The sequence below is a fragment of the Saccoglossus kowalevskii genome, chromosome 17 (genome assembly GCF_978046115.1).
Source record: "Saccoglossus kowalevskii chromosome 17, keSacKowa6.1, whole genome shotgun sequence".
In the NCBI taxonomy this organism is placed as follows: Eukaryota; Metazoa; Hemichordata; class Enteropneusta; family Harrimaniidae; genus Saccoglossus; species Saccoglossus kowalevskii.
Window position 1 is genome coordinate 13,869,246 of NC_140657.1, and position 142,330 is coordinate 14,011,575.

General features: G+C 34.9%; 3 protein-coding genes across 4 annotated transcripts; all 3 read right to left on the reverse strand.

The window, feature by feature from the left end:
* Positions 1–7,603: 7,603 nt before the first annotated feature.
* Positions 7,604–51,226, reverse strand: LOC102803875 (uncharacterized). The gene is made up of 31 exons (XM_085492569.1): positions 51,145–51,226; positions 50,563–50,616; positions 50,217–50,369; positions 49,754–49,807; positions 46,142–46,195; positions 45,069–45,212; positions 44,396–44,449; positions 44,220–44,273; positions 43,540–43,647; positions 43,275–43,379; positions 42,369–42,476; positions 41,137–41,298; positions 38,280–38,333; positions 36,143–36,196; positions 33,380–33,487; positions 32,692–32,799; positions 31,635–31,742; positions 30,279–30,386; positions 28,434–28,487; positions 24,279–24,332; positions 24,050–24,157; positions 22,673–22,747; positions 22,456–22,509; positions 22,105–22,161; positions 21,561–21,638; positions 21,115–21,141; positions 14,208–14,370; positions 13,783–13,895; positions 11,919–12,052; positions 11,286–11,430; positions 7,604–9,067 (listed from the first exon to the last, which is right to left on the reverse strand). The coding sequence occupies exons 1-31, from the start codon at positions 51,154–51,156 to the stop codon at positions 8,921–8,923; spliced, it is 2,811 nt and encodes a 936-aa protein (XP_085348695.1). The 5' UTR covers positions 51,157–51,226; the 3' UTR covers positions 7,604–8,920.
* On the reverse strand, positions 51,141–115,814 carry LOC144362499 (uncharacterized). Of its 2 annotated transcripts, XM_085492570.1 has the most exons (21): positions 115,563–115,805; positions 88,838–88,982; positions 88,546–88,710; positions 87,584–87,779; positions 82,454–82,558; positions 79,980–80,045; positions 73,998–74,114; positions 72,132–72,212; positions 69,974–70,084; positions 67,250–67,357; positions 66,169–66,222; positions 64,225–64,278; positions 62,559–62,657; positions 62,309–62,353; positions 58,615–58,713; positions 57,028–57,081; positions 55,710–55,808; positions 55,098–55,196; positions 54,642–54,749; positions 52,505–52,558; positions 51,141–51,348 (listed from the first exon to the last, which is right to left on the reverse strand). In XM_085492570.1, exons 1-21 carry the CDS (start codon positions 115,681–115,683, stop codon positions 51,232–51,234), a joined length of 2,097 nt encoding a protein of 698 aa, XP_085348696.1. In that variant the 5' UTR covers positions 115,684–115,805; the 3' UTR covers positions 51,141–51,231. The 2 variants fall into 2 exon arrangements, with proteins under 2 accessions (XP_085348696.1, XP_085348697.1); XM_085492571.1 differs by lacking the exons at positions 51,141–51,348; positions 52,505–52,558 and having other exon boundaries at positions 54,687–54,749; positions 55,702–55,808; positions 115,563–115,814.
* A 4,812-nt stretch (positions 115,815–120,626) lies between these two features.
* LOC144344945 (deoxyhypusine synthase-like) lies at positions 120,627–136,003 on the reverse strand. The gene is made up of 10 exons (XM_085492470.1): positions 135,849–136,003; positions 130,965–131,020; positions 130,302–130,618; positions 129,571–129,726; positions 127,754–127,972; positions 126,228–126,314; positions 125,715–125,820; positions 122,013–122,116; positions 121,796–121,921; positions 120,627–121,600 (listed from the first exon to the last, which is right to left on the reverse strand). The coding sequence occupies exons 2-10, from the start codon at positions 130,975–130,977 to the stop codon at positions 121,526–121,528; spliced, it is 1,203 nt and encodes a 400-aa protein (XP_085348596.1). The 5' UTR covers positions 130,978–131,020; positions 135,849–136,003; the 3' UTR covers positions 120,627–121,525.
* Positions 136,004–142,330: the final 6,327 nt, after the last annotated feature.

The window sequence follows — 142,330 nt, forward strand, 5'->3', positions numbered from 1 at the left end:
TAAATGGGACAGCTCTGTTGATGCAGACATGTTTAACCAGGGAACTGACAGTATTATCAGGTAGAGGGAAGGGTGACAAGAGGAGGTGTGTCCACCCTCGACCCAGACAAAGTGGTGCTATCAGTGTAATTTGTGTGTGTCAAGAAGTGATATTTACATTATGCTAGTGATGGTGAATCTCATGCAAAGATTAATGAGATGTAATATTCTATTTACAACTGTAAACACGTTATTTATTTACATATATAATAACATTATAATGGAACAAACTCAAGAAGACCTGGACGACCAGTTAAAGGTCCGCTGTAATTATAGACAACTTGTTATGTGAACAGGATAAAAGAACAAGCGGTAAATGATGGCGTCATTTTAAACTCAATCAATATTAGGCATGTTGTAATAACCCAAGGAATGATATGTCGCCATATCATGAACAGACGATATTATGATCGTGTAACATTGTAAGACTGTCGCAAACGCACCTGGAAAAATGCGATGCCCTAATATGTAAATTAATTGTCCACTGGCTATATATTTACCATCTGTTGTGTCCGAAATTGGTGGCCGGAGACAACGAGAAATGACACGAAGATTGCAATTGTTATAGCCTTCGTCTTATGACATTGCTACAATATGGTGTAAGTTGGGAACCAAGTTGGACGACTGGATTATAAGTATGAATTCCCGGGATACAATATACGGCGACAAAAACAAAAACAAAACAAAAAACAAAACAAAAAACGGGCGGTGTGTACAATGGGCAGGGACGTAATCGACACGAGCTTATGACTCGCCCCAACTGGGAATTCCACGGCTGTTTTTGTCGAGCCGGTTTAAAAAGAAATTCCTAAGGATATGCCACGTGTAGCTAGGCAACCTTTCAGCAATCTGTGCTCCACACGCTTCGTTCACTTCCTTGGAGACGTCGATCGGCCGCTAAACTTATCGGACTTTGGTCAATTAAATTCATTATGTTATTTCGTTAATATTTTTATCATGATTTTTACACGTTCGTATCAAGAGAGTGTATTGTAATATTTGTTTTACCTGTTCACTATTGTGCAGAGTCTATATATTAATCTACTCGGTATTAAGGTAGAGATGCAGGTTTGTGGGCACTTGGGAGTGAATTTTGTTTTGCTTTTTATTATCCAAAAAGTCTTGGCTATAGACTGTTGAAATTTTGTAGAATTGTGAATAGTGGAACATACTCAAAAGACGATTTTAAAATATAGATAACAGGTACAAACATTCTCTCTTTTGAATGCTTAGCAAGATTTAGCAAGGCTGTACATAGATAATAATAAAAGAAACATGGTGAAAAGAGAAATGACGGGATATCCATATTATGCACTATATTTAACTTTTAACAAAACAATAATACATTTATATTTGGAACTGTTACAGCCATTTTAATTATGGGCATTAGCAAACCTCTTACTGAGTGCATTGTTATGCAAATTAGCAATTATCTCAGCTTCTTTTTAGTGCACATCCCAGAACTTTAAAAAAAATAGCTCCTAGACGCTTCGACCTTTTGTTTTGAAATTTTCACAAATAATTGACAATGTGTTTATCTTCAAAACGCTGTCGGGGCATTGTTTTTGGTTGAACAGTGTTACAACAATCGTACAGACAACTAGCCTGGGTATTAATTTATGCATAAACTTGAAGTAGTGAGATTTGAGCTGCTGCCCTGCAAAATTCACAACTGGTAGACAGTTTCCAAGACGGCACTTTCTTCATAGTAAACCGATGTACCCATAAACCAATTTTGACTGGAAACAGAATCATGGTTTAGAAGCTAATTTTTTTAAATCACTTTTGAGCAAAAAAGCACATTTTTTGTGCATATTTCAAACTACAGTGTCCATAACAAAACATACTTCAAAATTCATACAATAAGCTTTCCGAAAATATATAGTTTTGTGGACAAGGAAGGTCATCTTGGTTTCTTAATTAACTAATTAAAGTACCTGTCATCTCTACCTTAAAGTTACCGCCTTGGGTTGGTTTGTATATTTTTCGGTTTAGTATGTTTTATTTAACCTGACAATTTGGTGACTGATCGCTCCCACTTGATCTCGACATTCCACTCGTGTCTTTGTCTTCATGCACCTTATTACTTGCCAGTTTGTGTTTTGTCAGAGACGTAGGTAGGGTCGAGATTGTACGAGCGAGATTTCACCATCTCGCGTCTGTAATTTGTAAAGGTTAAATTTTAGTAAACAAAGCAAGTGCTTTATTAAATATTGTTTTGAAACTTACTACTTGATGTTTGCCCCAATCCTGTACAAGATTTAATTTAATCGGCAATATTATTGAAAAAACAAACAAACAAGAGGACGTATAACCTCTTGTCAGTGTCGTTTGAGAGAACCAACCTCTTGAGTGTCACTAATATCAGTTAAAACATGTCAGTACTCTCTGCTGTTCAGTGGTGAGCAATCCTGTGGCAATATAATGAAAAGTCTGCTAACATCAATGTGCGAGTCAATGATAGTGTGTTGTCTATGGTGTCCTAGACCCTGATGTGCTTGAACTCTAATGTGATGTTGTAAATTGTATACAGGTCGGGAATTTCTACTGTCAAGCGGCTCAAGAGTCGTGACACCTCAGTATTATTCATCTGCTTCTGATGTGGTACAGAAAGAGCCAGAGGGTCTTCTTCAACTCTCACCAGTTGTTGTGTTTGGCTAACTGTGTAGTGTTTCAGAGACACTGGCTCTGTAGATCCACCATGTGTGCTCCCCAGGTAAACCACTGAGGCATCCTTCAAATAGACGATGTTGGTAGGGGTTGTATGAAGGGCATTCCAACCACCAGCTGATCAGGGATGTCTTCCTGCACCTCAATGAAAGGTGCTGTATTGATCTGGTGCGCAATGTGGCCAAAGTGCCCACGAATTTCATCATGCCAACCTCCTGCAAATGAAGTTTCTGAAGTGTGGCCATTGGCTGAGAAAAAGCTATGCCCGTGCTGATTAAGGATGAATACGCGCATACACTGCCCACATTGACTATAAACTCCAATGATCTCAAGAATGCCACAGCGTACTGTAAGTGTTTCTTTTAGGACTCGCTCCGTTGATGGTGGAGAAATGTATGGGTATACCAAGATGCCCTGACTTACCATTGCATTGCATATTCTTGTAAACACCAGCAGTGTCAAGCAGAAGCTGAACAGAAGTACTCAAAATAGGTTGGCTTGGACCCTGTCAGGTCGGCATTGATTCCGTGTTGGATTTCCATGCAATTGCGAAGTCCATGCACTCAAGCTCTGAAAACATCAGGACCTTGAAATGGAATCTATACCAAACTGTAAGAAACAGGAGATGAAATACCCAGGTCTGGATTTCATACAGACTGCTGTGGGAAACGTGCAAGACCTGCATGGAATCTTCACCAAACTTCACTGAACCCAAGTCAGGGTTAATTACCAATGCAGCCTTGTGCCAGAACCTGCCAAGATGTTGAGAATACTTGGGAGTCTGTACATGCAGTTGGTTTGGCAACTTAATATTTGCTTCAAATTTGCTGCTTTAGTTGATTACTTTTTCTGTAAAACATGTCTTTTTGCTATAAAGTGATTTTTGCCTAATTTAGTGAATCTGCAATTTTGGTAAATGATGTCCCCACAGTGAGAAATGTACACACTAGCGACCACAAGAATGGTACACATGCTGTAGAGTGTGATTATAATGATATCATTGGCAGTCTGAACATCGACTTGCCATCTTCCATGATTTTGAACTTCACAGGTAAGAAACTTATAAACCTTGTCACCGAATGAGTTGATGGAATGGCGAATTCAGACACATCTAAATTAATGGTACATTAACAAACTAACTAGTTGCTCTGAAATTTCCAGCCTGTATTTTTTCTAGAAAAGTGGGAACTGACGATTTTACTTGTACAATCCTCAGGGAGGGCCGTGAACCTGTTACTAGTAACTGATATGATTATTTTGTTTTTCATTCTGCAAGTCAACTGGCTGGCAGAGGTAAGATGCACATTGGCTAACTTGGGCAAATACAATACTAGTAATTGGTGTGATCCCCAAAACAAGAACCCCACACTTAACTGTAGTGTTTTAGCACATCTAGTTTGCAGCCATGTAAATCAGCGAGGGAACAATACTTATCGCCAACCATTTCAGGCTAATTTGTTAAAGCGGGAGGGTCGTCACCTGCGCACACGCGGGAATTGAGTCCAGAGTGACGATAACACACGCTAAAAACGCAAAGGTTCATTGGTAGACACTTGTTTGTAAACAATGACACGCTATGGCCACCTGATGCATGCGCAGGTGACGACACTCCCGCTTTAATTGCTAGTTTATTGTAAATGTATTAAATTTTCTATTATCTCATTATAAATTGATGTCAATATTCTCAGCATGCCACATTCTATAATTATTTGTACTGTACACTTCAAATCATGTTGACTGGGCACCACCACCACTAACACACGTGTACACAAGCTAATAATACATATTCATGTCATCAGGTCATAGTTCAAATACAACATCTTGTTACATACTATTCTCTTTAAACATAATTATGCAGTTGCTTTTTGTAAGTAATTGTTTTAACTACGCTATACTTTATTCTCTACATAGTATTTAATAGCGGGAGGGTCGTCACCTGCGCACGCGCGGAAATGAGTCCCAAGCGACGATACAACGCACGCTAAAAACGCAAAGGCTTATGGGTAGACGCTTGTTTGTAAACAATGACACGCTATGGCTATCTGACGCATGCGCAGGTGACGACTCCCCCGCTTTAAGTGTTGAGGCTTCTTATATAATGTGGTCGCAGCTATTACTGATTCGCCACATGGTGCTTTCACATTGTCAATTGAATTTCTCATATGCATTTCCTTAAGTATCTGTAGTGAGTATCTGACTCGTTTTTTCATCTGGTGTGAATTGAAGCACAGTATTGCTAGCTTCTGAATTTAGTAAATAAATAACTTTTCAATTCTGTATGGCCACCTTTTAATGTAAGTTTACATGAGATGATTGTTGCAGTCAGCACTATTCTTACATTATATCCCTTCTGTATTGTTTGGCCTAGTAGTAGGTATGTATGCCTTGGTGCTTCTTTATCTTCTTTGCTACATTCTCAACTTTTGTCTGTTTGGGGAGTTCTGCAGTAGCAACTTGTTATCTCACTAAATTAAAGTCCATACCTTGTTTTGGACTGTTTCTGAAATGCTTCATATGTTTCAATTTCTACTTTTCTTGCAAGAAGAGCTATTGGGCTTGGAGCTTTCTAATGATGAGTTTGTTGACATGTCTTCTGAGCAGAATACCAGCCAGTAGTTATGTGAGTAAATAATCATTTCCACTGAATAAGGACTCATCAGTGGTTGTGGTAGTATTTTTTTCTGTCGTTGCACCTAGGGGATGCATTCTGTATCATTGTGTTTAACTGCTGTAGACTATTATTTTTTGCAGTACAAACATATCATCTGCTTCTAGGATGAAATAAGTAGACCTTAAATCATATTGGCCATTTTGATATTTTCTGCAGACTTTCTAGTGGTTCACTGGGCAAGATTGATGTATAAGATAGATTAACGTAATACTGCTTTAATCTCCACATTATTCTTTGCAGTCTTTGGAGTATTACGTAATGGCTTTTTAGAGACATTTTTGAAGGTCATATATGTACTCATAAAATCATTCCATTCTAAAGATTACTTCCGACATTACTTTGCAATTGCCTAGTATGCTTATCTGTTCTCTGCATATGTTAACGCTCTATTGGTAGCAGCAAGTGTCTGCTAATTCTGGCTCAGAGGTGCATCACCTAGACCTGTGTATAATGTAAATGTTTTCAAGGTTCATTCTTTCTATATATGTTATAGTATTTGAACACTGGATGTGTGGTGACTGAGGGTAGTGACTAGTCGTTTCACTTCTGTTATAGCTTGATCAAGGACTTCTACCAAACTCTTTATCATTCTTGGTAAAATAATTTACGAATAGCTCTAATACGTATTCATGTCATAGTTCATTACAATACATCTTCTTGTTACAATATGATTGAATAATCACATGTCAAACAGAAAACATTGATAATTTTCGCAGTTAAGTCCCCGGGAAGTTTTCATCACTAGGCACTGCACCACATAGACTGCAGTTTTGGTATTGATGAAGACATAGAGCAGCATTCCAAGAACATAACTAGGGGCTACATAATCCTTGGAAAAACGTGCACTGTTGTTCTCGTCTTGCTTCTCAATTTTAGTCTGTAATTTGCATGCTTATACATTGAACCCGGAACCTACCAAAATAACAGGTGACATTGAGTGGTATTGACGAAATGCCATTGGGTGCATTGTATAGAAAAAAATACTGCTAGATGTAAAAAAAAAAACGTCAAACAATGTCGCAACTATCAATTATGCATATACTCTGTAAAACCTGATTTGATAATGGATATTAAAGCCACACTGCCCCCAATCAATATCGATATACAGACAAAACATATCATAATCATGGAAAATATCATAATTATATTGCGAGTGAAAGTGGCACGTGAGACTGTGTCACAACGTGTTATTGCCAACGCGCATGGTCGGCGCTTTTGATTGAGTTTATTTTGTTTTGTTTTATTCTCGAAATCTATCACTAGCAGCGTTTTTGTCATGTCTCACACCTGAAAGTCCAAGCTGACTTTGTTTTGGCTCTAAACGCTTGGGTAGACTAGACGACAAACACACTCCTTGTATGTGAATAATCTGTACAGAGCTCAAAACCATTAATGATACCAATCCTAAATCACACTAATCTACATAAAAAGTACAAGTGTATGTGACTTAAGGCACAAACAAGAACTTCGAGTTTTTGTTGCGTCAGTCAAGACCTGTCAGTATATTAGCGCAACTAGTTACATCACATCAACACATTGTGCAGCAGTAGCTCGTCATATCGATGGAAATAATTGTAACTAATCCTTAGTTGCCTGTTTGAGGCGCAATTGAACACCTCAGTCTACCAGCTTCTAGCAATGTAAAGGTGTTTTATTTCTGATTTAGGGACATGAACCAATAATGCCTAAGAGTTGATATCTCTATTGATTGGGTGCAAGACAAGTATGGCTTTACTACGCTTCACACCTAGATGAATTTGTTAATTTTACTTGCTAGCTGCTGGAATGCACTCAATCTGTTTTCAGCCACTGAGCTGATAAAACATAATATTTTCGCACGAATGATTACAGCTATATTCAAGCAACAATGCCCACCTTTTATTTGATAAATAACTTATGGATAAGCAAGTGAATCACAAGCAGTTATGTTATTTGCATCAACTGAATTAAAAGGTCGTCACTATATTCAAGCAGAGCACCTTCAGGTAACAATAAACGGGCAATACTAGGTTTTTTCCAACCTCCAACATTCTCCATTGGCTTATTCCGCAGACCAAGTATTGATCTCAGCCCAAAGACAATCAAGCACATCCCTGCTTCCATGGAAATTAAGTTTACACCTTCTTTTCCCCATAATTAACTTTCCTATATAATACATTCATAATATATTATAATATTATAAATCACACATTCCATTTACACGCAGAAATAACAAGCCGAGTATCAAAGATTAAATAGATCTTTTAAAAAGATGCAAATAATTACAAAGATATAAAAACAAACAGCAGTTTCATTGTACTAGTATTTTAATCTATTTTATAAAATTAAAAGATAAAATTCATAAAAAATTATAGTAGGCCATATTTAAAAAAATGTATTCTGTGAGTAATTCTGTCAAAGTAAAATCAGTGAAGGATTTTGTGAGGCCATATGTTAGTGTTTATAATGTTGGATGTCAAACAATACCACAAGAATGTTGAAATACCTGATTTTAGTGTATTTTAAAATACTAAAATTTTAACTAAAATAATAAGCAGTTGGCCATCTTTGCTCAGATGAGAGAATTATTATATGTACATATGTACTCTCTATGCATAACCTTTACGTTAATTGCTCAAAGCATGTACAAGATATATGTTTGAAATAGAATTTGTCAAAAAATGGCCACCAATCAGCCATTTTGAGTAAAATTAATGAATTGGACCAATGTGCATCAACTACCCATAATGGTTAGTCCTTACATCAAGTTTGGAAACAAATCGAACACATGCCTGAAATCTGTCTCTATACATGTCAAAATACCTGTTTTGAGTGTGTTTTTTTTATTGCCGTCTGTTGGTCATTTCGACTCAATGGCAAAATCATTGCATATGTATCAAACTAACTGTTAAGTATGTGCAAGGTTTGAATCAGTCAAAATGTGCCTGGGATGTACATATGTGTGTTATAAAATATGTTGAATTATAAAGTTTGAACATGACTGTCCAAAACATGTCATGGCTCTGGATCTCATTCATTAAAAACAAAATGGCTGCCAGTATGTTCAAATCCGTCCATACACAGAAATATTTTTTTGGAATGGCAGAAATGCTTGAGTTTGAAAATTTACCACTAGTCATGTGTGAATACATGACAAGATGTATGATATATAGAAGTTTGAATGTGATCAGTCCAGGCGCTTCCAAGATGCATGTGGGGATAGACACACAGATGCGCAAGTTCCCGTTTTCAGATGGCATCCAAATAGGAACAAGCAAAAATGCATCCAAATATGTAAAATGTAGCACCAACATTTTGGCAGGAAATTTATGACATTCACTGGGTTTAATGCAACAAACAAACAACAAACAAACATTGTTTTGATCAAATACACGTTTGATGATGATGGCAGTGGGTGGAGCAGGTCATATGGGAAAACAGTATTTTTTATCTTGTCAGAACATTGATACACAGGGAAATAAAACATAATCTGGGAAACACAGTGACTCAGCGTTACAATCAGTACATTGGTTGACTTCACTATCTACGCAATATCAAACTCTAGCTGAAACAGAGTGGTCCAAGATGAAACCCAAACATTTGATTTGTTTTGCCAGTGTCCATCGGCGCAAAATCTTTAATCGGCAGAAGATCAAAGTCTGAGGTCTGTAACTCAAATATGGTGTACTCTGGATTCATCGCTCGATTCTGCAAAAAAAGCAAATTATTCAAAAATCATAACCAGATAATTGAAATACTGTTTGCTTCTAGCAGCAGTGGTGTGACCAGGCATTGCTGGCAATGTACTGTAATGTTGAAACACTAAAAAAGTACAACCAAAATCCAGTATGTAGAAATAATGCAAACCATCGCAGAGAAACTGTAATAACAAATATATTAGAAAGAAATCTTGTGTGATGAGAGTATTGGAGACATGTTTAAAATGAACTCCAAATTTAACCTTTCAAACAAGTATCTTGGCAACTAATATTTCATATTTGAGATGCACACATGAAAACAATAGGATCCACATAATAGAATCTTTTGATACCTTGTTTTCCCTCTAATTTATGCCAGAGCATCTCTACCATAAGTTCAATTTAAATCTATGAGCCAAATTTCAATGCTAAACTAATCAGTTTTAGCATTGTTCCAAGGCACTTCATACAAGTTTAATTGAAATGCAATAATTGATTTTCGAGATAAGGTAGACAATTTTGTAATTATGCAAATTAAGTAATTATTATGCATATATTTCAACCCAAAACTAAATAGGTCTGTATTATTATAATGTAATTTAATGATTAATTCTTGAAAATTGGTGTAAAGCTGTTAAGTAAATTATTATTCAACATTAGGTATATAAAACAAAAACTAATTAGAGGGTCACATTGTCAGGCACCAAGATTTATTGAAATAAGATATTAAGTCTTTGAGATATTGATGGAAACCTAAAAACTGAATAATTATTATGCAAATCAGGTAATTAATATGTACATATTGCAATGTAAAACTAACAAGGTCTGCAGAATGTCCGACCATCTATGTACCAAGTTTCATTGAAATGTGATTAGTACTTGAAGTATCAACGGAAACCCCAAAATGAACTAATAATTATGCAAATTAGGTAATTGTTATGCATGTATTTCTACCCCAAAATAATCAGGTCTGTGCATTGTCCCAGAGCATATATGTACCAAGTTTCATCAAAATCTAATAAGCAGTTCTTTAGATATCAGTGGAACAGTCATGGACCAGCTAAAAATTAGCTAATTATCATGCAAATTAGGATGAAATCTAATGAATGATCATGATACAAAGTTTGAATGAAAGCTCACTGTTCATCTCAGACAACAGTTCTGGATATGTTTATAAACTTCAATTTAGTTTTCAGACAAAAAGGCAGACAATTAGACAAATTTGATTGAATCCCAAAGTAACAAAACCTATGTTATTACCTTATTATTATTAGTTTCCATACAATTAATATACTATCAACTGAATCAGGTAATAAATCAGTAAGGAAATTACATGAATAATAACAAAATGACTGTTACTTGGCTATTTTTGTTTGAATCTCAAAAAAAAAAAAAAAAAAAAATTGTAAACCTGTAATCCAATATGCATGAATATGATACAAAGTTCATATGAACTTGCCCTGTTCCACAATTCAGAAATTTTAGGACCAAAACTACTGCCAGTCAGCCAGCCATACTTGATCAAATGATAATTGATGTGCATAATTATCTAAGTCATCATACATGCTATGTGTGTTAAGTTTGAATGTGATAGGTCAAAGCATGTATGAGAAACGATTCTACTTTGTTGCCTTTTATTCAATTAAATTAATTAACACCTATATAGAGTTGTGATATAATTGAGTTTAATTAACTCCAATTAAAATGAATTTCCTTTATAGGGTTTTCTTTTAAATCCAATTGAATATAATGCAAATAATGTTAATTCAGTATAACTACTTTAAATAGTTATTTCAATAGACATATTAGGACATAGCAATAGTGGAATAATTCACAGACCTGATCAGTTTCTGGCTGAAATCTGCATATTATTTACCTAATTTGCATAATGTTTCGTGAATTTTTTAGCAGTCTCAACAAATTTCAACTTTTAATCAAAGGTGGGATAATCCACATACATGTATGTGAGGAGCTAAGGGTTGAGTTGAAATCCCCCGCATATTAATGATCAAATTAACATAATTAACAAACTGTTAGCTGTTCCTTTGGTATCTCAAAAACCACTCATCAGAGTCAATGCAACTTGGTACTTCAGATAGTCCATAGACATGGTCAGTTTTTGGTTGGATTCATGCATAATATTCAATAACCACTCATCAGATTTCAATGAAACTTGGTAGGTGCTCTGAGGTAATCCACAGATGTGAGTATTTTACAATGCACCTTACCTCACAGCCATCATATAAAACATTGTACTCTTCAGATCCATGGTAAAGAACACTCTCATTGCTTCCACGAAACTTTAAGGCTTTCTTGTAGTTTAATTTTTTGGAATCATGATAAGCTATGGACTTTACACAGTGGTAGGTGAATCTTCAAATGAAAAAAAAAACACATTTATAATAGATTTAAACAATTTAAAATATATTTTGCAAGATTTATGCAAACTTTACTATCCTCAAAATAAGCTTGCTCTTGATAATACAACCCGTGATACCATGAGCATGGACAGAATATCAAAATTATGACCCTATTAATATTAAATTTATTAAACTTGCTTTAATAAATATTGTAGGACCACTGTCCTAATGTGTATTCTCTATTCTTTTCACACTACGTGCTGCAGTGGTAGTTTATCTTTTTGCACAAATTACATGTTGAATCTAGGAAGATGGAAAAAATGAGTTTAACCCTTATCCAAACAAGGTAAAATGATGACATCAGAAATAACTAATGAAAAGTAAATTTCATCATTGTTTGTTAAACCAAACTGATACGAAAACAATCACACAATGAAGACATCAGGAACCCCAGACACTACTCACACATAGACAATAAACTACAAAAAGAATAAAGCATACCTTTGCGTTACTGTCGAGGTTGATAATTTTATAAATTTCATTTGAACACTGCTTGGGTTCATGTATTCAAATAAAAAACCTTCTGGTCTTTTACTGAACCATAGCTCACCAGGCTCCCAATTATCAATTGGTAACTAGAACAAAAAAGGATAATATAATAGGTAACAAGTCACTTTTCACATATTAAGCAAAAGTGGTACTTATTTCGTACTGGTTACTTTTACAGACAGTTCTTTTCTCATCTGGGTGGTCTCACTCTATTTGTATTCTCAGATTGTGAGAAGACAGTCTGTAACAGCACATTGCAATTATAAAACATTTTTCATCAATTTATTTTAAATAGTTTTCACAGGTGATTGATAAAATAATTGAAACATAAAAAAGTGTCAAGTTCACTGACTTGTATTTATTGTTATATTTAACTGCCTACAAATTCTAACCAAAGCCACTTCAAAATCATCTTCCATCCCCTTCAACAAAAAACAATTTATAACACACATAATACAAGGTATATACTTTCATTAACAATTTGGATTGTAGTTTGCATGTATTTAAAGACTGAATTTTAGTTTATGTGTATACTTAATAACCAGAGACAGACAGAGAATTTTCAGAGTAAATCGCTGTATAACAGTATGCCCTCTAAGCTACTATGGCAAGAAGCCAAAGATTTGCTGTGATGCAACATGTCACTGGCCGGTCATTGTCACCTCAAAACATCATACACTGAATTATATTGAAAAACATCTATAATATTGTTTTGAAATTTGTAATTTTGTTAAGTGAAGTTGACATTTTATATACAAATTTAAAGTAAATATGGAGAGGATCATGAGCCACATTTTTTTGGCCTTATGTCACATACAATGTCATTTTATTTTTGATGACCAACCTTCCCAGCAGTCAATAAGCTCATGCAACAGGTAGACTCGCCAACCTGATTTTGTGGAATTTAACTTTGACTCAAGATTTCTATAAAATTAAAAAACTGCTGTTTTATGTGACTTGTTGTGCTGCTGTGTTCTTTGATGGAGAGTCAGTTGATGAGCATTTGGGGGTGGGGTGGGGTGGGGGTGGGGTGGGGGGTGGTTATGCGATGTTCAGAGGTTCTGTAGTGAATTACTTGTTTGTTTGTTTATGGTATTATAATGCTGGACATTGCCTTATTAAAGATATCATCATGAAATGAACAAATCTAAAAGAGGTCTACCCAAGGTTCAAAGCATTCAGGCTTGTTCTTTTCAAGAAGAAGTTGAAAAAGTAAAAAGTTGAAAAAGTAAAAAGTTGACAATCACTCATATAAGCTCCACTCGACAAAGTCAACAGAAGAGCTAAAAATTTGAACATCAGTCAAAGCATGTCAGAGATATGGCTCTAGAATCACATTCTTTAAAACAGCCGCCAGTCGGCCATTTTTAATCTTATCTGAACAACAAAATGATGTGAGATCAAGGTCCCATAATGTCCAATGTATGTAACAAGTTTAAACAAAATCCATCTGTAAACATCTGAGAAATGCTTGATTTTGATGATTTTTCGGTACAAAAATTCAGCCATCTTGAATCAGATCGTGAAACAAATTGATGTGCATATGTATAATATTATGTATGATGTATGTGTGAAGTTTGACTGTAATCGGTCCAGGCATGTCTAAGATTCAGCCTTGGATGCACGCACAGACACACACACAAAAGGTCAATCAATCAAGTCCCCGTTTTCCGACTGCATTCGAACGGAGACTAAAAAAGGTAAAAAACAATTCAAAAGAAATATATAGTACAATAGAATACAATGAAGTATTAAATTTGTTAGTTTGTCTTCACCATCTTGTTAAAAGCATACCATAACATATAATTGCACTTACTGACTGAGATGAATTAGTAGGAAGTATACATGTATGTCCACCAGCAGTGAAATTACAAAACACCTCAAATGCATCTATATTGCAACCTTGATTAGGATCAATCCAGTAATATCCTAGAAGAAACAAGATCAGTGTTTCGTTCATGCCCAATAGTTTGATATTTTAAGAATAACATGTTCGTAGATTAAGGATATGCAATCTAAAATTAAAATGCAGTTATTCAAAACTAAATTCAAATAATTTATCGTGCAAACATATTTTAAATACAATTTCAATGAGTTTCTAAGTTTTGAAAACTTATTAATACTTGTATTAATGTTTTGTTATAACTTGCTATTTTTGATTCAGTAAGAGAGATCCTAGTTTAAGTCAAAATTACAGGCTGATAAAAGTGTCATTAACAATCGAAAAGCCATCATGCTTACCATCTGAGAACTCTGGATGGCAAAGCTTCAGTTCTTTACAGTTGGCAGCAGGCGAGAGTTTTGTTCCAGCTGGTAAAACAAACTTATCAACTTCATGTTTTAACACTCGCACCACATCTTCTACTTCAATGTTCTCAATAACATCCCCCTCATTCTCCATTGTCTGCGGGTACGAACAATAAACAGATGTAGGTGTCAGTGGAAAGGAGGAAAACTACTGGGAGATGTACGAGTAGGTGCAAAGTAGAAATGGTTTTGAAGACGAACATCAATTCAACTATAGATAAGAAGTGCAAATTTCAATCTAATTAAAATCCGATGTAAGTAGATTGTTTCTGGTTTATGACTGCTGGTGAACACACACCTCTAACAACATTGGGTTCAATACATATAAGATCAGATCAGATCAGCAACCAATCAGAACCTGTGTTACAAGATGGTTTCTAGCATGTCTGTTTTCATGAGGCATGAACTAATTGGTTGATAAATCCTCACAGAGAGATGCTTGAATGTTACTTGCAGTGGTCAGATTTTGTTGGAGGTGTGTATAATGCCATACTAAAAAGCAACCAGTATCCCACTATTGTACCTACATCAGATTTTTATCAGATATATAAACATCTATAAGTATAACAACAAACAATAAATTGCCCAGGCAAGATACAAAAAAGCACTGACATAATATTACACCATAGCGAAATCAAAAGACAAAATGCTTTGTGTGAACACCCAAATCTATGTAATTTTTGTTTTCCGATGAAGGGTGTTATTTGAGTTTGTTTTGGTGTAATATTTTTTGAGGGTTTTAATCCCGCCTGTCGGTATTTTATTGTTGCCTTTGTGGATTGGATACTTATACCGATGGGCTAACCCCAAAACGGTTTTATCTTTAATAGGATAGATGAAGTGGTGAGGAAACACAGTTCTCTTGTTGATATGTTGCTGAGTGTGTGCATATGTCGATTTCGCAAAGCAATTAATTGAGGGGTATATAAAAAGTTGTTCATTGTTGTATGTTGCCCATTGCAGTGTCTTTCAATGTTTGTCATATTTTAAGAACAGTTCTTTCAAACTTTCAAAGGCAACCTGAATGTCTACAATAAAAAAAATCAACATGTTCACTATAAAGCTGAAGCTTGAGCACCCAAACTATGCATATACATTGAATTTTCGTAATATGATAAACCCAACCTTTTGCTTGTTAGATCGACAGTTGTGCACATACATGTAGTTGCCTAGCAACTGGAGAATCTGATATTAAACACTGGAATCTAGTCATCACTCTAAGGGTTCAATGCAAGTATTAATACACTGTAGACTGACTATTATTGGTTACAGAAAAGATGCAGGTTTGTGAACATGGAATAAAAACAAAAGGAAATGATTTGATAGATCTACCACAAGAGGAAATTAATGAAATATGCACTTTTTGTTCAAATGCATTGTACAATTTGTACAAAGATGTACAATATATTCTCAGAGATATTCAAGTTTCAACCTTCCTGAACAATGAACTAAAACTTAAATAATGTTCATTTTAAAATAATTGTTTATGTTATACATGGAATGAATTTCATCACCTCTTGATTTATTTGCACGAGGTTGACGCATTTCTCCTCTGAATTTACTCTGTTGTACTGTGTTGTGTATGTCCCCTTTGCTTTTTTATGGAATTGTTTGCCTTTTGACATTGAGTATGGCATTCTATTTTTTTCCACTTGTGGTACAACAGATATCCTAAAGGAACAAATGTTGAGGATCGAACCTCATACTGATGAGTAGTGTCATATTGGGCAAGTTGGTGCTATAGAATGTATTAGCTGCTAAATTGTCCTCTGGCATGTAATGACTGACTGTTTAATGTTAGTAGTAACCAACTAAATTTGACTAATCGCAGCTACCCAACATTAATAATGACTAGTAAGAAGTAACTAATACTATATAATACTCTGACAAATGCAATGGGTGACTTTCCAAATAACTAATGATTGACAGTAACTAAAAGTAACAAAACCATGACTTAGTAAAACAAACAGATGTAAACTGAATTATTTACAGGTGACAAAAGTAGATTAGTCGACTCTTAGCTGGATGACTTGCCCAATGATTTTATTTAGCAGAACTTGTCAAAATGCAACCGGATGAATTGGCACATGGTGGATGGAAAATTTAATGGCTGTTGACAGTGACTAAATTGGCCAATGACTGGTGAAAAGTAACTAAATTGGCCAATGACTGATGAAAAGTAACTAAATTGGCCATTAGTGGTGGAAAGTGACTAAATTGGCCTATTACTGGTGAAAAGTAGCCAAATTGGCCAATTACTGGTAAAAAGCAACTAAATTGGACAATTAATGGTGGTCAATAGCTACATTGGTCATGACTGGGGAAAGTAAGTAAATTGGCCATTGACTGATGAAAGGCAACTATATTGGCCAATGACTGGTGAAAAGTAACAAAATTGCCCAATTACTGATGAAAGGCAACTTAATTGGCCAATTACTGGCAGTCAAGAGCTACATTGGTCATGACTGGTACATTGGCCAATCAGTGATGAAAAGCAACTATATTGGCCAATGACTGTTAAAAAAGTAACTAAATTGGCCAATTACTGGCGGTTAAGAGCTACATTGGTCAATGACAGGAGAAAAGTAAGTAAATTGGCCAATCAGTGATGAAAAGCAACTAAATTGGCCAATGACTGGAGAAAAGTAAGTGAATTGGCCAATTAGTGATGAAAAGCAACTAAATTGGCCAATGACGGGTAAAAAAGCAACTAAATTGGCCAATGACTGGTAAAAAAGTAACTAAATTGGCCAATTACTAGTGAAAGGCAACTAAATTGGTCAAATACTGGAGGTCAAGAGCTACATTGGTCAATGACTGGAGAAAAGTAACTAATTTGGCCAATTAGTGATGACACGCAACTTAATTGGCCAATTACTGGCAGTCAAGAGCTACATTGGTCATGACTGGAGAAAAGTAAGTAAATTGGCCAATCAGTGATAAAAATCAACTATATTGGCCAATGACTGTTAAAAAAGTAACCAAATTGGCCAATTACTGGCGGTTAAGAGCTACATTGGTCAATGACTGGGGAAAAGTAAGTAAATTTGCCAATCAGTGATGAAAAACAACTAAATTGGCCAATGACTGGTAAAAAGTAACTAAATTGGCCAATTACTGGCGGTCAAGAGCTAAATTTGTCAATAACTGGAGAAAAGTAAGTGAATTGGACAATTAGTGATGTAAAGCAACTAAATTGGCCAATGTCTGGTGAAAAGTAACTAAATTGGCCAATTACTGGGGTCAAGAGCTACATTGGTCAATGACTGGAGAAAAGTAAGTAAATTGGCCAATTAGTGATGAAAAGCAACTAATTGGCCAATTACTAGCGATCAAGAGCTACATTGGTCAATGACTGGAGAAAAGTAAGTAAATTGGCCAATTACTGATGAAAAGCAACTAAATTGGCCAATTACTGATAAAAGGCAACTTAATTGGCCAATTACTGGCAGTCAAGAGCTACATTGGTCATGACTGAAGAAAAGTAAGTAAATTGGCCAATTAGTGATGAAAGCAACTATATTGGCCAATGACTGTTAAAAAGTACTTAAATTGGCCAATGACTGGTAAAAAAGTAAGTAAATTGGCCAATTACTGGCGGTCAAGAGGTACATTGGTCAATGACTGGAGAAAAGTAAGTAAATTGGCTAATCAGTGATGAAAAACAACTAAATTGGCCAATGACTGGTAAAAAAGTAACTAAATTGGCCAATTACTGGCGGTCAAGAGCTACATTGGTCAATGACTGGAGATAAGTAAGTGAATTGGCCAATTAGTGATGAAAAGCAACTAAATTGGCCAATGACTGGTAAAAAAGTAACTAAATTGGCCAATTACTAGTGAAAGGCAACTAAATTGGCCAAATACTAAAGGTCAAGAGCTACATTGGTCAATGACTGATGAAAAGTAACTAAATTGGCCAATTACTGGCAGTCAATAGCTACATTGGTCAATGACTGGAGAAAAGTAAGTAAATTGGCCAATGACTGATGAAAAGTAACTAAATTGGCCAATGACTGGTGAAAAGTAACCAAGTTGCCCAATTAATGGTGGTCAAGAGCTACATTGGCCAATGACTGGGAAAGTAACTAAATTTGCCATTAGTGGTGGAAAGTTACTAAATTGGCCTATTACTGGTGGAAAGTAACCAAATTGGCCAATTACTGGTGAAAAGCAACTAAATTGGACAATTACTGGCGAAAAGAAACTAAATTGGCCATTAGTAGTGAAAAGTAACTAAATTGGCCAATGACTGGAGAAAAGTAACTAAATTGGCCATTAGTGGTGGAAAGTGACTAAATTGGCCTATTACTGGTGAAAAGCAACCAAATTGACCAATTACTGATGAAAAGCAACTAAATTGGCCAATGACTGGAGAAAAGTAACTAAATTGGCCATTAGTGGTGGAAAGTAACTAAATTGGCCAATGACTGGTGAAAAGTAACCAAGTTGCCCAATTAATGGTGGTCAAGAGCTACATTGGCCAATGACTGGGAAAGTAACTAAATTTGCCATTAGTGGTGGAAAGTTACTAAATTGGCCTATTACTGGTGAAAAGTAACCAAATTGGCCAATTACTGGTGAAAAGCAACTAAATTGGACAATTACTGGCGAAAAGAAACTAAATTGGCCATTAGTAGTGAAAAGTAACTAAATTGGCCAATGACTGGAGAAAAGTAACTAAATTGGCCATTAGTGGTGGAAAGTAACTAAATTGGCCTATTACTGGTGAAAAGCAACCAAATTGACCAATTACTGATGAAAAGCAACTAAATTGGTCAATGACTGGAGAAAAGTAACTAAATTGGCCCATTACTGGTGAAAAGCAACTAAATTTGCCAATGACTGGTGAAAAGTAACTAAATTGGCCAATTACTAGTGAAAGGCAACTAAATTGGCCAAATACTGGAGGTCAAGAGCTACATTGGTCAATGACTGATGAAAAGCAACTAAATTGGCCAATGTTTGGCGAAAAGTAACTAAATTGGCCAATTACTAGTGAAAGGCAACTAAATTGGCCAAATACTGGAGGTCAAGAGCTACATTGGTCAATGACTGATGAAAAGCAACTAAATTGGTCAATGACTGATGAAAAGTAACTAAATTGGCCAATTACTGGCAGTCAATAGCTACATTGGTCAATGACAGGAGAAAAGTAAGTAAATTGGCCAATTAGTGATGAAAAGCAACTAAATTGGCCAATTACTGGTGGTCAAGAGCTACATTGGTCAATGACTGGGGAAAGTAACTAAATTGGCCATTAGTGGTGGAAAATAACTAAATTGGCCTATTACTGGTGAAAAGTAACCAAATTGGCCAATTACTGGTGAAAAGCAACTAAATTGGACAATTACTGGCGAAAAGAAACTAAATTGGCCATAAGTAGTGAAAAGAAACTAAATTGGACAATTACTGGCAAAAAGAAACTAAATTGGCCCATCACTGGTGAAAAGCAACTAAATTTGCCAATGACTGGTGAAAAGCAACTAAATTTGCCAATGACTGGTGAAAAGTAACTAAATTGGCGAATTACTGGCGGTCAAAGGCTACATTGGTCAACGAATTTAGAAAAGTAACTAAATTAGCCAATTACTGATGAAAGGCAACTAAATTGGTCAATGACTGGAGAAAAGTAACTAACTTGGCCAATGACTGAAGAAAAGTAACTAACTTGGCCAATGACTGGAGAAAAGTACCTAAATTGGCCAATTACTGGTGAAAAGCCACTAAATTGGCCAATTACTGATGAAAGCCAACACAATTGGACAATTACTGGCGGTCAAGAGCTACATTGGTCAATCACTGAGGAAAATTAAGTAAATTGGCCAATTAGTGATGATCAGCAACTAAATTGGCCAATAACTGGTGAAAAGTACCTAAATTGGCCAATTACTGGTAGTCAAGAGCTACATTGGCGAATGACTCGAGAAAAGTAACTAAATTTGCCATTGACTGGTAAAAAGTAACAAAATTGGCCAATCTCTGGTGAAAAGCAACTAAATTTGTCGATGACTGGTCGTATGTAACTAGAACACTAAAACTATCATAATTTATTAAATATAATTGATGTAACTACTTTGTGCCATTGATGCAAATATCATGTGACCATAAATAATTGGGTAAATACCATGAGACTAAAGTAAATATCATGTGACTATTATGTATTAAGTGCGACTGTGATGTTACTACTGTGTACTTCTGATGGAAATATCGTGTGACTATTATGTATTATGTGCGAATGTGATGTTACTACTGCATGGCTGATTTAACTATCATATGACTTTGATGAGATTGTCATGTGAAAGCCACACAGATGATCAATCACTTCACACAACACACCATAAAATTTATAATTACCATTCCATATTCCACTCTCTGTGATCAAATTGTAGTGACAACATTTTACAATGCACAGACAAATAGAAAGAATAGAAATAATAAGACAAACAACTTATAGGAGAGCAAGCAAGGAAGGAGGAGATTTTTATAAGGTATTTAAATGTCTATGATAAATTTAGTTTTCACATTTGAACAAGTGAACAGTTATAAAGTTAAGTATAAAACTTGTAAATTTCATTACCCAGATGAAACAATTTCAAGGCATGGTTCAGTTAATGTGAAAGTTATAGCTGACCCATGTCATGACATTTCAAGTATCAAAATAATCCGAATCCTATATGATCAGCTCCACTCTGTCATTGATGTTTTGAATTCAAAATGCATGTAAAGAAGAAATTTTATAGCCCAGCTAGTGAACCATCAGCAGTGTGCAACACCTCTGATGGAAAGCAGGATGTGAATGTGATGGAATGGAATGAAATGGAGCATGTTATATACTTACTGAACCTTCTACTTCCCCTGCCTCAAACTATAGTATGCAAAAAGATATGAAAATGATAGATGCATGGAATATATAGTTAACAATGACTATAGAGAGGTGTGGGCTATACATTATAACCCCCTTGCCACCATACAAGGATGGTGGTTAGTTACACAGTGTTGATGAATTTGCTGAAATATTACTTCATGTTCCTGAATACAAAAACATTTCTAATAATAAAACATACAGTATTATTTAGGATAATCATCAACTCAAAATGGCTATGAGATATCACAAAGTCAATATTTCAATGAAAACAAGTGTTGGTATCTTGTTTTCTGGCATTTATTTGAAGCAGATGTAACAGTTGTACTTTGGACATTGCCTGATGAAATGCACTTCATCCTAAATTTAAGAATGATTCACAGTTACAGAAATAAAGAAATGATGAATATTATTTCTTTTACCTTGATGACATTTTGTGATCGAAATGCAGCACTCTCCGGATACTTCAAAGACCATGACACCAGTCTGCTGTCACCAACCTGGTAATAGCAACAACATGACATAGTCATGACATGTGGGAGTCCAAAAAATGATAAATTTTACAGCCTTTTGTGACATTTGCATAGACAAAAAATACTAATCAAGTTATTAGCACCACTGAAAAGCATCTTTAAAAACATTAGATGCAGGATGCATTTTTCGATCATCAATACTATGTCAGTAGTACTACCTGGTATTAATGGCACTCATAATCTATTAGGTCAAAGGACACCATAGTAGGTCAACTCGTGTACTTGAAAACATGGCAGATTTCAGCATTTGTACAGAATATTGGCTTTGTTTACATTCTATTCAGGTATCTTTAAATCTTATCACTGATAAGGGCACAGGTGTATGATAGCAGTGATGGACAGTCACTAATAAGAACAGCCTCGTCTATTATCTTTGATGACAGTGGAGCTAGAAACACTTTTTAATCAAATTAAACTTCAAACCTAGACCTACCTGTGTAATGAAATATGATACAAACACTCCAGGAAGCCCAGGAGGGCCGGGAGGACCCTGATAATGAAGAAGCAAAGAAATAGTTGTTTATGAAATGAACAAGTTATTATAAAATTAAAGTAGATGATTGACAATTTACCCATACGAGTTTCTCAGATAATGTGCTAGTCAGCAAACTGTGCATTGTAAATGGCACTCAACTAAAAATGGAGATTGATTACTTAGAGATTGCTGTTTTCTTTTGCTTTTAGAGTTATGCGCGGGGTAAGAGTGACGCTGCAAAATACTTCTACAAACATATTGTTTCATAATCTTTTGTTGACATTGAAAGTTCACTCATAATATACTCACAAAAAGTCCCATTTCACCATTCGGTCCTTCTGTTCCCTTGATGCCTTTTGGTCCCTGGATTTAAAAGATAACCCAAAATATCAAATTTTAGATACAAATATTACATTTTGACTTATACACATTACAAATAAATAATGACAACTTGATGCCAAAATGTATAAAGATGAATAACTCTATCAAATAGTATCTCAAATTGTTGACTGAAAAATGAACTTACAGTAGGACCATCTAGACCAGGTTTACCATTAGTGTAACTAGCATTACCAGGATATCCACTGAAGCCTGGTAGACCCTTCAAAAAATATAGAAAAACATGAAATCGTAGAAACCAACATACATTCATTTAGATATAGTGCAGAGTGCTGCATCTCTAAATCCGAAAACAAATACATTTACTATAAGGGTAATGACAAGAAGTCTCAAAAATCACAAATGAATCATACAGCATGAAGATTTATTCTGATTTGCTGCACATTGATTATTTGCAGCTTTTATTATTTAAGACATTCGCGCAGAAAGAAAGAACTGCAGCTATAAACATATATTCAAGGCAAAATTTATTCAACTTCAAACTAGACTGCCTATAAAAAACTAACCCTGTACTCTGGTAATACCTTATTCATAGAGTGCCCGCTGACTTTAGTTTTGAAACTGTCCTGTGATTTTGAGATGTCTTCGCAGAAAACAATTGTCATTGTCAATTTATTACTTTCATCACAGGCTTTACAAATTTAACCAAAAAATATGTTCTCTGACTTATGAACTGACGTAGGCACAAAACTGACTGTACATGTTGCAGACAAAATGTACCAAGTAGCTCCATGAATAAACATATTTTACTGACCATGCCAAGTATATTATATAACATATTAAATATTTCATCCTAAGAAGCTGCTCATTAAAATTCTATTGCATTTATTTCCCTGTTTTGTTTCAAACATTGATTCAATAATATTACAATTGAAGGTCTAGTGTTTCAGTCGATACATATTTAATTATGACATAAAATATATTGAACCAACTCTGTCTGTAATTAATTGCAAATAGATTGACTATTCACAGTAACAATTGTATTGACTTGCATCACAACTGGTAAAACTGATCATTATTACCAATCACAGAAATAAATAAATATAATTTTCATCACACCTATAAATGATTTATTTATAAATGAATCATGAAACTAATGCAAGTTTGTTTTTTCATTAGCATTTACATGACTTGCAAAAAAAAATCACTGCTGGAATTCTTTATAACACTTTTTGTCTTACTGAGAACTCTTTTGAATCTTCCTCCTTGTAAAATGAATTGTAAGAAAAACCTAGGTTCCTCTAATCTAAACCTACATTTCCCTGGTCTTTCTTTCCTTGTTCTCTGTTAGTTTTCAGTGTGGGTGTTAATGTGCATTTCACCAGGAAGTAAAGTTCAGACCTACTACAAATTTGCATATTTCAGGTCAAGTAGGTTAGAATTGAGCTGGAAAGGGCAGGTCAGGCTAACCCAGGTTTGACCCAAGTGTTTGAACATGAGATCGCCCCTAAATTTGTGCTCTGCATGCCAAAAAAAATGTCCATAACGTATGAATAATACTTACTGTTTGTCCAGCAGGTCCTGGAACTCCACGAGTTCCCACTTGTCCCTTAACTCCTTTAAGACCTGGTAAACCCAATTTTCCTTGACGACCAGAGTTTCCTGATTTACCCTGCAACAATATGTGTATGTAATGCAAATGCTCTAATATGCAACAAAAATGGCCTCTTGCAAATTAAAAATGATTTACAGAATTATGTAATTATGAGGGAGACATTCATTTCATAACTTACTTTTTCACCTTCTGGACCTACTATGCCCTTTTCGCCCATTTCACCTTTAAGTCCCTGAAAAAAATGGGTTACTGTGATATATAGTGTATAACATGTGCAGCTGTTATTGTTATAATATGATTTATATAATGCTATAACAACAAGCAATGCATGGCACAGTCCCAAATTTAAGATAATTATATAGTATTGTTTATGGTAATATACATGAAGTTGGAACATAAACATGTCAGAGATATGGATCAAGAAGCTGATGCTTGATTATAGTGATTTTTTACCATTAAAACAATTGACATTCTGTTGTCTTGTATCTGATCATCAAATGAGTAATTGAGAGTAATTGATCTGGAACAGGATTAATTAAAGCAAAATGGCTACCATATCTGTATATCTATGATGTATAATGAATATATAATATATATAATATATATATATTTATAAACATAATCAGTCAAAGCATGTCAGAGATATGGTATTCATTAAAACTAATGGCCGCCAGTCAGCAATTTTGAATCAGATCTTAGAAACAAAATGATGTGCATCAAGGACTCATAATGTACAATATATGTACAAAGTTTGAACAAAATCCATCTCTAAACAACCAAGATCGGGTTCTGGAATGCAATAAATGCTCGATTTTGATGATTTTTAGGTCAGATCAGATCTGAAACAATGTGCTTATGTATAATATTATGTATGATGTACAAGTGAATTTTGAATGTAATCGGTCCAGGTATGTCTATGATATAGGTCCAGATGCACACACGAACTGTGTCAAAACGGGGCCTAACAATATATAGATGAACAGCACTAATTATAAAGTCATGTCAATAGCGAGACTCCAAATCCAGAAATACCAACCAAGGAGTGTAAGGAATGAAAACCTCACTGTTCTAGAGTTCCCACAACCTGTATGTTGCTTGGTCCCTTATATATCCATAAACCTCACTGTTCCCTCAGCTCAAGATATCCATACCCTTAGCCCAAATTCAAAATTCTTGCAGACCAAGCTTCATTTTCACCAGCCTGTTTCCCCATCCTCAGACCTCATTCTTCACTTGACCCAAAGCCCAACAGTGCCCGTTTCCTAATTTCCAGTTCTCACTGTTCACTTAACTCAAACCTCAGTCTTCACCAACTCAAGATTGTTTGATCCATGAACTCAGACATCATCATTTACTTGGCCCGAACCTCACTATTCCTTTACCTAAAATTCCCTGTTTCCTAACCCAAGACCTCACTGTTCACTTGGCCCAAACTTGACTCTTTCCTTACCTAAAACTTCCTGTTTCCTAACCCAAACCCTCACTGTTCACTTGGCCCAAACCTCACTTTTCTCTTACCTAAAACTTCCTGTTTCCTAACCCAAACCCTCACTGTTCACTTGGCCCAAACCTCACTTTTCTCTTACCTAAAACTTCATGTTTTCTAACCCAAGACTTAACTGTTTACTTGGCCCAAACCTCACTATTCCTTTACCTAAAACTTCCTGTTTCCTAACCCAAGACCTCACTCTTCCCTCATCTAAAACTCCATTTTTCCTAATACAAGTCTTCACTCTTCCTTTACCCAAAACTCCCTCTTTCCTAACCTAAGACTTTACTGTTCACTTGGCCCAAACCTCACTCTTCCCTTGCCTAAAACTTCCTGTTTCCTAACCCAAGACCACACTGTTCACTTGGCCCAAACATCACTCTTCTCTAACCTACATGTATATCTATATCTTTCCTAACCAAAGACTTCACTGTTCACTGGGCGCAAACCTCACTCTTAAATTTCCTTACCTAAAACTCCCTGTTTCCTAAGTCAAGACCTCATGCACTCTTCCCTCACCTGAAACTTCCTTTTTTGTAACTTAAGACTTCACTGTTCACGTGGCACAAGACTTCACTGTTTACTTGGCCCAAAATCGATCACTCTTCCCATACCAAAAACTCACTGTTTCCTAACCCAAGACCTCACTGTTCACTTGACCCAACCATCACTCTTCCCTTACCTAAAACTTCCTGTTTCCTAACCCAAGACCTCACTGTTCACTTGGCCCAAACTTGTCCCTTTCCTTACCTAAAACTTCCTGTTTCCTAACCCAAACCCTCACTGTTCACTTGGCCCAAACCTCACTTTTCTCTTACCTAAAACTTCATGTTTCCTAACCCAAGACTTAACTGTTTACTTGGCCCAAACCTCACTATTCCTTTACCTAAAACTTCCTGTTTCCTAACCCAAGACCTCACTGTTCACTTGGCCAAAACATCACTCTTCCCTTACCTAAAACTTCCTGTTTCCTAACCCAAGACTTAACTGTTCACTTGGCCCAAACATCACTCTTCTCTAACCTATATCTATCTTTGTCCTAACCCAAGACTTCACTGTTCACTTGGCCCATACCTCACTCTTCCCTTACCTAAAACTCCCTGTTTCCTAACCCAAGACTGCAGTGTTTGCTTATCCCTATAACCTCATTCTTCTCCAAGCTAAATCTCCATTTTTCCTAATACAAGACTTCACTCTTCCCTTACCCAAAACTCCCTCTTTCCTAACCCAAGACTTCACTGTTCACTTGGCCCAAACCTCACTCTTCCCTTGCCTAAAATTTCCTGTTTCCTAACCCAAGACCACACTGTTCACTTGGCCCAAACATCACTCTTCTCTAACCTACATGTTTATCCATCTCTTTCCTAACCAAAGACTTCACTGTTCACTGGGCGCAAACCTCACTCTTAAATTTCCTTACCTAAAACTCCCTGTTTCCTAACTCAAGACCTCGAGCACTCTTCCCTCACCTGAAAACTTCCTTTTTTGTAACTTAAGACTTCACTGTTCACATGGCACAATACTTCACTGTTTACTTGGCCCAAAATCGATCACTTTTCCCATACCAAAAACTCCCTGTTTCTTAACCCAAGACTGCAGTGTTTGCTTATCCCTATAACCTAATTCTTCTCTAAGCTAAATCTCCCTATTTCCTAACCCAAGACTTCACTCTTCTCTCACCTAAAACGCCCTGTTTCCTAACTCAAGACCTCACTGTTCACTTGACCCAACCATCACTCTTCCCTTACCTAAAACTTCCTGTTTCCTAACTCAAGACCTCACTGTTTACTCAGCCAAAACCTCACTCTTCCATTACCTAACCTCCCTGTTTCATAACCCAAGACCTCACTATTCACTTGGCCCAAACCTCACACTTCCCTTACCTAAAACTCCCTGTTTCCTAACTTCAAATCTTAAATTCCTGTATATTCCTAACCTCACTAATCCCTAAACCAAAGCCTCACTGTAGCTTATACCACACTGTTCCCTCAGCAACTGGTCATAAATCTAGTCTGTCTAATGCACATCCACTTAACTATTAGATCATGAACATTCACACAAATTTTATAATTTTTAAGTATTTTATTGTACAGAGTGAGAATACATATCTGGTTTCATAATAAGGTACAAAACTAGACACTGGTAAAAAAAATATCACTTACTACGAAGTGCAACATATGGCACTAGGCACTGGTAAGTAATTATCACTCACCATGAGGTGCAATATATGCAACATTATAACACATCACTCGTTAATACTGTACTGTAATTGGTCAAAACAGAATCATGTGTTATTGGCTAAATTACCATAGTAGCGCCAGGGAAATTACTAGTTCCCTAGGGAGACTTGTACATCAACTAGTGCCCGTAACTCGTCACCTGATTGTGTGATTTTCATTATGTCGTCTGCTAGTTTGGTCGCTGATATCGATGTCCGCCTTGAAAGACAGGACGATTTAGCTTCAGTTCAGAAGAAGAACTTGACACATTAGTAAAAAATAAAGATGCACCGAAGACGAAGGACGCAATCAAGTTTTCTAGAAGCGTCTTTACATCGTTTTGAGAAGAAATCGAGACACCACTAGCAGACGTTCAGAAGAACTTCTTAGACGGCAGACGATCTATGCACGTTCCTAGTATGAATGTGTAATGTGTTATAAAACACATATTGCATGGCCTAATTCGGGCAGTTCCCTCATGGCCATGCAATATGTGCTTACTAGGCACTGGTAAGTAATTACTACTCACCATGAGGTGCAATATATGCAACACTAGGCACTGGTGGTAAGTATTTTAGCAAGTAAGTAGCAAAAGACTAGCTACTGGTAAGTAATTATTACTTACCACACGTCCCTGGAATCCTCGCTTTCCATGGTGTCCAGTTCGTCCTGTTTTACCCTAGAATCAAAATCAAGTTACCAGTATATCAATATTATTTTTTGACATTTGTGAAATATTAAGACACCCAAAAAATGTAAATCAAAAGCAGTATGGCAGCCATATCAACTCGATGCTTAAATCTGCTGTGATACAAGAAGAGTTTTGTGATTTGGCTCTGAAGTTGTACATGCACGTTAAACAAATTATATTTCAAGTTGAAGAACTATGGTCTGTTATTGCTCTATTTGATTCTGATTAACATTGACTCCAGCACCTGAGAATTATCAATGCGATACAATGGTGAATAGACTATGTAATATGGACATGCACACCAATGTGTTTGGTAAACAAGCAGCCTGTCGGCTGAGATAGCTCCGCTGTTAGCAATGCACATGGCAATTAAAGAACAGAAGATATCATTACAAAATGAACAAATCTGAGAAAGGTCCACATGTAGTACCTATATATGTAATATCAAAGCAATTGGACTTGCGGTTTTCAACAAGAAGTCGAAAATATCACTTTTTACCAAAAATGACAAAAATATTCACCAAAATTAGAGAATTAAAGATATCATTACAAAATGAACAAATCTGAGAGAGGTCCACATGTAGTACCTATATGTGTAATATCAACGTAATTGGACTTGCGGTTTTTAACAAGAAGTTGAAAATATCACTTTTTACCAAAAATGACAAAAATATTCACCAAAATTAGAGAATTGAAGATGTCATCATGAAATGAACAAATCTGAGAGAGGTCTACCCAAAGTACATATACACCAAGTATCAAAGCATTCAGGCTTGTAGTTTTCAAGAAGAAGTCGAAAAAGTAAAACATTGACATGGACGACGGACAATCACTCATATGATAAGCTCCGCTCGACAAAGTCGACAGCGGAGCTAAAAAGTAATCAGTTTATGTTTATGTGAAAATAGATTTTTTTACAAACAAATTCAATAAAATTGGTATTGTCACAAAATGAGCAAATCTCACTAAGATCCATTCAAGGTGCGTACATATAAAATATCAAAGCAATCAGGCTAGCTGTTTTCAACAACAAAAATAAAAAAAGTACTTTTTACCAAAAATGAGAAAAATATTCATCAAAATCTTCACAAAATGAACAAATCTTAGAGAGGCTTTCCAAATTAAAGTACATATAAACCAAGTATCAAAGCAAGAAGACTGCCTGTTTCCAAAAAGAAGTTGATAATGTTAAGTTGATGTTCAGGAATGATGGACGTCCACAGACAATCAGTAATATGAACTGCTTTGTTGATAGTGGGCTCATGTTTTACTGGTGCTTGCAAAGATTACAATTCCATTACTGATACTCTTCTGAAACATCAAGTCAAATATTTAAACTTAAAAACCCATGAACCAATCACGATGACAAAACTATACCAGTCAGCCATTTTGAATGAGAAGTGACTGCTTGTATAACATTATATGACAAGTATAATTTTAACTGGTTTCAAAACGGTGGAAATGTTTGATGAATGCATGTACATCTGCCAATATGTAAAATCTAACGAAATTATAGAAATATTTGAACATGATTGGTCCATAAATGTCCAAAATATAGATCTACAAAAGCATTCATTAAAACAAAAATGACCACTAGTTGGCCATTTTGAATCCAATCTACTGAACAAAATAATGTGCATCAAGGTCCTAAAATGTACTTTTGAATGAAATGAGACAATGAACAATAACAAAAAAGAAAAGCTTTATATTCAGTTATTTAATTATAAAAAACTGAAAATGAATTGTTGCAAAATCAAATTATTCTTAGTAAAATTGTACCTTGATACCTGGAGGTCCTGGTTCTCCTCTTTCACCTTCTGGTCCTTCTGGCCCTTCTGGTCCCTCAGGACCAGGATCACCTGTTTCACCAGCCTCACCTTTTTCCCCCTAGGATAATGTAATAGTGTTTTAAAATACAAGGTTACCTGGTAATATGAAATTACCACAAATTATATGTACCTGACACAACACTGATTCTTAGTTATCCAGCGATTCCATAGTGCAACTTCATGGATCGAGGCATCCTGAGTGCCAGCAAAAACTTAAATCATGTAATTGGTGACATTAACTGACTTTCCGCTGCATTTAGCAATGTGACTTCATCACATGCTACAATGACATACAATTAAGTAACACATAAAGTGCATTTGATAGAAGGAATATTGCATAACCGCATCATTTTTGACATCCATACAGCTAATAATTTTTTAAGAAGAATCAAAAATGAAAAGTTGACAACAACAGATGACAATAGACATTCAGTAATATGAACAGCTCCAAGCTGTTGACTTTGGCAACAGTCAGGCTAAAAAATAGACCACAAATAGTTGTGTTTTTTCAATGAGTCCCTTTTTTGACGTAAGTAATGCAATTTAGAAAAACATGTTAAGTTACATAGTGGCTCATCATTCAGTAAACTTCAATGATTGATAAATTAATAGTTGAAATGCAGACTGAACACCAGTCACACAATAAATGCAATAAATGAACATCCCTTTTCATACATGTACCTCACTCCACTAACCTATCATTCGTCTGAATCAAGATTCACAAAAGCTAATTATCATACTCCAAATCCATACTATTTTGAAGTGATTTCTATAGCAACTTCCCCAATCCCTTGCATTACTGTGTTTAAAAGGGTCATTTCAGCTCTCAGGCCATTTTCAAAAGGGAAGGCTTCTACAAACGGAAAGCTTCAGGAGCCAAAACCATTCAATAGCAGTAGTATAACTATTAATAGAAGTTGGTTATCCACTAACATTCAGATGCAAATTGAATACTGCATACTTATTCTTTATGGCGATAGCCAAGTAACTTTCTGATGATTACCGGTAATAACTAGAAGTCGACAAACTAACAATAGCAATTGGTCATCATTAGCATTCACATGCAAATTGAATACTTAATCTTCATAATAATGGCTAGGACATTTAGAAGGTTTACTGAAGGGTAAAATAGCCTTCAAGCTTTGTAATGGATACTGCATGCTTTTCAAGCAGAACATCATGTAATAACAAAGTTTGATTGTGATTTTTTATAATCACTTTTCACATGTTCTAGTCAAATTTTCACATGCGATACGAAACCTTATCCCTTCAAGGAAGTTTACCCATGGTTGTTTGAGATTATTACCTTTTCTCCCTGTTTTCCAAGAGCTCCATCTCTACCATGGTAACCAGCACGTCCTTCCTTTCCGGCAAGACCAATGCGACCTTTTTCACCTTTAGGACCAGGTGGACCCTAAAATAAATGAAAGTTTAGCAAATGAGAACAGTTTTATTGACAAACTTGACAATTACTTAAACCATATCACTGAGCCTGCATAACAAAATGTTAACACAAAAATTAAATTTCAGTGAAGAAGTAGGTAAATGCCGTTCCATCCCAAAAAAACACTTTTTCAAGAATTCAGGGCTTGCAAAGTACTTTGTTAAACATTAATAACTGTAAAAGTTTTGGAGGTAATAACATCATACATTGTATTTATCATTTGAAAAGCATGTAATACAAATTTTACAGCCAAAATACAGGCATTTGAGAGATTGCGAATATAGAATATTCAAAATGAATGATCTTCTGCACTTGAGGGCAATTAAATACATATATTTAGTCAATATTATATAAATGACTTTTTGGATGCGAGAAGTGGATCATGAAGATATCTATAGACAATGTATAATTTTTGAATTCTCTGGATACTGATTGCAGATTTGATGATAGAAAAGAAAATTGCTATTTTATAATAAGCCATTTGTAGTGAGTTTGTCTGTCACAGTTACTCCTCAGAAATATCTTGTATATATTTTTGATAGCCAGAGGTATAGAGAATCTAGCAACCAGAAAACCTGAAACCTGGCTATAATGTATGCCCAGTTCTACTTTCAAAGCAGAATAATTGTAGGCATCAGCAAATCTGGGGATGGTAGATTATTGATGAATATATGTATGTGCCAATTTAGTTAAGTTTCATGTGTCACTGATTAATATGCTATACAAATGTATATCGCCTAAAGCCTAATGCTTTTAGAAAAAAAAATGCTTATTTCACTCACTCATTTAACTCACTCATAAACAAATGAAAATCTCATTTGTTATTATAAAAAAATCACTTAACAAGAATTTAAATTTTTCAATATAGTAAACGGAAGCAGGAGTGGTCTAATCAGCATGCAATAAAAAAGTAGCTTACAGGATTCCCACGTGGTCCTTTTGGTCCACGATTAGCTAGATCACCATGAAGTCCTTCTGGACCGGGTTCTCCTAAAGGTCCTGGTTCACCAGGTTCACCTCTTTCACCCTAAAAATAACGAAAATATATTCTCCAGATTACAACCATGAAAACAAATATCAGAAGTACAGGTCCACATATCGTTATTTTTTATTATTAATAATCACATTTGAAACAAAGCAAAATTTAGTCAACATACCGTGATTTACATCACATAAGTGGTGTTCTCACTAGACGAAATACGCCGTTGTCACAACACCTTTTATTTGAGAACGTTGTTAAAAGGTATGTGTGAACAGAATACGCCGTTGTGGCGCCAGCGTTTTTGACACCGATTAATCGATCGGCTTTGCTTTCTTCTCGAGCGTTAAAAAACAGATGGGAAAACAGAAACAAAGCAAATTATCAGAGGGGACGCCATTGACCTTTCGATTGTCGATTGACCTTTCCATTTGTTTATTGACCTTTCCATGGTATGATTCATTGTGGGCGCAAAACACCGATGTTTTTACTAAGTGAGAACGCGAGCAGACAATTCAGCAGATTAGCTAATATTTGCACAACAACAAACAGTGTCAACACCATGCAGCATTTTTTAGACGTGTGAGACCGTAGCTATACATAACACAGTGAAATTATGTCAACTTACCGTATATCCTGCTGGACCTGTGCTACCAACATCACCAACTGGTCCTTGTATTCCTTTTACACCACGCTCACCTCTATCTCCTGTCCTCCCAATTCCCCCCTTTTCCCCCTACAAAAACAATAAAAGATTATAAAATCTCTCAGCATCAATTTGTAGAATAAAGTACATGCAGCTCTTTGTGCTACATACAAGAGGAATATAATCTGACATTATAAATGTAAATGCATTTACAACATTTGAATATCCACAACGATGTAAGAGTGGGTATCGAGCAGCCAAGTTAATTTTCATGACAAATATAGAGCAAGCAAGGTGTTTCACAAACATTGCATAGAAGCTGGAGTTGATGCAGTGTGACATGTGGTGGTTAATTAGAGAATTTTAATTAATACTAAAAACATCATCTGTTCTGAGTAGCAGTAGCCATCTTGTTTTCTGGCTACAGTATTTTAATGTTTTCGTAAATTAACAAACTTTCATTCAACTCTCTCATCCTCAAAAACTCAATAATCTGCAGTTTGCAGGAAATCTTTTATTTTTCAAAAAAACCCTGAAACACTATATACAACTATCTCCAAATTAATTTGAAAAATGAAATATTACTGACAAGAGAATTAAAGATATCATAAAACATGTCCATTTAGCTAGCATGTTATTTTAGTGAATTGTATTTTGCTAATTCAAGATGTTTTTAATTCAACAAAAAGTATATTCTCACATGAGATTGTCGACTGTTAATTAATGTATTGAGACAAATTTGTTAACATAGTTGAACTCTGGTGACCTTGTCCTTTGTTATATAATATTATTCCCTTTATCATAGTTTGTTTCAATATAAATATGCATTTGTCATAATTAATTTTGAATACAAACAAGTTTTGGGGTTGAACTAACAGTGGGGAAGCAGTCTACCGAATGTCCTTGTTAGGTGTAAATATCTTACAAAAACATTAGTGCCTAATTTGTTTAATTATTTTAACGGACATAATTTCTAGCTTTATTCAAAGTAATTCAGATATTTTAGTATTAAAACAAATGCATCATTTCAGAAAAAAAAAGTGCTGCATTTAGACATGAATAGATTCATAAAACATGCAAGATACCAGAAAATCTTAGCTGGCTTTTGTCCAAGTATTTTGTACAGGTGAATGTCAAAAATTAATGATTCACTGAGACAAATATGAACTGCCTTATTATATTCACTGTGTGACTACTGTATTATATGAAAAGTAAAAAAAAAAAACACCCTCTATGAATAGCTATCATGTTGCAAGCTCTGCTTTGTATGCAAATCAACTTAAATAGTTAGTTGGTGTCCAGTGGAGGGAGAAGTCAACAGTACTGTTGCCTCCTGAGAATCTACATCTTCAAACACTGCAATCTTTGTTTTTAAAGTGCGTTTTAAAATTAGTATTATAAAAGCCGTATCATTCTGTTCTAATAGCTGAAACAAATTCCTGTGAATTTTCATTTGTCGAATGAACTGTTTGTCAAATACAGAATACATATATTTTAGTACAATTTTCTTTTCAAAATATGGATGCAACGTTTTGCTTTTTATGTATTTTTTATGTATTGTTTTTGATTTTATAACAGATTTCCTTTAGATCTTGATCAAAGTTTGGCACCCAGTCCATAGGAGTGTTTATACTGATTTTCTGACACCTTGTTTTCCGTAAAGATTTTATTTGTAGGTTTGCAAATGTGTATCAGACTGTGCAAAAAATCTCTCCATGAGTTGGTTTTGAAACCCAGTATAGTATTCCCATGAGATTTGGGAGATACATTACCAATGATATTATTACAAGATAATTGATTTGCTTCATTGAACACATACAACAATGCATATTTCCACTGAGATCAGTGACCTTTGATGCGTATCACCAGTGATCAATCAAGTAGAAACAGTCAAAATATTTTATCAGATTTCCTCAATTTTTGCATATTTTCATACAGGACATCTGTTGTTCAAACTCAGGGAAGACTTTATACTGATGAATAAGGTGACCAAGTTTGATGAAGTTTGGAATAGAATTAGTAAGGTTATTGTGCACACAATAACAACGACAACGACGACAGCGCCGGACACAAATCTTACCCTTAATATACCTTTCCCTTCCATCTTTGATGGTGCGGGCAAGGAAAAAATGGCATGTAGCAAAGCATTTCAAAGTATATCACATAGACATTGCTGTTTTGACAAATTTGCAGTCAACAACTCAAGTTTGAACAATAATATCTTGCATCAATTGCAACTTCAGTTATTAATAACTACAATAATTATACATCTGTCACCATAACGCAATAAGTTACAGCGTGCCGTAATTTTGCGGTATTGTACGGGTCATTGTCATCCTACAATATTAGGAAATGCAAACTCTAAATATGGAATGATTACGTGTGTAAGCGTTCTCTAATAATAAAAACAAACATGGCCGTCACTAAAGGTTAACCGGACTCCACACAAATAAGTTCGCTGATTCTGTTCTAAACATTTTGAATTTCGGCATTCCCATGGTGTATCCTTGGCAGGAAAAGATGTAAAATAATAAAATTATTCTGAGGATGCCTCAAAATATGCACTCAGACAGTACACCATCGCATCAACCTGCACTGCGCATCAGTTGATACTCCAGCTGTACTGCCTTCGTGCATACTTTCAGGTATCCTTGTGATAACCTCATATTATCATGGTTATATTTAAAAGTCACATGTTGTACAACTATCTAATATTATTTTTTTAGCGAAACACTACTTTCTTACCCTTGGACCATCCGCACCAGGTGGACCAATTATTCCTTTACTGCCTTTAAAACCCTGAAAGGAGACAACAATCACAGAGTCAGCAAGGAGAAGTTTTAACACATCATAGTATGGAAACCTGTTACTGTATAGTTTCAATAAAATTATTCCCAACAAATATCAAACATAGTGTATCAATTGATACCTTGCCCATTTTGAACGAATGAAACATTTCAAGGGTGCAGGTGTATTATCCAGGTTATTTGAAGGTACAACAATGTGTAATCCAGCATCAATTGTGCCTTTTTTATATTTTGTGTATAAAAATTTGCTGTGAGAGCCACACAAAGAAAATATCACCAGGACCTGAAAATACAGATGTAGCTCTGCACAACTATTGGAAGCTGGAAATGTGTTATCCACTCACTTCAATGACTACTGTTAATTTTGATATTTGTGTTTCTTGAACGGTACTAAAGTTACAGTTTTAAACTGTATCTATGACTCTATCAAGCCAAGGTTGGGATACAATGCTTTTAGCTAGCGTAGTTTAGAGTTTGCATACTACGACCTGTTAATAGGATACACTGTAAATTTATGATTACATGTTTTGGAAAATAACTATTTGTGTTTGTATGTTTAATGAGGTGTAGATTATTCATTGCACCTATCATACATGTATATATAATATTTATACGTTAGGTAGTGCTAGCCTTCATACATTCCCAAATTTGTCGTTTGACATGTTCGCATGATTAAAATTAGACAAGAATTTATACTTATGAATAATATACCCAAGTATTACTGTCGCATACGACTTGTTTACCACTTCCGTGTCACTGAGAATGTTCCAGAAACGTACTGTGTCTGGGTGGAATATTCTATATTTTTTAGGAAATGGTTGAATAGGTAATAGAACACTGTAGAAGGCCATAGAAGGTAATGGAACATTCTAGAAATTTGTAGTAAGTTCCAGACTCATTATGTATGCTGATGTAATGGTCTATTTATAGACAGTGGGGGTATATACAGGGGAGTTGTTCAGCACTGAGATCAGATCGGAGATCTCATTGAATTGTGTATTGGAGTTTAAGTATCTAGTTATTGGAGTAGTGGAGTTTTACCACGTTATTGTACTTGATGTTTGCAGAGTATAATAATACCAGTACCAGTTGAAACCTCATCTGTTGGCTCCGTGTTCGTATTTTATCATCGCCGCCAGGGAAGTCTTTCTGTTACTGTTGCCATTTTGGTATTTGAACCATCACACCTGTACTATACCAATTACGGTAATACTACGTTGCGTGTGACAATTACATTGGTTGGATTAGAATTACTCATTCCAAGTAATCCTTCACACATTAACAACAACAACAATGCTGCTGCCGACGAACAATTTCCCAAAATACGTTTCGTTCTCAACACAAATATGATGGTAAATGTTCTAGATACAAGATGTTCAATAAACATTATGCTTCACAAAAAAATTTCTTGGTGAATTGTTTTTCAAAATTGGTAAGGTTTTGTTTTATGCTGAAATATTTGCAACTGCACAAATTTCACTGAGTTAAACAAATCATCATCAAAAAGTGGAAACAAAAATTGGCTTGCACTTTTTGTAGTATTGCACACACTGACCAGATAGTTACTTGTCACACGCATTGTAATATTACCGTAATTGGTATAGTACAGGTGTGATGGTTCAAATACCAAAATGGCAACAGTAACAGAAAGACTTCCCTGGCGGCGATGATAAAATACAAACACGGAGCCAACAGATGAGGTTTCAACTGGTACTGGTATTATTATACTCTGCAAACATCAAGTACAATAACGCGGTAAAACTCCACTACTCCAATAACTAGATACTTAAACTCCAATACAATTCAATGAGATCTCCGATCTGATCTCAGTGCTGAACAACTCCCCTATATATACCCATACTGTCTATAAATAGACCATTACATCAGCATACATAATGAGTCTGGAATTTACTACAAATTTCTAGAATATTCCATTACCTTCTATTGCCTTCTACAGTGTCCTATTACCTATTCAACCAGCTTCTAAAAATTCCACCCAGACACAGTACGGTTCTAGAACATTCTCAGTCACACGGAAGTGGTAAACAAGTCGTATGCGACATTACTGTACTTACTTTTTCACCCTTTTGACCTTTATTACCGACACTTCCTGTTTCACCTTTGACGCCCTGAAAGAAGAGTAATATGTCTTTACTTTTCATAGAAATGGATGCAGTGCTGTAATGCAAGTCGATGAATGCAAATGTCGGCAATTATCAACCATTTGAGAACTAAAGTCAACTTCTACTACTATTTACAAAATATAACCACCCATTTTTTCCCCCACATTTTGATCGAGACATGTAGGCTATAAAAAATTAAAAATGATAACAAATATGAAAACTACAACATAGTTGAACACTGGTGACCTTGCCTTTTGTTATATTATATTTATTCCCTTTATCATAGTTAGTTTCAATATGAATATGCATTGTCATAATTAATTTTGAATACAAATAAGTTTTGGATTGAAACAAGCCATGCAGTCCTTGTTAGTTATCAAATTTAAAATATATAGTTTTATTTATAGTAATATAGCTGGAATATAACCATGTCAGGAATATGATTTTTTAACATTAAAATGATTGACATTTGAGATATTGCTCTGGAACAGCATTCAAAATCAGCCATTTTGAATACATGTATATATATATTTAACATGATGTATAACGAATATATAAACTTTGAATATAATCAGTCAAAGCATTTAAGAGATATGGCTCCAGAAGCCCAATCATTAAAACAAAATGGCCGCCAGTCAGCCAATTTGAATTCAATCTGAAAAATAAAATGACGTGCATCAGGAACCTGTAATGTCTAATGTATGATATAAACTTGAACAAAATCCATCCATAAATGCAAGAAATGCTTGATATTTGAGGATTTTTTAGCACCAAAATAGCCACCATTTGGCCACTTTGAAAAGGATCGTCAAACCAATATATCTGTATATCTATGACATGATGTATAATGAATATTAAAAATTTGAACATAATCAGTCAAAACAAGTCAGACATATGAGTCTGGAAACCCATTCATTAAAACAAAATGGCCACCAGACAGCCATTTTGAATTTGATCTGAAAAATAAAATGATGTGCATCAGGAACCTGTAATGTCTATAGTATGTACCACGTTTAAACAAAATCCATCCATAAATGCCAGAAATGCTTGATATTTGATGATTTTTTAGCACAAAAATGACCACCATTCGGCCATTTTGAATAGGATCGTCAAACCAATATATCTGTCTATCTATGACATGATGTATAATGAATATTATAATAATCAGTCAAAGCAAGTCAGAGATATGGCACTAGAACCACATTCATTAAAACAAAATGGCCGCCAGTCGGCCATTTTTAATCTTATCTGAAAAACAAAATGATGTGCATCAAGGTCCTAGAATGTCTAACGTATATACCAATTTTGAACAAAATCCATCTGTAAACAGCCGAAAAAAGCTTGATTTTGATGATTTTGAGCACAAAAATGGCCACCATTTGGCCATCTTGATTCAGATCGTGAAACAAATTGACGTGCATATGTATAATATCATGTATGATGTACGTGTGAAGTTTGATTGTGATTGGTCCAGGCATTTCAAAGGATTACTGGAAGCCCAGTCATTAGCCACTGGTGAAGGGTTAGTGGAAAGCCCAGCCATTGGTAACTTGTGAAGGGTTAGAGAAAGCCCAGCCATTGCAAACTGGTAAGGGATTAGAGGAATCCCAGTCATTAGTGAGGGTAAGAGGAAGCCCATCCATTAGATATTGGTGAAGTGTTAATGAAATCCTAGCCATTGGTGATTGGTGACTGATGAAGGGTTAGAGAAAGCCCAGCCATTGTTGACTGGTGAAGGGTTAGAGAAAGCCCAGCCATTGTTGACTGGTGAAGGGTTAGAGAAAGCCCAGCCATTGTTGACTGGTGAAGGGTTAGAGAAAGCCCAGCCATTGTTGACTGGTGAAGGGTTAGAGGAAGCCCAACTATTGGTCACTGGTGAAGGGTTAGAGGAAGCCCAGCCATTGTTGACTGATGAAGGGTTAGAGAAAGCCCAGCCATTGTTGACTGATGAAGGGTTAGAGAAAGCCCAGCCATTGTTGACTGATGAAGGGTTAGAGAAAGCCCAGCCATTGTTGACTGGTGAAGGGTTAGAGGAAGCCCAACTATTGGTGACTGGTGAAGGGTTATAAGAAGCCCAACTATTGGCCACTGGTGAAGGGTTAGAGGAAGCCCCACCATTGGCCACTGGTGAAGGGTTAGTGGAAGCCCAGCCATTGGCCACTGGTGAAGGGTTAGAGGAAGCCCAGCCATTGGCCACTAATGAAGGGTTAGTGGAAGCCCAGCCATTGGCCACTGGTGAAGGGTTAGAGAAAGCCCAGCCATTGGTGACTGGTGAAGGGTTAGTTAAAGCCTGTCCATTGGTAACTGGTGAAGGGTTAGAGAAAGCCCAGCCATTGGTGACTGTTGAAGGATTAGCAGAATCCAGCCATTGGTAACTTGTGAAGAGTAAGAGGAAGCCCAGCTATTGATAACTTGTGAAGAGTAAGAGGAAGCCCAGCGATTGGTGACTCATGAAGGATTAGAGGAAGCACAGCCATTAGTGACTGGTGAAGGGTTAGTGGAAGCCCAACCATTGGTGACTGTTGAAGGATTAGCAGAATCCAGCCATTGGTAACTTGTGAAGGGTAAGAGGAAGCCCAGCGATTGGTGACCGATGAAGGATTAGACGAAGCCCAGCCATTAGTAACTGGTGAAGGATTAGCAGACCAGCCATTGGTAAATGGTGAAGGGTAATAGGATGCTTAATGACTGGTGACTGGTGAAAAATTAGAGGAAGCCCAGCCATTGGTAACTTGTGAAGGATTAGAGGAAAGCCAACCATTGGTGGTGTGAGAAGGGTTAGAAAAAACCAAGCATGAATATTACATACCTTAGGTCCTGGAGTTCCAGGTTCTCCTTCTGTTCCTTGTAAACCTGGCCTTCCTTCATATCCTTTATCTCCTTTCTCTCCAGGTACTCCAGGAAATCCAATCAATCCAGGGTTACCAGACACACCAGGTAATCCCTCTAGACCGTCTCGTCCAACATCACCCTGGAAAAAAAAATTCCTACTATTAGTAATAAATCTGCTGGTAGTTTCAATCAAAAATAAGATTTAAGTTTTTATCAAATTAGCTCAAAAATAATAGATTATAATTTTCAGTGAATACTGCTACAGAAAAATGTAGGTTTATTAAAATATGATTGAATGTGCTGAAAAGTAGTGACAAATAAGGTTGTAAAAGTGACACATTGATAATTTTATTCCTCCAGTGTAACATGCCTGTAAATGCATGATTGTGATTGGATAAGAGGTAATTTTAAATTTATTCATGCTGATATACTATTAATTATGGTTTTCTGGGTTTTGAAGCAGGCCCCAGACATGAATAACACACAGTAAAGTTAGATCCTTCTGTCTACTGAAATCAACATAATTATTATTTCGCCCCATTGGCAAAGCGATTAATGAAGTGTTCAAAACAGAAGTATAAGAAAGGTTTTGCAGTATTATGTAAACAACAACAAAAAATGATTTCTGTCTACAGTGGATCCCTTGTGAGCCAGGAAGCTTGGTCAATCGTCAAAACACAATTAGAATTATGGCACTAAATGGGGTCAGTATTTTTTTGAAATTATGTCAATTGATACACTGTAAAATACATGTACTTATTATAATCTTCACTGGGTGACTTTTTGGGTGTTTTGTATGTTATTTATTTGCACTGATTTTCGATGAGTTGAATGTAAAATATAAGAAGAAAGGTGTATTCGCTGGATTTTTTTTCAGTTAATCATTCCTTCAGCTAAAATAGCGAAAATTAATTCCAAGCGAAAATAAAGTATTTCACAGGACTATAATAGGAACCACCACTAGAAGAAGTGACTATACCACTCAATTTTATTCAGTTCACTTCATGTATATACAAGCGATATATGTTGTGCAAATCAAATCTTGTTATATACAAGCCTCTTGAAATAGGTATTCCTTGCATAAATAAAATATTAAAATAAAAAAAAATAAAGATTAGTTGACAAAAACAAAAGTAGACCTAAAACTACAAATGAAAAAAAAATAGGGCGCACACAACAAATTTCCACCACCTGTATTATAGAACTTACTCTTCGTCCGTGTGGTCCAGGTATTCCAGTAGGCCCAATTAAACCTCTGTCTCCTCTGGGCCCTATAATTCCTCTTGGTCCAGGCCTACCCTCCGGCCCTGGGGGTCCCTTATGAAGAGAAACAGAATATTATAAACTTCGTTGTGCATATGTATATCCCAACATTATGGAAGTATTATCGGCTCACAAGTGGCATAATTTACATAATTGATTGATATTCATGCATAAATTATTCAACCTACTCAAAAAAATCATGTGATACAAAGTCCGAAATGTATCTGTATGGATCAGATTAATACATATTGAGGTATTATTTTTAGTTCCTTATTTTTGTAATAATTTTTTACTTAAAATGAAATTCAAGACATTTATTCAAACTATACCTACTTGTATATCAAAATAAAGCTGCATTTACATATAACTTTTTTTTAAGAAGACAGATTTAAAATATATATCAAATACAGACAGTACTATCAGTATATGTAATTTGTCCAACAAAAGAGTAAAGGTAGTAAATTACAGGGCGGTGGTCATCACGCAGTATGAGTTTGAATTTCACAAGAACAAACAATGTATTTTATTTTAAATGTGTTGTGTAGGGTGCCATGAGTCCCACAATAAACACAATGTGGTATGATGACCACGCCCCCACCCTTTAAAGATCAAATAAACAGCAGTAAACCATGGATGGTTATGTATAATATTTGCAAACTTTTAATTTTAAATTAGAAGAATTACCGACTAGTATTGTTTCACATAAATATGCAAATTAAGTAATTTTCGCTGTAATTTGATTCATCACTTAAGCAGAAATGAGTTTAGTGTTTAATAATATAACAGAAAGTATGTATGTGGCAAATTCCTTAAGGTATACATCTTTAAAGACAGTAAAAATAAAACACCAACCTGTTGTCCAAATGGTCCTCTGATGCCAGGAATCATCAATCCTTTCTGACCCTTGGTTCCTTTTCTCCCTGGTAGTCCAGGCAAGCCAGGTAATCCAGGCAAGCCCTGATGTAAAGATAAAACATACATTTTTAACATACTGTAAAACTGAAATTGATCGTATGTCCGATTACATCAAAGACTCATTCATAGTTGACATTTACAGCACACAGTAAAATAAGGTATTTATGGTAGGTACTGTTGATACTAATAGAAATTTTCTCACATCATCAGCGTCATCACCATGTGTTCCAGCATAACCTTTGTCACCCCGATGACCTCCATCTCCAGGTAATCCTTTTGGTCCCACTTTGCCCTTCTCACCTTCTTCTCCCTAAAAGCAAAATATATTGAAAGATATCAAAATATATCAAATCATAAAATACCAAATGAATGTACCAACGCCATGAATACACTGATTGTGATTTGAAGAAACCTAGTTTTAATATATATAAACAGAATAATAATAATGACGATGATTAATACCATACCATATTTATATATCAAAATATATCACAATGCAATTTATATCAAAATATATCACAATGTAATATATATAAAAACATACGACAATGCAATATATATGAAAATATATCACAATGCAATATATATGAATATATATCACGATGCAATATACAATGTATATGAAAATATATCACAATGCAATTTATATCAAAATATATCACAATGCAATATATATCAAAATATATCACAATGCAATTTATATCAAAATATATCACAATGCAATTTATATCAAAATATTTAACAATGCAATTTATATCAAAATATATCACAATGATTTCATTGAATTAAAGCCACAGTGATGTGAAGTGAATGATACGGATATATTATCCCGTATCATCAGTATCATTAAAGACCACAAATTATTCTAGACAAGTTACTCACAGGTATTCCTCTTAGTCCACGCAGTCCGGGTTCACCTCCTACTCCAATATCACCCTACGAAGACATTGAACATTGTTTCATCACTACATACTTCCCATGTTAGTTGTGTTTTGTTTCTGACAAAATAATATTTTGTTCATACACAGTTATTTTTAGTGAATATAATATGCCTATACCTTAAGTCCGGGTTTTCCAGAAATTCCTGTGCTACCTGTTGGTCCCCGTTGACCCTGTTAAATAATAGTCAGTGTTCAAAAAACATATTAAGTCATTTCAAAAACATTGTTAGTAAAATATTGTATTATGCTGCCTTAGTCTCATGGACCAATTATTTTCTTATCCTTAGTGTCATTTGTCCACCATGAACCATCATTTTTTTACCATTAGCGTCATGTGACCACCATGTACCAACTATTTTCTGTTCTGTAGTGTCACGTAACCATCATGGACCAATCATTTTCTTATTTTAGTATCATGTGACTTCTATGGACCAATCATTTTTTATCCTCAATGTCATGTGTGCACCATGGACCAATCATCTTCTGATTTGTATTGACATGTGACCACCATGAACTAAGACCACTTAAAAACATATCAAAGGCCACAAAATAAAAAATCTTCTGGTTCACACATACAATTTGTTTATTTTCTGGGAAAAAGATTTGTTGCTGGTCATCGTGCAAGTGTGCGCTAATTTCAAAATAAAAAGTAATTCACAAAGAAAGAAAAACGTCATTTGTGTAAGCACACAATTTCTCCGATTATCACAGGCCCCAAAAACAAATATAAGAGAATTGTTTTGAGAGATTATATTAACTGTTCAATTCATCAAAACTTTTTAAAACTTACTATGTCACCTCGAGGACCTTTTGGTCCCTTATACCCAGCATATCCAATATCACCAGGAGGTCCTGGTTCACCATATATACCTGGTAAACCTCTGGCCCCACGTTGTCCAGGGTACCCATCTGCTCCATGAGGACCAGCTAAACCCTAAATTGAATACATACATAGTATATAATTATTGTTTACATAAAATTATGGTTTAGGTTCAAAAAGAAGACAAGGAAGTTTGTATAGAGCTATTTATTCTACAATTTAACATTTAAACAAGTCATTGTAAAGTTTTTATTTGACTGTGTCAATTATAAACAATAAAAGATGTAGACAGATTATGATCAAATGTTGGAAGGTATATTCAGGATGTTAAAAAGATGGTGCTACTTTGAATGGCACCTTTTTCAGGTTTTGCTCAGTCAAAGTGAATGACATCATTCTTATTCTTAGGGAGGGGGGAGGGGTATCTGGGAATTTTCACCGCCTGGCAACCATCTCGGTGAAAACAAAGGCCGAAAACTCCCAGAAAAACATACTTTTAGATAGTTGCTGAGATTCTCCTGAACAGTGTAACAAAATTACCCCTGTGTGTGCAGCACGAGGGGCGTTCAATAAGTAATGCCCCTGACCCACGTCCAGTTGTCTGATTTAGATGAAATTTTGCATGTGTTATGATTTACATATCTATGGGTTATGTTGCAAGAACAGCTCTGAACTGATTGTGGTTTCTGATTTACAGGTATTTGAACTGAGTCAGGTGTGAAATGGAGCCAGTTGAGTGTCGCGCAGTGATCTGGTTTTTGATTCGATAGGACGCACACCAAAGGGAACTTTTGATGAAATGAAAGAAACTTATGGTGATGATGCCCTATCATATGACCTTGTAAAATGCCTGCATTGTTAACCATGACTGATGTCAATGGTAATTTTGAATGAAATCAGTCAAGGCATGTCTGAGATACAGTTTATGACATGTTCAAATGTTGATCTTTGGTGTTTTGATTTTAGTCCAAATTGTTATCGTTTAGGAGTATATTGGTTAAATTATGGTAAAATATTAATTCATTGAAGATATATCTACTCACTGGTGTACCTGCCTCTCCTCTTGGTCCTGCACTTCCACGTGTTCCAGGGAATCCCTAGTATTGAAAACAATGTACACATAATGCGGTAATAGCGGTAAAAATTTTCCCTGCCAGCATTATTTTAAAAAATTACAGGACATTCACAATGATTAAATTTCACATAAAACACTAAGATTTTTTGCTTGGAAAACCTTGTAAAAATTTGTTACCAAATAACATGACAACCCCCCCCCCCCTGACTCAGGAGATTGGATAGCATATTACGGAAATCTAACAAACATGTTACATGAACAAAATTTTCATGTACATTTCATTTTGAAAATTATCCATGCTAGTCGCACCAAAATTTAACTTAGCAAGATTTCATGAGGATAAACATTTTCCCCTTGTATACCTTTCTTTTCTTCTAATGATATAAATAACATTTTTATGAGTAAATGTATTAAAAATCGATGAAACAGTTTCTGTTGCATATTTTAAGACATATGATAACAGCAGATTCTTGCTTACAAGTAGTCCCACAATCTTAAAATAAGACATTAAACGGGATTAGATCCATGCATGGACAACCATCCATAAATAAGAACATTATACATTGGTCGGCCATTTTCAATTGGTTTGCAAAACATGTATAAAATTGATGAAAATTTCTGAAACCGCAGAACGTTTGTGAAGAATCAATTATCTCAAGTTTGTATTTTTTTTAAATTCTTGACAAACAAATTTTTCTCTTTGTGAAATTGAAATGGTTTATAGAAATATGAACCAAAATAAATCAATGTCACCTTTTTACTGATAGAGGTTCTGTTCCAGTGAAAGATGAATTTGCAACAGATATATAACATAGTTGAACTCTGGTGACCTTGCCCTTTGTTATATAATATAATTCCCTCTATCACAGTTTGTTTCAATATAAATATGTATTGTCATAATTAATTTTGAATACAAACAAGTTTTGGGGTTGAACCAACAGTGGGGAATCAGTCTACCGAATGTCCTTAAAAGATGTAAATATCTTACAAAAACATTGGTGCCTTATTTGTTTAATTATTTTAAGAGACATAATTTCCAGTTTTATTCAAAGTAATTCAGATATTTTAGTATAAATATAAATGCCTCATCGCAAAAGAAAAGTTCTGTAAATAGACATGAATAGATTCATAAAACATGCAAGATAACAGAAAATCTTAGCTGGCTTTTGTCCAAGTATTTTGTATTACATGAAAAGTAACAAGCAGCCTATCGGCTGAGATAGCTCCGCTGTTAGCAATGCACATTTCAATTAAAGAACTGAAGACATCATTAGAAAATGAACAATATGAATAGTATCAAAGCAATCGGACTTACAGTTTTTAACAAGAAGTCGAAAATATCACTTTTTACCAAAAATTACAAAAATATTCACCAAAATAAATTAATTAGAGAATTGAAGACATCATCACAAAACGAACAAATCTGAGAGAGGTCCACATGTAGTACCTATATATGTAATATCAAAGCAATCGGACTTACAGTTTTCAACAAGAAGTTGAAAATATCACTTTTTACCAAAAATGACAAAAATATTCACCAAAATTAGAGAATTGAAGATATCATCACAAAATGAACAAATCTGAGAGAGGTCCACATGTAGTACCTATATATGTAATATCAAAGCAATTGGACTTGCGGTTTTTAACAAGAAGTCGAAAATATCACTTTTCACCAAAAAATGACAAAAATATTCACCAAAAATAGAGAATTAAAGATATCGTTACAAAATGAACAAATCTGAGAGAGGTCCACATGTAGTACCTATATATGTAATATCAAAGCATTTGCACTTGCGGTTTTTTACAAGAAGTCGAAAATATCAGTTTTTACCAAAAATGACAAAAATATTCACCAAAATTAGAGAATTAAAGATATCATCACAAAATGAACAAATCTGAGAGAGGTCCACATGTAGTACCTATATATGTAATATCAAAGCAATTGCACTTGTGGTTTTTAACAAGAAGTCGAAAATATCAGTTTTTACCAAAAATGACAAAAATATTCACCAAAATTAGAGAATTAAAGATATCATTACAAAATGAACAAATCTGAGAGAGGTCCACATGTAGTACCTATATATTTAATATCAAAACGGACGACGACGGACAATCACTCATATGATAAGCTCCGCTCGACAAAGTCGACAGCGGAGCTAATAAAAAAATACACCCTTTATGAATAGCTATCATGTTGCAAGCTCTGCTTTGTATGCAAATCAACTTAAGTAGTTAGTTGGTGTCCAGTGGAGGAAGAAGTCAACAGTACTGTTGCCTCCTGAGAATCTACATCTTCAAACACTGCAATCTTCGAAGTGCGTTTTTAAACTAGTATTATGAAAACTATCATTCTGTTCTAATAGCTGAAACATATTTCTGCGAGTTTTCATTTGTCGAATGAACTGTTTGTCAAATACAGAATACATATATTTTAGAACAATTTTCTTTTTAAAATGTGGATGAAATGTTTTGCTTTTTATGTATTTTTTATGTATTGTTTTTGATTTGATAACTTTGAACTAACAGATTTTCTATTAGCTTCAGATCTTGATCAAAGTTAGGCACCCAGTTCATAGGAGTGCTTATATTGATTTTCTGACATCTTGTTTTCTGTAAAGATTTTATTGGTAGGTTTGCAAATGTGTATCAGACTGTGCAATCTCTCCATGAGTTGGTTTTGAAACCCAGTATGGGATTCTGGTATACATTACCAAGGATATTATTACAAGATAAATCATTTGCTTCATTGAACACATACAACAATGCATATTTCCACTGAGATCAGTGACCTTTGATGTGTATCACCAGTGATCAGTCCAGTAGAAACAGTCAAAATATTTTATCAGATTTTCTCAATTTTTGCATGATATTTTCATACAGGACATCTGTTGTTCAAACTCAGGGAAGACATTATACTGATGAATAAGGTGACCAAGTTTGATGAAGTTTGGAATAGAATTAGTAAAGTTATTATGCACACAATAACAATTATTAACGACAACGACAACGACAACAACAACAACAACAACGCCGGACAAAATCTTTCCCTTAATATACCTTTCCCTTCCATCTTTGATGGTACGGGCAAGGTAAAAATATATATGTCATTAACGTAATAAATACAGTAACTGTAAAATAATTTAAATTATTTTAGGTGGAATTAATTTTCGCTGAATAAAATTTTTGAGGGTTTTGTATGGAATTTATTTTCACTGATTTTTGACAAGTTGAATGTAAAATATTGAAAAAAAGGTATATTTGCTGGATTTTATTTTCACTGAATCATTCCTTCAGCAAAAATAGCGAAAATTAATTCCAAGCAAAAATAAAGTATTCTACAGTATATAATAATACAGTCTAGCAGGGCTTCTGCTATGAATAAATAGTCTTCCTCATGCCATCTATTTTTTCAGAAAATGTCAGAGCGACATAATATACATGTATTGTAGTAAAAATTAAATACAATTCGCGACTGGTGACTGGCAAAAGGTTAGTGAAAGCCCTGTTAGTACCGGGTAATTTGACTCACACTGAATCGCAGTGATACACATGCAATAATTCAAGTCATGGGAAAACTTACATATGGACCAGGAAGTCCTATTGGACCTGGAGGACCATCAGTTCCATGAGAACCCTGAAAATATACAAACACAGACCAAATGTTAACTTAAAAGCAGTTTCACACGTGTATGTGCAAAGCATTGTGGGAATGAACTTCAGAAAACTACAGAAAACTATTATAACATTAAAAACTCATTTAAGAAGATTCTTACATAATTTGAGTGATTTCTTACATAATTTCAAAAGATTCTTACCGGGTACATGAATTTAGTGATTTCTTACATGATTTCAGAAATGTTTTTACTTGGTTTCAAAAAATTTTTTACAGGATTTCTGAAGATATTACATGATTATGACATCATTCTCACATGATATTAGAATTTTTTTAATCAGATTTGTTAAAGACTTACAAAATGTATATGAAGAAAGTGTATTGAGACTGAGACTCTGCAAGAGAAAAAAATAGATAACCGCAGACTTACAGGCAGACCTTTCACTCCTGGAATTCCAATTGGTCCAAGTTTTCCATGCCTACCAGGTTGTCCACTCTGTCCTTTTCTTCCCAATGGTCCTTCCTGTCCCATTTCTCCTCTAGATCCCTCATCTCCAAATCCACCAGGAGAACCAGGTAGTCCCTAATGAAAAAATAATTTATTCCAAACATAAAGAAAATAATTTATATCAAACATGGAATACCAAGTTTGTATTGATAGATTTATTTATTAAATAGAATGGACTTAAAAATGATATTTAATGAAAGATGATATAATACACAGGACAATATAATAAGTGAATACTGAGATATTGACATATTAGCAGTTGGTTTACCGGGAGTCCTTGTGCTCCAGGGCTGCCAATTTTTCCTTTTTTTCCCATTGTTCCCTGAAATAGAAGATCACAGTGAATGCATACAATGTCAGAATAAAAAAGGCAACAAACATTATTACTGTAAAATACTTTATTATTTTAGCTGGATTTTTTTTTAATGAAAAGACTTTTTGTGTGTTTTGTATGAAATTTAGGTTCACTGATTTTGGACAAGTTTAAATGTACAATATAGGTATATTCACAAAATTATTTCAAAGCGAAAATAAAGTATTTTACAGTATATATGTTTGATATAAATTCAATAAAGTACAATTCAGTTTGAAGTTTCAATGTATAAAATCAAACTTGGAAAAAATTGTTCATGGTTTGGTCAATCTAAAAAGTTAACAATTTAAGGCGCACATAGTTAACTCACCATATATTTTTAACTCATCTCATAGTTAACCAATGCAGCATATGGTTAACCCAGCTTACATTGCCGAGCATACTCCAGGTGCAATACACCCATCTCAACCCACTTCTCCCTCATCATTTTCTTTCCAGGAATAACCAATAACCCCATCTTTACGGTATAATACTTACCATGAATCCCATTGGTCCAGGATACCCATCTCGACCGGCTACTCCTTTATCACCTTTTTCTCCAGGAAAACCCACTAAACCCCATCTTTACGGTATTATACTTACCATGAATCCCATTGGTCCAGGATACCCATCTCGACCGGCTACTCCTTTATCACCTTTTTCTCCAGGAAAACCCACTAAACCTACTCTTCCAATATCTCCCTGCAAGCAAATAAGATTTTCTAATCATCAAACTACTGTAGAATACTTTATTTTTGCTTGGAATTAATTTTTCGCTATTTACGCTGAAGGAATGATTCAGTAAAAATAAAATCCATCAAATATACCTTTTTTCCTATATTTTACATTAAACTCATCAAATATCAGTGAAAATAAATTCCATACAAAACACCCAAAAAGTCTATTCAGCAAAAATTAATTCCAGCTAAAATAAAGTATTTCACAATAACTCATTGAGAATAAGCCATAATACTGTATTTGCTCCCACAGAAGCAAATATAAACCAAATATTTCATTGATACTTAACCTCTAAAATATTACTTATTATTACTTATTTTGACCACAGAAATACCTCAATAATTTGCGTATGCATAACTAACAAAGCAGATAAGAGTACATCAAATGATGATTACCATACGTCTCCAATAAGCTTACACATTTTCTTTCAATTAATTGTTTTGTTTTTTACCAAATAATTGACTTCCTATGCTATCTGATTGTCACTTATAGTTTGTTGTAAGTTGCCATGACTACTGTCAAAATTGAATTGTGTATGATTCATTCAAAAGGGTTTGATGAAACTCGTACAGAAATCACGAATATATTACACCTTATTGACTCTTCAGCGAATCAGATTCATGCATATAACGGTGACGAATGTATATAGCCAAATATGTATATGATAGATATGATTTGTTGGATTCATTCTGAACAGATCTCATAACTGGACATTTTATGTTGACCACGGTTTTGTATACAACTTGGGCTGAGTTGGTGTTGCATGTAAATACAGCCATTCTGTTTTTATTGATGTTGTACGTGTGATCCTATTTACTTATTAAAGCGGGAGGGTCGTCACCTGCGCACACGTGGGAATTGAGTTCAAAGTGACGATAACAACACACGCTCAAAATGCAAAGGCTCATGGGTAGACGCTTGTTTGTAGACAATGACACGCTATGGCCATCTGATGCATGCGCAGGTGACAACTCCCCCGCTTTAATATCAATTTCATTTTGAAAACAGTAGTTAAATATCATATAAACATATTTTAAACATTGATTACGTTGCATGGGACCCATACCAAACACATGCATAGCAACGACTGTGACTGTTGCTGAAAGTGAGTTCTACATACCGGTAATCCATTGATTCCAGCAGTTCCCTTTTCTCCAACCTCACCTTCAACACCCTGACAAAGAAAAGATATTAAGATATTAAGAAGGTGACATTTTGTACTTATCTTAATTAGCTATTCAGTGATGCCTTCATCGCTCATGTATGAAAAAGTAGTAGGAAATCTTTAAAATATTTTAAATTATCTTCACTATCAAGGTATTTTAAGACAAGGGTACACATGTATGTATGCAGTTTACATAACAACGTACGCAACACTTGCGATGGAGGTCCTATCCCATACGAGGTTGACACATGCGTCACGCAAGTAGTTCTAAACAAGCTATGCATAGCACAGTCCCCGTTATCAAATTTAAGATATATAGTTTTGTTTATAGTGATATAGTTGAAACATAAACATGTCCGATGCTTGATTATGATTTTTTAACATTAAAAGAAAACATGACATTGAGAGAAATTGCTGTGAAACAGCATTAATTAAAACAAAAAGGCCATTTTTAATCAGATAGTCAAACATTGTAGATCTGTATATTTATGACATAATCAGCAAAGCATGCCAGAACTGCATTCAGTAAAACAAAATGGCCGCCAGTCAGCCATTTTGAATTTGACATGAAAAACAAAATGAAGTGCATCAGGGGCCCATAATTTCGAATGTACGTATCGAGTTTGAATGAAATCCATTCATAAACAAATAAGATTCGGTTCTGGATGCCAAATATGTTTGATTTTTGAAGATTTTTAGCACAAAAATGGCCACCATTCGGTCATTTTGAATATGACTGTCAAATCAATAAGTCTGCATATCTATGACATAATATATAATGAATATATAGCAATAGAACCGCATTCAGTAAAACAAAATGGCCAATATTCGGCCATTTTGAATCATAATGTAAAATCAATATATCTATAACATTATAATATGTATAATAAATATTCAAAATTTGAACATAATTAGGCCAGACTTTTTTTATTCCTTGTTTTTCAAGTTTTTATAAGGCAATATTTTTGAGGAGGGCGAAAAAAAAAAAATTAATCCTTTTTTTTCCTATTAGATTTGTTTGATTCTCAAAGAATTGTAAGTGAGATCATTGATCGGAGAGAAGAAATGAAATAACATTTTATTCCATGTATAACCTTGTTTCTCATCTGCGCGAGACTTCGGTACTTTGATCATGATACTCCCATGAAAATGCAACTTGGGTTTGTTATGCAGCGGGCGGAAAAAAAATGAAGATAAAAATAATATTTTTTTAGTAATTTTTTGCACTTACAAGTCGGCATGCGAGAGAAATACGCTGAAATAAAATTTTATTTTTATTTCATTTTTGGTTCCTGTTCATTCGACAGGTTCGCAAAACAAGGGATAATAAAAGTCTGGCGTTACTCAAAGCATGTTAGAGATATGGCACTAGAACCTCATTCACTAAAACGAAATGGCCGCCAGACGACCATCTTGAATTCGATCTGAAAAACAAATTAAATGACTTGCATCAAGGTCCTATAATGTCCAATGAATGTATCAAGTTTGAACAAAATCCTCCTGTAAACAGCCGAGATCCAGTTCCGGAATGCCAGAAATGTTTTTTGATGATTTTTCAGCACAAAAATGTCCAGCAATTGGCCATCATGAATCAGATTGTGAAACAAATTGTTGTGCATATGTATAAAATTATGTATGATGGATGCACGCACAGACGCACGCAGAGAGATCAATCCATAAGTCCTCATTTTTGGACTGCATCCTAAAAAATACAGCATATATCGACAGAGAACATAATTGACGCTTTGCAGTGAAACCATAGAAAATTTGAATTAGGTTGAATTACCAGTTGAAGAAAAGCATAATTATATATCAAAGGCAGAATTTGAGTTGCCTTCTGATTGGTCTGACTTTTAGGTGTTAGGGTTGGGTAGCCAATATAAGGGTACAAACTTTTAAGGAGACAAAAACATGTAAATATGCTTATAAAGACAAACTGATATTAACTATAACCAGTTTAGTCAGAGATACACTGTTTTGCATTTTAGTGTTTCTAGATATACAAGATTGTCTTGCAATATTGTTATAATTTTGCCAGACTTCAATGCATATCACATCAGTTGCATACAACCATATAAAACCTTATTCTAACCTTTTGTCCATCTCTTCCTTTAAATCCTTTGGCACCTTTATACCCTTTTTCGCCAGACATACCAGACCTTCCATGCTTTCCCAGTGGACCAGGGAGTCCTTGTAAACCCTAAAATAAATAGAAAGCGAAGGATATTACTGATTCCTTGATGCAGTGATTCTAAATTTTTTATGTTTATTTATAAATTCTATGGGTGTGGTAAAATCACATATTGCAAATTAATGGCCTGTTTGGAGATCCGATTGAAGAAAACATTTACCTGAACCAACACCCCAAACTAGTAGTTAACTACCGTTGACGTCCAAGCTGCCATACTTTAAACAATGTAATACTACAAATTTGGCGAGTTTTTGGTGGTTTTCATGTAGCCTTATCATGGGATGTACAATGTATGTTGTCATAGTGTACATGTGTTATATATAACCACTTTAAATTTGTACAATGCACTAAATTTACCTTAATGCCTTGTGGGCCTTCATCTCCTTTGAATCCCATTAGCCCGGGTACGCCATCATCACCAGATGGGCCACGTGGACCTGATAACCCAGGCTTACCCTTTTGCAAAAAAAAAAAAAAGAAAATAACATTTTTATTGTGCCCTCATCAACAAATGGTAATTGCAGACAGCTACAATGTAGCTTCAAAAGAGTTGCGTATCTGCACTATAACACATCTGTGGACATTCATGTTTTAGAGGGTCACAGACCACAGGTAATCAAGATTGTCTTCAGCGACAATTTCTCTTCTGTATGTTTTAAAAATTTGTACATGAGGTTGTCAGCTGATTAGTACGTAATAAAGTATTACATTACATTACATTACATTACAATACATTACATTACATTGAAGACACTGAAGACAAATGAGTTGCAAACATTACTAAAATCAAATCTTGTTCAGAATTGAATAAAAAGCTAATATTCTAACAAATATCATCAAGGTAATTGTTTAAAATAATATAAAATATCCAAATAAATTGAATCAACGATAGATTTAATACTTATTAAGTTAACATAAATTGTTATTAAATGAATAGAAGATAGGAGAAGTATCAACAGACCTTCCTACCTTGGGTCCTGCTGGTCCAGTAAAACCCGGGAAACCAGGCAGTCCAGGGGGACCTGTTGAGCCTTTTGTACCATTAGCACCAGGTTCTCCCGTGGGCCCCTGAAATAGAAGTAGTAGATAATGTAGCGCCCTCAATAATTGTATATGTTGTCCTCTACAGTTCCATATAATAACACTCATTTGTGAGTAAAAAGAGTAGACATTTCATCTAAAAACTAATTAAAACTTTGTAATAGCGCCCTCAAGCATTATTTGGCGCCCTCTAGAGTTCCATATAATAACACTCATTTGTGAGTAAAAAGGGTACAGATGTTTCATCTAGAATCTAAGGCCTGTAGTAGCGCCCTCAAGCATTAGTTGGCGCCCTCTACAGTTCCATATAATAACACTCATTTGTGAGTAAAAGTTAGACTGGCACAGTCGAGGAGATTTGTTTTTGTAGTTTAAATAAAAAAAATCGCGAAATGGAGGTGTTGACACGAAATCACTGGTTTATTCTGCAGGAAATTCATTGCTATTAAATATTCATGAATGCACATATTATAATGAGGTGGACGCAGAAATACGTGCATAATGAGATCAACATGGTAAAGGTCACACTGCAGACCCAACAGGGCAGCACGTTGAAATTCGAGTTTGTCGTAGTCGTCGTAAATAGACTTAGAATGTAGCATAGAAACTGTAAAATGTAGGTTTTAATGTAGTTTCTAGGTGTACTCGTACTAGTCGTAGAATTAGAATTTTTTTTTATTTAAACAACAAAATAATCTCCCCGACTGCGCCAGTCTAAGTAAAAAGTGTACAAATGTTTCATCTAAAAACTAAGCTCTGTAGTAGTGCCCTCAAGTAATAGTTGGCGCCCTCTACAGTCCCATATAATAACACTTATTTGTGAGTAAAAGAGTACAAATGTTTCATCTAAAAACTAAGCTCTGTAGTAGCGCCCTCAAGCATCATTTGGTGCCCTCTACAGTTCCATATAATAACACTCAATTATGAGTAAAAAAAGTACAGATGTTTAATCTAAAAAACTAAGCTCTGTAGTAGCGCCCTCAAGGATTATTTGGCGCCCTCTACAGTTCCATATAATAACAAAATACATATTTCTATGATATTCATACATGTGTAAAATATTTCTAGGGGAGGGTAACAAACAAGCATGTATATTCAACATACAAAAAACTGTAAAAACACCCCTCCTTTCTGTCACGAACACATTCAGTAACATGGCAACCATGGTACATGTCTGGTAACTCAAAACCTGTCTACTGACAGACAGATGGAATGCAATGCATCTAAGGACTAAACACAAACTCACCAGAGCTCCTTGTTCTCCATCTTCTCCTTGGGCACCAGGTGGACCAACTGGACCCTAGCAAGATAAAATAATTCAAAGAAAGTTTAGCCTTCTCACCACCAGACTTTTTCACCTGAATTGTTCAGCTTTTTTTTTTTTTATACTCTTATTTCTGGAAATGAACCCTAATTTTGAAGTCAACAGATAAAATTTGAGTCAGTTTTCAGTTTTTACTCAAAAACTTTTGCTATTTTGTTCTCAATCTTCTGAAAGAAAGTGCAGACCATAAACAGGACTATTTTGTGAATTTGTGATGAAAAGAGAGATTGGTGGTGAAAAGGTTGCATTCAAACTTTGTATTATACATTTTTGTATACCAAAGATTATAACCTGATTGTTGTAATCAACATACACCCTGTAATGTCAAAGAAAGCTTGGAATGAACTTCTGAGGGTACTGTAGACATGAAGTACAAATGAGGAATACTGTGTTTACTATTTTAGAAGCACATCTTCAAAACATATAAAAAAATTACATTTATTGCATGCAATATCATTGAAATATGTCTCATTTTGAGTTGCCTTTGTCATTTAAGTACATGTGCTTCTAATAAAACACATACAGCATTTAATTATTTCAGACATATACAATTATAACACGAGCTGTATGCCCTAATCTGCAACACTGCTTAAAATATTACAGATATGCATATTTATGAGCTCATTTATACAAATTAGGTAACTAATTGGCATTAATTTAAATCTTGAAGTCTTCAGATCTGTGGATCGTTCAAATAAATATTGAAATTTTGATTAGTGGTATTTGTTGATTTATGCAAATTAGGTTATTAGTGAGCACAAAATTAATTAATTAATTAATTAATTAATTAATTAATTAATTAATTAATTAATTAATTAATTAATTAATTAATTAATTAATTTATTTATTTATTTATTTATTTATTTATTTATTTATTTATTTATTTATTTATTTATTTATTTATTTATTTATTTATTTATTTATTAATTAATTAATTAATTAATTTATTTATTTATTTATTTATTTATTTATTTATTTATTTATTTATTTATTTATTTATTTATTAATTTATTAATTTATTAATTTATTAATTTATTAATTTATTTATTTATTTATTTATTTATTAACACTTACTCACTCCCCGGAGAGAGTGGCAATGGTTACAGATATTAGTAAAAGTATACAGTATTAATACACTAATAAGGAATAAAAAAAAAATAAACTAATCTACAAAAACAGAATATTAATGGAGGAAAAAAAAAAATAAAACTTGTAAATTGAACTTGTAAATGCAGTTACTCAACATTATCAGGTGATTGATCACTAATTTGAGTAGGTAGGAGTGTAACCTGCTATCTGCCGGTACTGTGTGTACATGTTAGCAATTAGGCCAACACTGGACTTCATATGACCAATAGCAAACCATTGGTAAATTGATGAAAAAATCAACATGTTGGACCAACAGCTATTTGTGAAATTTTTTATCTGGATTTTCTGAATCTCATAACATGAAACCAAGTCATACAGTCACAACTTGATGTAACAACTATTTGTTAAATTATAACTTACCGGTTCACCTTTCAATCCTATTTCACCAACTGGACCAATGTCTCCATCTTCCCCAGTAGCACCATCAGCACCGGTGGTACCAGGTTTTCCAATCACACCCTAAAATGGTATACATATTTGACCTTCAGTCTTTGTTCTTTTCTCATTCTGAAATTACATCGTGACATACACTACAAAACAATATAAAATGCATGTACCTTTCCCTGGCTTAACTGGACACCAATAACACCAGTCTAAACCAAACACTAATGAAACCTGTCTGAACTGGACACCAATAACACCAGTCTGAACCAAACACTAATGAAACCTGTCTTAACTGGACACCAATTACACCAGTCTAAACCAAACACTAATGAAACCTGTCTTAACTGGACACCAATAACACCAGTCTAAACCAAACACTAATGAAACCTGTCTAAACCAAACACTAATGAAACCTGTCTTAACTGGACACCAATAACACCAGTCTAAACCAAACACTAATGAAACCTGTCTTAACTGGACACCAATAACACCAGTCTAAACCAAACACTAATGAAACCTGTCTGAACTGGACACCAATAACACCAGTCTGAACCAAACACTAATGAAACCTGTCTGAACTGGACACCAATAACACCAGTCTGAACCAAACACTAATGAAACCTGTCTGAACTGGACACCAATTACACCAGTCTGAACCAAACTGGACACCAATTACACCAGTCTAAACCAAACACTAATGAAACCTGTCTTAACTGGACACCAATAACACCAGTCTAAACCAAACACTAATGAAACCTGTCTTAACTGGACACCAATAACACCAGTCTAAACCAAACACTAATGAAACCTGTCTTAACTGGACACCAATAACACCAGTCTAAACCAAACACTAATGAAACCTGTCTTAACTGGACACCAATGAACCCTGTCTGAACTGAATACCAAAAAAACCTGTCTAAACTGAACACTAATGAAACCTGTCTAAACTGAACACTAATGAAACCTGTTTAAACTGAACACCAATGAACCCTGTCTGAACTGAATACCAAAAAAAACCTGTCTAAACTGAACACCAATGAAACCTGTCTAAACTGAACACTAATGAAACCTGTCTAAACTGAACACCAATGAACCCTGTCTGAACTGAATACCAAAGAAACCTGTCTGAACTGGACACCAATGAAACCTGTCTGAACTGAACACCAATGAACCCTGTCTGAACTGAATACCAACAAAAACCTGTCTAAACTGAACACTAATGAAACCTGTCTAAACTGAACACCAATGAAACCTGTCTAAACTGAACACTAATGAAACCTGTCTAAACTGAACACCAATGAACCCTGTCTGAACTGAATACCAAAAAAAAACTGTCTAAACTGAACACTAATGAAACCTGTTTAAACTGAACACCAATGAAACCTTCTAAACTGAACACTAATGAAACCTGTCTAAACTGAACACCAATGAACCCTGTATGAACTGAATACCAAAGAAACCTGTCTGAACTGGACACCAATGAAACCTGTCTGAACTGAACACCAATGAACCCTGTCTGAACTGAATACCAAAAAAAAAACTGTCTAAACTGAACACTAATGAAACCTGTCTAAACTGAACACTAATGAAACCTGTCTGAATTGAACACTAATGAAACCTGTCTGAACTGAATACCAATGAAACCTGTCTGAAGTTAACACCAATGAAACCTGTCTGAAGTTAACACCAATGAAACCTGACTAAACTGAACACCAATGAAACATGTCTATTAAGCTGAATACCAATGAAACCTGTCTAAACTGAACACTAATGAAACTTGTTTAAACTGAACACCAATGAACCCTGTCTGAACTGAATACCAAAAAAACCTGTCTAAACTGAACACTAATGAAACCTGTCTAAACTAAACACTAATGAAACCTGTCTAAACTGAACACCAATGAAACCTGTCTGAACTGAACACCAAAGAAACCTGTCTGAACTGAACACCAAAGAAACCTGTCTGAACTGAACACCAATGAAACCTGTCTGAACTGAGCACTAATGAAACCTGTCTGAACTGAACACCAATGAAACCTGTCTGAACTGAACACCAATGAAACCTGTCTAAACAGAACACCAATGAAACCTGTCTAAACTGAATACCAATGAAACCTGTCTGAAGTTAACACCAATGAAACTTGTCTGAAGTTAACACCAATGAAACCTGACTAAACTGAACACCAATGAAACCTGTTTGTTAACCTGAATACCAATGAAACCTGTCTAAACTGAGCACTAATGAAAACTGTCTAAACTGAACACAAATGAAACCTGTCTGAACTGAGCACTAATGAAAACTGTCTAAACTGAACACCAATGAAACCTGTCTGAAGTTAATACCAATGAAACCTATCTGAAGTTAACACCAATGAAACCTGTCTGAAGTTAACACCAATGAAACCTGACTAAACTGAACACCAATGAAACCTGACTAAACTGAACACCAATGAAACCTGTCTATTAAGCTGAATACCAATGAAACCTGTCTGAAGTTAACACCAATGAAACTTGTCTGAAGTTAACACCAATGAAACCTGTCTAAACTGAGCACTAATGAAAACTGTCTAAACTGAACACAAATGAAACCTGTCTGAACTGAGCACTAATGAAAACTGTCTAAACTGAACACCAATGAAACCTGTCTGAAGTTAACACCAATGAAACCTATCTGAAGTTAACACCAATGAAACCTGTCTGAACTGAGCACTAATGAAACCTGTCTGAACTGAACACCAATGAAACCTGTCTGAACTGAACACCAATGAAACCTGTCTAAACAGAACACCAATGAAACCTGTCTAAACTGAATACCAATGAAACCTGTCTGAAGTTAACACCAATGAAACTTGTCTGAAGTTAACACCAATGAAACCTGACTAAACTGAACACCAATGAAACCTGTTTGTTAACCTGAATACCAATGAAACCTGTCTAAACTGAGCACTAATGAAAACTGTCTAAACTGAACACAAATGAAACCTGTCTGAACTGAGCACTAATGAAAACTGTCTAAACTGAACACCAATGAAACCTGTCTGAAGTTAACACCAATGAAACCTATCTGAAGTTAACACCAATGAAACCTGTCTAAACTGAACACCAATGAAACCTGACTAAACTGAACACCAATGAAACCTGTCTATTAAGCTGAATACCAATGAAACCTGTCTAAACTGAGCACTTATGAAAACTGTCTGAACTGAGCACTAATGAAAACTGTCTAAACTGAACACCAATGAAACCTGTCTGAAGTTAACACCAATGAAACCTGTCTATTAAGCTGAATACCAATGAAACCTGTCTGAACTGAACAACAATGAAACCTGTCTAAACTGAACACTAAGGAAACCTGTCTAAACTGAACACTAATGAAACCTGTCTGAACTGAACACCAATGAACCCTGTCTGAACTGAACACCAATGAAACCTGTCTAAACAGAACACCAATGAAACCTGTCTAAACAGAACACCAATGAAACCTGTCTAAACTGAACACCAATTTGAGATAACCAAACACAAAGACTGCATGATCAGCGAATTGTTTTGTTTACAGAGTTGTTCAAGGAATAGAAATTGTTTATACATCAAGCAATTTTAATAAGTCTAAGTTGGAAAATGGTGTTCTGTTATAAAATATTACAGAATATGATTGTTTGTTAATTCTTACCTGCATTCCTAGCTCACCAACTCTTCCCATCAGACCCTTTTCACCCTAAAATGAACATCAATGCAATTAAAGTAGTGACGAAAGTATGACTTATTAAATCTTGTAGTCTTTCCAATTTATATAATACAGAAAATGGGTTAAGTTCATCAAAAAGTATTAAATCTGTTTCTATGGTAACAAACACAATCTACATGATATGTTGCTTTTTTTCATATCATTTCATCATGACAGTAATACTATAACGACATACCTCCTTTCCCATTTCTCCAATATTGCCCTCAAATCCTGGCTTTCCTCGTACACCAGGGATACCGGGATCTCCTTCCACACCAATTTCCCCTTTGAAGCCCTAGATCAAAAAAAGTTAGGACAATGATTTAATATCAATCACTCCATTTAGCGATTCTTACATCTGTGACATAAAAAATCTATTTACAAAATTGATTTTATTTTGTTATGCATCATTACTCATTTTGATGTCAGAGATTGCAACTCATCCCAAATACCGTATTTATCCGGGTAAGAGCCCATGCCTGAACAAACGTCCACCCCCAATACTGATACAATAAAGAAATTGGGGTCATGTCCCGGTATATGCGCAGGGGGTCTTTTTCTACACTTGTAATAAAAAGAATTAAAAAAACCTACTTTTTGTTTGTTGTATCAACAGTCAACTGTTGTGATTTTAAAATTCTTGAAAAATAATTGTCAATTGCATAAAACAAGGGGTGAAAGTGAAATAGGTGTGACAGCAAAACAGGTAATTTTGTGTTTTGCCTTCAGGGCAGTGGGTTAACCACGTAATTTACATTATTATATTTTTCAAGATTTTTTTATCAGAATCATAACAGTCAGCAAATGTCTACAAAAATGTATATTATAGCAGAAATGGTAGTTCTCTTTTTGACATATGCCGTGGCCATGCTGAGAAGGGCTGTTTGGTTTGTGCTTCTTTAGAAATGATCCAAGCAAATCTTAGTGTCGCACTAGTTCGGCTTTCGCGTCATTGACAATGAAACCAAGGTTACCATATTGTAGCAACTCGTACCCGAGAGAGTGGTTGAAATCACTTTGCAATGTCATGCCAAAGAATGCCAACTGTTTTATACCATCTTTCATCATCACTATTGTATTTCTGTCATGAAAATTATCCTTCTGTCGTTGGATAAAACAAAATCTTCCTATTTCAAGCCCACTGCAATATCCATATAGTGAGACATTCCAACTGCCGGAACTTGGTAATGATAACTTTCACCGTGATTAATAAGCGTCGAGTCTGATAAGAAAGCGATGTTGACTTGACCTCTATAACGAAATACTAGTGGTGATGTCATTCTTAGCCAATCAGTAAAGCAGATGCATAAAGGTCAAAGATGATTGACATACTGTAAACAAAGCATCATGGGCCATCGTAGCAGAGCAATCCCATTTTTCTTTATTGTGATTAGACATGAATTAAAAGTGCCAAGTTGACAGACAGCGAAATCCAAATTGTGTGTGAAAACTCTGTTGCATCTTTTCATTTGCCATTCTATTTATTTCCTGTCGCAGTTCGACCAGCGTGTTGTAAATTTTTTGCAAGCGATGGCTGGGCATAGGCCAACCCTTATTTCTTCTTAATTTTCCATGTTCAGAACCCTGGGCGCTTACCCGGATAAATTATAGGAATAAAATAAGAATTGTTTACTTTCTGCCGGATAAACTAATACTTCGTAACATAGGAGAGAGAAAATGAATTCGTTTCCAATTAGTTACCACGACAAAAGGTAATTCAAGACTTACATACACTGGATACCCATTTTCAAGGTATCCAATGTAAGTACGGCATCACTATGCCACAGTAAAAAATAATTGAAACCAGTTTACAAAGTCGCACAAAATGTGCTGAACCAATTTATAATAATAATTTCATTTACCTTGAGTCCTTTAGGTCCTCTAATTCCACGCCTACCTTGTGATCCATCTGGACCCTGTTGTGTGAAACAATAATATGTTTTAATCTCTACTATTTTGCAAGATACATATTTTGTATAAAGTTGTCATAAATCTCATATCACATTTGGTTGCATGGAAAAGTTCACAGAAAGTGATTTTTTTCATGAAATACACATATATTAGTGTCAACAAGTAGACAATCAAATTATTTTATTGCGAACATTAATGCATCACAATTTATAAAAGACTGTCGCTAGAAGGACCGCAAGACTTATTTTTTTCTTATTGTTTATAAATTCAGGGCTCATACTTATTTTCATGAGAATTACATACCGGTAATCTATATATTATGATTAATTTTGTTTAATCATACAACCCTTGGATCAATGTTTTTTTTTTTTATTCTCCTGAGAAACAACATGACCAGATCGCATTACGGATGATCGCTTATTACTATATAATTTGTTTGTGTTTCCAAGCTTATAATTGTTCTGTAATTTTCACTACCAACAAAATTAAAATCAATATTTATATTAAAGGGTGACGGTCGTCACGCTGCACATGTGCAACATTGATTCTCTCCACAATGCAATGCATTTTTCTAATGAAATAACGACTATGAATTTTGCACTGGGCGCCACTTGCAATAACTACTGTCAGCGACTGCATCGATACCTTCCGATCACCGAATAAATAGCAATTAAAACTTAGTAACCTCTCAGTTTGTAATTGGTGATTTTCCGTACAACTGCGAGATCTCGCGAGATGCATGAAAGACGCACGTCGAACGTCTGCTGTAAAAATCGAACGATTTGATTTTCAACTCGAATTTCTTTATTTCGTAGCTCACATCAACCGGCCGATCTTCGACAGAGGAATATTGCTTCCGAATACCCTCACTTAATCGAAATTGCCTATCATCAAATGTGAACAGCACATTATTTAGCATGGAAATGTCCCCAAAATACTTTTGCGTTTGTTGAATCCCACGCGATGTTTGACGCGACTACGACGCTATAACCTTTGTTTGTCCTGTTTTTACGTTCGATTTCACGCATAACGCGTGATTCTCGCAGTGAACGGAAAATGGTCTATTGTTGGTATGCCGTGCACAACAGTCAAAGTCGACATCTTTGTTTATATGAGACTTATTCTCATGAATGTGTGGCACGACAACCACCGTCTTTTAAAATCTACATTTTTGTTAACACATGGAAATACCAACAATTGGGGGGACAGTAAAATTTCAACTGTTGGAGCACATATTTAAGGCCCTAATTTTTACCTGACTCTAAATTCTAGCGATAACAGGCATACATGGCACACACACTTATTGTGTTGTGCGACAGAGAAGACTTGACTATATATTTTCGTCATGCACTACCATACTCCTGTGTCCGATGTAAACAAAATCAGTGTTGAAACGTGACATAAATCAAAAATGGTAACATTGGGGTACAGCTATCCTTTGAAACGAACGTAACCACAGTATGTTTATAGAGCGGTAGATTCTTTTGTTTTTGGTGATGAAATATAACATTTAAAACGTACATGTATTTCGATGTTATCAGATCATCAAGTTTTGATTACAGTACATAAGCAAAGACAATTTTGACTATTTCAGTCATCAATAATATAGTTATATGCAGAAATTTTAGTTCTCTGGTTTTACAAAGATTCTAAGTATTCAGGTTGCAGTTTACAAAAAGATCATAAAATACTAGAAACATCAATGATATATTACGTCATCAATTACAATCCGTATGTAGATTACAAGACCTCTGAAAGTGGCTGCATTCAACGGAACCTATTAATTTAAAACAGTATCAGTATACTGAGATCTCACGTCCAATGACTTGGTTGTGATGTAAACCATATTTCTACAGTACACATACAGTAATTAAAACTTGACACTAATTACTCACATCTTCACCTTGTTCTCCTGTGGGACCGTCTAGCCCTCTGGGTCCTCTTTCCCCCTAGATAGATAATAAAACAATATACTTATAATTCTTCAACCATACCACAAGTATGAGATATTGATTCCTGGTTATAATACAAATAATTCAGTGTATCAGTAATTCATTTCAACATTAAAGCGAGTCAAGCCACTTGCAAGGATACATGTTTGTTATACTTTCATCATTAGAAGTTCATAAAATCAAGATACCAGAAATGAAAACAAAAATTGGGATTGCCAGAGAACTTTTTCTGATACAAAAGTCCTATATGTGACGAAAAAATGGTCAAAATTACATTTTTACACTGGTTTCAATAGTGGGGTTATTTCTTCATATCTTAAAATTTTGTTTGGTGACAAAGTGTATATAAAGTCATATTATAGATTCAAATCCTAATATCGCAAAAACATTTTAAAAAATTTACATAAAAATTATAATTAATTTAGTTTCCAATGTGATAATAGTTTTTCATTATATATACATGTAATGGAAGGTCCTCTCCCATAATGCATTGCATTTATGCTCAGTAACATGCTCAGTAGTGCACAATTTGAATTCAGTCCAAACTGCCTCAAAGCAAAAAATGGAACTTCAATGAGCATGTGTATGACGATTATACATACGACTACACACGAATTGACATAGACAACAACGTTAACGTTTCAAATCACTATTGTTGAACTAAGTGATAATTATGTCTTCATAAACTATGTATAACTGGTGTTAATGTACACAGCATAGAGAAAGAAAAAGAAATTGACAATATTTATTATAAATATACCAGGAAACATCAAATTAACTGACCTTATAAATGAAGTGTGACTTTACATGTAGCTTTCATTAATGACAGATAATGATTGATGTACAAGTTCGTTGGCACAGATTTAACAACCTTAATTTCAGTTACATTTGAACAAACTCTACATCCCAAAATGAGCACCACCAAAAATCAGAACAGTAAAACTGGACTTGAAATCTAAAATCGTACACATCTTCCTATACACACTAATGTCACGATATCGTATTAATAATCACAGAGACTTACTTTTCTTCCTGGGAAACCCTGGAACCCAGGTTCACCAACTGCACCCTCCTGACCCTTTTGTCCATCCACTCCAGGTGGTCCGGGAAATCCGACTGGTCCTTGTGATCCCTGTAAATAGATTATAATTACATAATTTTTTTCTCACTAAAATTCTGGTGCAGCATTTTTTTTTCATTATTTGCTCAAAATTTTCTAACAAGTAATTTGTCATTACCTATTCAAATTTATACAAACATCACATATGCTATATCATAAGTGAAAAGATGTGTTTGTTACTTTTTATATTTTTCAAACAATTGTAATTATTAAGTTTACGACCCTCTACTAAATACTTTTACTGGATTCATTGTATTAGGATTGGGGCTCAGACTCTACTTGTTTTAAGCAAACTATATCTGCGTTCCACACCAGGTAAAAACTTGAAAATAATTATTATTATTATTATCTTATGTACATATTTTTGTTTTTTCTGGTGAAAAACAAAATTTATTTATTCATTCATACATGTACAACGAGTGGAGCGTTGCACAGTGTTTACATCTAGATCCAAAGATGAACTGCAGTTTTCCTCAACCAATTAAAATGAAGACACCAAGATGGGGAGGGGGGGGGGGTTAGAGGTGAATGCAGCCAAATCACTTCACAAAAAATGGTCATAAATCTGAAAATACTACCATTAAGTATGATTATACAACCCTAGACATTATAATTAGTTTACTTTTAAATTAGTAATTTTTAATTTCAAACTATTCATACTGGCAATATTCCTTAATTTCCAACTCAAATCAAAACCGTTTGGCTTAATTCGATTAACCACTCCTACCGATACTTTACGGATCTGAGGTTTGGAGTCTTTTTGAGACTGGCAAATGGGACAAGACAGACACTGAAACTTATGTGTGAGTATAAATGACTGACATTTGAAAATGGGTAGACTACCCATTATTGCCAGAACCATGAAGTACACTAATACCAAAATATATTGAATATATAAATGGTTCTATCAGCTTCACCTATATGTTTCATGCTATATAAAATGCTGGAACAAAATTGTTTGTAATTTGTAACAAAATTTGTAAAGACTTTTAGTTAGCTGGAGAGTATGACAAGCTTAGGCTAGACTTTTTTATTCCTTGTTTCTCAAGTTTTTATAAGGCAATTTTTTTGAGGAGGGCGAAAAAAAAAAAAAAATTAATTCTTTTTTTCCCATTAGATTTGTGTGATTCTCAAAGAATTGTAAGAGAGATCATTGATCGGAGAAAAGAAATTAAATAAAATTGTATTCCATGTATAATCTTGTTTCTCATCTGCGCGAGACCTCGGTACTTTGATCATGATACTCCCATGAAAATGCAACTTGGGTTTGTTATGCGGCGGGCGAAAAAAAAATGAAGATAAAAATAAGTTTTTTTAGCAATTTTTTGCACTTACAAGAAATTACGCTGAAATAAAATTTTATTTTTATTTCATTTTCGGCTCCTGTTCATTGGCGGGTTCGCGAAACAAGGGATAATAAAAGTCTGGCCTTATGGTTCCAGAACATTAACAGACCACTGAGGACACCATAACAGAAAGGATGTCAATAAAATAAGCTATTTTCGTGACTTAGACTAAAATAATCACAAACTTGAATTGACACTGGTTTGACTCTTATTATCACAGTACATGTTTTTTTGAGGAAATTGTTTTGTACCATTTCAAGCACAGGTAGGAATAGATAGTAATGGTGTAAAGTGGACCAGTGGTTTGGTGGTAGCAACATCCTTACAGCAAGTTTTGAAAACTTAATTGTAATGCTGCAGTGCTAATTTTCATGCGAAAAAGTGTTCGTGCAGCAAGGACTATGCAGCCTGGCTGCAAAAGCTCTACGGCATAGACGACGCAACACTGAAATTTTTATAAGGAATATAGTAAATAACATGTACACATTCAACCAACCAATTTATTAACTGTATTTTAACATAAAAACAAATTTAAACATAATTGAGGCCAACAATCATGATTTAACTAATAAACATTGAATCAAGATAAATATATCTAATAATTGTAGTCAGAATATATTAAATTTAATTTTCCAATTATGTCAAATGTGTTCTCATTTTTGTGTAATGAGTAATGATGGACTGAGGTTGGCATCCAACTTCTTCTATAAATGTCTACACATTTTATATGGCAATGATAATAATTTACCAATCTAATAAGAGTTGGCATGGGAAACAATGTACATGTATATGCTTTGGGGGAGGGGAGGGGGGCAAGCTTGGCCTGAGGGCATTCCCAAACGCACAACAAATCCTTCTTGGGGATGAAAATTTTACATATTTAGTCAACTTCCTCTTTCCGGTAGCAAAAAGTTATATTTACTCATGTAGACATAAAAACCAAAAGTCAGAATTCATGGCATACAAAAGATATGTAAAATATTTCCTGGAGATAGAGTACTTCATTGCTGTTTGACGTAATAGGTTGACTTCTCATAATAAGAAATGGGGATATTTTATGAAAAATGTATCCCAGTCCACTTCACAATATGTAGATTAAATGCAATTTGTAATGTACAGACCAAGTATGTAAGATGTTAATTTTAGTGCAAACTCCAATAAAAGTTTATAAATACAAAAAAAAAAAAGAGTTGGCATACTTTCACCATTGTATCAACAACCTGATAAACAGTCGGGTGCCTTTGCCTATAACACTATGACTGTATAGTGACCTTGAACTTACCATCATTCCCATTTGTCCCTTTTCACCTTTTTTTCCTGGTGGTCCCATTGGTCCCCTCGGTCCAACCTTTCCTCGTGACCCGGCGGGACCAGGTATAACCTGTTCTGGCGGCTGAATAAAATAAAATGTAGTTCAAATGTTCACAAACATAGAAGAAGACTGTATCACCTGGATTACCCCATTGCATTGTGGGAAACTAAAGCACATTTATTTAGCTCTAGATGTACTATATTGGAAATGGAATCCAGTGTGACTGTAAATTGCGATCATATCATGAGACAAATTGTGGAAAATTTTTATCACAATGAAAATTTTATTCTTACAAATTTTTATTAAGAATGGTCATAGCTAACACAGGAATCCTTAAACTTTGTTAAATTGCAATTGAATGTTTTATTTGAGGAATAAAAACTTTTATGAACTTCAGCCCATTTTTTTACCCAAATTAATCGCCAGAATAGAGTTTAACATTGTCATTTAACAAAGTCATTGTCACTATGACAACAAGCCTAATTTTTATTTGCTATTTTTCATTTATTTGATTAACTTTACTATAGCACTTTTAACAATTTTTTAATGTCAGTTTTATTATTTATTATTTATCCATTCTTAAAGCGGAAGGGTTGTCACCTGCGCACACGCGGGAATTGAGTTCCAAGCGACGATAACAACACATGCTGAAAACGCAAAGACTCATGGGTAGATACTTGTTTGTAAACAATGACACGCTATGGCCATCTGACGCATGCACAGGTGACAACTCCCCTGCTTTAGGTCATATACTCGTAAGTAGTAGAAACGTCATGGTTCACAGTCTATTAAAAAGCCACCATGCATATCATTCAACATTTGAATAAACTAACAATGTTTTTACATGCGCTGTATGCATCACATGGAACCCACATATCGAACATGATCTGCGGCAACAACTGTGACGATTTGCAATTAAGCTTAAAAAGCGTAAAATACAGAGTAACATAAACTGAGATGAAACAGCGTTGTTGAACCCACAGCTTTTTCTCTTTATTAACAGTGCATGCATGGTATATAATTACAAATGACATTTATATTGTTATCGTTTTAAAACAATTTTTGGCAATTTTATTACTCATAATAATTACTGTTGCCCACATTTCATTTTGCATTTATCATTTAGCGTAATATATGAAGAATTGATTTAGGCGAATAGGCAAGATATTATCATTATAGCAAGAAATTAGAATAGCATGCTTATATGGTAGTATACATGATGAAGAACCCACACATCTATCAAATCTACGCCCAATGGCATCAATCACTTTAATATATTCAACTGTTTGAATAGAAATGAGCAAGATTCCATTTTGCAAGCAAGGACACTAACAAAAAATAATCTCAGATAAACAGTTCTTTCACAGACTCATTTGTAATTTTGTCTTGCAATATCGTGCCTCATTTCACAATTCACAGGACTTCAATAGAATCTTCATCCGATATCACACCAGTTGCATACCCTTGTTTATAACATAAATCCTTGTTAATAGCAATATATTTACATCAAAAAAATACATGCATATATATAAATTGCATGACAAAAATACAGCCTAGCAATGAGATACACCCTATTCCTTCCCACTCTGTCCATCACTTAGGGATGATTGGTATGACAGCAAAATGATAATGATAAAAAGTTCCAGATATATACTTGGAACATTGTATGATACAGACAGTGCATGAAAATGATGGTGGGTACTGTAAAAGGATTAATTATTCACTGGGTTTTAATTTTGCTTATTTCGCTGACTGGAAAATGCGCTAAATTAAAACCCAATGAATATGTAAAATTTAGCATAGAACACATTATCTAAATGATAAAACTATGAATTTAAAACCCACTGAATATGCCTGAAATGGTAAATCAGCGAAATTTAAACCTAGTAAAAATTAGTCATTTTACAGTAGTATACAAAAAATTATATGGGATGGAGACCTATATTCTTGAAAATATAGAAATGATTGCGTAAATATGAATGTGAACTTAGCTATATACACAGAAAGGAGAGTGACAATACACAGAAGAAATTAAAGAACAAGATGAAGAAAATTGGAAAGAAGAAAACAATGAACAAGTTAATTATGCAGTCGAGATCGATGAGATGCACGTGTGTTAGGTTTTTACCTTACGAGTGTCATCAGTGCGAAGAAAAAAGACTAAGTCTTTTAAGTAAACAGCTTGGCTATAGAGTAAAGGACGGTTCCACTAAAGAAGACAAGATACAAAGTGCAATATGTAGAAAGAACAAGTAACACAAGAACTGATGGTTTGATTATTAATGGTGATAAACAGATGAACATGCACACACATATTGTAGGAGTTTGTATTACATGTATTAAGCATAGTAATACAAACTGCCTAACTTGCAGTGCATCCATTGGCTCGACCATGCAGTAATCCTCCCTTCTCTTAAAAGTCTAACTGTGTGACCCCAAAATATCAGAAGCCAAAAAACCCCACATTTAAAAATTTGTTAAATTATCTATTTTTATAATCTGTTTATGAAATGACAACATTTATTTAAATTAATATTTTTTATGGACTGGATATGGCTTCTCTGGTTGTATGACAATAACACTTGACTTTGACTCTGCGCTTTTCTGGAAATCTATAAAAGGAAATTGTTTGACCATATATGGTAAATAAATTGCATATATGGTCAAACAGGATAATAAAGTGCTTAACACAACGTATATGGAAAACATGTTAATGTGGAAAGAGTGTCATTCAGGAACAACATACATGTAGTTTGAAAGAACATTTCAATTAGAGAATTGAAGATATCACCACGAAATGAACAAATCTAAGAGAAGTCCACCTGAGGCACCTATATGTATAATATCAAAATAATTGGTTTTTAACTAAATCGAGAATATCACTTCTTATCAAACACAAGACATGAGTGTCACAGTCCCCGTTATTTAATTATAAAATACTCATGTTAAAATAATACATGGAACATCTGCAATTGAATTAATATGTGATTTCCCTTAATTTGAGAACTGACAACTTTCATTGACCCAGGGCCAAAATCTCAGAGTACTTGTGTACTCTGAGTGCAACCAAACTATGTCTCATACATGCTCAAGAAACTGCATTCATAAATATGAGTAAACCTTGATGTACCTTTAATAACAACTTGACTCCTTTGTTAATTCAGGTCTTTGTATATTACCAGGACCTGGGTTTGTTTCATTGTCACCACTATAATTCCTATCAAAATGTAGCCCTGACACACCTCTACATTTTCCACTGAGATTGGTAATGGTACGACCCATCTGTCACTCATTCAGATCAAGGTCATAACATCTAGCATTAACCCTAGCATTACAATCTAAGCTAATTATTTATTCTGAGCATGCTCAGTTGTTCTCTCAGTGTTGTTGAGAGAGGTAATTTTGGATGAAAATGATGAAAAAGACCCACTAAGGATTTTTAGATCTGGAAAAAAAAATTATGTCCATATTCAGCAGAGACTTATTCATCAACCTGCCAAGTTTCATCAATATCTGCTGCAGAATTTCTGAGAAAATGTTAGATACGTCACAGACGGAAAATTGAAATAAGAATTAATAGTCCACCTTTCAGGTTGCGCCTGAAACGGGGACTAAAGAAAAAAATATTCATCAAAATTAGAGAATTGAAGATATCATAACGAAATGAACAAATCCAAGAGAGGTCTGCCCAAGGAACATATACACCAAGTATGAGGGCAATAAGAATTGCATTTTTCAAGAAGAAGTCGAAAAAGTTGACACAGATGATGATGGACAATCACTCATATGATAAGCTCCACTCGACAAAGTCGACAGCGGAGCTAAAAATATATTGAATTTATAAGTGAAGAAATAATGCTACTATATTTGCTCATATTTAAATATGCAAATGACAGAGGTATTCAATAATTGTTATTTCTCATAGAGCGAATACAGTATTTGTACAGAGAGCAATTCATTGCCGCTACACCATAAACAAAGATTTAGAACTTACAGGATAAATCTCCTCCATGTCATCTAGTAAGTTTTCAACAAACTCAGGATCGTACATATCTAACATGTACTGGACAAAATCTGCTGGTAACCACGGAAATTTCCTCAGCAAATAAGGCTGTAATTATACAATGTATAGGAATGTGGTGTTATTATGATACAGGACTTCATTATACGGAACAAACTATAGTGAACAAGTCATTGAAAATGACACAGTCCCCGTTAAATTTTTGAAAGTTCTCTTTGTGCTCGTCATATTAAAGCGGAGGGGTTGTCGCGAGCGTGTCCTTGAAACTTGAGTTCCAAGTGGCGTATACAACAGATTGTTTATTTACATCAAAACACGTGTTTCGTGTCATAGTAATATAGCCAAAAATAAAAACAGCCGTTATTCAGCCATCTTTGATCTGATTAAGAAACACACTGATATGTATGATGTATGTGCCAAATACGAATGAAAATGGTACATAAATTGTGGAAATATAGTAGTAAGGCCAAAAAGTCAGATGGCTGTCAATCAGCCATCCTTGACCAGATTTTGAAACAAATTGTCATGGACATGCATCCTAACATGTATAAAGTACAAGTATGTGCCAAATTTGAATGAAAACTGACAGAGAACGTCTTAGATACCGCATAAAAAAACAAAACAAGATGCCTGCCAGTCGACCATCTTTGATCCAATTGCGAAATAACATCGTCATGAACATGTATCCTAACATGTATAATCTATGTACCAAGTTTGAATGAAAACTGACAAAGCATGTCCAAAATACAACATTTTCAAAAAAACAAGATGGCTGCCAGTCGGCCATTTTGAATTGAATCGCTAAACCACTGCATGTGCATACATTGTATGTCCCACATAAAGTACTAGGCACATGTAAAGAATGAACGGAATTGGTCCAAGGGATTCTGAGATATGACTCCGGACGGACGGACGCACGGACGCACAGACGGACGGAGACCGAATTATAAGTCCCCGTTTTTGGACTTCGTCCGAATGGGGACTAATGAATGCACAAAATAAATGTTGTACAAGTTGTCAATGCCAGGATACATTTAAACAGTTGCCAATTAATTACCAATCACTGATGCCACGACATTTCTTTTACCAATCTCCAATGTAAGAACGTTTTTCATCAGTAGATGCCAAAACATTTTCCACCAATCCCTGATACCAGGACATTTTCCACCAATCACTGATGCCAGGACATTTGCCACCAATCCCTGATACCAGGACATTTTCCACCAATCACTGATGCCAGGACATTTTCCACCAATCCCTGATACCAGGACATTTTTCACCAATCCCTGATGCCAGAACATTTTCCATGAATCCCTGATACTACGACATGTTCTACCAATCACTGATGCCAGGACATTTTCCACCAATCCCTGATACTACGACATTTTCCACCAATCACTGATGCCAGGACATTTTCCACCAATCACTGATGCCAGGACATTTTTCACCAATCCCTGATCACAGGACATTTTCTACCAATACCTGATGCCAGAACATTTTCCACCAATCATAAATGCCAGGACATATTCCACCAATCACTGATGCCAGGACATTTTCCACCAATCCCTGATACTACGACATTTTCCACCAATCACTGATGCCAGGACATTTTTCATTAATCACTGAAACCAGGACATTTTCCACCAATCCCTGATACCAGGATATTTTTCACCAATCCTTGATGCCAGAACATTTTCCATGAATCCCTGATACTACGACATTTTCTACCAATCACTGATGCCAGGACATTTTCCACCAATCCCTGATACTACGACATTTTCCACCAATCACTGATGCCAGGACATTTTCCACCAATCACTGATGCCAGGACATTTTTCACCAATCCCTGATCACAGGACATTTTCTACCAATACCTGATGCCAGAACATTTTCCACCAATCATAAATGCCAGGACATATTCCACCAATCACTGATGCCAGGACATTTTCCACCAATCCCTGATACTACGACATTTTCCACCAATCACTGATGCCAGGACATTTTTCAGTAATCACTGAAGCCAGGACATTTTCCACCAATCCCTGATGCCAGGACATTTTCCACCAGTCACAAATACAGGACATTTTCCACCATTACCTGATGTCAGGGCATTTTCCACTAATCCCTGATACCATGACATTTACCATCAATCACTGATGCCAGGACATTTTCTACCAATCCCTGATGCCAAGACATTTTCCACCAATCCCTGATGCCAGAACATTTTCTACCAATCACTGATGCCTTTCCACCAATCCCTGATACCATGATATTTTCTACCAATACCTGATGCCAGGACATTTTCTACCAATACCTGATGCCAGGACATTTTCTACCAATACCTGATACCAGGACATTTTCTACCAATACCTGATGCCTTTCCACCAGTCCCTGATACCATGACATATTCCACCAATCACTGATGCCAGGACATTTTCTACCAATCCCAGATACCAGAACATTTTCCACTAATCCCTGATACCGGGACATTTTCCACCAATCCCTGATACCAGGACATTTTCCACCAATCCCTGATACCATGACATATTCCACCAATCACTAATGCCAGGACATTTTCCACCAATCCCTGATGAAAGAACATTTTCTACCAATACTTGATACCAGGACATTTTCTACCAATACCTGACGCCTTTCCACCAATCCCTGATACCATGACATATTCCACCAATCACTGATGCCAGGACATTTTCTACCAATCCCTGATACCAGAACATTTTCCACTAATCCCTGATACCGGGACATTTTCCACCAATCACTGATACCAGGACATTTTCCACCAATCGCTGATGCCAGGACATTTTCCACCAATCCCTGATACCATGACATTTTCCACCAATCCCTGATGCCAGGACATTTTCCACCAATCCCTGATACCATGACATATTCCACCAATCACTAATGCCAGGACATTTTCCACCAATCCCTGATGAAAGAACATTTTCTACCAATCAATGATACCAGGACATTTTCTACCAATACCTGATGCCAGGAAATTTTCCACCAATCCCTGATACCATGACATATTCCACCAATCACTGATGCCAGGACATTTTCTACCAATACCTGATGCCAGGACATTTTCCGCCAATCCCTGATACCATGACATATTCCACCAATCATTGATGCCAGGACATTTTCCACCAATCCCTGATGCCAGAACATTTTCTACCAATCAATTATGTGAGGACATTTCCACCAATCCCTGATGCCAGGACATTTTCTATCAATACCTGATGCCAGGACATTTTCCACCAATCCCTGATACCATGACATATTCCACCAATCACTGATGCCAGGGTATTTTTCACCAATCCCTGATGCCAGAACATTTTCCACCAATCACTGATGCCAGAACATTTTTCACCAATCCCTGATGCCAGAACATTTTCTACCAATACCTGATGCCAGGACATATTCCACCAATCCCTGATATCACATCATTTTCCACCAATCACTGATGCCAGAACATTTTTCACCAATCCCTGATGCCAGAACATTTTCCACCAATCACTGATGCCAGAACATTTTTCACCAATCCCTGATGCCAGAACATTTTCCACCAATCCCTGATACCATGACATATTCCACCAATCACTGATGCCAGGACATTTTCCACTAATCACTGATGCCAGGACATTTTCCACCAATCAATTATGTGAGGACATTTCCACCAATCCCTGATGCCAGGACATTTTCTATCAATACCTGATGCCAGGACATTTTCCACCAATCCCTGATACCATGACATATTCCACCAATCACTGATGCCAGGATATTTTTCACCAATCCCTGATGCCAGAACATTTTCCACCAATCACTGATGCCAGGACATTTTCCACTAATCCCTGATGCCAGGACATTTTCCACCAATCCCTGATACCATGACATATTCCACCAATCACTGATGCCAGGACATTTTCCACTAATCACTGATGCCAGGACATTTTCCACCAATCCCTGATGCCAGGACATTTTCTACCAATACCTGATGGCAGGACATTTTCCACCAATCCCTGATGCCAGGACATTTTCTACCAATACCTGATGCCAGGAAATTTTCCACCAATCCCTGATACCATGACATATTCCACCAATCACTGATGCCAGGACATTTTCTACCAATACCTGATGCCAGGACATTTTCCGCCAATCCCTGATACCATGACATATTCCACCAATCACTGATGCCAGGACATTTTCCACCAATCCCTGATGCCAGAACATTTTCTACCAATCAATTATGTGAGGACATTTCCACCAATCCCTGATGCCAGGACATTTTCTATCAATACCTGATGCCAGGACATTTTCCACCAATCCCTGATACCATGACATATTCTACCAATCACTGATGCCAGGGTACTTTTCACCAATCCCTGATGCCAGAACATTTTCCACCAATCACTGATGCCAGAACATTTTTCACCAATCCCTGATGCCAGAACATTTTCTACCAATACCTGATGCCAGGACATATTCCACCAATCCCTGATATCACATCATTTTCCACCAATCACTGATGCCAGAACATTTTTCACCAATCCCTGATGCCAGAACATTTTCCACCAATCACTGATGCCAGAACATTTTTCACCAATCCCTGATGCCAGAACATTTTCCACCAATCCCTGATACCATGACATATTCCACCAATCACTGATGCCAGGACATTTTCCACTAATCACTGATGCCAGGACATTTTCCACCAATCAATTATGTGAGGACATTTCCACCAATCCCTGATGCCAGGACATTTTCTATCAATACCTGATGCCAGGACATTTTCCACCAATCCCTGATACCATGACATATTCCACCAATCACTGATGCCAGGATATTTTTCACCAATTCCTGATGCCAGAACATTTTCCACCAATCACTGATGCCAGGACATTTTCCACTAATCCCTGATGCCAGGACATTTTCCACCAATCCCTGATACCATGACATATTCCACCAATCACTGATGCCAGGACATTTTCCACTAATCACTGATGCCAGGACATTTTCCACCAATCCCTGATGCCAGGACATTTTCTACCAATACCTGATGGCAGGACATTTTCCACCAATCCCTGATGCCAGGACATTTTCTACCAATACCTGATGCCAGGACATATTCCACCAATCCCTGATATCACATCATTTTCCACCAATCACTGATGCCAGAACATTTTTCACCAATCCCTGATGCCAGAACATTTTCCACCAATCACTGATGCCAGAACATTTTTCACCAATCCCTGATGCCAGAACATTTTCCACCAATCCCTGATACCATGACATATTCCACCAATCACTGATGCCAGGACATTTTCCACTAATCACTGATGCCAGGACATTTTCCACCAATCAATTATGTGAGGACATTTCCACCAATCCCTGATGCCAGGACATTTTCTATCAATACCTGATGCCAGGACATTTTCCACCAATCCCTGATACCATGACATATTCCACCAATCACTGATGCCAGGATATTTTTCACCAATCCCTGATGCCAGAACATTTTCCACCAATCACTGATGCCAGGACATTTTCCACTAATCCCTGATGCCAGGACATTTTCCACCAATCCCTGATACCATGACATATTCCACCAATCACTGATGCCAGGACATTTTCCACTAATCACTGATGCCAGGACATTTTCCACCAATCCCTGATGCCAGGACATTTTCTACCAATACCTGATGGCAGGACATTTTCCACCAATCCCTGATGCCAGGACATTTTCTACCAATACCTGATGCCAGGACATATTCCACCAATCCCTGATATCACATCATTTTCCACCAATCACTGATGCCAGGACATTTTTCACCAATCCCTGATGCCAGAACATTTTCCACCAATCACTGATGCCATAACATTAAAACAGGATTATTAAAACAGCAAATTATAATATAAACATAAAACATGCATATATGTTACCTTTTGAGGTGCTGGTGGGCCAATATCAATATGTTCAACTGCTGGAGGGCTTACAACCCTGGCTGCCTGAAATAAAATTATACAATCATACACTGATAACAAGCCATGCATGGCACAGTCCTCATGGTTACCATTTAAGTCCTTCAATCGGTTTGAAAATGAGATTACATACATGTGTGAGATCTGGTTCCAGACATTTAAAAATTCTCAATTTTAGTATATTTTAAAAACCATATTGGGGAAGCAGGGATCTGTTATTAGATGACAAACTTACAGCATGTGCATATGTACATGTATGCTATGATACACAAGTTGAAAGAGTCCTCTAGACATGTCTAAAATATTATGTACAGAAGTGCCTTCTTGAAAAACACAAGAAAGAAAATGCCACCTTGAAAATGACATTTTTGAATCAAAACATAAAAACATTGTGATGTACATCAATGACCATACATGTTCAACCATTGTATCAAATCCGAAAACATTAAATGTATGTCTCAAAGAACGGAAATTAAGATTATTCATAATTTTAAATTAAGTAATTTTATCACCCCCACCCACCCCCTCAAAAAAAACTTGCCAAGCACGTGTTAACTATTATGTTCTGTCACTGTACCGAGTTGGAAGCAAATCAGTCAAAGCATGTCTGAAAAATGGCACCCAGTCAAAATGCATTAGGATTGAGATTGCACCACCAAAAGAGATACCTTAAAAATAAACAGAAATATTATACATCACAGAGTGTCATAATATTAGGAAATGCAAATTCCAAATATGGTGACCTTGCCCTTTGTTATATAATATTATTCCCTTTATTATAGTTTGTTTCAATATGAATATGCATTGTCATATTTAATTTTGAAAACAAACAAATTTTGGGGTTGAAAAAACAGTGGGAAAGCAGTTTACCCAATGTCCGTGATAGATGTAAATATCTTACAAAAACATTGGTACCTAATTTGTTTAATTATTTTAAGGGACATAATTTCCAGCTTTATTCAAAGTAATTCAGATTTGTTATTATAAAAACAAATTCCTCATCTCAGAAAAAAAGTGCTGCATTTAGACATGAATAGATTCATAAACCATGCAAGATACCAGAAAATCTTAGCTGGCTTTTGCCCAGGTATTTTGTACATGTGTCTGTCAAAAATTAATGATTCACTGAGACAAATATGAACTGCTTTATTATATTCATTGTGTGACTACTGTATTATTTGAAAAGTAAAAAAAAATGCCCTCTATCATGTTGCAAGCTCTGCTCTTTAATGCAAATCAACTTGAATAGTTAGTTGGTGTCCAGTGGAGAAAGAAGTCAACAGTACTTTTGCCTCCTGAGAATCTATATCTTCAAACACTGCAATCTTTGTTATAAAAGTGCGTTTTTAAATTATTATTATAAAAGCTCTATTATTCTGTTCTAATAGCTGAAACAAATTCCTGTGAATTTTCATTTGTCGAATGAGCTGTTTGTCAAATACAGAATACCTATTTTTGAGTACAATTTTATTTTCAAAATGTGGATGCAACGTTTTGCTTTTTATGTATTTTTTATGTACTGTTTTTGATTTGATAACTTTGGACTAAACAGATTTTCTATTAGCTTCAGATCTTGATCAAAGTTTGGCACCCAATTCATAGGAGGGCTTTTCTTGTTTTCTGTAAAGATTTTAGGTTTGCAAATGTGTATCAGACTGCGCAAAAACTCAGTCCGTGAGTTGGTTTTGAAACCCAGTCTAGTATTCCCATGGGATTTGGGAGATACATTACCAACGATATTATTGCAAGATAAATGATTTGTTTCATTGAACACAGACAGTGTTCAATCAGTGACCTTTGAATGTGTATCACCAGTGATCAGTCAAGTAGAATATTTTATCAGATTTTCTCAATTTTTGCATGATATTTTTATACAGGACATTTGTCGTTCATACTCAGGGAAGACTTTATACTGATGAATAAGGTGACCAAGCTTGATAAAGTTTGGAATAGAATTAGTAAAATTACTGAGGGATTTTTTTATACTAATGAATAAGGTGACCAAGTTTGATAAAGTTTGGAATAGAATTAGTAAAGTTATTGTGCACACAATAACGATTATTAACGACGACGATGGCAACAATGACACCTTCGGACAAAAATTTTCCCCTTAATATACCTCTCTCTTCCATCTTTGATGTTACGGGCAAGGTAATAAAAACAAACATGGCTGCTACCAGGGTTTGACCGGATTCCACACAAAGAAGTTTGCTAATTCTGTTCTAAACTTTTCCGATTTCGGACCTCCCACGATGTATACTTGGAAGGCAAAGATGTATAATAATAAGGTTATTATTTCGGATACCTCAAAGTATGCACTCAGACAGTACGCCCTCGCATCGACCTCCGCTGCGCATCAGTCAATACTTCCGCTAAACTGTATCCTTGTAATAACCTCATATTATTTTGACTAATATGACAGAAATTGTTCGTACCTCATATCTTGGAATGTCATTGTAGGAGACACATTCAAAATTTCTTAAACAGTTTTCTGACGCAGCTAAAGACCCTTCAACAATGTAAACATCTTGAATAGAACCCTGCATAGACATAAATAAAAATGCATTTATTAAATCCGTATATTTCTCGATAAACTTTAAAGGAGAGCTGAAAAATATGAATACCTGAAAGTAGCATTTATTAACACATTGATTCAGTGAGTTATGAACTCAAATGTAATTTCTTACATAATTTTCAGTAAAATAAAATAAGACAATTTCCACTAATTACTGATGACAGGACATTTTTCACCAATCCCTGATGCCAGAACATCAATGTAATTTCTTACATTATTTTCAGTCAAATAAAATATTCTCTATTTCATAATATTCTATAAATGTTTTTAGAACAATGGAGTAAACATACTGAAAATGGAATGAAAATACATTTTTATTTGGTAAGCAATTAAGCTACATATACCATTCACAGAACAAATGTCATACCGATGTAAATTTATTTGTAGGCAGAACAAAAGAACAAGCAGCCTGTCGGCTGAGATAGCTCCGCTGTTAGCAATGCACATTTCAATGAAAGAACTGAAAATATTCATTAAAATCAAAGAAAGCTTAGAAAGAACTCCCGTGTGCTGAGAGTTTTGGAGACACATTAAAAATTAATTCAAAATTACTTATACTTGAGATATTGATGGAATAGCTGAAAACTAATTATGCAAATAAGGTAACTAATATGAACAGATTTAAGTGTAAAACTAAAGGTCTGCACAATGTACCAAGTTTCATTGAAATGTGATTAGAACCAAAAAAATATTAATTATTATGCTAATTAGAAAATTAATATGAACAGATTTTAACCCAAAATTAATCAGGCTGTCTATTGTCCTAGAGCATTTATGTACCAAGTTTTATTCAAATGCGATGATCAATACTTGAGATATCAGTATTAATTAATTATGTTAATTAGGTGATTAAGAAGCATAAATATTTACCAAAAACTAATATGGTGCATAGTCTGAGGTTCATTGAAATGTGATAGGTACTCTTTAAAAGTTTCATTGAAATCCAATGAGTTTTTAGACATCAGTGCAACAGCCATAGAACAGCAAAAAATTAACTAATTATGCAAATTAGGTAATTAATAGGCACAATTATTTATCCCAAAATTAATCAGGTCTCTGCATGGTCCTAGAAAAAATGTCGCAAGTCTCATTGAAATGTGATGATTAGTACTTGAGATATCAGGTGAAAAGCTGAAAATTAACTAATTATGCTAATAAGGTGATTAATATGCACAAATATTTACCCAAAAACTAATTAGGTCTCTGCACAGTCCTCAAGTAACTATGTACCAAGTTTCATTGAAACGTGATCATTACTACTCGAAATATCAAAAGCTGAAAATTAATTAATTATGCAAATTAGGTAATTAATATGTACTGATATTACCCTAAAAACTATCAGGTCTGTGCAGTGTCATATGACACCTATGTACCAAGTTTTATTGAAATGTTATGATTAGTACTTGAGATATCAGTGGAAAAACCGAAAATTGATTAATCAATATGTAAATTAGGTAATTAATAATATTTAATAACAGATTTTTACCCAAAACTAATCAAATCTGCGCATTAGTTCAGAACATCCATGTGCTAAGTTTCATTGAAATCCAATGAGTGGTTCTTCAAAAATCAGTGGAACAGTCATAGAACAGCTTAAAATCAGTTAATTATCATGCAAATTAGGTAATTAATATTCATAGATTTTTACCCAAAACTAATCAAATCTGCGCACTAGTTCAGAGCATCCATGTGCCAAATTTCATCTAAATCCAATTAATGGTTCTTCAGATATCAGTGGAACAGTCTTGAAACAGATAAAAATCAGCTAATTATCATGCAAATTAGGTAATTAATATTCATAATTTTTTACCAAAACCTAATCAACTCTGCGCATTATCCCAGAGTATCTATTTACCAAGTTTCACCAAAATTTGATTAATGGTTCTTGAGATAACAGTGGAACAAAAAAAGTGACATACATACATACATACATACATACAGACATACAGACATACAGACAGGGTAACTGCAAAGACTCCCTTTTGTGCTTCGCACACGGGAGTCAATTAGATAATTGAAGATATCATCACGAAATGAACAAATCTGAGAGAGGTCTACCTGAGGTACCTACATGTATATGTATAGTATCAAAGCAATCAGACTTGCGATTTTTAACAAGGCAAAAATATCACTTTTTACCAAAAAAGACAAAAATAATTATTAAAATTAGAGAATTAAAGATATCATCACGAAATGAACAAATCTGAGAAAGGTCCACATGTAGTACCTATAGATGTAATATCAAAGCAATTGGATGTACGGTTTTTAACAAGAAGTTGAAAATATCACTTTTTACCAAAAATGACAAAAATATTCACCAAAATTAGAGAATTGAAGATATCATCACGAAATGAACAAATCTGAGAAAGGTCCACATGTAGTACCTATAGATGTAATATCAAAGCAATTGGATGTACGGTTTTTAACAAGAAGTTGAAAATATCACTTTTTAACAAAAATTACAAAAATATTCACCAAAATTAGAGAATTAAAGATATCATCACGAAATGAACAAATCTGAGAGACGTCCACATGTAGTACCTACATTGTATATATGTAATATCAAAGCAATCGGACTTATGGTTTTTAACAAGAGGTTGAAAATATCACTTTTTACCAAAAATGACAAAAATATTCACCAAAATTAGAGAATTAAAGATATCATCACGAAATGAACAAATCTGAGAAAGGTCCACATGTAGTACCTATAGATGTAATATCAAAGCAATGGGATGTACGGTTTTTAACAAGAAGTTGAAAATATCACTTTTTACCAAAAATGACAAAAATATTCACCAAAATTAGAGAATTGAAGATATCATCACGAAATGAACAACTCTGAGAAAGGTCCACATGTAGTACCTATAGATGTAATATCAAAGCAATTGGATGTACGGTTTTTAACAAGAAGTTGAAAATATCACTTTTTACCAAAAATGACAAAAATATTCACCAAAATTAGAGAATTGAAGATATCATCACGAAATGAACAAATATAAGAGAGGTCTACCCAAGGTACATATACACCAAGTATCAAAGCATTCAGACTTGTAGTTTTCAAGAAGAAGTCGAAAAAGTAAAACATTGACACGGACGCCGACGGACAGCAGACGGCGACAGACAACCACTCATATGATACGGTAAGCTCTGCTTGACAAAGTTGACAGCGGAGCTAAAAATGATGAAACTGGAGTTTTAAGTAGTGAATATGTTGCTAACAGCAGCAACACTAGCTGAAGTTCAAGGTCATGACCTTGCAATGTATATCAGAAATATAGACAATGTGAGAATCAAGTCAAAAAGAACTCTTCAAAAAAACTACCAATATATTACATGCACTGAGCAAGCATATGGTAAAACGATAAATTGCAATAGCATACTGCGACTGATCCTCAGGATTGAGAGGTCAAAGAGCGACAGATGGATACATTGGTTATTGTCATAAATCACAAAAGTGAATCATCTGTCTGTGAAACTGTATTAGTGTATGTAATATATGTATATAGTTTCAGTTTTATGTGACTGGGAAGGAATGTTACATTTTGTGTATAGCAATTTGAATTTCAGGATGCAAAGGTTTGGGGAAAGGGGGTAAATTTTATTCAAAAATAATCATTCCAAATCAAATTGCAAAACCATATCGATCTGCATCAGTACAAATGTAACCCACTAAGCATACTATTCCTACAAAGTTTAAATAAGATTTCCCACGTGGACATTCTACATTTTAAGTTTTTTACTGTTTGCAGACAAAATTTGTCACCAATCAGGTAAATTTCAGTGAAACTAAAAACATCATGTTTATTGGTTTATGTATTTAAACTGAATTTGACAAGACTATCATGTGAAGAACCAAAGTGTGGAATTAGCATTGTAGTCACATTCCCACTGTCTATGATTACTGTAAAATACTTTATTTTAGCTGGAATTAATTATTACGTAAACAACACCAAAAACTGATTCCTGTCTACAGTGGATCCCTTGTGAGCCAGGAATCTTGGTCAATCGTCACAACACAATTAGGAATATATCACTAATTGGGGTCAGTATTTTTTTGAAATTATGTCAATTGATGTACTGTAAAATACTTAATTTTCACCGGAATTAATTTTTGCTAAAAAGACATTTAGGTGTTTTGTATGGAATTTATTTTCACTGATTTTTGACGAGTTGAATGTAAAATATATGTTACATCAGGACAATAGTAAACAAAACTGAAATGAGTCAGTCATTTTGAGTAACAACATTAAACAACTGACATAATGTATAATGTAGTTATAAAGTTTGATTAAAATTAGTCGATGCATGTCAGAGACCTTACTCTAGAACAGAATTTGTATTCTCCCATTTTGAATATGATCTGAAACAAATATTATGGTCCTGTTATATATATATTCTCAATGTATGTATCACAATGGACATTAGCTGTCTATATATTACCAAGAACTAGATATGGAATGGGATAAAAATGACCAATTTTGATGCATTTTTAATATTAAAATTGTCACCATTTGGCCATCTTGAATCTAATGGTGCAAGAAATACACGTGAAAAAGTGTGACAAGACGTATGTATAGTCTGATCTGCCAAGGCATGTCAGAGATACAGCGATGCAACCACATTCATTAAAACAAAATGGCTGCCAGTTGGTAATATTGAATTTGATCAGAAAAACAAGATAATGTGCATCAAGGTTCTATAATGTCGTTGAGAAAAATTTACCCATACATGTCCGGAATAGCAGAAATGCTTGAGTTTGATGAATTTGTATCATTATAATATGGCTACCATCCGGCCATCTTAAATCAAATCATGAAACAAATGATCAACCAAGGCATGTGTAAGATAAAGGTGGAGACAGCCAAAATGAAGGATTAATTAAAGTGGCCTACAACAACGTTTATTACAAAAATAACAATTGTGTTTGATTCGGTTTTTACTTTTTCCCGTATATGATAAAAAGTGGAATGCTATTTTGATAAAATCTTACCTGAAACTTTGTGTCCCATTTGTGCAACTTTCCTCCAATGATAATATTACCATCTATCGGCATATTTGGTGGTTCGCTATTTTGTAATCGTATCGACTGCACCCCTACGCAGTCTATAAACAGTGTCACATAATATTTATTGATTCCGATTGCGTAATAATGCCACTGACCATCTCCAATACTTGGATGAGAAAATCTAACAACACAAAAAAAGTCATATCTTGTACACAACAGTGCTTATCTTGCAATATAAATAGTAATTTATAATATGAACTTTCACGCAAAGATTTAGTGTTTTTATTTCAGTTTTATACCAAACATGCTGATTTTGCATTGTCAACATTTTGTGTTTTTCGACATAGTTAAACAAATTTTTTTGACAATAAATTAAAAGTTTCAACCGTGAGCAATGTTTTGAACAGTGTATATAGGACATACTACGAAACGACTGACAAGTGAACAGAAGTGACATAAAAGTAGAATGCACACATGCACAATTCTGACAACAGTTCTGCTTAAAAGCACCAAATGCATTTATCGCATAAAATACATTCCTATCTTGCATAAACACACCATGTATTTTACACCTGTGGTATGAATCACTGCGATTTTTTAAAACAAGGGAACAGGGGCGCAGCGCCATCATGCCATGGCCATGCGCCCCCTTACACTGGGAGGCAGATCCTCTGGCAACCATAAAATTCTGATTGACCAGGGATCACTCGTGGCCACAGTCTTCAAATGTAACCTGTCTGATAGTAATTTTGGCCCCATTGAAGCCATAGAATGTTCCATTTTAACAAAAACTCCACACCCTGGTAGGGAGAACCCTACATGCATCTCCCCCACTTGGTGGTGCTACTTAATTGCAGTGCTCCTTTTTGCATTTTTTTTAGAATCGCATATTTTAAACCAAATACATCAAATTGACAACATCGTTTTTACATCTTCCTCATACTTACGGGTATGTTTTAAGATCTTCAAACGTTATTTGTAATTGAAACATCCGATAACCTATATGTACGCTTAAATATACTTTGTTGTTCTCATCTAATATAGATATTAAATTTGTTGTCTCTGATAATTCATAACGTAACTTCAAAAGAACAGAAAACTCTCTTGGAAAACTGAAAAAAAAAATTAAAAAAAAAGAGAAATCACATCATTTTACTCATTTCTATTCAAAATTTAAATAAATCAGATTGTTTTTACATTGCAGCGAAATAGAACATCCAAAAAAAAAGGAAATCTTACCTTTTTGAGAATAATTTTTTAGTTGGCTGTATATACATAGTTTGTTCATTAAATACGTAATAAATACAATTGCTGTGATCTGGGTACACAATTGGTAAAGAACTTCCCACTGTTGTCATTTTTGGTGCATTTTTGAACAAACTAACTGAAAAAATAAAGAAAACATAAATAATGATTATGTGTTATCTTGTATTATTATCTTTATAAATAATACCACGATTGTGAATAAATTGGAGCAAAAAAGACAGATTATTAATTTCCCTGTTTTGATTGCCATACGTGGGGAAGCCAAGAATGATTTTGGAACACATTTCGTACATGTATGCATCTTTTCACACTGGTTGTGAACACAAAGATTGTACTGTAAATAGCATACAATTTTTTTGAGTAACACATGCAAAATATTTTACCATATACAGCTACAAGAGAAACCTTGATACTGAACACTTTTAAAAATAACTTTCAATTACTGTAAATTTAATGATAATAAGTCATTAGCGGGGGAATACGTTTATGCATTTATTTCAGATGCACTTGTAACAGAGGGCGGTGGACATCACATTGTGCTATGTTTGATATGGGTCCCAAAAATTTATGTATACAATGCATTTAACGAGTTTGAACATACGATGTGGGCAGTGTTCGAAATTAACTGAAAATCATTACAGGCCCGAAGGACCTATGTCAAATTAAAACTGTAAGTCCTTCTAGCTAACTGTAGGCCCTGATATTTAACAAACAAAGACTAAACGAATAATACAAGCTTGCAATTGCAAAACCTTTATTTACTAATAAATCAGATATATTATCTGTAGCCTCAAAGAGGTCATCATCATTTCTTTCATCGTCACTAAAACTCATCAAAATCTTCAGAAAAAACATGATCACTGGCTGACTCTGAATCTGACATGTATTTTGCATCGTGTTCACAATCTTACTAACCGACAGCTGACCGTAGGATCCTCGACAAGGCCGGCAATACATCACTTTGTTGTTATCAAAAAGTAACCAGTCCTTGAACTCCGCCTGCCAGCTAACTTGGAATGTGCTTGTTTTACGCCTAGACCGTTCGAATTCTTGCTGTTTGTCACGCCTTCCTTGTGTAGTTTTCACACGTTTAGCAGTAGGCTCCTGGCAGTTTAAATATCGCCACATACTTCGATGTAGACGTAACTCTGCAACTATTGATACCAGCGTGTTCGATGCAAATCAAAGGTGGCGGAACATAAAATGTAAGCGCGAATTCTATTTGTTTGAATCGGAGGGTTGATCGACCTACAACCAATCAGATCGTTTGTTACAGTTTCCACGTTCGGCGCATTTCGTGATCATTTGGCGAGCTTGAATTATGACTTGTATGCCTAGGTAGATGAGTGATGCCATTTGTTGATCAAAAGTGCAAGAAAACGCAATTTTGAAACAATTCTGGAGTTACTCTCGATATTTATTATATATTTGGTCTTACAATCATACTAAATAATGGAACGTTTTTTTTTTTTAAATATAAATTTATGGGCGATCACAAGGACTGATGGTCTTTCACAGCTCTAGGCCCTTTACACCCACTGTCGGCGTGAGGCCGACGGACCGACGTTAATTTCGAACACTGGATATGGGATAATATTAAGGCCTTTAAAGAAAGTCAAGTCTAACAACATAATATTTCCAGATGAAAGAGCTCGGCAAATGTAAGAACATGCAATTTACAGCTTTTTCATATCACTTTTCATTCTCAAGATATTTAACTTTTCATTAATTAATTTATGTAGTCCACCATTTTGATTCTTCTGCAAAGAATTATGGGTAAAGTATGACATCATATCCACAGTTTTCAGAAATTGAGAAAATGATTTGATTTTGAGTTTACTAAGTTACTAAGGTTTAACCATTTCACCACCAGTTCACAAAATAGTCCGGTTTATAATCTGCACTTTCCTTCAGAAATGAAATATCACTTTTTACCGATAGTGACAAAAATATCATCACAAAATTAACAAACTTGAGAGAGGTCCACATGTAGTATCTATATATATAATATCAAAGCAATTAGGCAATTAGACTTGCGGTTTTCATCGAAAATATCACTTTTTACCAAAAATTACAAAAATATTCACAACAAAATTAGGGAATTAAAGATATCATCACGAAATAAACAAATCTAAGAGAGGTCCACTCAAGGTACATATTATTTGATACCAAGTATCAAAGCAATAAGAATTGTAGTTTTCAAGAAAAAGTCAAAAAAGCAAAAAGTTGACAAGGACGACAGACGGACAATCATTCATATGATAAGCTCCACTCGACAAAGTCAACAGAGGAGCTAAAAATATTTTTAGTGATGGCATATTAAAAAAATAATTGCTGATATAGATACCGACGGACGCTAGAATATGACGGATCATCAGCAATTTGAACAGATCCGTGACAGTGGAAACTAAAAATGTGAAAAACTTGTTCAGTATTATTTCTGCAGCAAAAGGTTTAACTCTTCTACAAATCAGAAGGGTAAGTACACATTTGATACTAATGGTTCTTCAATATCATATACCATAGCTACATTCTGTACAAAGAATGGTATTTTAAATATATTTGTAAAAGATCTTGAGATCCAGTCACTGTGAAATGTCTGTCAATAACTTCGATCATGCAGACTGACCGACAAGACTAGTAAACTAATTATTTTGTCTGTGTTCAAGTGAAAAAGGAAATAACCTGTACTTCACAAGTGTTTTGTAAGCACGCTATGATTGGGCATTTACGTGCTGTGGTAAATGATATGTTTGTAACCGCATTTTATTTCCAGTTTTATCAATAAGCCTTTAAGCGGTTGCGCTGTAAAGTAGAAATGATAAGGAGACTAACTAAAATATCCTTGAAAACAGCCGAGAGAAAAAAAGTCTATTGTAAATAAATCAGTGGTATTTACTTCTCTCAAACAGAATGGCATTCAGATGTTTTAGCCAGCTGTCAACACAGTTACGTATATACCTGTGGTACCTTGGCAGTTTAACTACAGAATATACACATGTTATCTTTTACAACTGTTTAGATAATCTCACTAAACACCATTTCTCTATAAAGTTCGTCAGTTTTTATTTATTGAAAACATGAATTTTATTAATGCTAAAAAATTTAAAGCGTTAATTTTTAATTTGCTTTTTTTTTGTTCGAAGATTTTAATTACTGTTGTTATATGTTACCTGCCACTTTCTCCATCTTATTTATTTGTTTTAAACACCAATATATTTTCCCGCTCAAAATGGTGTAAATATTTTCACATTTTCTGTAAATTTCACTGAATTCAATCATAATTTTGGACCAAACAGACAAAATGTGACATTACTTCTAGTTTTTGATCAAAAAAGTTGAACTTTTTAGTCACATTTTTTGGAAAAATAGCAGACTACAAATGAAACTATTTTGTGGAAGTTGACCTTGGCACTCAGAAGGTGAAGGTTGTACACTTATATGAATGTCTTGTTTATATTTTTACAAAGTCATATGTGAAAAAAAAAATTCTGTTATGGACCACATTTTGAGATAAACATAATTTTTGTTTATGCAAGTTAATGAGGTGATAATGAACGAGACTATAAGAAGAAAAAGTAAAACATGATCTGTTCAACTGAAAATTTTCTTGATAGAAAGGTTGTGATAGTAAGTTATGCCTAATTAGATTTGTATTCTAATATTCCTTTGAAATGAATGTGCGAGGGCGCACTTCAATTACTCTGACTGTTGTACTAGAATGTTTATTCACATGTGCTAGCAACCTTCAGATCTGGGTCACTCTCAATTGAACGCATGAGTTTTCCCTTCCAGTTTTAGTTCAACACATGTTCACTTCATTAGTACTTACAGGTGGTGGCCCTGGCAAACCACTGTGACATTTCAAAAGTAATGCATGTTTTTTTTACATAGTATTTCAGTGAGTCATACAAATATTCTAGCATATAGAAACCTACTTTGGAGCTTCTATGATAAACGGGATGAGCCAGAGAAAAAGATATGGTCAGCATGTTCAAAAGCAAATAGTAAATATTGTTTATTCATGAAGATATTCTACTGTAAAATACTTTATTTTTCGCTTGAAATTAATTTTCGCTATTTTCGCTGAAGGAAAAAATCCAGTGAATATACTGTTTTTCATATATTTTACATTCAACTTGAAAAATATCAGTGAAAATAAATAAATTCCATACAAAACAGCCAAAATGTTTTTTTCAGAGAAAATTAATTCCAGCTAAAATAAAGTATTTTACAGTATTTGGAGAAACAACAGACAGCGACAGATGTACGTATAACTATTATGTCATTGAGATAATTTCTCACATTGATTATTTTTTTATTCACCGTGCATAATTTTTTCATTTAATTACTTTCATGTGTTATACTATTTTTTATGATAACATTGGAAGATTCTTCGGAAGATTTTAAACAAAAGTTATTCAAATAAAAATAATTTGATATTGGAATTCATGACCTCTTGTGCCTAGACCAAAAGGCTAAGGCCACCAACTCGGTAATTACGACTCATTACCAGGTTTTCAACAATTAATTGATGTTATAGAAGCAGGCATGTGTTTTACAACAACGATAATCTGACATAAGTGTCATTTCGTTTCCGCTATTCACTAATTATTACGAAATGTGCAAATTCTTATCATTTAAAATTTCACATCTACACGAATACATACTGTGCAACTATGCAAACTGAGCTTATTATGCAAGAATCAAACACTGTTTCCGAATGATTAATTTTGATTGACTGGACTAGAACAACTGTTTTAGAAACAGAGTTTCTTAAAATAAGTGCATTCCCATTTAACCGAATGCTGTTATTTTTTCCTCCATTTTGTCTTTGATATTTTTTTTTTTCAATCATCTCATTAATTTCAAACCAAAATAACATAATATTCCATTGATTTCAGGTTTGGATTAGGTTTTGAATTTGATTGGTGTCATGTCAACATGGCCACCAGCCGGCCATTTTGAATCATTAAAATAAACAAAGTAATGAACATCAAGGTTACATCAAATTTGATATATGTACCAAGTACTTAGTTTGAACAATTTAAAATCCATTCATACACAACTGAGATCCAGATTTGATGAATTTTTGGAACAAATATGGTCACCATTTGGCATTCTTAAATCAGATCATGAAATGAATCAGGCAATTGTATCCAAAGATGCATGATGTACGTTTGACGTTTCAATGAGCAGTAGTCAATACTCATAGATGCACAAGTTAATACTCATTGATGCACTAGTCATTACTCATTGATGCACTAGTCATTACTCATTGACGCACCAGTCACTACTCATTGATGCATTAGTCATTACTCATTGATGCATTAGTCATTACTCATCGATGCACTAGTCATTACTCATTGGTTCACTAGTCAATATTCATTGATTCACTAGTTGATATTCATTGATGCACTAGTTTATATTCATTGATGCACAAGTCAATACACACAATATGGCTACATAGTTAATGCTTAGTAAATTCACTTGTCAATGAACATTGCCGGCATATTTTGGAGAGCCATTAATATTTAATGTGAGAGACGTTGGAAAATGAACTGTTAGATTACGAGCAGGTTATAAATGGATTAATTTAATGAAAACATCCTGGTCCATAAAAAATATTTTTTATTTGTTCTTATTTATGTAGCAGTGAATATGTCACTGCATGGGGGTGGGGGTGGGGGGTTCACAGTTGTGTTGAAACGAAAATATCACTAAAGTGTTCTTTAGACAGGGACTCAAACTTTAACTGTTCAGACTTTGGAATGGCCCTTAGAACTACATTTACATTCTCATGCAACCACCGTGTTCAAGTGATCTTTAAATATTGGTCAATATGTACTTTCTAGTGTAGTCGTGTTAAGCACGTACCCAACACAGAATTCTAACAGCAATGTATGTTGGGATTTGTGGTAGTGAAGAAAATGGATAACTTTGATCTGAATACTAGTTACGTTCTTTTTTTTCATAATATATTTACACATATCCTGTTATTATTCTAAAACTCTTTTTTACTGTACTTCTTTTTACATGGAGGAAATAAAGTTATTATTATTATTGTTATTGAACATATGATGTAATATGTAATGTTTCAATTGATTTAATTCAAACTGTAACTCTTGGATTGGATTTTTGACCAAGAAACTGACAATTAAGCTTTACAGGCAATTTAAAGATAAATGTGATTCAGTCAATATTGTAGGTCAAAATGCTAGCAGTCAATTTATTTACTTTCATATCATTTGGGAAAACCCATGTATTCATTAACATGTTTTTTCTGCACAAGACATAAGTTGAAAGGTCATAGTAAATCAGAATTTCTGTTGGCTACCATGCTGAGGTGAATCAGATTTGTTGGTTAATAAGGTTATATTTTTATTTCTTTTTTTTTTCATTGGTCAGCTGATGCACATTAAGTATCTGAAAACTTGAATACAAGAGCAGCCATAGGAATAGTTTGACTTCTCATGACAAGAAATGGGGAAATTTTATGAAAAATGTTTCCCAGTCCACTTCACAATATGTAGATTAATTGCAATTTGTAATGTACAAACCAGGTATGTAAGATGTTAATTTCAGTGCAAACGCCAATAAAAGTTTATAAATACAAACAAAAAAACGAGCAGCCACTACCAGAGAATCTTCCAGTATTAGGGGCTGTGACTTTGAAGTAGCTTTGGTTATCGTACACATTTACTTGCATGTGTTGGACTCGGCATGGTAATGTAAGCATCGTGATTCAACTTGCCCAAAACTGTCGCCGAGATGACACAAACATTTTTTTTAATGAATAAGCAATATTATCAAGTTAATACACAGACAGTAGTGGTTATTAAATCATAAACTTTGTTAAACTACTTGGATCTTGTATTCTTAGGGAACACAGTGATGTTGGCATTTGATCCCTGGAATATTGTACAAGAATTTCCTGATATGTATTGTGTATCAAAATAAACTACATTCTGTGAACATATAAACAAGTCTCCAACACTTTGAATGTGACTTTAGGGAAACAACAAAAACTATAGAGTTTTCCCAGATTTAAATCAACAATGCCACCAACAGTTTTTAATACAAATTCACCTACTGTAAAATACTTTATTTTTGCTCGGAATTAGTTTTCGCTATTTTCGCTAAAGGAATGATTCAATGAAAACAAAATCCAGTGAATATACTTTTTTCCTGTTTTACATTCAACTTGAAACAACTCAGTGAAAATAAATTCCATACGAAACACCCAAAAAGTCCTTTCAGCGAAAATTAATTCCAGCTAAAATAATGTATTTTACAGTTTCTGTACATGTAACAGCCTAATTCTACTTTCAGAATATTGGATTCAAAACATTTATGAATTTTCTTGATGGGTTTACAATAACACTGATATACAGAATAAATTGAGATGACTGGACATATTTCTTCAAAAGTGCCTAAAATATTACGTGAAAGTGTTTACTTTCATATTTTTAATTTTAAATTCAGCAACATGGGTTTAAGAATAAGGTCATATATTGAAATACAGATATAAATCCTATTATTATACATCTGTCCCAGTTACAGCGTGCCGAATCAGACCTTCAGTGAAAATAGCGAAAATAAAGTACTGTGGAATACTTTATTTTCGCTGGAATTAATTTTCGCTGAAAAGGCTTTTTGGGCGTTTTGCTTGGAATTTATTTTCACTGATTTTTCATGAGTTTAATGTGAAATATAGGAAAAAAAGTATATTCGCTGGATTTTATTTTCACGGAATCATCCCTTCAGCGAAAATAGCGAAAATAAATTCCAAGCAAAAATAAAGTATTCTACAGTAGCCTCAACAAATAATTGCAATGGAATGTGTCCCAATTCATCAGCCTTCCCAGGGTTATGTTCGTACAGGAATAAAACATACCATGAGGTGTCTGGAGAATATACACATACATGTACTAGAATTGAGACTGTCAAAACTGAAATATTATAAATATGTCATCAACTTACTTGTGGGGCTGAACCATTTGGAATCATAAAGGGGGGGGGGGGGTGATTGGCAGAAATATTGATTTTTACTGATTTTCTAGTATATCTATAATCATGCTGCAAAACAGTAACATAGTAAAACTACTGACCACCTTGCCCATAATTTGTGATCTATACTGTGATTTTTGATCAAATTTATGTCATAATACAAACTTAATTAAATGACTTAAATTATCAAAAAGGTAGGTTGGGGTAGGGGAGGGGGATTTGTTTGGCAGGAATTCACTGAACTTTCACTATCATAGAGATGCATGGGCCAAATGTATAACATTATATTCCAATGTAGAGCAAGTCATGATTTAATATTATACATGTAATAGTGTTACAAACTAGAATATTAACATTAGTGCCAATTTAATTATTTACACTTATATGATGTAATACAAAGTGGAGCCAGTTTATTTGTGCGATTCCTTTCTTTATTTTCCCAATGATATTTATAATGTATTTCTAGCAAGAAAATGACAATCAGCCATATTGAATCAGATTCTGAAAAAAATGCATATGCAAATGTGTTACATGTATAGTTTGAATATAAAAAATATGGCACCACGATTCAGTTCCAGAAATGTTTGATTTTAATGAATTTTTAGAGCTAAAATGGCCACCAATCTGGACATGAAACAAATGCATATGCATATGTATGATATGTATATGTGTGTTTAAATGAAATTCGCTCAGACATGAGCTACAGGTGTGGACGAATGCATGGATGCACAGACACACAGAAGTAAAAAGTTCTCGTTTTCTAACTACGTTTGAACAGGGACTAAACATTACCGCCCTTCAACCATCTTGAATTGGATCATTTTATGAATGTGCATACATGTGACACGATGTGCGATGCAAGTGTGAAATTTAAATATGATCGGGCCAGGCCCAATGTCAAGAAGAGATATAGAAACAGATGCACAGATGTAAATCTATCTGAACTTTTGGATTCTGTCTGAATGGTATCAAGTTATAAGATCAATTAGGTCATGAGTAATTATTTAATTAATGAATCTTCTTGTTTCTCAATTAATATTAAATGTACAGTATTAATCTCATGGCCCCTTAGAGAATATAACATGAATTGGATTAAAAAGTTCCAAAATAGAGCAACAATTATATCTCAGAAAATTTCAGTTGGAAATTACTTACACAATTTAGCATTCTTCTTTGCAGTGACTATGGGTCTTTTATCACTAAGATAGGTAGTCGCTGGGGAATGCTCCACTAGTCTCTGCCATAGACAGTAGTCACCCATGGCAATGAAAGGGTTTCCCGAGGAAGTAGATGTATTGGTTCGTTGCTATGCGAGCGAAACTTGTGTAAAATGTATGAAATTTATTTTAAAAACACGCTCAGTTGCATTTTATGTTTGAAAAAATTATCTTTTTACCTATCGATTTCATAGTTCACTATTTCTTTTCCAAACTTCCCCAGCTCTACAAGTACGGGTGGTAAAAACTGCCCGAGTCGCCCAGTTGTGACGTAGCAGTTGAATGAAAACTGGGCGAGAGAACACACTTCATGTTGAATCGGCGATTCACATATACGTCTCTTACCGCAGGATTTACTTTTTCATTATTTTAACATTTTGAAAACGTTTTAGCACTGAATGTAAAATATTTGAATATATTTATTTTAAATAACACACAATTTAGGAAATAAAATAAGATAAGATAAGAAGCTTAGGAAATAAGAAACAAATGAATTTAAAAAAAAACGTGGAATACCAACAATTTTGGTGTAAAATGTCGCCTGTAGCAGTCTAGTTGCGGGTCTCTGTGGCTCCCTAGGTCAGGTCATAAGTTTGAACACTCTGCAAGGGAGAGTGACAATTTAGATGACAAATACTTGTCAAAGTTTGCTGGGAAAAATGTATTTAAACGACATAATGAAATCTAGTGTGAATATCTATGGTGATACATAACATATCTGATTACTATGTTATCTAATATGTAACAGATCTTTGACAGTATAATACTGACATCTCTTCTTATAATCTGCAATTGAAATGTCTACATTTCTGTACTTATTTTAAGTCTAAATTGTTTTTATTTTAGACCAATTTTCACATATAACTTGAAACATCATAGACAAGCTAAAATTGAGTTATTGTAACCACTAGAAACAAGGGTTTAAAGCGGGAGGGTCGCCACCTGCGCACGCGCAGGAATTGAGTACCAAGCGACGATAACACCACGCTGAATACGTAAAGGCTCATGGGTAGATGCTTGTTTGTAAACAATAACACGCTATGGCCATCTGATAAATGCGCAGTAGACGACTCCCCTGCTTTAAGACAAAAAACAATAACAGCGACAACGAGAAGAAGAAAAGACTTTTCCCCTCATAAACCTTTTCTTCATCTAATGATTACATAAGGTAAGACCAAAAAAAACAACTTATGTTGCTCTTGAAAAATTGGGTCGGTCGGTCAGATTTTCGAAGAGAAATACAGATCAACCGGAGGTTCAAAGTCGCCACTTATCTCCCTCGGGACCCTAGGGATCAAACAACGGTCCGGGATCATTAATTTTTAGAGGAAACACTTTAATATTTGGGCCTATTAAAAATCAAAAAAAAACGCGAACCGATATTTCATATTTGTCTGTTGGTTGCTGAGGGCAACAAAACATTTTTTTTTGGTCTAAAAATAGATGTACTTCTTATCCACATTGCTAGTATACGATTTTTTTTTTTATTTGATTTGAATATTCTCATCAGTGTCCAATTGCATCTAATTACACTCGTGTTGGTTTCATGTTACTGCTAAGAGGTAGACAACTGTTACATTCGATTACAAACTCCTTCTGAATAGACACATTTTTATCAATATCCCTAAAAATATATATGAGCCAGGTATACCAAACTTCAACTGCACCAAGATTATACATTTGTTGATAATATTGTAAAGTTTGAGAAAGATTGAACAAAAAATCAATGAGTTGTTCTGGCTACAAGAAGTGTTAACAACGTGATGACGAGGATTATGACAGACCTTGACACTATTCTTGCCGCTTCATTATAATAACGAAAAGGGTGAATACAACTTGGAATGCATGAAAATGTAGTTCACATCACAGTCAATCACCCCCTGCTGTTTTAAATTGACAGTTAATAAGAATACACATTACCAACTTCAACTTCTTCACCTTTCATCAAATTAACCTACATTTCGGTTTTTCAATGGTAATTATGTCAGTTTGGGGCAAAATTAACAAGGGAGAAAATATAGAAAAACAAATATACCGGTAAATCAGTTAAACATTGGTGTAAAAAATAGCGTTCAAAAAAGTTAACAACTGAGTATGCAGCCGCGGCTTCAATTAAAATGGTACAATACAACAGAGGGGATACGGCTTCTATTAGAGCATCTACACGTATGAGAAATGGTGAAATTTGGTTCTCTATTTTTCAAAAAGAATGGGCGCAACTTCTATTAGGGATGCAGCTTCAAATACAGATTTAACGGTGGGACATTACGTATTGTTAACTGCACACCCACTACTTTCTCAGACTGAGTAAAACAAGATCTGCAAAAACTTGGTGATAAAATGCACATTGACTAATTCATTACAAATATTTGACACTTTAAACTTTAGGCTGTAATTAACACTCATTCAAAAAATAATTTGCGTGCTTCCTTCTCTTTATCTTACGAGGTATTTTCACTCAACAAGTGCAAACCCGTATCGTGCTGATTTCAGTGTCCACAACTGTACACTTACGCTACTTCATCAATGACACAAATGATACTTTATTTTTTTTAATTTTTTTTTATTTTACATTCAAATTTACAAGTACTAGTACTGACACATAGTCCAAATAATACAAATAATACTTAATGATTCAGAAATTTTCAACAAATTTCTGTATCATATACATTTGTATATGTTCAGTCCACTTGATAAGTTAATTGTTAAATTCCAAATAATCAGAGTACTTATTAAGTTCTCTTTCGCTTTCTATTGACCAGAATTCTTTCACTTACTCATGTGACTTAGTAATGTAGCTTGATGGTCTGGATGATGTGCGGACATTGCATTACAGTAACTTTCGGCGCACACATCTCTCTGTCACATACTCCTAAAGTTTGGTATATATTGTATATATCGTCAAAATAATTCATAGTTTAATGATTCAATATACAACAAATTTGATTCTATTCTATGTACTTTTTATAGAGCAAATAGTACTGTAAAATCTATATTAAAAGCTGCGGCTTCTATTAAAATGGTACAATGCAACAGAGGGGATGCTGCTTCTATTAGAGCATCTACACATATGAGAAATGATGAATTTTTGGGTCTCAGTTATTCAAAAAGAATGGATGCAGCTTCTATTAGGGAAGCGGCTTCTAATACAGATTTGACTGTGCTAGTGCCGAAAATCGTCATTTAGCATATCAATAAGATTGGATAATGGAAGAGGTTTCTTGAAAAGTCACCGTAACTTGATCACTGTCTTAAGAAACACAAATTTGCAAATTTCCTCAGGCTGGTGAAATTCTCAAAAAAATAGCCAGTGAGAAACAAGAGGTGTCTATTATGTGGCCCAAGGAAGTATTTTCTCTCTGCGTGTCACAATGGTTTGTTGATGTTACAGATTTGTTAAGTTGATATAGGTAACAGCAGTACATGCACTTGTTCACACGATATTGCACGCAATGTAAAAATCTGTTTGTTAGTACTTTGCCCCAGGATACTCTCCCTATTAAAATGAGAAGTATAATCAGTTCCCTTGGGAGCGTTTATAAATGGTGCCAATGGCTTTGACTTAGGTGTTCCCCATTTGAAATCTAAGAGCTGGGGGAGGGGGATAATTTGCACAATTACTGCATATTGTATAGAGGTGAATAACTAGAATCCATTAGCAAGCAGAAGCAAGCTCCAGCAAATAGGCCTTATTCCTTTGAATGTCAAATTATTATTCTGCTTAAATTTGGGTAAACTTTTTGCAATTTTCACCGAACTCAATCTTAATTTTGGATCAATGTATTTTTCATGTGTTGTGAACATGGCTATGAGTCTCACATCAAACAGGACGTGGTACGATGACCACTGCCCTTTAAATTAAGATTTGACTTATCTTTAGTTTGTCTGTTGCCTTTAATAATCACGGCTAAAGCAACCTGATGTTTTTGATGACTGAGAAATCATTGTCAATATCAGTATTCTACCAAGTTAGTGATTCACATTCTCAACAAATATGATGCAATTGTATTGGTTTCTATGCTCGAGAAAATACAAAGTGTTGTCCATGGAGCCAAACTAAAAATAAATTTGTCCAAATAAAATAACCCCATGCCAGGGGCCTGTGCATAAAGCGCTGCACAGAATAGTGAAAAATACTAGCGAATGTGTGAGAGAATAAAAGAATAAAATCAAACATCAACAAGACTTGACAATAAGAGTTTGAGTACGATAAAGAAATGAAAAGAATATTTAAATTTTCATATTTTTGGTTGGGTAGGCATAAATCCTAAAAAAGATACATTGTAACTACTACCTCACACTCATACACTATTATTTATTTTATAACTGTATTTATTATTGACCGTTAATTGTAAATTTACATGTATATACAGCGGTTTTTCTAGAAAAAAAACTGCAAGAGGGAGCACTGCAATTCAGTGGCACCACCAAGTAGGGGTTCTATCTACCAGGGTGTGGAGTTTTTGATAATTCTAAGTTAAATATAGCATTCTATAGTTTCTTAGGGCCAAAATTACTATCAGACAGGTCACAGTTGAGGAATTGTGGCCACATGTGATGTCTGATCAATAAGAATTTTATAGTTGCCAGGGGATCTCTTCCCCAGGGTAAGGGGGTGCATGGCCATGGCATGAGGGCGCTGCGCCCCTGTTCCCTTGTTTAAAAAATCCCTGTATATACAATAATTTCCACATATATCTTGATATGAACATATGAAATTGAACACAGTAATTCAAAGAATGATTTCCTTTTCCACTCTTCAACAGAATGGCAATACAAGAATATAGCATTCTCTCGAAAAATTCGCCTTACATACAAAAATTTAAATACACGCGAACATGTTCAATTACTAACACTCACAGCCAACTAAGCTGGAAGCCATGTTTGTTTTTTACCACATACTGCATTCAGTGCAGAAACACCCATAATGCAGTATTCCCTTTGGCAACTTGATTGCTAAATTGCACCAATAAAATGGTCTCTGAATAAGGTAAATCAAGAAGGCAGAACTCGCTAACCCATGCTGCTTTAATACGCAGGAAAATCAAGTTTTGGATTGTTATTGTTTATGCAAGGTTACATGTACCCTGCTATTTATTATTTTTCGTACATATATATTGTGTGTTCATATTCTATTTTCGTCATCGGAACACATCATTACAAAAAAGTTTGACAACCATGAGCAGATTTATGTGTACTGTAGTGACATTGAACACACATAAATACAACATAATACATTAAATTATTTAAATCAAAAAATTGTAACATTATTGCAAATGATTCATTCATTCAAAAATTATACAATGACAAATTACAACTTGAACAACTGCACATCAAATTTTGCAAGCAAACACTCGGTGTACATAAAAAGTCCAGAACATTGCTTCTAGAGCAGAGCTTGGAAGCTACCCAATCATCACTGATATATGTGCACAAATGCTAAAATACCAAAGGAGAATATTAAATTCAGAATGCAGCCCATTGGTTCAATGTGCATTCAAGTCAGAAAGCAAACTAAATGGCAACACCTGGATAGCATTTGTGAACAAATTACAGGAAATAACAAATATACATGATAATGCAGAGTTCATTAGTATACAAGCAAAAATGAAATTACAGAAAACCTATATTAATAACCAGTGGTTGCCAGCCCTCCGAAAAACAGAAAATAATAAATTACGCATTTACAAGATATTTAAATCAAAATATGAATTTGAGCCATATCTAGAACTTGTAAAAAATATTAGTCATAGAACAAGTATAACCAAATTTAGAATCTCTGCTCATACACTGTCAATTGAAAGGTTAAGATACAAAGGCATGCCTCCAAAGGAAAGAATTTGTAATTTGTGTGAAGACAAGGCTATTGATGATGAAATACATGCATTATTGGTTTGTAAGAACCAAAGGTTAATAACTAGTCGTACACAATTTATTAATACTTTGTCATTGTATAATGATAGTCCACTAACATTATCAGAAAAAAACATGTTTAAACAAATTTTAAGTTCAAATGATGGTTTCATTACCAACAGCCTGGGAAAATTCATCAATGATATTTTAACAGAAAACAAAAATTAAACTTTTAATATTTAACATTTTTTCGAACATTTATTTTATATTTTTACAGTGTTTGTTTATTTGTTATTTGTTTGTGTGTTTATAAAGTAACCTGTATATTGGTCATAGATTATGTATTTTTCATGCATTTTTTTTTGTGTCAAATAAAATATACTATACTTTACTACAAATCAATTTATAAGGAGAGTAAAGCATTGTGGGAAGGTGTTTAAAAAACAGAGGTACTGTAAAATCTGTATTAGAAGCTGCAGCTTCTATTAAAATGGTACAATGCAACAGAGGGGATGCGGCTTCTATTTGAGCATCTACACATATGTGAAATGATGAATTTCTGATGCTCAATTATTCAAAAAGAATGGGTGCGACTTCTATTACGGATGTGGCTTCTAATAGAGATGTTATGGTACATAAAGAAAAAACACGCAATCCGAGTAAAACTAAGAAAACAAATTTCCTCTAGTAGCACCCCCCCCCAATAATCAAATGGTTAATCCCTTATTTGTATGACCTCCAGACTCAAGATATGTTGCCTAGCAATAGATGATGAATAATTCATGAAATAATAACAAAAGTTTAATTTATTCAGGCATTAAAAACTTCCTTGGATTCACTACAAACATAGACGGTCTATGCTACAAATCATAGTAGGGGTTTAAAGGGGAACCGCTCAATCCCATGGATTGCACCAAAGAATCATGGGACACTATTGTTTATGTTGTTTACAATGTTAATCTATCTTTTGTTATCCATTGTTATTTTAATCCAGAAAGTAAATTTGTTGTGAAATTAATCTTAACTGGAAGGTGCCCCTTTAAATGGTCCACTTAGTCTGCCAACTGCCCACATTTGATCTGCTTCACATGCTACAGTTACATCAATTCTATTTTTAGAAAGATCAAATTGAAAATCATTTACTCCTCAGTGTGTTTTTTTTTGCAGCCAGGTTTTTTCTAATGGTTTTTTTTAGCATGCCATTGGATATTCAATTTAACAACCAATCAGAATACTCAATACAAAACACACTCAAGAACCAATCAGAATATTCTATACAAAACACACTCACGGACCAATCAGAATATTCAATACAAAACACACAAGAACCAATCAGAATACTTGATACAAAACTCTCAACATCAGACTTTTTCTCAAGCTCAATACATCGATAACTATCAGGTATTCATATTTATGCATCAATAAATCAATTATTTTAACAAATTTAAATACTACATACTATCATAAACTAAAATTTTTCCCATATTGTTTTTCAAAGATTTTGTTCAAGACCTACAGAAAAATAATGTTCATTTGAATCCAAATTCATAAAAAAAAACTATAGAATAATCATAAAAATGTACAAAACATTGCACTAAAATTCTGGACAGAAAAATTGTAATTTTTCTTTCAAATTAACATTAATCTTAATTTTTCCTCATGTGACTATGCAAGTATAATAATTATTAGATTTTTTTGGAAATTGCAGGAGCCAAAATCTTCAGTAGTTGTAAAAACATACACATATACACCGACTCATACAAAAACAAATTTGCAAAAAAACAAGACATGAATGTCACAGTCCCCATTATTTAATTATAAAATACTCATGTTAAAATAATACATGGAACATCTGCAAACAATTGAATTAATATGTACTCTATGTGGGTACAACTCATCATAAAGTAATTCCCCTTAATCTTCATTATCGCCACTATAATTCCCATCAAAATGTAGCCCCGACACCCATCTACATTTTCTACTGAGATTGGTAATGGTACGACCCATCTGTCACTGATTCAGATCAAGGTCATGACCAGGTCATGACATTTCTAAAAAACCCTAGCATTACAATCTAAGCTAATTATTTATTCTGAGAATGCTCAGTTGTTCTCTCAGTGGTGTTGGGAGAGGTAGTTTTTGATGAAAATCATGAAAAAGACCCACTTGGGATTTTCAGATCTGGAAAAAAAATTACGTGCATACTCGGAAGACACTTGTTCATCAACCTGCCAAGTTTCACTGATATCTTCTGCAGAATTTCTGAGAAAATATTGGAGACATAAAGGGGGATGGACGGAAGGAAACGAGAAATAATAGTCACCTTTCAGGCTGCGCCTGAACGGGAACAAACAAGTACACAACAATGTCATGTCACAGCTACCATGCACTTAATTTAAACCCTGCCATTGTCAAAACTATTTACATCTACAGGCAATAATGTATCATATGTCTAAAGTATACTTACTAAATGGAATAAACATATCCAACGTGTTTGTTATTTCAACCACATCTGGAACAAGTTCAACATTATTAGCAAGGTAAGTCAATTAGAAAAGAAGTGAAATACATAAGTAGTACACTCTAACTCTGTAAGCATGGGTACAGTACACCCTAACTCTTTGACTATAAATATAGTACACCCTAACACTGTGAGCATGAGTAAAGTACACCCTAACACTGTGAGCATGAGTACAGTACACCCTAACTTTGTGAGCAAGAGTACAGTGAACCATGACACAGTGAGCATGAGCACAGTACACCCTAACACTATGAGTACAGTACACCCTAACTCTGCAAGCATGAGTACAGTACACCCTCACTCTGTGAGCATGAGTACAGTACACCCTAACACTATGAGTACAGTACACCCTAACTCTGCAAGCATGAGTACAGTACACCCTCACTCTGTGAGCATGAGTACAGTACACCCTAACACTATGAGTACAGTACACCCTAACTCTGCAAGCATGAGTACAGTACACCCTCACTCTGTGAGCATGAGTACAGTACACCCTAACACTATGAGTACAGTACACCCTAACTCTGCAAGCATGAGTACAGTACACTCTCACTCTGTGTTCATGAATACAGAAAACACTAACTCTGTGTGCATGAGTACAGAAAACACTAACTCTATGAGCATGAGTACAGTACACCCTAACTCTGTGAGCAAGAGTACAGTACACCCTAACTCTGTGAGCAAGAGTACAGTTTACCTTAACTATGTGAGCATGAGTACAGTACATCCTAACTGTGTGAGCATGAGTACAGTACACCCTAACTCTGTGAGGAAGAGTACAGTACACCCTAACACAATGAGCACAAGTACATTCACCATAATAATATAAATTTTTAATGATTGCAGTAAATTGTACACAGCACCAGCTTAAAAAACATTTCAACAATGTAATAGAGTAGGTTATCAATACTGTGATTTGCCGCTGTGTTAAGAAACAAAATAAAACGTAAACACTGATAAAGTGACAAGACTGCATGGCCATGATGATAGAAATGTGTTATTGCTCAGGCTAGTTCACTTGCTTATAGTGTCACAGGGGCATGCTCACAGCCACAACAAACAATACCGCACATTGATTTGTTACTACCTTATACTAAAATATGTTTTGATATTTAGAGTACTAACGAATTCCCACTTCCGGTCCGGTTAGACTTCAAATACACCACTAATATTCAGTTTTGAGATATGATTTTTGGTACGTGTTGGTTGTTGGATATTCCAGCTTCGTCGTCCTGTACTACTGTAAAATACTTTATTTTCGCTTGGAATTAATTTTTGCTGAAAATAAAATCCAGCGAATATACCTTTTGTCCTATATATTACATTCCACTTGTCAAAAATCAATGAAAATAAATTCCATACAAAACACCCAAAAAGTCTTTTCAGCAAAAATTGATTCCAGCTAAAATAAAGTATTTTACAGTAGTCCAATTTCAACATCTTCATGCTCTGTCCAGCATATACTATAGTTACAACATAAATCAATGCTATCAAAGAATATGAGACTGTTACATAATATCTCTTGAAAAGTATTATTTCAGACTTTTTGTCAACCTACATAAATTTTACTACGGGTCTGGTCAACCAGAGCACACTACATAAGTATGAAAACATGTCTCGACAGATGTAGTAACCATGAGGAAGCCCACCCTGAAAGTCAACTGGCCCAAATTCACCCCAATTATTCGTAATCAGACATGGAACAGTGAAATTCCACCTAACCCTGTCTAACCTAACAATTGCCGAGGCGCTAAAAATATGATCCTCACATATTCATTACTTTTCGCTCTATTTGATGATAACATTTTTAATCAAAGAGACAAAACCTATTCTTGTTGACAAATTTTGATACCATTTTTCAAAGATCTGCACCAAAGTCACATCGAGCGGGCATTAATACATCCATACACTACACAATGACATATAGCAACAACGAAAGGTCAAACGTTACACAGTAATTTCACACTGCTACAATATTGGTGGTAATTTCATGGGCTGGTTGAAATCGTGAAAGAGTTCGCAGTTTAACGAACAATATGCTATACTCTGCACAGTTTCACATGAGGTAAAAGATTCCAAGCATGACGTTTTCCACTAATCTACACGTAATTACGTGTTGAAAGGTCAAACTTTAGGTGAGCAAAAAGGTAGATGGATTTCATCTATTATGGGCAACAAATTGGCCGTATCTTAGACCAAGATGAAAGAACCTAGTGTGAACAGTTCAAGAAAAATGCTATAGAAACTCTATGGAGTTCAATGGCTTTCTTTTGATAATTAAATAAAAATTTAACTGAACTTTTATAGAATGCAATAAATGTCCCATATAATTCTATGGAAATCAATTCCTGTATTAATTTAGTGAATAAAGACTCAAAACTATAGAATTTCAAAAGAAAAACTGTTTGAATTGTATTATATATTAAACATTTCTGTGTCAAAAATTATGATCATCAAATCCATCTCAGCCCATTTTAAGATGAAAATTTTTTTAGTCTACAACTTCCTCCATTACAATTTGCGAGCTCATAAAGATTATTATGCGTTTTAAAAGTTTCATCAATCTGGCAACTGTTTCTACAGAGTAAAAGGTTGCAACCTTAGAAGAGAAATTATTCAGGGTTCAGCGTATTTCCCAGCCCGTAAATTATGTCACAGATGGAAAAACATTGATGTACAACAACATTTTAGTGAAATACTCTCTATATTTTATATTATTACTTCACCCTAAGAAACTGACATCAAATTAATGTTTTGAAACTGGGTGCCCTCTAAATTCACAAGTTCAATCTCTAACATACGAGCATTATTGTTACCATGGAAACAAGTACAAGCAAAATACATTTAGCTGTGAAAATAACTACCATATTTGTGCTATTAGAAGTACATGCCAATAGACTTGCATAAAGAATCACACTTGTTGAATACAGAATCATTAAAATATGACACCTGTGTAATTAACGTAAGCTCATTAGCTACCTACCGACAACTTACCGTAGTACCCTAGGTGCGTTTGTAATGCTATAGCGAGCAGGAAAACCTTCAAAATTATTTCTGTATTTAGCTTCAACTCAGTCAGTTAATTTTATAAATGTATGTTATTATGACAAAAAATATATATTCTGAAAGCTTAGATATGGGATTATATGACAGGTTTACAATGCATATGTATGCAATCAATCAATGGCTGACTGAGAAATGGCAGTTACTTGCATTCATGTATGTATGTATTTATGACAAAAAATATATATTCTGAAAGCTTAAATATGGGATTATATGACAGGTTTACAATGCATATGTATGCAATCAATCAATGGCTGACTGAGAAATGGCAGTTACTTGCATACATGTATGTATGTATTTATGACAAAAAATATATATTCTGAAAGCTTAGATATGCGATTATATGACAGGTTTACAATGCATATGTAATGACTTCAATCAATGTCCAACTGAGAAATGGCCTTGGATGAATGGAAAATGAATGAATACACAAATAGATGGATGCAACCTGAACTAACAGCCCTACTTTTTTTTAGGACTCAGTCCCAATGAGGAGAAACAAAAGTGAAACAAAAAGTAATCAACTGTTTACTGGATAGTATAAATTCTCACACAGTACATAGCATGCTGAATAATCAACTGTTTCACAAGTTTGGTTCACATTTGATGCTGTTGTTTGTTTTTTTTAAACAAATGCTGGCAATATATGTCATTCATCTTTCTGCAAACCACATTTGAACATTTCAGGATGATATAGTGGGTGAAAATAATTCTGCAATAACACACATAATGGAATACATCATATCTTGTGTTTTACCAATGTTAACACGTTCATCCCAGGCCTCCATTAAGAAAAACAAAGTTAGGAAGTACCAGTACCAGTATATCCAATCTGTTTCCCCTACATCCAAAGTTTCGAAAAGATGAAGAAGTATCACATGCACACAATAAGAAACAAGCAGAAAACAATTCAATCAGCAATTTATTAAATAAATAAACAGAAAAGTACGGTACGGTACTCAGGAGATTTGAGGTCACAACACTATTGTTGAACTTAACTGGACTTTAAAAACACCATGGGAATGGGAAACAGATGATAAATATCATGCATTTTTGTCATTACACTAGCCATGACAACCATATTTCCTTTCAATCTTTGCCAAGTAGCCAGTTAGATATTGGTTACACAATAACGTCATCAGACCCAGAGGCTATAATCCCCTACTGGTTAAAGAAATAAACTATATTGCTGGATAAATCCAGTCATCCCGAGATATCCCCTCGGGGAGGATACATGTGTGTTGGTTCACTATTAATTGGCATGAAGAAGTATACGTGCATGTTACAATCAGTAGGTGAAGTTTCCAACAGTTTGGTTTGGTATCACTGTTTAATTTCCTAATTTCAAAAGTTAAGATCCACTTTTTGATCAAATGCCTAATTTCAAAAGTTGAGATCCAATTTTTGATAAAACCAAGTCAACTTTCGACTTCTTTCACTAAATAAACCCTAACAAAACTTTTTTTTCCCCCAACAATTTTGAGGTCACAACAAGGTTACTAGAAAGTCAACAACAACAAAAACAACAAAAATAGTAACCCTTACATCTTGTCGATTGAATCTCATTATGGGCAAGAAAAAAAATTAAATTCATAAGACATTGTTTCAAGAAATAACAGTCGAAAACTTTTAACTTTGATTTTCATTGGTGGTATTTATTTTTGGTGATTTTATTCAGTGATATGAGAGTTATGTTATTAACTACAGATATGAATTCAAATATGAAAAAGTTTTTTTTAATAATATTTCCATATTACAAAGTTCTCACCCATAATGCATTGCACATATGCCCAGTAGTTTGGTATTGTTATCTGACCTCCCTTAAAAGGACTGGAATATACATCATGTACTTTTTGTCAAAAGCTGATAAGTCATTGACTTGTTTGTCTTAATTCTAGTAATATATCTACTTTTCTGAAGTCTGTTTACTGTGAACCCGATCTGACCTACAGGGCTCTGGCTTATTAGGTTTTTGACGCACAGAACTAAATCTAGCTATGCACTGAAGATATGAACATCAAGCATTTACCCAACAAATTGTTGGTAATAAATTTTTCAAAAATTATTTCACAATGTTTCAACCAACTGAACATAATTGATGTGATAAACCACAGAAAAACTGAAGTTACTAGTGCTTTATATTTAAAGTCAATTTATACATGGAAGCTACTTGCTCAATCTAATTTTGGCTCATTTTTTCGTTTTCCTTATTTGCCAGTATACATTTGTACCGGCAGCATAATCTACAATTTCCTATGCTTTCACTGCTGGCACTTCTAAGGAAACAAATCTCACAAAAGGTAGAGCAGCTAAAGTAATTTGTTTACTTTACAGGAAACAACAGTCTAACAGTCCATCACATGGTCTCTATTGATACAAGCAACTTCCTGAATGTTTTTAAAGTATGTCAATTCACTACTGTGCTGGTGCCGTATATGGTTACTGTTCCCTCCATAGCAAAAACACCAATAAGCTTTGAAGTCAGTTACTATATCAGACGAATGTTGATTTTACACAAATGAACAAAACCTGGATTTCAGGATGCACTGATGGGATGCTTCCATGGAATTAGAACTTTACTCTGGAAAATGAGATGTCAGAAAAACAATTTTTTTTTTTTACTTAATTCTGTTTTGGGGCTTGATTTTTATTTCCAAGTTTTTTCATTAAAATGTGTTTTTCTGTGCTTATTTGCCAATGAATACATTTATTGATTAGGGGCTGAGGAAAAATAAACTTGCGTAAATGCTTTACTGTATTACTTAAATATGGTAGGCTTGTATTTCACAACAAATAGTGCCTTGATGACAATGACCCTGTAGGAATTTTTAACCTACCCCCCCCCCCCCCCTCTTTCCCAGAGAAATTTGTTAATGGTCAATTACTTAGGGCAGTATCATTTTAATTCTAGGGGGTGTGCATATTTACTATCAGACAGGGCATATAATAAATCAGCTATGAAATTGTATTATGTACACAAGGGAAAGACTTGGCAACATGACTTGCAGCGTAAGTACATTTCAGTGGGAATTCAAAAATATAACTAGGGAAGGGACATACAACTGTGAACACCACACACTGTTATATGCAGCCATGCAAAGTTTAGATTTCTGATTCATAAATTAAAACAATTATATAATACTTTATACTCAAATCACACCCACTCTCATTTATCACATCTCCAACAGAAACACATATTAAGCTAAATCATAATAATTTAGACTTATTTTGACATTAAAAACACCTATGTAATTTACGTAAACATATTTATAAAAGTTTGTATCAATATTAGTGTCATTCAAATTTAAATATTGAATAGCGATTAGCTCAAAAGTTTGACGTTTTCTACACGTATAATACACACACATACCATCACGTGACGGAGCATCAGGAAAACATCGCAATGGCATTAGAAAGACAACGTTTACATGTGATGTCGACGAGAAAAATGATTCCAAGATGAGTTTGCAGTGATTTTTGTTTCCCAAACTGAATTTATTTTTACTTAAACTATTTTCAGATCATGAATGAATATATTTAGTGATTTTAGTCTCATGTACCATAGTACTAATTACAAATGACCCCCCACAACTTTGTGGTTTTGAACCTATTTTTGAAGTTGCAACATTGTAACACAAACCATGGTTAGTAATAGGATTCTAACAGTACATTTACATACACATGTCGAGCAATGTCACAAGCAATGTCACGTTCTTTGCCCGTGGTACATGTTTTTATTTGTTTAACAAGCTTAAATTATGATTACTCCCTACCACCCATGAATTTAAATGGCTCATCCCTTAAACACTCACATCAAATAACTCCACACAAAACTGTGATAGATCTGACCTCTTCTATTCAACAATATACATTACAAAATCCCAAAGCAGTCCATTCCTGTCAGTGCAATCTTATTTACGAGTCAAACTGAAGAACTTTCTGGTGCACAGTTAATTTATTTCAGAGGAAACTCACGGTGTAGGTTACAGTGTACAAGCGGAAATCACCTCTTTTCAACTTTCAAGGCACAAACATAAACTTTCAGGCAGCAAATGGACATACCCCCAGGCAGTAATGAATTTTTCCTTCATTAACTTGAGATGAAAATAAATCTTTTTTTTTTTGAGGGGGGGGGGGATTATTATCAATGTTTTATGAAATAAATAATCAAAAAAAACAATTGTGATAATTTTTAATCATTTTTAATACATTGAAGTTTAAATACATATGAATGCCCTGAATTAAAAAAACAAAACAATAATCAATGGAGCATAGAACATACAGGAAAAAAATAAATGATTCACTTGTCTCGGCACATGTACTGAACTAAAAATATATTGTTTTATGACGGCCAGCATTTATAAGATTTGTTGTGCATTCAGAATGCTGTAATCAACAATTGTTAGTTTCAGACCCAGAAAAAAAAAATGAAAAAACGAATCCAATTTTAAGAAAAAGTAAAAATAAAAATTGTTACCGGTATATACCGGTAGGTTAGTTTAAACCCTCTTGATGATTCTCATGACAAGTTTTCAATACAAGTTTAAAAACAAAACAACAAATGATTACCTTCATCGATTTCGGAAAATCACACAATACTTTTTTATCTTTTCTGGGACTAATTAGGATAACTAATATTGATGTTAATAAGTACTCAAAAATTACAGTGAATTTCATGAAGTCATGTATGTCTTCTATTACAAATATTTCATAAATGTGCTGTACCTGTTAAAAACAAAAATAAAAGGAAACCTGCAAAGACTATTCTTTGGACTTGAATGTTTTAGAAATTCCCATAAAAAAACATTCATTATCTCATAAAGTTTACTGTAACAAAGACTAACATATTTAAATGATTATTATCAAATTTTGGGAACACATGATCAGTCTTTTGTAATGTTTTTTTTTTTTTTTTTTTTTTTTCAATGAGAAAAAATACGAGGGCAGTAAAAAATAATAAAAAAAAATAATATCATATTCAGTGGCAGTAGCGGTCACCCCCTTGAAAAAAATTTTTGAAACCCTTTGTGTCAGCAAAATCTGCCCTTCAAAATGCAGGAAATAGCGTTTCAGAGGGTCTAGATTTCAAAATTGTGAAGAAGGAGTATGCCCCCCGGACCCCCTAGTAAGCGTGAGATTGGTGAGCAGATCTCACCCCACATGCAAAATTTCTTGCCGCCGCCAGAAAGTAGCTTATTTAAAAATGTTTAGTGAATTTTTAGTTGAATTTTCACAAGTACTAAGCGAAAAATGTTAAATTTCCCTGAGGTATGTACAGTTTGTACAAGTGAGAAGTCACAGTGACTTTCTTAAAATTTATCACTATTTACAGATTACATGTGCAGCTTAAATAATTGAATGAAACCATTATTAAATGCATAAAGCAAACACTGAAAAGTAATTTGGTGTGAAAACACACAGGGCAACAACATTTTATCGCTCGGACGTCTGGAAGTCTTAGTTCACGTTGAAGTTGTTTTTTTGTTTTGTTTTTTCAGTTGTCTTGTTGTTTTAGTGTTTTTTTTTCAGTTGTCTTTTTGTTTCAACTCATAGAAAACTTTATGGCCATAGTTTTTTGTTTTTCCATCTTATCGTAAAATTGGATTGATTGCCTTGAGTCACACAAAGTCAACACTGTAGTATGAAATACAAGTAAACTGTAATCGATGATAGATTTAATAGGGGTATTAAGATAAAAACGTAAATCACAGCAGTAAAAATACCTCTCCCCTCCCTCCGCTCATGAAGGTATATAAACAGATTATACCTCCATGCTTCGCTGATCCATATGCGCCAGACAGTTTGAAAACAACTGGCCCGCTCCTTTCATCATAGCGTATAGGAATATTTTGATAATGTATGTGACAGTGTCTACAAACACTCGGAAATATCATCATCTTGCTGATTTGTTTTGAGAACAAATAATCAATACGTGATTATAAATCATGTGCAACATATTGCGGAAGAGAAAGGAAGTCGCGTGTAAAAAAACTTAAGAAAGTGATGAATAAGGGTAATTGAAACAACATCCTACCGACTCCTGTGTTCCCATGGCTCCCTGCTCCCGTTTCTAGTCGCTGGGAAGAGGCAAGGTCTTGCAGTCGGCTCAGGCTGAACAACGAGTACAGACAGATTAGGAGACAACAGTTAATCATCTTGACTGGAATCCAGAAGATCCTCAACACGTGAAAACCTCAAATGATGCAAATTAATTCTGACTGTTGTTTTTCCATGATAAGAACCATCCCAACAGTGCTGGGAGAACAGCAACTTCCACTTTAGAATGGATTCGAGACTGAGGAGGCTGTAAGACGACCCCTTAGGTCAATCACCATATGCCACTTCTCGAATATCCTCTCTCATCACATGGCAACAAGTCGTTGCTAACTGTTTTCCATTGCCACATGTGGTGGCGCTATTTACAGCTTTTGACAATACAATGTTGACCTGGATACAACTTCCATAGGAAACTCATTCAAATCTCACAATTTCCTTCGTCCAATCAGAGTAGGTGTTTCAAACAACAACGCGCCGCACTGTATGTACCTACATCTTGTAAGAGGGTCGGCAAGTATTTTCGTAAGCTGTAATCAATTGTTTTTATTTTAGTAATAATGTAATTTAAAGCGGGAGGGTCGTCACCTGCGCATGCGCGGGAATTGAGTCCTAAGCGACGATAATAACACATGCTAAAACGCAAAGGCTCATGGGGAGACGCTTATTTTATAAACAATGACACGCTATGGCCATCTGACGCATGCGCAGGTGGCGACTCTCCCGCTTTAAATAAATACGAATTGTAAAATTCGTAGACATGGGCGAGGTGTAAAATGTAATCAGCTATTTTAGTCGTCCGTAATTTGTACAAAGATATTATTTTTTGCAAGCGTATGAAGCATTTTTCACATTATGTGTCGTAATTCGTACGCAATTTCCAATTTTGTTTCTTAAACATAAATTATCAAATATATAAAAATGTAAAATGTAATTAGGAATTTGCTTTATCTGTACAAGTAAAGGGTAAACCCCTATTATTTACTGTAAATACAACTTTTATTTTATTTTCTGTTAAAACGTAAAATGCCTTTTTTTTTATTTCCTGTAACCTGTACCAGCTATACCCCCTTGTCCCCTCCTCGTAATATCTGATGATCAGCAGACAAGGACGCACGAAAGTTTAGATGTCACCACGGTTACTAAAAAAGATGTCACAGAACGCTTGTAAACCAAAACGATATTTGATCGGCCTTCATGTCACTCATTACGTCGCTAGAGGTCGTGACTTCTATATTACCCGATTTCACTTTTTGAAGAAGAAAAACCACCGGGGGTAACAAGACTCGTTTTCATGGAAACAATGTTTTTATTTATTTTTTTCACAACACTATGCACTATACGGGCGGAAGATGTTTACATACACATGACTCCCGTACCTGGTGGGCAATTAGGGACTTTGTAACATCGCCTGACACTTTCCTGAGCACTTGATTAACCGTTATCAAAACGCCGGACGCGGTATTCTTTAATGTGTGGTCACAAGGGACGGCGTAGTTGGATTATTTCATTATATTTAAAGCGCGGTAGTCGTGGCGCTGCGCATGTGCCACATTTGTGTTGATAAACATTGGTTTTCCCACAATCCAATGCGCTCTTCAAATGGAAATCACAAGTATGTATGAGGTTTGACCTGGGCGCGACTTGCACTAATTACCGCCGGTGACTCCTTCGATGCCTTCCAATAACATGAAAATTACTTAATTAAAACTTGGAAACGTCTCAGTTCGTACTCGTTGATCTGCGCAACAGTCAAAGTCGTCATATTTGTTTATATGAGACCCATATCTCGCACATGCGCAGCGCAACGACTACTACGCTTTAAGCCGAGATTATCGTATCGTGTAAATTTATATTTCTTCGTATAAACAAATTGTTCATTTAATTAAAGTTTATTTAATTTATTAAAATTAGTTTTATTATTTTTTTTTTGCGTATTTACTGTTAAATGCTATTTTGAGGTGTACATGGCTTGTCTTGACTGATTTATAAACCTATTTTTTTATTTCGATAAAAGGACTGTGTTGTCGGCATATATGACAGCGAATTTATAGCGCCGCCAACGGTTATGATACTCTCAGTTATACCATACGGCTAACGGTGTATGCAACCAAGGGCGGATTTCGAGGGGCGACCGGCAATGCCTTCATGATCAACCATATGTGTTGCATTGCCATGTAAGTATAATTATTATGTTCGCATTCCATGCCCCAGACCACAGGCGCTCGGAACGTTTCTTGGATAATAAAAAATGACCTAAAGTAGGGTCGGCATAGTTAGTGCCCCAGACTAGTACACGGAAAACTATTTTTTTTTTTCTGAGTGAACTCTCATCTCTCAATCAAGATGGCGTTTTACCATGAACATGTTTGTTTACACGGTGAGTGTGAAATTCCATGCTTCTTTCTCAATATCTAAAAGCATATTCTTTTTTTGTTTGAAATTGGTAAAATTTCTCCATTGAACATACTCAAATAAACATACTCAAAAAGTAGTTACAGACTATGTATCAATGACATTTACTGGCGTGCTTTTGTTTTCTTACAGTGTCAGTCATTGGTAACTTCAGAATTTACGAATATTGTTAAGGGCGGTAGTCGTCGCGCCACGCATGCGCGAAATATATGGGTCTCACATAAACAAAGATGGCGACTTTGGCTGTTGCGCAGATCAACGCATACACACTGGGACGTTACCAAGCTTTAATTAGGTATTTTTAGGTGATTGGAAGGTATCGAAGGAGTCACCGGCAGTAATTAGTGCAAGTCACGCCCAGGTCAAACCTCATACTTGTGATTTCCATTTGAAGAGCGCATTGGATTGTGGGAAAATCCATGTTTATCAACACCAATATCGCACATGCGCGGCGCGACGACTACTCTCTTTTAACAATATATATGATATTTTCCATAAAAACGCTTAATGTTGAGATACGAAAATCAGTTTGCGGACGACAGGAGTCTGTGACGTTTCACAAAATCACAATAACCAATGCAAGCTCTAGCATATCCAAGCTGGGAAATTTATACACCATATGCGGGATAAGAGGGATACTAGTACAAAGATAGGGGAATTTGAAGATTATAAAATCAAATCCATATCTTTTTTCATATAGTCTAGTCGAAATGATGACTTTAGAGTCAAATTCAAGAAGGGTATCAAGATATGAGGCAGAACAACTTGGTTCTGTGTTTTCTATATATCGTACAAAGATACTGATGAAAGGAATGTTGATGTACCAACAAACTTTATAGTGAAAATGAATGATCACGTGTCCTTTACGTGTTCTCAAAAATTGTTCTGCAATATCCTAAAAAATATAACATAGCAGTATTTTAGAAGTAGAAGGAATACATGATAAGACATAGCATTTTTGGGGGGGTTGAGCACTTGGATTAATCTGATATTAATGAGCCTTTATATGATGTTATATGCATCTTTAATAGATATCCAATATAAGCTGGGCAAGTCAATAGATTTTTCTGGATTGGAAATGAATTTTGCTTGTTGATGTTGAATACTGACATTCTAATTTTAAAATAAAAAATCTTGCACGTGATCTACATATTAAAGAGGCTGACCTGCGCTTGTACGGTGTCAGATGGCCATAACCACAGTCAGCCGGCGCACACGTGATAATAAAATAACTACGAATGCAGCATAAAACTAAATGAGAGACAAGTTGTGAAACGCGTTTCTAAACCAAAAATTGATACTAGTATTCCAGCTCAGCAGCCAATCAGCTATGGACTTACAGTCAGATGACAATTTCGGTTTCAAATACCCCAGGAAAGTGTATATACTAGTATTTTATGGTCACATTAAAAATCGGCGAGGTTATATCATACTCCGCTAACTCGTTACTTGTGTAAACAATCGCAAACTATCATCGACATCAAAGATGAGCTAGACAATGTCCTTATCAGGATTAATTTGGGTTGAAACAAAAGGAAATAAACCAGTTTTAAGAGGCTTAAGTGGCCACTTGATAGGCGTCGTGGCTCCTTCCGTTACTACCTTCCATGATTCAATACAATGATTCTTTGGATTTGTTCAGGTTATTGTATGGACCGTAAGTTCCCTTACATGAGACTTTTACGAACGACTAAGAAGGTTGTATTCATTACATTTGGTATCCAGTATTCCAGAAACTGCATTTACAATCCTTCAGTTTACTACCACAAATTGGTAAACTATTGCATTTGTCTGTTTGCCACGATATATATATATATAGTATGTTTTACAGCACATTATATCACTAGACGTGCTTACATGTAAAGAACTGACAGTTTAGAATGAATGGCTTGCTAAAAATGAACAGGCATATGCATTACTCTGTAGAACCAGAGGTACATTACTTGGGGTTTGCAACTACGGTGACATGATACCAAGATCCCGTTTCAATCTCGCTCTCGCATAAGCGTTCCAACTCAGAAAAATGCGAATGCGCATGCCCGAGGTAACTAGGATACTGGGATGTCCAGGTGGATCAAAAAAGCTGCTCACGATATGACGGGTTACGATAACTATATTTTCCGTACATTTTCGATGACTTGTATTATTTTTTTTCACTATGAATGTGGTAATACATGTTTTATTGTTTTATTACAAACCGCCTATGTCATGTCAGAAGGTCGTAGCATCAGTCTCGCTATCTACGAGATGAGATTTGAATGAAATCTTGACATGATGTCACCGTACAGTACTATGCGCGTTGCAAACCCCAAGTAATGTACCTCTGGTAGAATACAAACATGGTTTCCGCCTCAAGTGCCATGGTGCACCAAGCCACCGTAGAGGCCGATAACTACCGGTAGTAATGGGTCCAGCATTGTGATTGGTCATAATCAAGTTTTCATTCTGTGTTCTATTTCGCGGTCGTTCTATAAGTAAAGCAGGATTTTTCTTTTATTCTCGTAAATATAAAACTATTTCTTTTGTTACACAAATAGCGAGAAACACCAGAACCATCTCATCCGAATTGATATTAGAGCTCAACGATAACTGCTAAGTTTTAAATAGAATGGCAAACAATAAAAAAGTATATAATCACCAGATAGTCGATACTTTATTCCAAATAAATATATTTCTATAAGAAAGACAATGAATATAATCTTAACATGAAAATAAATGAGAAATATAATCTTATTTTAGATATCTATTATTATATTTCCTAACCTAGATATGTATTATCCTATTTATTTATTTAATTACAATTAAATACATAAAGATGGAAGAAGAATAAAAATCAAGCTATATAAATCATTAGTCCGGCCTGTACTCCTTTGGAAGATGAATAAAACTGATAAAAATTAAAAAAGACTCCTTTCAATACCAGTGTTTGAAGAAAGCACTGCAAACATTCTGGCCAAACATCATCTCAATAGAGGAACTTCACAATACACCAAGGATAAGTCAAGAGGTCAGACAAAGAAAATGGAAATGAAAAGGAAATGTTATGAGAAAGCCTGGCAAGTAATCACCATTGTATGATTGCTTTGACATAGCATCCAGATGGAAAAAGCAAGGTGGGCGGTCCTAAAACAACATGGAGGAGAACAGTAGAATTTGGGTGGAGAAAAAGAAAGTTGGGTGGTTGGAAAACTTGGAATGAGATCAGGGAAAGTGCACAAGACAGACAGAATTGAACAAGCGTTATGGCCTTATGTGCGAGGAGGCACGAGGAGGCACGAAGAGGATAGATGAGAGATGGAATACAACAATACCTAATTAGTAATATTCCAACACAAAATTGCATACCAGTATTTATCTAAATCAAATTACAGGTTATTAATAAACTTAAACTTTCGTTATACTCAAAAAATTGAAGACATTTAACAATTATTTTGAATGTTCGAGATGTGTGTAGTATATCCACTAATTAACCCCTTTTAATTTCGAATCTTTGCAGCGGGTTGATGTACACTTTTATTTGTTGAAAACTTATTGTCCGCTGTTAGACTTTGCGAAGGTTTCACCAATGATCAGCGGAAATACCAAAGTTGCTTCAGCAAACACCTAGAAACAAGCATATTTTTTTAAATGTTAAATAATGGTTTCGGTAGAAAAAAAGTCATAGTTTTGTTTTCTAAACATTAAGGATTTCCCAGAATGTTCTAAATTTATATTTTATGCGGATTATATTTAGAAAATACATATAGTTTGATTTTTTTTATCAATATCTTATCAAATCGTAGCAGATTGCCACTCTACCTTGACAGGCGTTGCGAGTGACTTGATCTTTCCCCAAGATACGGCTTCATCGGGCCGTGCACCAGAGTCACATCCATCAAATTCATTAGCTGTATTGATATACACGGCAAAGTCAGCACCGCGACGCTGTGAAAGTAAGGCAAATAAATAAGTATACAATAAATATACACATGTTTATTTCTTTTAATGACCAGGAACAGTTATTGTTTTCTCTTACCATTGAATTAGCATTGCATATGTGGTGTTTACACAATCCTCCGCCTGCTATAATTATCCCTGTGTTGTCAGCGTAAGCTGCATGGTCGTTCATTCTTCGGATATCTGTACATAACAATATTAGTAATAGTAAATAATTACGATGACAGCATCACGACTTTCATGGGTGCAAGCAATGTATGTCATATTGACTTTTTTCACTAAAGTCGTTAATTATTACGAGTATAACACGTCTATAATATAGATAGTTTGATGTGATATGTCAGCTGACTGTAATACTGCTAAAAACACAGTAAGAACGGAGTCTTGAAGTACAATGGTAAACAGCTACGCCATGATAATAACAACTGCACAATGCTCAATTTTAAACTATATTGGTGGGATTGGTCGAGTCGTTTCTTATAGAAGCTCTATTTAAAGCGGGGGTGGTCTCACCTGCGCACGCAATGATAACAATACTCGCTAAAAACGCAAAGGCTAATGGGTAAACGCTTGTTTGTAAACAATGACATGCTATGGCCATCTCACGCGTGCGCAGGTGACAACTCCGTCGCTTTAAGTCGTGAATCGCGTGACCCTACATGATATGTCACATTTTAATGAATGACTTGAGGAATGAATGATGGTTATGTTTCGAAATACGTGTATGGGTTTTACATGAACAATATACAATCAATCAAAAACTACATGAATGATTTAGAAGATAATGTGGTGTTAAATCACGAATTTAATGTTTCTGAATTTGATAGGCCTATTTCTTTGGATGAAATTAGGGAAAATTTAAGTAAATTAAAGACAAATAAAGCCCTAGGACCAGATGGCATACCCACAGAATTTTGGAAAAATGCTCCCATAGAAATCCATGAAATGTTATTTGTTTTATACAACAAGGTATTTGACCAGGGAATCTTTCCTGATGAATGGGGTAGGGGATTAATATCGCCTGTATACAAGAAGGGAAACAAGGATGACCCCAGTAATTATAGGAGTATCATGTTATTAAACGTCATAAGTAAAATTTATACAAGTATATTAAGTAATAGGTTAAATACCTGGTTAAAAACATTATATTGAAATTGTGGAAGAACAAAGTGGTTTCCAGAAACATAGAAGTACATTAGATAATGTTTTCATTTTACATACTCTTGTGGAAAAATATGTCTTTCAGTTAAAAGGTCATTTCTATTGTGCATTTGTAGACTATGAGAAGGCCTTCGATATGGTACATCACTGCTCATTGTTTTACAAATTATCGAAGACCGGTCTCAAAGGCAAATTATTTAATTCCTTATATTCAATGTACCAGCATGTAAAGGCAGCAGTAAAAACTCCCTGGGGGGTAACTAACTACTTTAATATTAGTATGGGTTTGCAACAGGGCTCGGTGATTTCACCTCTTTTATTTTGTTTCTACATTAATGATCTTCATGGGGCTTTTCAACGAGGTCATGAAACTGTAGTTTACCTGTGTGCTTTGAAATTGTGTTACCTATTGTATGCAGATGACCTGGCTCTGTTTAGTAGTACACCTGTTCGTTTACAACGATTATTGAATAATTTGGCAGACTATTATTCAAAGTGGAGACTTACAGTGAACCTTAAGAAAACTAAAATTATTGTTTTTCGGAAAGGGGGTCGTTTAAAAAACAGTGAAAAATGGTTTTGGAAGGGTAAAAGCATTGAAACTGTTTCAAAATATAATTATTTGGGGGGTTATACTTTCCAGTTCTGGAAAGTGGTACCAGGCACAAAAATATGTTTCTCAACAGGCTAGTTTTTGTTTTGAAAAAAAGTTACAGAATCTGAGTGGTATGCCACTTGATGCTGCTTTTCGTATATTTGATTGTAAAAACCTCCCAATTCTCCTCTACGGTAGTGCTATTTGGGGCACACATTCTGATATTAATGATGTGGATGTACACAAATTTTGCAAATATTTGCTAAGTGTTAGTTTTGTTGCCACTAATTCCGCTGTGAGGGGAGAATTGGGTCGGCATTATCTTAGAGTGTATGTAAATGCTGAAATTATTCGTTTTTGGTTAAAATTAATAAGTGATGCTTCTCCACATATTTTAAAAGAATCGTATAAATTTCAACTTAATATGGCAGGAGCAGGTACTATCTGCTGGGCTTTGACAGTTAAAAATCTTCTCTATAAATATGGTTTTAGACATATTTGGATTGACCAATATGTAAGTAATTCTATCGCATTCCTGGAACTGTTTAAACAGAGGTGCTTTGATATTTCCAGACAAGATTGGAGCTCTGAAATTAATAGAAGTCCCAAACTTGTAACTTATTGTAAGGTGAAACATGAATTAACATGTGAGAAATATCTCACAAATATTGGTCAGTCTTATGCAATATACAGAAATGCTTTATGTAGATTAAGGATCTCGTCCCATGTACTACAAATTGAAAAGGGCAGGGCCAGTGGTACTCCACGTAACCAGAGGTTGTGTCCTTTTGGCTGTAGTGTAATTGAGGATGAATACCACTTTACATTAGTTTGTCCCAAATATAACTCCCTAAGATTGAAGTTTATTGCACAGTATTACTACTCCCCACCTACAGAGATAAAGTTTATTTCATTATTTCAGAATCAAACCCCATATATACAATTAAACCTTGGTAAATTTATATTTTATAGTTTTCAAGTACGACCTCTTATGCTTGGAGAGAACACTTAATTATGCAAATGTTATGTATTATGATTTTATATTTGTTTTTCTTGTTTCTGCGACCATTCCAATCTAATTTATTAAGTTTTTATTTGTATCTGTACATAAGGACAATGGCCACAGTACGAAATAAAGAGATATTATTATTATTATTATTACAAATACAATAGTAAGCTTAAAGCGGGAGGGTCGTCACCTGCGCACGCGCGGGAATTGAGTCCCAACCAACGCTAAAAACACACGCTAAAATGCAAAGGCTCATGGGTAGACGCTTATTTGTAAACAATGACACGCTATGAGACCATCTGAAGCATGCGCAAGTAACGACTCCTCCGCTTTAACCAAGCACAGTCTTTGGTTTAACTCTTGATTGCCAGGCTTATGGTAATACGACGTTAGCTTGAATATTCACTACAACCAACTACCACAATGTCGTGTGTGTTTTCCGAAATCGGTGAAGGTAATAATTTTTTGTTTTGTTTTCGTTTTTTAAACTTGTATTGAATAGTTGTCATGGCAATCATCAATAGGGTTTAAACTAACCTATATAACAACTTTTATTTTTACTTTTTCTGAAAATTGGATTTGGAACAATTGTTGATTTCCGAGTCTTTCGCGGGCACGTTGGTCTTCGCGATCACCCAAAAGGACTTAAAACAAATAATTATTTAATTTTGTAAAACAAAAAAGAAGTCCCGACTTTGCCAGTCTAGGATTTGGGGCATAGTATGGATGTAGTGAAACGCATATAAAAATGGAATGGAATGGCTGAATCATTAATTGTAGAACAGTCCTTATTATAAAATGGCCACCGAGATCTCGTTGAGAGTGAGAGAGCCACGAGACTTCCCCCTCCCCCATAGTGTTTCATTCTCTACGTTCATCGCGTCCACTCTTCTGCTGACCAATATATAACCACGGTGTTTGGAACAGAGGACAGGAATGCAAAAACAAGTTACATGATTATCTCGCTCTCAATGAAATATATCGGTGGCCATTTGCGAATGGTGTGTATTTTATACCTTCTACGGTATCCAAGATCAGACCTGGATTTTCATAAGACTTGAAGTATAGCATATCACCGATAGAACCGTCTGTCAATGCTGGGTTAAACACTGGGATGTCATTCTGAAATATATGGTCACATACAATTAATCCAACTTGAAATATATAAGAGTACAATGTGAAATATATAAATCTAAATTTTATCAAACCATGTGTCGTGGTTCCTGTATAATATGGTGTCTGTAGTTCTTGACGTTTCAATTCAATCGAAACGACTGCGGTGTTGACACGATTCATGCTATTATGTTTTCTTTAGATTGTTATTAAATTTTACTTTGCGGTATTTAAAGCGGGGGAGTCGTCACCTATGCATGCGTCAGATGACCAAAGCGTGTCAATGTTTACAAACAAGCGTCTATCCATGAGCCTTTGCGTTTTTAGCGTGTGTTGTTATCGTCGCTTGGAACTCAATTCCCGCGCGTGCGCAGGTGACGACCCTCCCGCTTTAATCGTTTTGCAATGTCACTAACCTTGTAGGCCCAATAATACACAGATTCAGGGTTGTCAATTTCTTTACCAAGTCTTGCAATCATTTTAGAAGGCGTCCAATTTGTACCCTGTACAGAAAATCAAGATAAGAAGGTTTAACATTTACGAGAAAATTATTCAAAGATGCAGTATGATTGAAAACATATATTTTTAATAATATTATTCGATACTCCATACTGAGACAAAATCGAATTGTGATTTATCATCAAATAAAAGTGTGTAATGCTTATTTCTTCAGCTAATTATTATAACATAGAGTACCTGCTTAAAATAAATGTTTAAAGCGCGTTAGTCGTCGCGCTGCGTATGTGCGACATTTGTGTTGATAAACATTGATTTTCAAGTTCCCATAATCCAATGCGTTCTTTAAATGGAAATCACAAGTATGAGGTTTGACCTGGGCGCGACTTGCACCAATTACCTACGGTGACTCCTTCGATACCTTCCAATCACATGAAAATTGACTAATTATTGGAAACGTCTCAGTTCGTACTCGTTGATCTGCGCAACAGTCAAAGTCGTCATCTTTGTTTATATGAGACCAATATATCTCACAAATGCGCAGCGCAAAGACTACCGCGCTTTAAGTTATCACATTCACACAAATCATAGGTACTACGAGGTTATTTAGCTTCCGATTGGTACTTCTGATTGTGTATCTGAACAAAACGTAAAAATGACCTTTTGATTATCTCAATCCAGGTAATGGCACAATTTTAAATGACACCCGGACATGCATTACATAGAAATAATATGAGGTTATTACGAGGATACCTCAAAGTATGCACGAAGACACGGTACAGCTGGAGTATCGACTGACTCGCAGCGGAGGTCGATACGCGGTGTACTGTCTGAGTGCATACTTTAAGGTATCCTCGTAATTACCTTATTATTATACATCTTTTCTTTCCAAGGATACATCATGAGAATGTCGAAATCCAAAAAGTTTAGAACAGAATATGCGAACTTCTTTGTGTTGAGTCCGGTCACAGCCTGGGTGGCAGCCATGTTTTCTTATATGGTAGGATGAAAATACCCCGTAAAATACCCTGTAACTTATGGCAATACGGTGACAGATGTATAATAATTATGGTGTTTTTTTGTTTTTTTGTTTTTTGTGTTTTTTTATATTTAACAGCTTGTTGACAGTGTGATTATCTACTCTGTAAAATAAGAACTACGTTTGTTTAACTTTATTCGTGGAAACTAAAAAAAGGAGGGGAAATTTCATATTAGCTAATTTACATATGTTGGATAATTCAGCTTGGATTCATGGTTATTGTTACTGTTTTAAAAGGCACTCCTGAGGTGTTGACCGGTATAACATTGCATATGGCTCGCACACTATCTCGCTTCGAATCGACTCGTCTAATATGGCGCAGTAGGCCATTCATTATTGTTATGATAGAGGGACACTAACTGGCATAGTTGAGTGCTACTAGTAATCAATATTCCATTCACAAACAATCAAATACTTGTTTTTGCTTTTTTTTGTGATTGTACCCACCTCAGTTTGTTGTTCTATCAACATCTGATCAATGATAGGGTAGATCCATTCTTTAAATTTTCTATAATTATCACTCGGTACAATTAAATTTCCAATTCTATTGAGACCACCTTCAAGAAGTTTTGCCCCAGATAGTTGAAAATCACCAACAGTGGTCGGCCCCATACATTTAATAAAGTCTTCTTCTATTCCACCAGCTGAAGTTACAATGCAATCCACCTGACAATGAGAAATTCCAGCTATTATTATTTTTGTACATTGCCTATCCTCGGGAACAGAGCTACGTCACAGAATGTTCTACGTTGCTAAGACGCGCACCACTCTACCATGTATTTCTATGGGCTTTGCGCAAGCTGCCGTGAAACGCCGATCGAAGAGCCGGTGAAAACAGCTAATGTTAAGGAAACAGCACAAACGCAACTTTGAAGTAATCCCGAGCAACCAATTTTATATATGTTGTACATGTAGGGCTAATCTTGTTAAGGAGAGTTTCAACAACTATTCCAAAGTAAATTTGTGTTTATTTATCGGCCTTTGTTTTTACCGTGATGGTACCCAGGGGGGTGAAAGTACCCTAATGTCACACCGAGGATTGTTCATGCATTGCAAACAAGTGATTGTGTTGAATTCACGAAAGGTTTTTGTTTGATTCAAGTAATAAGACAAGATGTGGTGATCTCTTGATTATGATGTGTACATGTGTGAGTGAATAAAATATAAATTTATCTTCATCGTCACAGGTTCATTTTACAGTCCTTCTTTCAGACGGTGTTTCCTAATTTAAAGGGCGGTGGGCGTCGCGCTGCGCATGTGCGACATTTGTGTTGATAAACATTGATTTTCCCATAATCCAATGTGCCATTCTAACAGTAATCGCGAGAATGAGGTTTGACCTGGACACGACTTGCACTAATTACGCCGGTGATTCTTCGATACCTTACAATCACCTAAAAAAATACCTAATTAAAGCTTGGTAGCGTCTCAGTTTGAATACCCAAGGTTTTCAAACACACTATATATTATGCAAAAAATGGTCCTAAAAGATTGTTGGTTTCTGCTCATCACTAAACACAATTATCTGAAATTTGGACTTCGTTAGGTCAATGTTGCTCACACGATATTTTGTGTTGAGGATATGACGTTTGCGCTATCAGTATTTGCAGTACTTTATCATTTATGTACAACCTTTCAATTTATGCAAAGCATTTAAAATTGGCAGGGACGGGATGGCCATCAGCAATCGTAAATTTGGTACGAGGACAAATAATGTAGATATCCTTTTTAGACAGATAACCAGGAGAGTATATTGCCCTCTACGGTTGGAATTGAGTAGATATGTTCAGAAGTTCGTGGTTAATTTTTTACACTGATAAAAACATATGCATTTCTAAAGATGTAATAAAGTGTATCGGGTAATAGTAATAATAACAATAATAACAATAATAATAATAATAATAATAATAATAATAATAATAATAATAATAATAATAATAATAATAATAATAATAATAATAATAATAATAGCTATTGATTTTATATAATCAAGTTGTGTTAGACAGTGTGATTAGTACAAAACCACACAGGACCTTTCTGTTTTTGAGTTATAAATCACTCCAAAGTATACTACATTGCAAGGTATTCTTGGGGCAGCTAGTTTTCTAATGCCAGTGTTCTTGTGTTAGATAATATTCAAACAATGCGTACGAAGATATCATTTGCTCATGGCCTACAAACACATCACACTTTTTTTTTTTTTTTTTTAATATTTTTTTTATTATTTTTTTTATTACCCAATGTGGGTAACACATCACACTTACCATGTCGTGCTGCACCAGGTACCGTATATGTTCACGAACACCGCTGGACATCAAATTTGATGTGAATCCTAAAAATATCGTACAATTCGTTTTCTTTTTCTTGAATGGATATGGAACATCGGATACGTGTTGAATTGGTTCAGCTTTCTTTTTTATCTGCAAAATAAAACGACGTAATAGACAATTTCGCCATACAAGACTTCTGTCCATTAGCTAGTCCAATCACAGGGAGGTCCAGTAACTATGATCAACTGTACGCAGTCTCTGTAAGCTGGGGGGGGGGGGGGGTAGGTATCGGCTAGTATGTAGTGTAAGAGCTCCGCCAGCTAACATTTTCTAAACTCGAAAAAACAATCAAACAAATTGAAAAATACCAGCTTGAAGATTATTGGTTGCTCTTTCAATTTCGCCAAAGCCTTACCTATATTTTACCGATATCTGCAGAATAAATTAAGAAAACTACACAAATTTACATTTATGAATAATTAACGTTTGCCTTGAAAGCACCGCACAGTTGGAGGCGTGGCTTATTCAGAATATGTTAACAACCAATCACAAGACTGGTTACGAACCACACCGAGTTAACGACTCGGTTAGCTTCGTTCAACTGGTTCGTAACCACATGTAAGTGTTACATATTGTCATCTGTGATGTAAAATGTCACGTGACGTAAGGTCTTCAAACCATACAACTTATTCAAGTTATTGATGCATAGTATAGTTTTATCTTACCATTTTGTTGATCTCTTTGACTGCCAATCCAAAATTTGTCGCTTGAAATCCCGAAGTTGTATAACTTTCCAGCAAGGCCTGGTAATCAATGCCTTTATTGAAGTCATAACCCTCGACTTTTACTGAATCTTTAGTGACGTCCTTAGTTTTGCGAAAAACGGTTCCTTGCGCCCTCTTGATTGCATCTGGTAAGTCCGCTGAATATGCCCTTGCGGAGACCAACGACACGTGTCGTGGCAGAACTTCAAGTTGTTTGGTGGACTTCCCTATGAGTCGTGGTATCAATCCAGATCGACATCTAATTGCGTGAATACAAGCTGCATTCATAAGAAAGCAATTAAGAACGGGTATTTTTTTGGTTACCAGCCAAACCTCACATTGTGCCAAAAAAGTGCCCCCCTCTGTATTACCAAATGTCCTTTAAATATTATAGCCCACGCAGTTTCGCGCATAATGACCATGTCAACATCATCGCCCTGTTTCGTGATCCAAACATAAGGTCGAACAAAGGTCGTGTACAATGTTCATATTGATTTCTCTTCAAAAGTGATAAACATATATTTATATATATTCGTCTATTTTCACCCAAAACGTGCACTACAATGACGTGTTTGGGGCTGTAAAATTGTTTACTTGAATGGACATGATATACATTGCATTTACCTTGATTTGCCATAATGTCCTAAATGGTTTAAGACCACGTACCAGTATATTTACGCCTGTGCATTAAATGTATAAACACATATATACACATACAAACATGGACACATTGTAAACAAATTTACCATTTTCCGTACACTGCGAGATCCCGCGTTATGCGTGAAATAGAATGTAAAACAGGACAAACAAAGGTCGTAGTAGCGACAAACATGGTGTAGGTTTCGACAAACGCGAAAATATTTTTGGGGATATTTCCATGCTTAATAATATTCTGTACACATTTATTGTCTATTTCGATTAGGTAAGGGTATTCAAACGCAATATTTCTCTGTCAAAGATTGGCCGGTCGATGTGAGCTACGAAATAAAGAAATTCGAGTTCAAAATCAAATCGTTCGATTTTTACGGCAGACGTTCGGCGCGCGTCTTTCAAGCAACCAGCGAGATCTCGCAGTTGAACGGAAAATCACCTATTGCCTGAAAATGTATGACACGCTGAACAAATTGCAAAGAAAATGGTCTTTAAATATGCTCAATAAAAGACTACTGTGGAATACTTTATTTTCGCTGGAATTAATTTTCGCTGAAAAGGCTTTTTGGGCGCTCTGTATGGAATTTATTTTCACTCATTTTTGATGAGTTGAATGTGAAATATTGGAAAAAAAAATATTTTCACGGAATCATCTCGTCCGCGAAAATAGCGAAAATAAATTCCAGGCGAAAATAAAGTATTCTACAATTACATTTGGTTTTCATATTTTAGAAAATATACCTGATCCTGTAATGGTTATTAGTTTAACAAAGTAATACTAGTGTGACAATTTCTCGCCATCATGGGTGTATCAGTGGTGCAGTGGAGGCAGAAAATGTTTTGTGCAACCCGTACAAAGAATGCAGAGATGTGACAGCGGCAGCCATTCAGGTGAGACCGAAAGATTAGACCCAAGTCTCGCTGTACGATTGATGCTATTCTTTAGTTTACTATCTTGTGGCGATGTTGAATCGAACCCTGGTCCTAACCCCAATAACCCCGCAAAAGGAGGATATAATACTAGATTACAACAGTCGACATTGTCTTTTGGTTCAAACACTCAGGAATCATCAACGCACGTACTAGAAACAAACTACGCGGATCTGAATATCGTATTTCTGAAGATTTTTCGCCTATGGTTCGCAAAGCAAGATGAAAACTAGGATCATTGCTAGTGAAGGCAAGAGAAGACGGCAAGAAAGCGTCCATGAAATATGATAAGCTATTAATTGATAATGATATTTATGTGTATGACGACGAAACTGATGAAATTAAGCAAATTAAGAACACATAGAGGTATGGCCAAGGCCAGTATATGTACCCAAATAATGTTACTAATAGTTATATTCACTCATCTACTTTGTCATGTATTGCATGTGTGGAATGTGAACGGTCTGAAAACTAAATGCACCAATCCTGACTTTCTGCTATTCTTATCTAAATATGACATTATTTTTCTAACTGAAACATGGAGCACACCTGAAAGCAAATTTGAAATTAATGATTATGAAAGCTATCACAATTCACATATCAAGCGCATGCGCTATGGTCGTACTTCTGGTGGCATTAGTATCTTATATAAAACAGGGTATTTTAATGAGATGAAATGTTTAAACAGTGAAGCGACTGCTAGTATTGTCTGGTTTCTTTGCAGCACTGGTGATTCGAAATATTGTTTTGGCATTGTTTATTTTTCACCCCAGTATTCTAGCAGTTATTCTAATGAAGTAAATTTTCAAATTTTGGAGGATGAATTGGCAAATAATATATCTAAATATCCGGAATATAAATTTTTTTGTTGTGGCGACTTTAACGCCAGAACGGCAACGGAACCAGACTTTACTGAACATGATAACAGAGATTTTTTGCTGATCAAGTAAATATACCAGAACCAGAGTTACCAAAAAGGTGTAACTGATTACGTCCTAACATGTTATGACAATTTTGAACTGTGTAGTGATTGTTCCATAGTTGATAGACCCGATTCTGACCACTTACCAATCACATTTAGACTGAAAACTCTAACCCAAAATGAGAACGAATCCTCAATTGAGGGCAGTATTTTTACTAGATATAATTGGAATGTATCAAAAAAGGATCAATTCCATTCATTTTGGAAAGGTGAAACTGCAAAGCTCTTGGTTGCAAGATTTCACACTTTAGCAAATATGGGAAATACTATTGAAGCTGCTAATATTTTATCTGATTTGTTATTTAACGCGGCTGACGGCATGAAACGTAAATGTAAATTGCCACAGACTATAAGAAAGTTTCATAAGAAAAGTAATTGGTTCGACGATGACTGCAAATATATGAAGCAACAGACCAGGAAAGCCCTAAATCAGTTTCGAAATTGTAGATCTGTTGTTAATCTTGAAAACTATATTACTCACAGAAGCAATTATCGTATATTGCTAAGGGACAAAAAGAAACTATTTAACAATCTCAAAAAACGTGAACTTTACATCTCTGCAATCAATCCGAATACAAAGGAATTTTGGAATTTATTAAATAGTAAGAAAAGTGGCCCATCTACAAAAATCCAACCAAGCGCATGGCATGTTTATTTTTCTCAACTCTTTACGAGTACAGATTTGAATTATGGGAATGAAAGTAACATGTTTTTAGAAGAAGTTCAAGACTATCTTGATAATTTATTAATTTTGCCAGAGTCAAATGCAGTTATTAACTATCAGATTTTAGATCAAGCCATTACAATTGTGGAATTGGAACATGCCCTTAGTCGGTTAAATGCAAATAAGACAGCTGGTATTGATGGTTTATCGCCGGAAATATTTAAGCATATTCCTATGATTTTTAAACAATTACTTGTTAAACTGTTCAATACAATAATTAATACTGGTATATTCCCTCCACAATGGGTGCATGGTTTAATTATTCTTGTCTATAAGAAGGGTGAAAGAGATTTAGTTAATAACTATAGAGGTATTACATTATTGCTTTCGATTACAAAAGTTTTCAGTGATATTATATATCATCGTCTGCTTAAGGGTCAACTTGCACTATCCTATTGTGGAAGAACAGGCTGGTTTCCGTAAAAATTATTCATCAGTTGACAATCTATTCGTTTTATCAACCATTATTGGTCGTTATTTGTCATTAGGAAGTAAATTATACTGCGCATTTATAGATTTTGAAAAGGCATTTGATAGGATTAACCACACCTTACTCTTTTATAAACTAACAAAATCGGGAATGGGTGGCAAACTATTTAAAGTATTGAAGTCCATGTACCAAGATATCAGGGCATGTGTTCGCTCCCCAGTAGGTATTTCTGAATTGTTCAAATGTGAAGTAGGAGTCCAACAAGGCAGTGTTTTATCGCCACTCCTTTTCTCTTTCTCTGTAAATGATCTTGGCGAATCAATACAACACAGCCACGCCGGCGTTTATATAACGCCTATAAAATTATTTTATTTGTTATTTGCAGACGATTTGGCAGTTTTTAGCTCTTCCATTATGGGTTTACAACGTCTTCTGAATAATTTGGATCTATATGCAAATAAATGGAGACTAAAAGTTAATATTGATAAATCTAAAGTAATGGTATTTAGACGTGGGGGCAGATTGAAATCAACTGAGCAATGGTGGCTTGCAGGACATAAACTAGAAGTTGTTTCTTATTATAATTATTTGGGTATAGTATTGTCGAGTTCTGGGCTTTGGAACTATGCCCAGTCTAGTTTGGCCAAAAAAGCGTCAGGATCGTTGTTTGCGATTAAGAAAAGTATTTCGCAATTTGACGGTATTGATGTAAATATTGCATTTAAAATCTTTGATGGTAAAATCCTACCAATTTTAATGTACGCTAGCGAAGTATGGGGCTTTCACAATGGCAATCAAGTTGAAATTATACAAAACAAATTCTGTCGATTTATATTGAAAGTCTATCATAATGCACCAAATTTGGCTATAAGGGGGGAGTTAGGTAGGTTTACTATTAAAACGTTTAGACTTATTAGGATTATTAAGTACTGGCTTCGCATTTTATCAATACCCCGACACAGACTGGTATATTTATGTTACATGTTTCAGTACCATGAAGCAGAAAAGGGTAAAAAGTGTTGGGCCCTGAATTTAAAAATGTTACTTCTTTCTTATGGTCTGGGTGAGGCATGGTACAACCAAGGGGTGGGGAACTCTGAATACTTTGTTAAGCTTTTCAAACAGCGATGCTTGGACATTGATATTCAAAATTGGCAAAGTGGACACGAGCTATTTCCGAAGCTGTGCTTTTATAGAAAATTTAAATATATATTTGGTCAAGAGAATTATTTTAAAACAGTCCAAAAAGACTGTTACAGGGAAGCCTTGTGTCGCCTAAGAATTTCTGCCTTTGTCTACATATTGAAACTGATAGAAAATTCCATAATACACGCACAGAAAGAGTTTGTATTTTATGTAATACCAATTGTGTAGAGGACGAGTACCATTTTTGCATTATCTGTCCGTTTTACCAAGAGTTGAGATCTAAATACATTCCAAGTTATTATTATACACTTCCCTCACCCGAAAAATTTATATCACTATTAAAATTACAAAATGCAGTAATCTTGCGTAACATTTCTAAATTTATTTTTCACGCCACAAAAAAAAGTAATACAATTATTTTGGTCTGACAATTCATGTTCTTTTCATATTTTCTTGTTCTTTTTCAGTCACTGAAAAATGACATTGTCCTCTGTAACATGTTATATAATTACAATGAGTATTCCTTGAGGCCGGAGGCCTACAGTATTATGAATAAATGTATTATTATATTTTAGAAAGAATATTATTAATATCCATTACATGAACTAAAAAGCATGTGAAGGCCGCACATTATAAACATCCTACCTTTGCGATGGTTCCAACAGACATGAAATTAAAACTGGTCTAACCTGTGCTTCGATCCATCTGGGGTGTTAAACACTCACAGCATACGTATTCGTGTATAAATATAGCTCAATATAATCTCACCCAGTAGAAATCACCGACGCAGTAAGGAAATAGTTCTGTTTAACATAATGGTTATTTAAAATTTTAAATTCGACATGATCAAAAGAATAAAAAAATTATCAATTGAGAAATTACTTAAAACATATTTTCGTTTTTGTTTTCTTTTTTTTTTGAGGCTTACAGACATTTGAACGATTATTTTTACGCAAACTGAGTTTTTAATATATTCCACAGTTTAGTATAACCCATATTATAAAGACATCTTTGGATTTGCAGATCCATTTTTACAAAACCAGCATAAAATTAGCACTGTATTCTATTCTATTCAATTATTCTATTCAACATATCTACTGGTAAATAAAATAAAGCAACTAAATGTTTAAGGTCGTCATTTCAATAACAAACACAATAGTCTTTGACAGAAACTATCTAACTCATTCCAGGATTCTGACCAAAAAGCCACACGTGGAAGCACAATGTCCACCTAAACACTGATTTAAGGTATAGATGCAGGTTCGTGGGCATTTGGGAGTGAACTTTTTTTTTTTTTTTATTAGTCAAATAGTCGCAGCATTATGAATAGTGGAACATACTCAAAAGACGATTTTAAAATATAGAAAACAGGTACAAACATTCTCTCTTTTGAATGCTTAGCAAGATTTAGCAAGGCTGTACATAAATAATAAAACAGAAACATGGTGAAAAAAAGTAATGACGTGATCTCCATATTATGCACTATATTTAACTTTTTACAAAACGATAATAGGTTTAAATTTGGAACTGTTACAGCTATTTTAATTATGAGTTGCATACAATAAAAAAATAGTCAGAGTTATATTATTATTACTATTTTGATTCGGATATGTCACTATGATTCAACTCATTGGGCTTGATGTTAACTTGCTTTGCCATGATCATGCATGATTCTACTGAGAGGTCCTGGGTAATTTATCTGATTGGACGCCTTTTAAAGCATCATGTATCCAATCATGCTACCATACCACATGAGAAATTTAAAATATGCTTTTGCTCAAGCTTTTTTTTTTAAGAAAAAATGATTCATCACATTACAAGTACTTGTATCAAGCTGAAAAAAAACACACTTATTTTGGTACTGATAAATGATGCAAAATATTGTGTGAATATTAGATTGGCAACATGAATGTGATGTTGGGTTTCTATTCAACACAACAATGGCCACTAGTTTGCTAACCATTTTTTTTTTTTTACTCATATGAGAGAGTATTTCTTCAGAAACTTGTAAAAAATAAAATACACAGGGAAGCATCATAATAATCATTCAATTTCACATTCCAGTATCCTTGAGATGAATATCCGGGCTTTTTCACTGCATGGCAACCATCACGGTGAAAACAAAGGCCGAAAACAACCAGAAATCGGTACTTTGCGATGGTTGTTTAGACTCCCCTTAACAGTGTAACAAGATTATCCCTGTGTGTGCAACATATATAAATTCAAGGTTGAGTTTGTGTTATTTTCTCGAATTTAGCTATTTTCACCGGGCTCTTCGACCGGCGTTTCACATCAGCTCACGCAGAGCCTATAGAAATACACGGTACAGTGGTGCGCGTCTTAGCAACGTGAAACGTCTGTGACTCCATCCCGATGATACTATTACTTTCCATCAATAATTATCTTTCTATGATATATATCCACCTCTTCAAATTGAAACCCAAGAAACCACAGAATCAAGTTCCTCTGCTTCATATCCCTGAGTTTGACTCTGATGGTAACTATACTACTAAAATAACGATGAATTCAAGTTGACTACACGGATTGATATATGGCCGCTGCTGTCAGTCGGACAGGATATGCTCACACTTATTTATAAGCTAGGGGGATAGGGCACTGAGAGGGTCCCGTTTTTTTTTTTTTTTTTTTTTTTTTTTTTTTGAATTGATAATAAAGTCATTATCGACATTTTGAATTAGCGAATCAGTTCTCTCGTTAAATTCGCGAACAAGACATGCTCGCGAAAAAGACATGTTTTACAGTATTTTGAGCAAAGACAGTATTCACAACTCACTAGGTTATTGTCTTTGGAAGAAATTATTAAATGACCCAAGATGGCTCCCAACCTGATTCCAAGGGAGCCCAATAAGACCAGCTCAGAAAAATGAGGAAATCTTCATGTACCTCAAACGTTCTGATTTGGATAGGTAACTGACAGTTTTCCTATGTCTTGTTAACCCATCTATATCAACATTCAGTGTAGGTAAGATATACCACCTTTAAGCATACTGACCAAGCTGAAAAGACGGCTGCCAAACGTAATCATGTTCGATAATATAAGACTACCGGTAGTTCTGCCATGAACTCTGAGGAACCAAATTTATGCTAGAGATGTTCTTCGAGCTGCCAAACAACTTGAAGTAATCAACCAACGGAGGCTCCTAAAGGCAAGGGTTAAAGGGCGGTAGTCGTCGCGCCACGCATGCGCGAGATATATGGGTCTCTTATATAAACAAAGATGGCGACTTTGGCTGTTGCGCAGATCAACGAGTATAAACTGAGACATTACCAAGCTTTAATTAGGTATTTTTTAGAGGTTTGGAAGGTATCGAAGGAGTCACAGGCGGTAATTAATGCAAGTCGCACCCAGGTCAAACCTCACACTTGTGATTTTCATTAGAAAAGCGCATTGGATTGCGGGAAAATCAATGTTTACCAACACAAATGTCGCACATGAGCAGCGCGACGACCACCGCCCTTTAATATAAACAAAAGTGAGTTAAGTCTGGTGGTAATTCTTGTAAATCTACTAAGTCCTGACATGATGACAGCAGTTATCACAAACTCTGTGCATTTTGCAAATGTGTGATAAATATAAACATATTGCTAACTGTACTGGATTCAGATCAGTGTTCATAGTCAACTCAGGTCTACTGTTATTCTGCACAGAAATTGTCTTGGTGTTCACATCTGGTTGAGAATCTGTACAATAAAACATTGGTTTTCAAGTGTTGTATGGGTCACATTCCAAATAGTACAAACCAGTACAGACCCTGTGCCGATTTGTTTCAGACAAGGAACAGAAGACCATCACATATTTGTGTCGCAAGTATCACCACGCACACATCCCACATGACATCAACAAATTACAAATGCATTGGCTCTCATTCACAACTTGGGTATTTCGGACCATAACCCTATATTCGTGGTTCGCAAACTCCGTTCCCCCCCCCCCCAATCAAACAATCATGTTTCTATTCGTTATAGAAATTTCAAAGTGTTCGTTGAGTCTCTATTTTTGGCTGACTTTCGGAAAACGCCTCTAATTTCCGTACACAACATTACTGATACTAATTTAGCTTTTGAGACTTGGCATTCTATTTTTAATAATATTTGTGATTCGCATGCCCCATTTGTTTGTAGACGTGTGAAAAAATTAAGACAGCCAGGATGGCTGAATACGGACATTCTACTTAAAATTAAAGAAAGAGACAAACTTCGGAGGCGTGCACGTACTTTGTGTGATGTTACTGTCCTAAACCAATATAGAGCCAAACGTAATCTGGTAGTTAATTTAATCAAGGCCGCTAAGAAAAAACCATTACATTCAACTTATCAAAATCAATAGCTCCAACAGTGCCGCCTTGTGGAAAACCCTTAACGATTTGATCAGTGGTGGTAAATCTAACTCTCTCAACGTTCATATTTCAGTTGGCAATAACTTCGAAAAAATTGTTAATAATTTCAATACACATTTCGCTTCTGTTGCCGACAAGTTACGACCCAATGTTTCAGTGGGCGATTCATATTTTACGAATTTACGGAAAGTTATTGAACCCAAATTGACCAATACTCGACAATTTGTTATTCCGCCGGTCATATGCCAGTTCGTGAAGAACCAACTGTTTTCACTATCTAGTTCTAAGTCAGCTGGCCTTGACAATACATCTAAACTTTTGCGTATTTCTGCTCCATTCATTTGTGAAAGTATTGTTTATTTATTCAACCTTAGCATTTCATCAGGTATTTTTCCAGACATGTTTAAGCATGCCAAAGTTATTCCATTACACAAGGACGGATCCCAGGACTTGTGTAATTTTCGTCCAATTTCGCTTCTCCCAATAATCTCAAAAATCTTTGAAAAACACGTGCATGATCACTAATACCATTATTTGAACAGTAATGATTTAATTTCTAAATCGCAGTCGGAAATCACATTCATGCCATACAGCTATGCGATGCATTACTTAGCAACATGGATGATGGCTTATTGTGTGGTTTGCTTTTCCTTGATTTAAGCAAGGCGTTTGATATGGTAGATAAACACGTATTATTAAATAAGCTCTCAATTTATGGCATTTCTCCAATCTCCCTTGTTTGGTTTAATTCTTATTTAACTGACAGAAAGCAAGTTGTGTATTTGATGGGTAAACAGTCGGATGCTGTCAATATTCGACATGGCGTACCACAGGGTTCGATTTTAGAACCATTATTATTTCTTCTATTTATTAATGACCTACCATTATTTCTTGAAAACAGTTCCATTGATATGTATGCAGACGATCAAACTCTGTTATCATCTGGACCAAGTATCAATGTAGTCACAAAGTGCATTAATAATGATGTTTGGCCAATTTTGCGTTGGGTTAATTGCAATTACATGTCAATCAACACATCTAAATCAAAATCTATGCTTGTTGGATCCCGTCAAAGGCTAAATAATATTGGTGAAGATTTTCTGGTTAACTTCAATGGTGAAATAATTAAAACAGTCAGTTTCGAAAAGTCGCTCGGGTGGTTTTAGATAAAACTCTATCATGGGATCATCATGTTGATATGCTTTGTAAAAAGCTTAGCCAAAGAATTGGTGTTCTTATGAGAGTTCGCAGCTTCTTAGCTATCTCCGTCAGAAGAACATTGCATTTTTTATTTATTCAGTCGTTATTGGACTATTGCTGTATAGTATGGGGAAATACAAGTCAAATCAAATTTATGTCGGGTGTATAAGCTTCAGAAAAGGGCAGTTCATGTGATTTCCTCTGACAACTTCAGCCAATCGTCGTTTGAACTGTTCAAAAAACATAGTATCTTGCCAATCGATTACAGAATTTTATATTTTCTAGGTATCGTAATGTATAAGGCAACCAATGGCTTGGCGCCTTTATATATAAGTGAAATGTTCAGTCCTATCTCCCAAACCCACAAGTATAGTACACGTTCCTCTCTTAAAAATAATTTACGCATTACTAAATGGAAAACATCCATGGGTCAGAGGACGTTTCAGTATAGAGGGGTAACCCTATGGAATAACTTGCCATTTCATATCAGAAATTCAGCCTCTTTGGGCATTTTTAAGAAAACTTACAAAATTTATCTTAGCGAAAAATTTGTTGTAAATTGCTCAAGCCTATAGTGTGTATATTGTGTTTTTTGTCCCTACAGAGGGCCCAATGAAAATTACTTTATTGTATATTGGCCTACCCTCTTTAAATAAAGTGTTTAATAAAATTAAATAAATAAAGTGATTGACAGATAGAATGATGTCATGACATTACCATTCAATCGCAAGTCAAGGGAGGAAATGCAATATTTACTCACGACTTTCATCAGAGTTTTGCTGAGAGATGTGTTTGGAGAATCTTTGACAAGATCTTTGTTGTATATCCTGAGAGTGTACTGACATTGACTCACACTGCCTTCAAGAAAAAACATGGAAATTTGTAGTTCTGGAAATGGATTGATAGGCACATGACGACCGAATATACAAACATACGTGTGACATTTAAAATCCCACAATTTGACCTTTCCCTGCAGATGAGCTCTGCCTATATGTAAATTTTACTACGTCATCCAGCTGCATGCGTAATCAATAGCAAAGCTCCACCTTTGGCCTAAAACAATTCTCTCGGCGTTACCGTTTTCGCTTGAATTTTGCAAACACATTATAGCATTTGATTAAATCATTTTAGTTGAAAAAAAAAAACATTAGGCCAGAGAGACTGTCAACAGTCTATGGCTATTGGGTGTTTAACCTTTTGAACACTAAGTCAACATTAGTCACCTTTTACAAAAAAAAAACAAATACTAAATTTTGTTCATATTTTTCAAAAAATTTGACCAAGATCTGTAGCCAATGAAAAATTGAGACCATCTGGGCCAAAATAATGAAGAATTGATTGAAAAATACACAAATATGTGTAAAATGTTATAAAATTGGGGTGGGAAAAATGGTGGCATTCAAAGGGTTAACAAAAATATATTTTGTGCCCGATGTCTAAGCAGTAAGCTAACTTGAATTCCCCTGTACATGTATGTAATGGTGTCTTTATAGGGTTACTTATGTGGGGCGCATTTTTGACTATATGCCACTTTTGTGTATGTGAAAATCAGACTTACGCGTGACATTA

What these genes read in the sequence shown, in the direction of transcription:
- LOC102803875 (XM_085492569.1), bottom strand. An exon ending in CTGGAACTCCAGGACCTAAG is followed by an intron (nt 38,334 to 41,136) that starts GTATGTAATATT and finishes CTCTTCTTTCAG; the next exon opens with GGCGTCAAAGGTGAAACAGG. An exon ending in GAGGATTCCAGGGACGTGTG is followed by an intron (nt 24,333 to 28,433) that starts GTAAGTAATAAT and finishes CATTTTTTTCAG; the next exon opens with GGACTTAAAGGTGAAATGGG.
- LOC144344945 (XM_085492470.1), bottom strand. An exon ending in TCAAAGAGATCAACAAAATG is followed by an intron (nt 129,727 to 130,301) that starts GTAAGATAAAAC and finishes TTTATTTTGCAG; the next exon opens with ATAAAAAAGAAAGCTGAACC. An exon ending in CACTCGCAACGCCTGTCAAG is followed by an intron (nt 121,601 to 121,795) that starts GTAGAGTGGCAA and finishes GCTTGTTTCTAG; the next exon opens with GTGTTTGCTGAAGCAACTTT.
- LOC144362499 (XM_085492570.1), bottom strand. Translation starts at nt 115,683, where the DNA reads ATGATTAACTGTTGTCTCCTAATCTGTCTGTACTCGTTGTTCAGCCTG. An exon ending in TTGGAGAAATGGGAAAGGAG is followed by an intron (nt 62,354 to 62,558) that starts GTATGTCGTTAT and finishes TGTTCATTTTAG; the next exon opens with GGTGAAAAGGGTCTGATGGG. An exon ending in AAGGAAGAGATGGACAAAAG is followed by an intron (nt 52,559 to 54,641) that starts GTTAGAATAAGG and finishes TTTCTTTGTCAG; the next exon opens with GGTGTTGAAGGTGAGGTTGG.